This window comes from Halichoerus grypus, chromosome 5 (assembly GCF_964656455.1).
Source record: "Halichoerus grypus chromosome 5, mHalGry1.hap1.1, whole genome shotgun sequence".
NCBI classification, from domain to species: Eukaryota; Metazoa; Chordata; class Mammalia; order Carnivora; family Phocidae; genus Halichoerus; species Halichoerus grypus.
The window spans coordinates 141,210,301-141,354,479 of NC_135716.1; the positions used below are offsets into that span (position 1 = coordinate 141,210,301).

Genomic DNA, 144,179 nt, shown 5'->3' on the forward strand with positions numbered 1-144,179 from the left:
TATTTCCTTAAGTGGAGCAATTAAAAAAAAAAAAAATCACATCATTTTCCCCTGCTTACACATTTTTGGCTTCACTGTTTTCCAAATAGAATCACAGAATGTCAGAGGTGGAAAAAGGATCATGGAGTCTGTGACTCCATTTTGCCAATGAAGAAATGGAGGCCCAGAAAGGAGAATGGATTTACCCGAGTCAGGCAGAGAGTGGCTGCATTACTCTAGAGAGCCAATACCCTGATTCCTATCTTGTCTAATGTTTGTTCTGCTTGTCTCCCTAGTTAGTCTCCTGCTTGTTTTTATTTTTTTCCTTGATCATTTCTACTCTTAAATTGTGTTGTGTTGTCCTTAGCTTTTTAATATCGCTTAAATTTAAGGGAGAGATACTTTGTTTAAATGTAAAATGTATGGGCTTTGAAGCTACCTGGTCTTTCCGACTCCTGTTTTCTTATTTGTAAAATAGGTAGAGTCTTACCTAATATGCTTGATTTTAAAGATTACATTAGAAGAGGGGAGCCTGGCAGGCTCAGTCGCTGGAACACACAGCTCTTGATCTTGGGGTCGTGAGTTCGAGCCCCATGTTGAGGGTAGAGTTTACTTAAAAAAAAAAAAAAAAAAGGATGCCTGGGTGGCTCATTCGGTTAAGCGTCTGCCTTCGGCTTAAGTCATGATCCCAGGGTCCTGGGATCGAGCCCCGCATCAGGCTCCTTGCTTGGCAGGGAGCCTGCTTCTCCCTCTCCCTCTGCCCTTCCCCCTACTTGTGCTCTCTCTCTCTCTTTCTCTCTTTGACAAATGAATAAATAAAATCTATAAAAAAAAATTACTATGGAAGATATGAAAAAACTGAGTATTTTGTAAATGATCACTCTTGTTAGAATGACAGCAAAGCCCCCAAGAATCAGGGGAAAAATAATTAGTAATTGTTAAGCTCTCTCCAGCAATGTGAATAGCACTTCCACTGAACTTTCTTAAGGGGACATTTCTGTCCCTAGATTTCTGTTATTAAGGGGACTAGAGCAACCTTGGAAGCCACCTATTTCAAAGGCAGAGGCATGGCCCACCTGGTTTGTATAAGACAGTTGCCCACACCAAGTGGGACACCTTCATTATGGTGTGAGAAATAAATGTCTTCCTTTTGAAATTACATTATTATTAGGTCTGTGTAATAGTCTTTTACTTTATGTTAGCATACTTTTTTAGTCTAACCAGTTTGAGTGTCTATATTATTATTCTTGCAACTGATGAAAAAATTAAGACACTAACGGTTAACTTACTTGCCTCTGGCCACAGATCTAGTAAGTGGTGCATCTGGCAAACTGGCCCTCAAATCCATGTTCATAACCACTGTACTATAGTGCCTCCTATAATTTGTAAATTTGCAAGCCAGACTATATTAGTTTTTACTCATTTATTATAATGACCCACATTCATTATCTTACTATTCTCTAGGTCAGAAGATCAATACAAATCTCACTAGGCCTAAAATCAAGAAGCCTGCAGGACTGTGTTCCTGTCTGGGGGTGCCGGGGGAAATTTGATTTCCTTTTTATTCAGGTTGTTGGCAGAATTCACTTCCTTTTCTGCTGGGGATCCAAGATCTCTGCTTTCTTACTGGGTGTACACTAAGCGCTGTCCTGGGTTCTAGCGCTTTCCTTAGCTCATAGTCCCATCCTTCATCTTTGCAGCCAGCGATGGCCTGCTGAGTCCTCACAAGGCATCCTTCTGACCGTCTTTCCACTGTCTCATCTCTTTCTGGCCGCAGCTGGGCAAGGTTTCCCACTCACGAGGACTCGTGATCAGGCTGACTCTACCCACAGAATGCCCCACAAGATTATCCCATCTCTAGGTCTCTAACCTTAATCACATCTGCAAAGCCCTTTTTACCATATAATGTAACATATTCACAAATTCTGGAGATTAGGAGTGGGCCTCTTTGGTGGCAGGGGGCATTATTCAGTCTACCAAATCCATGCTCTCAACCAACATACCATCCTGCCTCTGGAGAATTGTAAGGCAGGGTGCATTTTCATGTTTATTTACAGAGGAGCTCTTTCTCCCATGGCCCTCTCCTCTGTCCCTTTTTGAACAAAGCCCTTCCAAGGGGGAAAAACAGATTCTTGGGGAAATTAATCATGTAACCCACACTGGGTCATCCAGGGTACCTGGCAAGTAATAAGCTCTCAGGAAAGTGTTTTGACTTGAAAGGATACCAACTGATGGGGTTTTGGAATATAGGTGAGGTTCGGTGGGGTGGAGTCTGGAGCCGATGACCAAGAAAGAATTCTTGAGAGGTCTTTGGTGCAAAATGGTGGTTTTATTAAAGCACGGGGACAGGACCCATGGGCAGAAAGAGCTGCTGCACCAGGGTTGTGAGGGGTGGCTGGTTATATACTATGGGGTTGGGGGAGGTAAGGAAAAGAGAGGTTTTCAAAAGGATTTTCATATGTTAAAGAGAACCTACAAGATACCGGAGGCCTTGCCGTTGTCAAGTTCAGGTGGTTTTTCCCTCTAGGAAGGTGTTGACATTAAGACAGTTGGGAGCTTCCTGGAAGAATATCACACATCCCACCCAGGAGTGGGAGGTGGGGGGAGGTTGCAGGGTGTCAGCCTGCGCTTTGTCCTCAGCCAGCCCTCTGACACAGGACATGCCAAACACTGTCCGGCGAGCTTTATCCTCATTGTCTCATTTATTTCACAACAACCCCATAACATGAAATATGTTTTGCTGTTCTAGTTTTACTGATGAGGAAACTAAAGCAAAAATAAATGACTTGCCAGAAATCCCATGGCTAGTAAAGAGGAAAGCTGAAATTAAACCCAGGGCCACCCCCCTCCGAGTCTGTGCTTTTACCCCTACACTCTATGACACTGCAGAGTAAAGACCCATGTTCCACGCCAAGTAGTGAAGACGCAAGTGGGGAGGCAGATTCTCCGGGACCTAGATAGAATCCCTCAAAGGACTGTTTGGGAACTTAATGGATTTCTTTTACAACCGATAGAGAATCCTGGAGGGCCTCTTTCAGCCATCATTTCCCTCCTGAAACCATTCTCTGTCATTGCTAAATACCACCAGAGGCTTCTTGGTTGCTTTTTTTTATGACAAACTTCAGGAAGGAATTGTCGGGGGAGTGAGAATGGATAAGGGGTACACTGAATGCGGGAGAGCTGCATCTCCAGGTACCACAGCCCTATGTCCTCAGTTTCAGGGGAAATTCTCAAGCCCACCGTGTGCCAGGAGGCCAAACTAAGGTGGGTGAAAAGGGAAAGAGCAATGATCCAGAGTGACGGTTGGAACACACTAACCAGTGGTTTCAGAGCAGGCAGCTCAGCTTGCCCACCTATTGTATTGTGTCTCCTTGGAAGGACAGGGGCGGGAATCCCTTAGCTAGTTCATTCTAACCCTCAGAAGCCTTATGCACTCAGGGCTCCCACACTGGATGTGACTTGGTCTCCTTAGTAGTATACGACTCTCAGTTCCTTGTTAGCCCCAGGCGAGCATATATAGAATTCTTACCTAATCTTAGCAGGAGTCACATCATTAAGGAATTGACACTAAATCTGAGATGCAAGGTATGAATAGATGTTATTGGAAGAGAAGCATTTTGGTGAGAGAGAATGGCATGTGCAAAGGTCCTAAAGCTCAGGACCTTTGTGCAAATTTGCAAAGGGCATGTCCTCTGTGCAGACAAGCATAAAGAGGCATCCTTTCTAGTTGGACTTAACCCCACCATGCAGGGATTGGGATAGGAGCTGGTGAGGACCTTTGTGTGAAGAACAAGGGACCCCCTCCTCCCTGATAACACAGCTTCAAGCCCACACCAGACAAGAGCATAGGGAAATCATTGAAAATGTATCATATTTTTCAGGGAATGACATAATCGTATTGTGTTCTAAAAAGATCACTGGCTGGAGTATGGAGAACAGAGTAAAAAGGAGCAAGAGTAGAGGTAAGGAAACAGTAGAAGACCAGAAGAAGAAGAACCTCAGGTGAGAGATAAAGGTAGTTTGGACTGAGAGCAGGTGTATAGGATAGTGGTGGTGATGGAGAGAAGTGGGTGTATTGGAGGGATACTTAGGATACAAAATCAATAGGACTTGGGGATGGATTCAACATGGGGGTGGTAAGGAGGAGGGAGGTGTCAAGAATGGTTCCTAGGTGTTTGGCTTTCAAAACCTGTTGGTGGTACCATTCGTTCCCTGTGGCAGAGAACACAGAAGTTGAGAACATCTTTGGTAAGAGTGAAATAATGAGTATGGTTTTCAAACATGTTGGATTCAGCTAGGAGTTGGATATAGATGTCTGGTGTTTTATGGGCTGGATATGGGAATTTGGGAAGCACTGGCATACGGGTTTTGAAAGGCACTGGAATATAGGTAGTACTTCAAAACCACGAGCAGGGATGCGATTGCCTCGGAAAAGGTAAAAGACTGAAAAGGGAAGAGAACTAACACTGTGCCTCAAAAGGCTCCTGCACTCCAGGGGCAGAAAGAGGAGAAGGAATTGTAGAAGGAAACCAGGAAGGGTCAAACCTAGGGATGGAGACAGAAGGACAAACCCAGATTGGTACCAGGAGACAAGACCAAGTCAGAAGTTGAGGGCCACTGACCAGATCGAGAGGAGAGTGTTGGTAGGAGCAAAGCCTCAGACTAAGAGAGACTCGAGTGTCTGCCATTTGTGATTACTGTCCACCCACTGCCTGTTGGTTGGGGGCAACCGTCTGGGAACAAGGGGAGGGTTGGCGTAGGCAGCTCAATGACTAATCTGTGAGTGCTGTGGGAAGGCAGGTGGCTGTCTGGCAAAGCTACTTGTCAGTGTGTGACCTTGGACCCAGTTACTTAACCTTCTCATGCCTCAGTTTCCTTACTTATAAAATAGGGACAATAGTATACCTACCTCCTCAAAGAGTTGGTGAGGTAAGTAAATGTGCTAGTCCACATGTGCGCTTAGACCAGGGCCTGGTGCACTGTGAGCGCTCATAAATGTCAGCTATTGTTAATAGCTACATTAAACTTGAATACACAGTGTCCAGTGCAAGCTCATGAAGGAAGGGGCTGTTTCTTTTTATTCACCTCTGCATTTTCAAAGTCTAGCACAGTTCCTGGAACATAGCAGGTGCTCGATAATTAATGCTGATTAAATGGCTGGATAGATGAGGTGGATATAGATGTCTCCCCACATGGCTAGCTCTGGCCTGGGAGTTTAAACAGAGCCAAATGTGTCCCTTTGACAACTGGGGTTAACCATTTAAGGAGGTAAATCTCATATGCTTCTACTCATATCTCTCCACTCAAAATAATATTCAGAAGCAAAAGGAAGAGAAAGAAAGCCACTTAGAACTCCATGAAGATTTTGTTAATGAAAAGCAATGTGGAACACATTTAAATAATTTATGAGTGGAACAAACACAAAACAATAAGCAAGGAAAATACAGCAGGAAATGATATGCAAAAAGTTAATAGCTTTACTATATAAAGAACAGACAAATTGATTAGAAAAACAATGCTCTAATCAAGGCCTTAGTTAGGTACCTTGGCGCAAATTAGAAAGGGCGCCCCCCTCTGGGCAGATAAATTAGAAAAAGGCACCCCACGTAGTTGGACCCAGTCTTGCAGTGCAGGCTTGCCAAGTTCACAGGCATGAGGTAGCTTTGTAAGAAGAAAAATGTGCCCCTCCTCAGTTGAGGGTGAACAGGTAGATGATTGGAGTCAGACTTGATTTTGGCCACTGTACACCCTTGATCTTGGTGCAGCTCATACACAGAACAACCTTACGAGGTGGTCCTGAGGTCAGTAGAAAATGGACAAAGGTCACAAATAGATGACTTCAGAAGAGGACCTAGAAATGATAATAAATATCTTTTTTAAAGTTTTATTTATTTAAATCTCCATACCCAAAGGGGGCTTGAACTCACGACCCTGAGATCAAGAGTTGCATGCTCCTCTGACTGGGCCAGCCAGACGCCCTGATAATAAACATTTTTCAAAAATATACCTAACATCACCAGTAATTACAGCTGTTCAAAGCAAAGTGGGGCAAAAATTCTCCTCTGTGAAATTAGTACAACTGGTATTATTCAGTGCTGATGAGGGGGGTGTTCATTGGTATAACCTTTCCGGAAAACAAGTTGACAACATCCACCAAAGACCTTAGAAATGTTTATTTTCTTTGCTTTCCTAATTCCATGTCAAAGAATTTATGTTAAGGAAATAAAACAGTGATGCGCACAAAGGTTCATATATAAGATGTGTTCCCTGCAGCAATTTTATAATAGCAAAACGCTGAAAGGAACCTAAATACAGGTCCACAACTCCTTGAGGGAGTGTTTCAAAAATCAGAATTTTGGAATTTTAGAAGGATAATTTGGTGCATGTTATTTAGCCCCCTCAGGAGGGTCTGTGGCAGCACGGTCCACACGTCCAGGTTTCTGCCATGAAACTTATTTATAGTCACACTAATTGGTATAAATAAACCAAAAATAGCCCTAGGCCACTTCAGGTCAGCTTTGCTGCCAAATGAGCTGGCACCAAACTTTCCAAACAGCTTTTGGTTTTTGGAACAATTTGGACTTGTATAAATAAGGGATTGTGGATCTGTGTAAGTTATAGTATAATTTTTGAGGACTTTCTAATATGGGGCAGGGGGAGAATAACAAAACTATAGAATGATCCCACTCCATTTTAAAAAAGAAAAATGGGAACACATTTGTTACTTTAAATGCACCATTTGCTGTCTTACATCTAAGCTGACCATATCTGCTTTCTTTCCCCTCTTTCTCTCTTCTTTTTTTTTTTTTTTTTTTTTTAAATCTTCACGCAGAAAGGTATAATTTTTATCAGGATAGGAATCCGTCTTTGCCACACTCAGCTTTCTCTGAGCAGCCTGCCAAGGCAGCAGAAAGGGAAGCCCTCCTAGGCCACCTCCCGCCTCCCTGTTTGGTGAAGCTGAGAATGAGCCTTTGCATATGCAGAGGAAGGGCCCCTTGCTTGGGGGAGGGCAAAAGAACCTGAATTGCTTTGAGAGGGAATTTTTTGGGTGGAAGCTGGGGGGTGGGGGAAAGGAAGGATCACTTAGCAGGGGTTGGAGCCTCTATTAGTTTCCTGGAGCTGCCATGATCAAGCACCACAAATCTGATGGCTGAAAATAACAGAAAGCAATTTCTCACAGTTCTGGAGGTTAGCCGTTCAGGATCAAGGTGTCAGCAGGGCCACGTTTTCCCTGAAGGCTCTGGGGAAGCATCCTTTGCGTCCTCTGGCTTGTGGTGGTTGTGAAGCAGTCCTTGGTCTTCCCTGGCCCATGGCAGCATAATTTCAATCTCGGCCTCCTTCCGAAGGTGGTCCTTCCTCAGTGTGTGTCTGTGTCCAAATTTCCCTCTTCTTAGAAGGCAAGAGTCATTGGATTAGGACCCATGTTAATCTAGTAAAACCTTGTCTTAACTTGACTATATCTGCAAAGACCTTATTTCCAAATATGGTCACATTTACAGGTTCCAGGTGGACATGGATTTGGGGGGAGGGTACTGTTCAATCCAGTTCGGACCCCTAGTGTGGGACTTGACTGAGAAAGGAATTCTAATATTCCATATTTTTTTTTTTTAAAGAGAAGGAGAAGGGGGGAGCAGAGGGAGAGGGATAATCCTAAGCAGGTTCCACACCCAGCACGGAGCCCTATGTGGGCTCGATCTTACAACCCTGACATCATGACCTGAGCCAAAATCAAGAGTTGGGTGCTTAACTGACTGAGCCACCCAGGCTCCCCTTAATATTCCATTTTTTAAAAGGCTCTTTCTGCTGAATGAATGAATGATGTATATGGACCTGTGATGTGAATTTCCTCCTTGCCTTGACCCCCAAATTTTTAGTATAAGTTGGCTATGCTAGTGTGCCATATGGGCAGTGTTGTTTGTGTAGAAATCAAGGAAAAGGCATGTCTTTGTTTCTGTGAGATAAAAAGGGAACAACCATGAGAAGTGAAATCAGGAACCCCATAGGAGCATAAGGTAAGAAAGAGCAGGAGCATCCCTGTGGGGGAGAGCCGGGATCTGAGCTGGTATCTGCTTATGGATGCACACAGAAATAAAATGCAAAGATTTATTGATGGGGAGAATAGGGCTTTCTTTGTCTCCAACTATGCTTTTATGTATTTCCCAAATTTTCCATAATGATTATAATTTATTTTAATAATAAGGAAAAAATCCCAAAAATTATTTAAAAGAACAGTTCATGGTGATATATTATTTAGACTTTAATCCAGATCTTCAGAAAATGCTTAAAGACCTGGCAAACTGGGTTCTTCCTTTATTTAGTCTAATCAGACCCCTAAATACTATTAAAGTAATAATTTTCATCCTTCGTGAGTATAATTATCCTCTTCAAATTATTCTCTTTGATCAGCATGGGGAGTTTTAAAAAATTATTATTTCATTAAGAAATCCTAAGTAAAAGCAATTACTAGCTTTTATACTAAAAATTAATCAGCACATATTACAACTATCTAGTAGCTACACAAAAACACTTACACTTGGTCATCGTTTATTTTACTATACTTTTGAAAACCAAATAAAGATTCAAAATTATGAGTGAATAGACATTAGCCATTTGCTATGTTGCATCACTATGCTAGAAACAGGAATAGAGCAATAAACAATTTCTGCCCTCAAAGATCTTACATGTCAATGCATCAGTGGTGTTGGGATTGGATGATCAATTAAAAAGGTAGTTGCAGTAGTGTGGTGCAAGTGTTACTGATGTGGGAAACAGAGGCAAAATAACAAATTACATTTCCTTCCTGCCTACAGCCCACTGACAAACCTTTGAAACAGGTAGAGTGACCTTCCTCCCAGAGCTCAGCTGTCTCAATGTTGACCCTTTGCTAAGGGCAAAAGGCAATCATAGCTTAACATTATCCTGATCCTCCTCCCCACCCTAGGACCCTGTGACTCTAGTTTCACATATAAAAATTCCTTTGGAAATTTCCTTTATCTCTACCTCCCCCAGGATATATGTTAGCAATCATCCCCCAAGCACATGGCCCACTGATACACATCTGAAGGGTCTCATGACTAAAGTTTTATTAGATGGTAATAAATGACCTTTCCCAACAATAGCTAGCCCCTTCGAGGTCCTGGAAACCTTGCTTCCAAAATTTCTTAGAGACTTACACTATCCCCAACCCTCTCCCAACTTGTATATAATTGGCCATTCATGACCCCAGTGCAGCTCTTTCTACCCACAGGTCCTGTCCCTGTGCTTTAAAAAAACCACCTTTTTGCACCAAAGACGTCTCAAGAATTCTTTCATGGCCGTGGGCTCCAAACCCCATTTCCACATCGTTATAGTGAGGGAGTACTGGGCTCTGACAACATCCATCAGGGAGAACTGATGAAATCTGAGGTGGAGGTGGGTATCAGCTTAGGGAAGATCTGCTTCAGGAAGTTCTAGAAGCAAGACTTGCCCATGTGGGTGATTTCTGCCCTGTGTTTTGAAGAATAAATCAGCCAGGTGACAGTAGAAAAGGCATTCTTAGCAGATGCCACCAGTGCCCACTCATATCTCCCGGCATGTTGGTGTCTGGCTCATATTTCTGCACATGCGGGTCCAACTGGCAACTGCCAGCATCTGAATCCCTTTGCTTGAGGCTTTTTCTGGGCTCCCAGGAGCACATGAAGGAGGCTGGAAGTGCTAGAGAATTAATCATCTCCAGGACAGCCCTCAACCAATGACCAATTAGTGGATAAATAGACCAGCAACTTCAGCCTTCAGTTTGGAAACTCTGAGCTGTGTGTTACATGGTCCCACATTCATCAGAGGGACTCCACTCCATCTGCCCCCATTTGTAACTAATTTGTTAATGCATCATTTATTGGCTTCCTTTCCTTCCCTGTCTCACTTCCCTACTTCCCAACTGGTGCTTCCTGGGATCACCTCCCAGTGAATGACTTGCATTTGAATCCTTGTCTCAGGTTATCCCTCTGAAGGAACACCAAATTAGACAGCATCTCATACAGAGCAAATGGCTTGTACAAGAGCCTGGGGACATAAGCATGGAGATCTCATGACACATTTAAGTGATTGTCCAAATTATTTGAGAATCTGCTATCCTGGTCTCTTGGTCTACCGTGTGGACTCATCTAGGGCTTAGAAATCAGTGGGTACCATGTTGTAATGACTCCTGTTTTATTTTGGGAATTGCTGGAGTTTAGAGCAGCAGGGGATTGTTAATTTTCCCTGGACTCCTCAGACCTACACTGTGCCAGGCACGTAGTGTGCACTCCATAAGTGTTTTAGAATTAATGAACTTGTTTATTTTATTGAAATTAGTGTATAAAAAATTCCAGTGCCTACTATATAATGCATGTTCAATGTTTATTGAACAGAATTGAAGGACACTGGAAAGTCAGACGCTTTTTGAACAGGCATTGTGCCACCTAGTGGTGATTTTGAGGAGGGGGTGCTTTGCAGGCACTGGTCTTGTGCTCTAGAATTTTGGGGACTTTGATTTTACTTAGGGTTCAAGGCTGGACGCTGAGTTATTTGTAACAGCAAAATGACAGAAATAGCTTAAATGTCCAGGGACAGGGGCATGATAAATTAAATGATGCAATATCATCTTCATAGAACACCACGCAGTGATCAAAATGGATTAAGTTGATTTATATGCACTGATACAGAACTTTTTACAAGACCTGTTGTTTAAGTGATAAACCGTAGTCACAGAAAATACATATAGTATGATGTCATCATGTTAAAACAAACACAAAAATACCCCTATATCTTTGGTTGTTTGAGAGGTGGGCTCAGCAACAGACTGGGTGGGGTGACAAGATGGTTTTTCAGTCCCTTCCAGTTCCGAGATTCTGTAATCCTATGAAGTCGAAGTTTATAGTTCCTTTAAAAAATATAGTGCTTTGACCCATATAAGAAAACTGTAAAACTTTATGGAGGGACATAAAAGAAGACCTGGCTAAATGGAGACACATGTCAAGTTTCTTGGATTGATAGAGTCAACCTTGTAGAAGTATAACATTCCTCAAAATTAATCTAAGTTAAAAACAGCAATAACAAAATTAATATCCCTGTGCATTTTTGGGTGGGGAGGACTTGAAAAAGTCTTCTAAAATTCGTCCTGAAGTTCAAACATATTAAGAAGAGCCAGAAAGTATTTGAAAATGAAATCTATATTGTAAAGTTAGAACGTTAGCATCATGTACTAGCGCTAGAACAGACAAAGGAACAAAAGAGAAAACTCCAGAAGCAGAGAATTTAGTTTATACCAAAGTGACGCTTCAAGTCAGTCAGGAAAAGATGGGCAATTCAATAAACTGTTGGGACAGCAGTTGCCTTGGTGGTCCTTCCCATGGGCACGACACCTGCACGTGTCCACTAGCCTGATCATTCAGAAAATATTTTAGGTTATATTTTTTCTGTCTGACCTTGTACTGAAATAAATGCCTGATAAAGAAAGAACAAAGAACCAAGTCATTAAATACCAGAAGAAAATATTGGTAAATATATAATGTTGGGCTTGAGATAGACTATAAATACAATCTTAAAGGCAGAAACCATGATGAAAAGATGGATAGATTTGTTTCTATCAAAATTTTTTAGAGTTTGTGTATCTGCATACATGAATTAATGAAGTTGAAAGACAAATGCCAAGCAGGGGAAATGTTTATTACATAAATGACAGAAAATTCTTAAATATATAAAGTGCTTTCATAAGACAATAAAATGCAGAGGAGTATTTGATAGAAAAATGGGTTAAGGGCATGGACAGGATATTTGCCAAAGAAGAAATCCGAACAGCATATAAGCATGGAAAAATGTTTACATTGTTGAGGAATCAAAGGAATACACATTAAAAGGACAGTGAGAAATCTTCCATCCTATCAAAGTTTAAAATATTTAAAGTCATTTTTAAAATATTTAAAGTCATTTTAATCTTGCATTTCAAGAAGTTTGCATATCAGAGTGTTGACAGTGATTAATTATCTGTGGGTAGTGGGTTAAGGGTATTTTTCTCTTTTTTATTTTTCTTGGCATTAATAGTTTACTTTTGCAATAAAGGAACAATAGTTTGTGCTGACTCTTAGAAAAGTGCTCAACTGAAATCCCTGGAGAATTCATCTCTGGGGGACGAGCAAAGGATGTGTCAAAGTGATGGGCTTCCTCTCGGGCCTGGCTTGCAGTTGCTGACCCATATTGCATCATCTTGGCCCCCAACTTCAGGACCTGGGGCCAGGTGGCTGCTTTTTAGACAAGAGGCATGAGACCAAGGCCGGGAGACCACTCAGCAAGCTGGAGCCTAACAATCCAGGTGGCAAACTGATGAAAATAACACACTAGAACTTGGTGTGACTACTCTCTTCAAGCCAAAAAAAAAAATTAAAGGCATGCCTGTTCATGTTCTGTGGGAAGAAAGGCTGGGGTGCCAGAAGAAGTAAAGTCAGTCAAGCCTGTGGATGAAGAAAATGCTGAACTAGTTTTTGTTGAAGTAGAAGATGCTGCAGTTGTCTGTACTGGGATCATTTCAGATTCAGAACTGATCTGTTCCAACATTTGGAACAATCAGGCCTGGCACATGTTCAAGAAAAATGAAAGTTCCCTTCAGTCAAGGTACCACCCGTTCATTGCAGCCTACCAAATGTGTGACCCTTATCAAATCCCGTGGCCACCTTGCCTGGCTCTCAACCTGAATCGAGATTAGCAGAGAGTTGTGTTGTCTGTTGAGCTACTGTCTACACCTGGTTTTAAAACAAGCTGAACCTCACAATTCTTCAGAATTACCCTCCCTTTAACTTAGGATTCAGTTTCTGGTACTTCCTCTGGGAGGTGTAGACGAAAGTCTTTCTGTATCTAGGCAGCTTCTACCTCTGGAGAAAACTGAGTTACCTTGGGTGGGGTTCCCTGGAAACAGACTTTGAGATAAGTCTCTGTGCAGGGTTGTTGGGGTGTGGTGGAGGGGTCCTCAGGGACAACACCCATAAGTAAGGGACAGAGGACTGGGCAGAGGGAGAAGTGGTGCTTCTCAGCCAATCCTATGGAGAGCCCTAGAGCTGGGGTGGCCTTGCAGGGTTGTCCTCAATTTAGGCACAGGGACCAGGCCTTTGTATGTCCTAAATTAATCAGTCATTGGATGCATGCTGTTCCTGGGGAGAAGGCATATTCTTGGATGAGGCAGGTTATATCAATCTCAGCCAAGGGAAGTCTCCAGGAAGGAAGGCAGCTGAATTGACCTAGCAGACTGTTGAGGAAGAAAAGAAGGTCCCGAGAGAAGTGGGCTTGCTGGAAGGATTTCTTGTGGAGCCAGAAGACCAGACGGAGGGTTATGCTCCACAGGAGGCCCAAGGGATAGACCATACACAATGGCAATGGGAAATGCACTAGTGAGAGAAGTACCAGCATCACTTAAAAGTTCAGAGGGGGCTCTCTTCTGCAGACCAGGATGATGGGAAGAGAAGCAATCACAGGGCTGGGGTTGGTAATAATACCATTGGTAATGACAGCATCCTGGAGCCATAGAAGCCAGGTGGTGACTTTAACCACCAGAAGCCTGGGGGCTGTAATTACTAGAATAGCTGGCAAGAGAGGCCGAACAGGGAACCTGATCCTCAGGGGCTGTGAAGGTATTTAATAGTACAAGGTGTCCCTAGGGGAAAAGTAGATGGGCAGCCAGCAGGGTGCTGCTTAATATCTAGAACCAGAAGAAGGCAAGAATGGGGGAGCAGGAGTCTGAGGGTGGTTGCCCTAATAAAAAAGTCATGCTTCTTGCTCAGTTCTCAGATTCTGAGTCAATCTTCAGACCAAGACCACAGAACCCATCGACTGAAGAGGTGGGTGGGTCCTTAGGAAGGACCCTGCAACACTGAAACAAATATTTACCACAATGATTACTCTATGGCCTGTGACCCTTTTCACAGCTAACTCTATGTTGGGTAAAGAGAAACAGCCAGAAATTTTGCAGCGTCTGAAAGGATCTTGTTACCCAGAAACCCAAAGTGTTATCATGGTCCCTCTGTAAGAGTGGGGACTTAATGGTGGTAATCAGATTCCTGGATAATATCCAGCTTACGATGAGTCCATGGGAGCATAGACCTATCCATTGGTCTTTCCTCAGTCTCTGAGTGTATCATTGGGACTGTATATTGAGAACAAGCTCCACATTAGGTCTTTGGCCTTGAGTTCTCATGGTGGGGAAGACCAAGTAAAAGCCACTAAAACTGTCCCTTCCCTACCAAGATGAGATAATAAATCAAAACCAATATTTCATCCAAGGGGATAGGTGATAATGGTAGAGATTAATGCCACCATTAAAGACTTAAAGGATACAGAATAGTTGTCCCTGTCATTTCTCCCTTTAATTTGCCAGTCTGGCTGCTTCAGAAACCAGGAGAACGGTTTATAGACTGTGGATTTAACCATGTAATGGGCCTGATGATAGTCATTGTACCATCTTGGTGATCTCTCATAACACAGTCCAAAAGGATCTGGATCACCTGGACATCCCAGAGAACCCCACCCTATCTGTTATATTGATAGCAGCATGCTCATGAGGCATGCTGAGCAGGAGATAGCTAGTACATTGCAACACTTGGGAAGACACATGCACTTCAGATAAACCCATGAAGATTCAGGGACCAGCCACTTCAGTTTTTAGGGAACCAGTGGTCAGGGATCTGCCAGAATAGTTCCTTCAAAGTAAAAGGCAAATTAGAAAACACAAATAAGCAAGGCAAAAGAAAATATTGCTTATAATCTTATAAAAGCTTATAATCCTCTAAAATTGTTTCTAGCATTTACATCTTTTAAGATGTTTTTCATCGTGCATAGAATATAAATCTAACAAACTAATACAGAATCATACCACTATCTTGATACCGTGTTTATTTACTTGTTTGCTTGCTTACTGCCTAGATTCCCTCACTGTGATACAAGCTCTGTGAAAGTCATGTCTTTATCTTATTGACTGCTGTATCCCTGGCGCCTAGATGCACTTGGTGCTGGATAAGTATTTTTTGGTGCCATAAACGATACGTACTAGATACATTATTTTGTAGCTAGCTATTTTCAACTAACTTCCAGATGCTTCAGGTTGTACTTCATTTTTCTTAAAATGTGCCGTTCCAGAAGTCATGTGAAAGCAGAGAATTCTCTCACTCCAAAGTCTACTTCTATCAGTGCAACTTCAAAACCAAGAAACCTTAGTCCTTTGGCAGCCCTCGAGTCTCTTTCCCTTTGGCCAGCACTGCCTTAGAATCTTGAGCCGTCAGTCTTGCCTGGATCATTCTTCAGAGGTCCTAAATCAGGTTCCAAGGACATAAGTGAAGACGTGCCAAGAAGAGTCCAGCCCGCAGCCACGTCCCTCCTCCGGCCACGCGGGGGCGTGAGAGCGCCACCGTGCGCTCCCGGTCAGCGGCCCGCGGTGAGGACGATTCTGGGCGGGTGTGGCGACTGCCCGCTGTGGGCGGAGCAAAAGGCGCCCGGGCCCGGACACAGGGCAGGAAGTGAGGAGGCGGGGCTTATGTGATGGGGTATGCGCTTGCGCAAAGGTCCGGTCGGAGGAGTCACCTACGTTTTCGCCACCGTTAGGGTCTGTCCTTTTGGGGACGCCTTTGCCCTTCTTTTATGAGTTGGGCCGGGCCCAGGGGCGGGGGCAGAGTGCGGGAGTTGGGGAGAGAGGACTTCGAGGGGCGCCGGGATGAGGGGCGGGGCTCGCGAGCACCGCGGGGGAGGTTGGGGTGGCGGAGCCTGGGGGGCAGGGACAAAGGGGCGTCCGGGCCGGAGTGGGGAGGGCCGGCGTCTGCCGTCGGGGGAGAGGGGCGAGTGGAAAAGGGGTACGGGAGAGTCAAGCCTCAGCCCTCCCTATCCTCCTGGCGTGAAGTGCAGGGACCTCAGGGGCCCCTGCCCCCCGGGGAGGTGCTCGTTGGCAGGTGGTTGTGGTTTCCGGGTTCCCGGGTTCCCTGCCTCTCCCCGCAGCCTTTCCTTCTCTTTAGCGGCTCTTTTTTTTTTTTTTTTTTTTTTTTTAAAGTAGTATAATTAACGCAGCATGGTGTGCCTTACATCGACACCTTCACCTGTGGAAAACCGCCTCTTGCCGCCTAAAGCAACTCGAGAGGCAGTCCCTCTGTTACCTCCTCACTCTCAAGGTAGAGAACATAAAAGTTTCCTACCTAAACCCTGCCATGAAGAACTGAACATTTCCTGCCTAAACAATGCTCGGGAGTTGTGATAATTTCTTTATAAACTTGTCTACAAATACCACTTTTTATACTCTTTAAATAATGTCACTTGCCTGTGTAAAGCGGAGCAACAGTTTTATTGTGCCGTGCAGTCCTCAGTGAGAAATTTTAGTCCGGGGCGATGAAAATAGCTCATTTGGAATTCAGGGATTGATCAACTATCGTGACTCCAACCAGTGCTGTGTAACCCTCACGAAAATGATGTAGGTTTATATCCATCAACTCAGCCGTGGCGAAGGGGTGCAGGCTGACATTTGGAAGCTTAAGAACCAAGTCTGTTGCCTTCCAATTTATTTATTTTATTTTTTTAAGTCTTCCATCATGGGTGTACTTTGCTTGAATGATTATTTTAAAGTACACGTTCTATTTTTGCCAATCTGACAGCTGTTTCCATAGAAACTAGAGAAGAAATAGTCATTTTCAGCAGAGTTGTTAAAACTGTCTTCCAGGCTTCAGCTGTGAGTGCCAGTGAGTGCTGTATTTGCTCATTCTGAGATGGTACTTAAAGAATTAAGGATCTGAAATGTTCTTAGAGGCTAACAATCCAAACTGTTTAATTTTCTCACATCATTAATTTAGTAATCTTAGAAGTTTGCCAGCTATGTTTGTTGACCTGCTACAGTTCTTCGAAGAGGATGTGTCAGTCCTGATTCTTTCTTAGGCTCTGTGTAGTCTAGTGTTGCTCTTTGGAAATGTATAAATAGATTTCTTCACCAGTTCTTTATCCTTTCTTAAGGATAAACCAGGGATTGTAAAATTTCAGGCACTATTTCTGTTCTAAATGACACTTGATTGTCAGCAATACAAATGATAACGTTTTTAGTTATGTTCATGTAATGTTTGGGGCTTTTGCTTATACCTCTGTGTCAGAATATTTTTTAAAGATTTCACATAAGTCATGAGAAATGAGCAAGAGTTTGCTTGCCATAATCACAGAGCTAAGCAGTGTAATAGATGTGCATAGAAATAGAGGTGAGAGCTTTTCTGAAGGTTATCAGTAAATCAGTGGGTCTGGAGCTTGGGAATGGGTGAAGGAGAGCTGGGGGAAGGTGCCTGGAGAAATAGTGGGAGGTGGCATTGTGAGAGGCCTGGTCTTCTATATGGAGGAGTTTATGGAAGCCCATGGAAACCATTGGAAGTTACAAAAATAGTTGCCTTTATAGACTTTGGGGCTTACAAGAGTAATAATACATCCTGTAAAAATTTAAACAGCATAGAAATACATGAGATGAAAATACTAAATCCTTTACATCCACCATTCTGCCGCTCAAAATAATGATAATGAATAGTTTGCTACGTTTTGGTTTAGATTTATTTATATTTATATGTACTAGCATATTTCAGCATTACTATTTTTGCAAATTGGGCAGAGATTTTTGTCTGCTTTATTTTCTGTGGTATCTCCAGAGTCCAGAGTGGTATGTGGTATGGCATGTAGGAGGCACTCATTAAATATTTAATGAATGAATAACATCATTCAGAGATAAAAAACTGAATGGGGTCTTGTGTAGGTTTGTTTGGCCAAGGTGGTTAAAAAGTTTTTTTTTTTTTAAGTTTGTTACCAGCATTTTAAAACTGATAACTTTCACATAAAGTTTGAATTTCTGTCTTGAAAATATTGAACTGTGGTAACACTAAGCTCAAGTTACATTACACTTGTTGCACCTTCTTTAGATGGGCACGAATCTGCATTTACACCAGTATGGCTTTGCCTGGACCCTACAAACTTGCACTAGTAGCCGCTAGTCATCTATGGCCATTTTGTTTCAAATTAACTAAAATTAAGTTCATTAAGAATTCTATTTCTCAGTCACACCAGCCACATTACAAGTGCTCAGTAGCCATAGGTAGGAGCTAGCATATTGGACAACGCAGACACATTTCCATCATTGCAGAAATTTCTGTCCTGCAGCGCTGGTTTACACATCTGAGTTTGCCATTCCTGATCTACCAAATTTTTGCAAGTAGCATTTGTTGTTATTTTTAAGATTTGTGTGTCTCTTTGTCATTACACAAATCTCCTATTTTTTAAAATGGCTGCATAGTATTTAGCGATGTAGGACTTTATGGGAGTTGTGGGAGTAGGATTCTGTTGTCTGATTTGCATTTTAGGAAGATTGCTCTAGTTCTAGTTTGATGGGGGTGGGAATGAACTGGAGGGGTAGGAGTTGGTGGTTTAATATGGAGAGATTGGAGGGCATATAGTAATCAACAACCTAAGGCCACAGAGCCCGGGAAAGGCTAGATTGAGATATTAAGGAGGCAAAATTGACATGTAAAGTCACTGCAGAGATTATCCAGAACTGATTAACTGGAACTGATGCAGTGTTGAAAATTGGGAATTTGGCTTTGCAAAGTCTAGAAGGAGCCCTTAGCTAATTCTAATAAGCAACACGTGTAATATTAAAATGTTACCAGCTTGTATATGAAAGGTATAATTGTTTTATACTGTGTAACTTCCTAAGTCAGAGATCATTTATTTACAAGATACAGAAACCCTTTGAAGAGAGGGAATTGTTTTAGGAAGAAAGTAAAAGCTTATGAAGCTCAGTCACATTTAGGAAGTACAGTGGACTCTTGGGAACCAGGAGGGTATGAATCTTGCCCCCTCTCTCTTTTTCTCTCCCTGAGGCTTCATGATCTTTTACTTTCCACACATTGATTCCATTGTCCTTTCTGTTGATCCACTTCTTTTGCAAAGGTTTTTGTTTGCAGTTCTTGCTTGCATATTGCTTTGTGTTGCCATAGCACCAACTATAACTCCAATTTATACATGCCCTTATTCTTTTGCCTGACACTGCCTCACCAAAAGTCTTTTCTGTGTCAGATACCCACTCCTAGCTCTGTGGCCAGTGACAGAGGTCACTGGGAAAGATTGACAGTCTGGGCCTGTCCCTTAAGTTGAGGCTGTAGGATGCCCTTATAAAGGGAGTGTGATCAGGTTGAGTGTCTGAAGCTTATCTCCTATAGTAAAGGATCTAAGAATGTGGATTTGTGTTGTTTTTGCAGTTTGACTTCTAGCAAGTGACCTATTTTTAAACCTTAAGTATACTTTCCCATTTGAAACAATTTTTTTCTGCATCTGCCCCAATGGCATAAAAAATAATAGTTGCCTTGAACTCTTCTGCTACTCATGGATATCCTTTCTTTTTAAAAAATTCATATAGTGCATAACACTTAATGAGGAACTGTATTCTATTATCCCTTAATAGTCTTACTTAGATACATTTTAAAACCCCCTTAACTCAGTAATATCCATGAGGGCAGGGACTGGATTTTATGCTGCATCTGTAACTCTCAAGCCACCTAGCCAATGAAGAACCTTACTAGCTACTCAGATACTAATTTGAAATGATTTCTAGGCTTCAGTTATTTTACTACTTTCAGCTTGGTTCAGAAAAACCCCCAAAAACCTAGAAAGTATCTTGTTAATAACATCAGATTATTATGTATCAAGTCTGGACTCTGATTTAAAATGGATAGTAATTCCGAAAGGTTAACTTGGAGTTAATGTTTACTTAGCATGCCCTTTATTTATAACATTATATATAATGTTAACATATATTAATATTATATGTTAATAATGCAAGGGTGGAATATATAAAGTATATAAAAATTTTGAGTGACTTTCAAATAGTTTGATAAATAGGTAATACAGTTCATTAAAGCTGATGTTCTTTTATTTTTTTTAATTTTATTTTTTAAATTTTTTTAAAAACTGATGTTCTTTTTTTTCTTTTTTTCTTTTTTTTTTTTAAAGATTTTATTTATTTATTTGAGAGAGAGAGAATGAGAGACAGAGAGCATGAGAGGGAGGAGGGTCAGAGGGAGAAGCAGACTCCCCGCCGAGCAGGGAGCCCGATGTGGGACTTGATCCCAGGACTCCAGGATCATGACCTGAGCCGAAGGCAGTCGCTTAACCAACTGAGCCACCCAGGCGCCCTAAAAGCTGATGTTCTGAAGCATCTTTCTAGATAGTATTGTATTAGTCTAGTTCGAGTTAGATTTACATATTTTCCTCCCAACTTTTTTTTTTTTTTTTTTTAAAGATTTTATTTATTTATTTGACAGACAGCGAGAGAGGGAACACAAGCAGGGGGAGTGGGAGAGGGAGAAGCAGGCTTCCCGCGGAGCAGGGAGCCCGATGCGGGGCTCGATCCCAGGACCTGGAATCATGACCTGAGCCGAAGGCAGACGCTTAACGACTGAGCCACCCAGGCGCCCGCCTCCCAACTTTTATTAAGAAGATTTTGAAGCGGAAAAATTGAAAAAAATTTAATGAACACATATATAACTATGATTTAGATATGATTGTTAATATTTTACTGCATTGGCTTTATGTCTTGTGTGTGTATTACGTAATTTGAAAGTGAGTTTTATTCATCATAAGGAGATACTTAAGCAAGTACTCAGGTATAAGATATTCCCCTACATAACCACATCATTATCATCAATAAGCAGTACTTACCTAAAATAACCTGAAAGCAAATCCATATGCAAATTCCCCCAAGAGTCCCAGTTGTCTTCTGAAGCTGTTTTTTTTTTTTTTCCAAACTAAGATCTAATCAGAGTTCACACATTGCATTTTATTGTTGTCTCTTTTTAGTATCTTTTGAAAAATAGCTTAATTAATGTATAATTGATATAAAATAAATTGTACCTATTTAAGCTGTATAGTATAAGTTTTGACGTGTGTATACCTATGAAACTAACACCACAGTCAAAATAGTGAACATATTCATTACCTCCAAAACTTTATAATCCCTTTCCTGATCTTTACCTTCCCATCCTCAGGCAACCATTGATCTCTCTGTAACTATAAATTATTTTGCATTTTCTATAGTTTATATTATAGAGCTGGAATCATAGAGTATGAACTTTTTTGGAGGGAGTAGGGTCTGGCTTCTATCACTTGATAGTATATAGAGATAAAATTGGTTTTGTATATTGCTTTTGTATCCTGCCACCTAACTAAACTCATTGTGATATATTTGGGTTTTTTAAATAGATGATCATGTTATGTACGCATAAAGACCATTTAGCTTCTATGTTTCTTGTCTGGATGCCATTTATTTAGTTAGGCATTTATTCATTCTATTGTGTTGACTAGGATCTCCAGTACAGTATTGAATTTAAGTGGTGAGAGCGAGCATCCTTGCCTCAGTCCTGATCTTAGGAGGAAAGTATGGTCTTTCACCAATAAATATGCTGTTGGTTATAGTTTTTTATAGATGTCCTAGTTTACTGAGAGTTTTTTATCAGGGTTGGATGTGGTATTTTATCAAATGCTTTTTCTGTATCAGGATGATCATGTGGTGTTTCTTTTTCAGTAAATAGGGTGGATTACATTGATTATGAATTTTTACTCAACCTTACATTCCTGGGACACATCTCAGCTGGTCATGATGTAGTCTTTTTATATATTGTTGAATTCAATTTTCTAAAATATTGTTTTGTATCTATGTTTATGAGAGATATTACTCTATAGTCTTGTAATTTTTTTTTCTGGCTTTAGTATCACAGTAATGCAGATCTTATGGAATAAAATGCAAACTATTAATTTCTTTTCAATTTTCTGGAGAGTTTGAATAGAATTATTATTAATTCTTCATTAAATGTTTGATAGAATTGCCCAGTGAAGCTATTTGAGCTGGGAGCTTTCTTTGCGGGAAGGTTTTTAACTACAAGTTCAATTAAAAAAATAGATATAGGGCTCTTCAGATATATCCATTTCTTTCTGAGTTAGCTTTGGTAGTTTGTGTTTTTCAAGGAATTGGTCCATTTCATCAAAGATATCAAATTTAAGATTTTCTCTTCCACTAGTTTTAAGAAATTTGATTAGGATATGTCTTGAAATAACTTTCCTTTGTGTTTACTGTGTGTGTGGCTTTTTAAATTTGTTGGATTTGTGGGATTACAGTTTTCATGAAATTTGGAAAATGGCCATTATTTTTTCAAGGTTTTTTTTTTTTTTTTTTTTGGTCTGCCATCCCTCCCCTCTTTTCGGGGACTCCAGTTGTACATATTTTAGGCCATTTGAGTTATCCTAAACCTCTCTGATGCTCTCTGCCTTTTTTTTCCCTTGGTTTTTTATTTTGGTTTTCTTGGTTTCTATTGATATGTCAGGTTTACAGGTCTTTATTTCACTGTTACAATATCTAATCTGCTGTTATCCAGTGTGATTTTCATCGAAGACTTTGTACTTTCCTTGTTTAGATGTTCAGTATAGGTCTTTTTAAAAACATATTCCATGTCTCTACATAGCATTCTTAGATTTTCCTTTAAGTTCTTAAACACTTGGAATATAGTTGTAATAACTATTTTAATATCCTTATCTGTCAATGCTGTCATTCATGTTATTTAGAAGTGAGTTTTTATTAATATTTTTCCTGATTATGGGTTCACATATCCTGCTTCTTTGCTGCCTGGTAATTTTTAATTATAAATTATACCTTATTAAGTGGTGTATATTTTTATATTCTTATAACTGTTTTTGAGCTTTTTTCTAGAATGGGGTTAAGTTCCTTAGAAACAGTTTGATCTTTTTTTTTGAGTCTTGCTTTTAATCTTTGTTGGGTAGGGCCAAAGTAGCTTTTAGTCTAGGACTAATTTTTCTCTAATGAGGCAAAACCCTTCTGAGTACTCTACCCAATGTCCCATGAATTCAAAGGTTTTCCACTTTGCAGGGTAGAAATAGACACTCTACTCTGCCCTCCATGAGCCCTGAATATTGCTCCTTAATACTGTCAGGTGATTCTTTCCCATCTCTAGGGACTTCCCTCATGGGAGTGCCCTGTTGAGAACTCATCTGAGTACACCAGACAGAGTTCCCTGCGTAACACCTTCTGGAGTTCTTCCTCTGTACAGTTCTGTCTTCTCTTGTACTCTGCTCTGTGGGGTCTAATTACTGTGGCCTGCTTGAGCTCCCAGCTTCATCTCTTCAATTTAGGAACATTGCTGGGCTGTGCTAGGTTTCCCCTCTCTACATAGTGGCCTAGAAACTGTTCAGGCAGGAAGCTGGGGCAATTGTAGGGCTCATCACATTTGTTTCCCATCTCTCATGGGTCACTGGTCTTCATTGCCTAATGTCCAGTGTGTTGAGACCATTGTTTCATTTATTCTGTTTTTTTTTTTTTTTTTTTTCCAGTTGTTTTCAGTGGGAGGATAAGTCTGGTTCCTCTTATTCCATCTTGACCCCAATCAGTAGTACGAGGATTATATTTGAAAGGATCAGATTTGTATTTTAAAAAAGAGATTTTGAAACTTAGATTTTACTATTCCATTACATGCTTTTCCCCTTACTTACTGCCAGTTGCTAAAACCTACTGTTATTTTTGCTTAACCCATTTCTTATTCCCCAATAATGTAGCTGTTAAAATAAAAAGATTTCCCCCAACTAAAACTAAAAAATGAAAAGAAGAAAAAATCCAAGTTTCTAAAGTATGTGTTGTAGAGTAAAAAAAAAAAAAAAAAAGAGTAAAAGCTGTTTGGTTTGTATTGCTGGGGGGCATTGCTGTGGGGGTGGTGGTAGAAACCTAAGGTAATTCAGTCTGGGATATGTCAAGGGAAGAACGATTGACACACCTCTTTCTTAAGTGTTATGTTCCCAGTTTTGTAAATAAGTATTTTCCAGAGATATTTATGACTTATTTTTTTTGTGTGTTCCAGATAATCAAGGAGAAGAAAGATGAATTTCATCTATGGACTGCAGTCTCCTACTAGAAACTGTGTTTTCTTCCGATTTCATATGTTGGCCAATTGGAGAAAATGTAACACACTAGCTGTAACCTCACCAGACTGTCATCAAGTACAAATTAATCATATAGTTAATAAGTATCAGGGTCTGGGAGTAAATCAGTGTGATAGGTTGACTTTTCTTCCTGAAAATTTTTATTTCTGTAAGACTTTTAGTAACAAAAGACCAGGATGCCTCTTGAGCACGAGATGTAAGGAAATTGGGATGGTTACCCCAAAATGTACTGTGTGGAATGACTCTTTTTCAAGACAGCTACTGATAAAAGAAGTTACAGGAGTTCCTGCCCTTTCACTATTGCATCCTCTAAACTGTCTTCATGAAAGAGATATCAGGAGTTTCCACACTTCTCCTCGGTTTCAAGCTGCTCCGGTTCCTCTCTTGTTGATAATTCTTAAACCAGTGCAGAAACTATTTGCAATCATTGTAGGCAGGTAAAAAGCTTTTAAAAAAAATAAACTTTTATATTAAAAGGTATTTATAAAATTATACTTTTAATGAAAACTTGTTAGATTTCCCACCCATGTTTAGCTCAAAATTAAGTTTCTAAACAGTTGGGTCTACCCAGTTTTGTTAATGGTTTAGTGATCTTGAAATGATTTACTGCATATTATTTTTTTAAGATTTTATTTATTTATTTACTTATTGAGACACACACACACACACACACACACACACACACACAGCCAGCCAGCGCAGGGGGAGGGGCAGAGGGAAAGGGAGAGCATCCTAAGTACACTCCATACTGAGCACGGAGCCTGAGATCTGTGAGCCTCACAATCCTGAGATCATGACCTGAGCCGAAATCAAGACTTGAATCATTAACCGACTGAGCCACCCAGGTGCCCCAATTTACTGCATATTATAGTATAAAAATATCATCTTTAAAAAATTATATAGATACTTTTTAAAGTATCTTTAAATGATTGCAAGAATGTTTATGGTTGCAAGAATGAGAAATGTTGGTCATAGCTTGTGTGTAAGAGCAGTACTTACAAACGTGTTTAGTTACAGAATCTGAGGCAATGGGTCATGAAACTGAAGAGCTTCACTTATTTAAGAATGGGCTCATTCCTAGCCAAGTTAATGCTTAACTAGTATTTATTAATTATTCTATTTACAACACATCTTTGTTATTTTCTCTTGGGTAGTCCATCATAATAATTATGTTTTTACAGCTAAATAGTACCTTATATTTAATTTAAACCTTTCCCCATAAATAATCTTGTTTTATTTGCTCCATTTATTGAAGAAAGGTAAAGTTAGGCATTGTCTCCTCATAAAGCTTTCTTTTTTTTTTTTTTTTTTTTTAAAGATTTTTATTTATTTATTTGAGAGAGAGAATGAGATAGAGAGAGCATGAGAGGGGGGAGGGTCAGAGGAAGAAGCAGACTCCCTGCTGAGCAGGGAGCCCGATGCGGGACTCGATCCCGGGACTCCAGGATCATGACCTGAGCCGAAGGCAGTCGCTTAACCAACTGAGCCACCCAGGCGCCTCCTCATAAAGCTTTCTTACCTTTGATGACTGTGAAGGCCCTTTAGCCCTCCGACTCCCATACTAACCAAACCAATTTTCTTCCTATCAGAAGTTGAGAACTTGTACTCTCTAATGTATTGTGTTCCTTATGATTTGACATTGGCACCCAGAAAAAAATACGGCTGTGTTAACTCTTGTGTAAGTAACGGCTGTCAGAGAAAACCAGAGCTAGACAACAGTTAAAGCAGTAAATACAGATTGGATGCAGGACTTTTGCAGTAGGGGAAGAGAGACCTAAGTATAGAACCAGAGTTAATTTTGAATACAGCATGGGCAAGTGGGAATTTATAGCCAAGGAGCAGGGTGAGGTTTGGTGGATGGAAAATTACTAAGAGGAAACATTAGGAGTAAGGGGGGGATTCTCCCTAACCTGACCCTACTAGGCTTCTTGCTGAAGGCAGGTAAGGGTGGTCAGATATCACTTGGGGGCTGGTGAATGATGAGGAACCTGATCAGATACTGAGGGTGATCAGATATGGAGGATGGGGGATTTTGGGTAAACTGATTTAGCAGGATTCTTGCTGAAACTGGACAACGAAGAGAGAAATACAGAAGTCTAAAGGTGAGGCCTAGTTGAAAAAAGCCTGAGTAGAGTCTGGTGGAAGAGAGAGAATCTTTGTCACAGCTCAGCCCAGGTTCTTAGGCCAATGGCTTTTTCATCCTTTTTAATCATTATTTTTAACTTTTTGTTTTTATTATTATTTTAACAACTTAACATTTTCTTTCATGTTTTCATCATACTTTTAAGCAAAGAATAATAAGTCATATAAAGTTTTAAGTAGGAAATAAGTCTGGCCTAAGTTTCTTCAGGTTGAAACACTTTGAGGCATTTTAGGTGTGTCACTTAATAAAATTAAGATAACTTGAAGTTGTTTTATAAGATGAATTGTATCAAGAGAATGATGTATATATCTTAAATTTTTGTTGTGATTTCACAGATGAACTTACAAGGAAAAATTTTGTCCCAGTGTTGAAAACATTGCTTCTCAAAATGTCTGTGAACCCCAATAACCAGCAAAGAGTATTGTTGCCTGGTAGAAAGTAGACCTCCTCATGTGTTAACCATACAGTCTCTCATTTCCTTATTTACGGTGTTTATGTTCTGATTACCTCTCCTTTGTCATGTTCTTGAGGGGATAGTGGACTCTTAGCTGGTGAGCAATATTTACTTCTAAAATCAACGCTGAGGTAGTTACCTTTGTACCTTGCTAAAGTCCTGGCAGATTGTGCCAGAAGTCTGATGAGTGGTGGGGGGGATCGTGGTTAAAAGTATAGATTATTGTACTGTAATGCCCTCAGATGTTTATTGGGCCAGTTTGTCCCTACTAAGTGGTTAAGTGCTCAGACTCTGGGATCACACTTTCTTCCTTGCCTGGTTTTCCCTTATCACTTCTGCAACCTTGGGCAAGTTGCTTCACTTCTCTTTGTCTCAGTTTTCTCTTCTGTAATGGGGTTATTGTGAAGGTTAAATGAGATGACATGTATAACAATTAGAATAGTAGTTTGCATGTGGTAAACAGTCAATAAATGTTAATTAATGGAAGTTGTGTAAAATAGCTACTCATTTAGTGTTCACCTTTAAAATAACCGAAGAAGAAAATTTAAATGAACATTAGAATTTTTAACTATAGTTCTATATAACGGATTACTTTTTCTTTTAGCTAAGAATTTTATAAATTGAAAAAATTCATCTATACAGAGAAATATATCACAAAAATTCAAGTGTTTGATGACATAAAATCCTAGCATGAGATTAAGTTTTGGTGATATGTGCTGATACTATTGTCAGAACTTTGAATTTTCTTTTTGCTCTAGGGGCATAAGGAAATGGTGGCAGGCACTTCCTCCTAACAAGAAGGAACTATTTAAAGAAAGTTTAAGAAAGAATCAATGGAAGTTACTCCTTTGTTTCAGTAGTTTTGGATTGCTCTTTGTAGTGTTTTATTTTACTCACCTGGAAGTGAGTCCTGTCACAGGAAGGAGCAGGCTACTATTATTGGGAAAAGAACATTTCAGACTTTTATCAGAACTGGAATATGAAGCAGTAAGTAGTAAGAATTGTTTATAATTAGATTGCTTAATATAATACTCAAAGCAGGAGAGTTTCTTAAGTATGAAAGATGCACTACTTTTTTATGTTAGTCTTTGATAGAAAATTAACATTTTCCCAAAAGGCCTCAAACTTTTCATACTTAGTATTCCTCCTGCCTACGTTGCTTTTCTTCTCATTCACCCAGCTAACTCCTGCTCATCACATGTCACCTTAAATGTCACTTTCTCAGGAAAGCCTTCCTTGATTATCCAGGCTGGGTTAGGTAGGTTGGCTACATTAGGCTCTAGGGGGTATCCTTCATACAGACTAAATTATGAATGAGCTCATTTGTATTTGTGTCCAGTGCTTGGCTCTATTGGGGTCAGGTCTCCTACTTTTATTTTCTCTTTGCATACTGTATTCTTCCTTTAAATCACTTATCATGAGGGTAACATAATTATTTGCATAATTATTTATTTGCTGATCTGTCTCCTTTGTTAGCCTAAGCTCTATGGGAACACAGACCCTGTTTTATCATTTTATCTTAAGTACTAGCACAATGTACAAATTAGTGCTTAGTAATATATTTTTTTGGATAAGTAGGTATGTAATAGAATTTTGTACCTTGAAAGTAATGTAGAATAGGATTTTTTTTTTTCTAAAACATCATTTTTGGCAATTTATTATATTTTTTGAATGCAAAATAAAGTTGGAGTTCAGAAGCCTTAACTCCTTAGCAAGTACAAAGTAAGTTAAGCATTTTATAGTGAGTTTCTTGAGGACAGATTCTCTTTTTCCAGTTCTTAGCACACACATAGTATATGCTGTTAGTATTTGTTGAATTAAAGTCTCATAGTCTCACTTGACAGTTTTGGCATGGCTAAATCTTTACATCTTTTTATTTCAGTTAAGCTTCTGAGTTTGTCAGTGGCAAGTTACCATTAAAAAAGAAATAACAATGTTTTTTCACTAAAAATGTTGTTCCTAGTAAAGATAAGATGCATCTCTTCTAGTAGAATTTATACAGAGATTAGAGGCGTTTTTTAGGATAGTCTTGTCTGAAGCAAGTTTGAGGAAAATGTTCTGGAAAGATTGAGGCAAGCCTAGGGTTAAATTAGTATTGCTTCTACCATTCATATCACTTAGAAGCTTTAAAAAATTATATATATCTTCATATATATTCTTTTTATTTTTTAACCTACAAATGTAATAACCTGCTTGATACAAAAATTCAAGGACATGTTCTTATAGAGATATTATAAAGTGTTATTATTATATATAATTTTGCTTGCTTCATCTACTTCAGAAGGGTAAATATAATAATGTTTTTTGTTTCAGTTTACATTGGTGACTTGTGTTTTTTTAAAAATGCTATTGATATTAAAGACTATTTCAGATTCCAATTCTATAAAAACATCTCAGGGAATTATAAACTTCTTGATCCATATGTGAAAGGAGTTATACATTTTATGGAAATTAATATTTTCAGAACATCTTTAATTTTCCTACACTTGAAAGGGTTTCTCATGAATATAGCTCCAGAAAAGTGTCTTCATATGGTGGCTAGTCTTACTCAACATAGCGTACAGAAAATGACATGCCCATTAGTTCTAAAATTTCAGTAATTTCCTTTGATTCTGTGTGAATAAAACTTTAAAATTAATGAAGTGTCCTTTTTTTGGTAGAAGTTTTTTTTTTTTTTTCATTAAGTATAGGGTGTTTTTTCAGTGCGGTATGAAAGTAATTTTGTATTGTACTTCCTTATGTGAAATCTTTGTTCCCTAGGCAATGTTTTGTTTTCCAAAATATTTAGGAAAGTAGAAATCATATTTAAGCATTCTATTTGTTTATAGGCTAATAGAAAAGATGAAAGCTTTATTTCAACCAATTTATATGAAAAATCTTAGTTATTAGAATTCATTCCATTTGTGAGAAACCACAGTGCCTTGGCATGAATAATTCAAATTTAAGGATTTGAGTGTTTAGTATATGTAGATTTTTACATAATTAAAAATTAAAATGTTCCACAATAAGTAGCCATATAACTTTTCATGAAGCAACATAAACATTTTGTAGAGCTACAACTCTCTTAAAATAAAGATGACTTTTTAATCTTTCAGTGGATGGAGGAATTTAAAAATGATATGCTCACTGAGAAGGATGCCCGATACCTAATGGTTAAAGAGGTGGTTCATCATTTGATTGAATGCAATAAAGATATCCCAGGGATCTCTGAGATCAATTGGATTATTCATATGGTTGATTCTCCAGATGTAAATGCCTTCGTGCTTCCAGTAAGTGAAAGTTCTCACACCTAATGTTTAATTGTTCAATTTAATGTCCTTGTTTTTTTAAGGTGTTCCACTTGCTTACATTATTTTCTTTATGGTGCAGAATGGACAAGTGTTTATCTTCACTGGGCTTTTAAATAGTGTGACTGATATCCATCAACTTTCCTTCCTTCTGGGCCATGAAATAGCACACGCAGTACTTGGGCATGCTGTAAGTACTTAGAACGAATGTTTAGTTCTTGCAATACTGCTTTGAAGTTAGCAAGTTAAATCTTTTAAAACCGAATCTTTTCAGTTTTCTTTTTCTTTAAAAGATGGAATTTTAGATTTAATAATTGACTTATTCTGTTACTTGAAAAAATGTGATTGGCTAATTGTGAGAATTTTTATGGTCTTTAGTATTTGATACCTGAATAATTAGTATTTCTCTTAAATACTGTTGTTATCACCTGTCTCTTTTGTTAAAAAGTAATTATTCTCAACCTCTAATTATTTCAAATTAGATTTTAAACTTTCCATAATTATTAACATACTTGTAACCTGTTCAGAAAATTTAACTATATGAAAGTGATATTACTATTTAAGTAGGTAAATCAGTTTTCTTGCTTTTTTATTCATTCCCAGAGGATGGCTTGGAGCATCTCTGAAAATCTCTGGAATGATATGCCATATATAATTAATGCAGAGTAATAATAATGATAGCTTGCCATTTTACAGTTTGCTAAGCTTTTAAATACATACCTTCTCAATTATAATTTTAATACCATCCTCATTAAGTATGTATTTAATATCCCTAGATTCTATATGAGGAAACTCATGTTTAAAAAGACTCTAAGTAACATGAGTAATGTGGCCAACTGGCAAATTGGGACTTTAACAAAGTTCTTGTGTTTGCAAATCCAACACTGCTTCTTTTTACCACAGTTACCTGATTATTGGCAGCACTTTTTTATAATGGATCATAGAATTGATTTATATTCCTGTGAACACACATCTGTTTGACTTGGTATGAATCCAAAAAACTAATGTATTTGTTTACTCATATATTTATTTTTATTCATTAAAAATAAGCATGTCTCTTGTCCACATTAATTAGGAAGATGTATATTTCCTAATTGAAAACATGAAGGTAAATAGTGAAAGGATCATGAAATGCTATGTTGGAAATGCAAGTAATACTAATTTTAAATGGAAATGATAATGTTATTAATCTCTCTAAAAGTCATCTCAAATTCTGTCTATTCCTTAAAGTATTAATAAATTGAGGTGGGCCACAGTTGTGCTTTTCTGAAGCACAAATAGTAATTATCTCCTTCATTTCTTCTGAGGTACAGAAAAATATAAAAAACATTTTCCTTGAACAGATATATATAAAAATAAATCTAAGCAATCGAAATAGATTGCCTTTCAAGAAAGGGCTTCATAACTGCAAAATCAATCAATTTTGGTCATTTTTAGCATTTAAGAGATGTTCATATTCTGTGCCTTTACTTTTCTGGCCTTTAGATCAGTGCCTCATTCAGCATATTGTCATCTCTGTCAGCACAGGAATGCTAATTAGATAAGATATAAAAAGAAAATAGTCTTAAAAATTGAAAATAGTTATTAATATTTTTTTGTAGAGGTCTTACACATTATCAGTACTGTATTTTCTCTTTTAGCAGTCTCCATTTTGATTTGATGTAGCCTTTAATGTTGTTTTCTTTGTTCCACAAATACATATTTAAAAAAATTTTTTAGTTTTCTAAAACTCTGTAATAGCAATTTTATTCTTTAATAAATAATAACAAGGATTCTCTCTTCAGTAATGACTTTATCATTTGTAGTTATACTCTTTTGTGCTAAAATAATTCCATAATTGTTTTTCATGACACACAGTTCGTATAATAAAGCAAAGAATGCTTTGTGAGTGCAGATTATATTGTTAAGAGAAGTGTTCTATGTGATTATTTTTAGTTGTCAGCCGTGTTTCATACGTTCAGGTAATGATTCCTATACTGTCAGTGTCAGCATTACATTAACATTTATTAATCAGCTTTAGTAGGGAACAATGAACAATCCAGTGTGTTAAACTTGTATTTAGAAATTACTACTCAAAACAACTATTTTAAGTAAAATTGGTTACTGCTATAAATAAATATAAAAACTTCATAGAAGTTGACTTCCTAGTGAGAAATACCAGACTGATAAAATTGCAAACTGGCATAAATGAATCATACTTTATATGTTAGGTCATAAAGTCCAAAAGACTTTTATTTCAAATAAATTTCTAATCTTTTTCTGAATTTCCTGTGTTTTAACTCTTTCATATGTTAGGTAGTATTTAGTCTGTCCAAAGGTATAAGCATAATAAGCACATATGTTTACTTTAAAAATTAACGACTACATTAGAAACTAAAACTTCCTGGATTTGATTCCTTGTCCTTTTACTAATAGCTCTGTGAAATTTGGCAACTCTTAGCTTCTCCTCATCTTAGTTTCTTTATAAAATAGGGATAATTGTACCTATTTCACAAGATTATTATGCTTGGTAATATAAACATACATTCTTACATATTCATGTAAGAATATACATTCATATCTATGAACCTGTCATTGTGTCTAAATGATATTAGGTGGCTCAGTAAATGAATGAATGAATGTATATACACGTAAGAAAGTATGTGAGCAAGGGATTGAATTAAAGCACACAGAAGAAAAAGAATATGATTTTAGTTGGTGAAGGTCAATTAAACATGTAAATTATTTAATGTGATTACACATGATGAACTAGAAAATGTAGGTGTATACTGTCTTTTAATTTTTTTGGTATATACTCTTAATTTATTAAATGTAATTTTCATTATTTTGATTATTCTCAGGCAGAAAAGGCTAGCTTGGTTCATTTATTGGATTTCCTAGGTCTGATTTTTCTCATAATGATTTGGGCCATTTGCCCTCGAGATAGTTTGGCACTTTTGGGCCACTGGATACAGTCTAAACTGCAGGAGGTAAGTGTGAGACAGTAAGTTGAATTTGTAATGGCCTGTGATGAGGATATTTTAAATATTACTGTAAAGTAATAGATACCAGGGATGTTTTCACATACCATGAAATACAGCTACTAAATTTTAGTGTCTTATGTTTTCTCATTTCTAGGGGATATTCTTTTTTTTTTTTTTTTTTTTTTAAAGATTTATTCTAGAGAGAGAGCACACGCACACGTGCACACGCACGCAGGCATCAGCAGGGTGAGGGGGCAGAAGGAGAGGGAGAGAGAGAAGCAGGTTCCCCACTGAGTGTGGAGCCATCAGGGTTCGACCTTACTACCCATGAGACCATGACCTGAGCCGAGACCAAGAGTCAGCGACTTAACCAATTGAACCACCCAGGCATCCCTTTAGGGGATATTCTTAATAACGAGCATTCAAATTAGAAAATACTACATCTTTTAAATGATGGGGGATAGATGTGTTACCAGGGCTTGGCAACTTTTGGCTAACATAATATTGTGAGGGGGGGGAACATACTTATTGGTCTTAAGGAGAGAAAACATGGTCACAAATCCTTTCTTTCCTTCTATCACTTTACCTTCAGACTTTTCAGTTTTGTCTCTCATAGTAACTGGTGTACTTATTATGACTCTCCCTTTCCCCAAATATTTGCATTCTGATGGGGAACTCTTAAAACCTGTAAACTTTTATGGGCACCGTGTTGCTGAAGCTGCTTTACCACCCTCATCTCCTTACTCCCAGTTAAACTAAAATTACCTGGAAAATACCGAAAGGATAATCTTATTAGGTGTTTGTTAACTTTCATTTTAGTACTTATGTATAATGATAATCGTTGTAAAATTTATTGAGGTCCTCATTTTGTTCAAAACATTGCACTACTGAAAGTAGGTCTTGCAATCTTGATAATTGCTTTGTTAACTATGATTAATTATTTTATTTTACATCTTTCTTCACATATTTCCTCTTGTCCTGGGAGGTGTGGTGATTCAGGAACAATCTGTTATTTGTTTATTTAATGATTTGTGGAGCACCCATCATTGTGCCATCTGGGTGCTGTTTAAATGTGTAAAATTCTTTGAGACAAATTGCTTTTGAAATTGGATAACTAAGTCTTTTATTCAGTGTTACCATATCGTCTGGCTGCATTTATATTGAAATAAAGGTTCTTAAAAGGAAAAAAAAAAAGAATGGTTATTACTTAGGTTACAGGATCTCATATTTTGAATTTTATTTCTGTTACTGATATTCTGGGAAGTCAAAGGAGTTAATTTAGTTTTTTCCCCATTTATCAGTACATAGCTTTTTTTCTGTAATGTAATCTGAAGATTTTGTCATAAGAAAGATAACTTGTGGCTGTTTCTCCCTTGAAATACTTGATGAATCCTGCTACTTCATATAATTCTTTAATAATTAAACTAAAAATAAAGTAGGGATTACTTCTCTCTGAACCCTTTTTCCCTAAATCAAGGCTCCCCCAGCAAGTTTGGTGATGAGGAAGTGTTTCTCTAGAAAGCCTTGCTCCTTATGATTGGAGAGCAGGAGAGGATATTGATAGTGAAGTCATAAAGGAGTGGGAATTGTGGACATTCATTTGCCAGAGAAAAGAAGAAACAGGGGCCTTCACATAACTATCGGGGAATCCTATTTTTGTAATCTTAAAAAATTGGGGTATAATGTAGCAGCCCTCATAGAGTGCTACCAGGTACGGTTTTTGAAAGCTATTCATAATAATTATAGTAGCTAAGATTTATTGAGTACTTACCATATGTTAGGCGCTAGGATGAACACTGTAGATTAATTATGTATAGGGGTTAAGAATACAGCTGTGAACAGATGGACCTATATTTGAATTTAGGCTCTGTTAGACCTAAATTCTATAGAACTTGGGCAGATTACTTCACCAATTATAGGTCTGTTTCTTCATCTGTAAATTGGCATAATACTGGCTAACTCAAAGAACTACTATGGGTTTAATGATGCATTTTAAAGTAGGATCCCTCAATCTAAGCACTATTGACATTTTGCACTAGATAATTCTTTGTTGTGGGAAATTGTCACGTGCATTGCAGGATGTTTAGCCTCTAAACATCTACTCTAAACATCTGACCTCTACCCACTAGATGCCAGTAGCACTTTCACCCCCCCTCTTCCCTCCCCCACAGTTGTGACAATCAAAAATGTCTCCAGGGGTGCCTGGGTGGCTCAGTCGGTTAAGTGTTCAACTCTTGATCCCGATCGGTTCAGGTCATGATCTCACACAGGTCATGATCTCAGGGTCGTGAGATTGAGCCCCACATCAGGCTCTGTGCTGGGTGTGGAGCCTGCTTAAGATTCTCTCCCTCTGCCCCTATACCACCTGTGTGCACTCTCTCAAAAAAAAAAAAAAAGTCTCCAAACATTTCCAAATGTCCCTGGGGGACAAAATCATATCCAGTTGAGAACCAGTGATTATAAAGCATTTAGCACAGTACCTAATACAAAGTAAGGACTCATTAAATAGGAGCTATTATTATTTGCTCATTTTATCCTGTCTATAACCCTAGGAGGTTGGTGCTATTGCTACTCCATTTTACATATGATGCTACTGGGCTTAGCGGGGTTAAACAATTAGCCAAGGGTTCACAGTTAATAAGTGTCAGCATTTGGACTTGAGTGTAAATTTCTGTCCTTTTAAAGCCAATGTTTTCAACCAGTTATGCTATCAGGAGACTTGAGGGACCCTGGCAGATTGCTCATTGAGAGTGAAGACACGATATAGTATGTTCAGCAACCTAGAAAAGACATGATTGAGAAGGAAGAAAGTCATATCTAGTAGTCATGTGCTGTGGATCAGATTGATTATATTATTTCTAGACATCACTGACATGTAGCTACCTCTGAAAAAGTGTTTCCTCTATTAATAACTCTGTTCTCAAAAGTCCTGTCTATTGATCCACCTCCTATAAATTTTAGTACTTACTGAAAATTAGAATTTAACTGGAAAGCATTCACATAAATACAAGTAATTAGGAAAGTTAAAATTACGATATCTATTTGTATTTTTTTATTGAAGTTGGAAGAAAATTTCATTTCCCTAACTAATCAATACTTAGAAAAGAAAGATGGAATTAAGATAATTTATCAAAGAAAGAAAATTCTCTATGGTTAATTTTCTAACTGAAATAAATTCTCTAGTAGTGTCAGTGGTTATTATCTAGCTATATTTTTTCAATTGCCTTTTAAAACTGCAAGATCAAAATGTTCCTTGGCCATATTAAAAACTTGCTTTAATGAGCTTTCTTAGAGGATCCTCTACATAGTAGGTAGAGATTGTAATTGGGAAAATAGAAGTGCAGGTATCCCCTGCTTTCTGAAAGTTTGTGTTATGTCACTTGGCTTTTAGGCTTTTTTCGTAAAAGCAAACATACTCTTTGAATTTCTTTTGGTACCTGAAAACAGGTACTAATGTACTAAGGTACTAAGTCTTTTGTAAAAGCAAAGTAGTGTGAGGCAAACTTTTGGAAAGTGGGGGATACTTGAAGAGTAGTACTCCTCCCCCATTATCCATGGGGTGGGGGGAGGGTGGGATATAGTCAAGACCCCTAGTGGATAGGCCTAAAGCCTCAGATAGTATCAAATCCTATATATACCATGCTTTTTCCTATACATACATATCTGTGATGAAGTTTGTAAGTTAAGTACAATAAGAGATTAACAATAATAACTAATAATAAAATAGAACAATTATAACAACATACTGTAAAAAAAGTTATGTGAGTGTGGCCTCTCTCAAAGTCTTATTGTATGTACTCACCTTCTTGTGGTGATGTGAGACGCTAAAATGCCTATGTGATGGGATGAAGTAAGGTAAATGACGTAGGCGTTGTGGTGTAGCATTAGGCTACCATAGACCTGACCATGTGTTAGAAGGACCATCTGCTTCCAGACCCCTGTTGACTGCGGGTAACTCAAACCATGGAAAGTGAAACCATGGATAAGGGGGATTGCTGTACTCCATGTGATACCACAGACTGTCCAGAAGTCTGTAGGCATAATATTTTTAATATTCTTTTCATGTTTTTAAAATATTAATCTGTGATGGAGGAAATAAAGGCTGCACTTTGTGTTTTACATCATGGTGTTCTTTAAATGTTCATCATGGAGAGCATTAAAACTTTATCCTAGATGCTCCATGAAATTAATTTTAAAAATCACACTTTGTTACTCCTTTTACTGTGAAATAAATATCCTTAATGGAGCTTCTCTTTCTTACTTCTTCTTAGTATATGTTTGATAGACCGTACAGTAGAACATTGGAGGCTGAAGCTGACAAAATTGGACTACAGCTTGCTGCAAAGGTAAAATGCTTGGTAGTTGAGAAAACACAGTGCCCTTCGCACAGTAAAAGATAAATGTACATTGTCTTAATGAGCTGTGGCATGAGCAGAGAATGAGAGTTGGACTGTATGAAATTTTTCATTAATACCTTTTTAAATTTGTGTACTCTAGAAGCTGATATACTATCTTTATTTTACTCCTCTCCTCTTTTTGCTGATCTAAGGGGGCTTTTTTTAGTAAAATAATGTATAATTGTTTTTCCCCACTCAGAGAAAGGTTTGTTCTATTGTAGATCATACAAATTTCTATTGTATGATCCTAGATGAACCACCTGAATTTTTACAATTTAAATAAACAGAAGAACAGGCTTATTACTTTGTATCTTTGAGATTATTTTTGTTGCAGCAAATAACTGACCTTGGCTAGCCACAGAGAGCAGCTCTGAGCCTTTACTATGATTTAAGTTGGCTTTTGCTCATGTCTCCTTTACAGGGCACTGCATGCCTGCCTGCTGTTTTTATCATCTGTGATAACTGAGCATTATTAGTAGAATTTAATATTAGAAGTAAAACTGCATTTTTAAAAATGAGTAAAAAACAATGCCACTTTGTACATTAAGTTCAAATTGTACTTGATTCTTTGTTGAGTTTCCAGTAGTTATTAAAAGTCCTAGCTATTAGAAATCACTATTATTTGAAGTTCTTATTATGAGTTTTATAGATTTAATTTCATAAATGAAGATATTACTCATTCACAAAAGCAAAAGTAGTTATGTGAATGTTGTATAATGAGAACTGAGTGAATTATCTGACTGTAGATTAAGAGGTTCCCAAATAGGGGGCCACAGATTGGCACAGTTTCCTAATTTCAGTGTACTACAGTCTATGAAATTACGCTTTTAATATAAGTGTGTTTTGTGTTCTGGTTAAGAAATCTTTGCCTATTTCAATAAATTGTTACTGTTTTATTTTAAAGAAGCTTATTATTTTATTACCTTTTAAAAATATACTACACGGAAGAGGTTAAGATAATTTCTTTCCCATGTGGATATCTAATAGCCTCAGCCCTGTTTATTGAAGAGTTATCTTTTCTCCACTATACTTCAGTGTCTTTTTGTCATAAATGTGGGAGGCTATAGAGAAGTCTATTTCTGGACTCCCTATTGTATTCTACTGGCCTGTTATCTGTCTTTGAGCCAATACCACATTGTCAGTGTAGCTTTGTAGTAAGCCGTGATATCTATATCTTCTGTCCTCCAGTGTGGTTCTGCAAGATTGACTTGGCTATTCTTAGTCCCTTTCCTTTCCATATAAATGTCAGAATCAGCTTATCAAATTACACACCTGTACAAAAACATGCTTGAGATTTTGATTGGAATTGTGTGAATTTGGGGACAGTTGACTACTGTCAATAGTATTGAGTCTTCCAGCCCATGAGTGATTTATTTGTCCATTTATTTAGATATTCTTATAATTTCAGTATTATTTTCAAGTGTGTGTGTGTGTGTGTGTGTGTGTATGTATGTGTGTATAGGACTTACACATCTTTTGTTAAATGTACTGCTAAGTGTTTGACTTTTTTGATGTTATCGTGAAGTGTCATTCAAATGATCATATATAGAAGTGCAGTTTGTTTTTTATAAATGAAGTTGTATCCAACAACCTTGCTAAAGTCACTTAATTCTAATAGTGTATAGATTCTTTTAGATTTTATTTATACACATTTGTGTTGCCTGTGAATGACAGCTTTAGTTCTTCCTTTCCAATCTATGTACTTTCTTTTTTTTACGTTACTGAAATGGGCAGAAACTTCAGTACAATGTTGAGGGTGAGCGGAGAGCACTTTTGTTTCTTCATGACCTTAGGGGGAGAGCATTCAGTATTTCACCATTCTGGTGTCTAAGGTTTTTTTTTTTTATATCTGACTTTTTAGAAGAGTTGCTCTTCTATTTCTAATATGCCAAGAGATTTCTTTAAAATTATGAGTAACTTAAATTTTATCAAATTCATTTTTTTGTCTTGATGACTATATAATTTTTCTCCTTTAATCTGCTAATGTGGCAAACTACATTGATTTTTATTTTACACATTCGGACAACTTGTTATTTTTGAAATAAGCCCAATTTTATCAATTACATTATCCTTTCAATATATTACTGAAGTTGGTTTGCTAACGTTTAGCTTAGCTTCATAAGAGATACCGGCTTGGACTTTTCTTTTCTTGTAATATCCTGTCATGTTTTGGTATTAAGATTATGCTGGCCTCATAAAATGAGTTGGGAAGTGTTTTGTTTTTTTTGTTTTTTTTTTCTTTTCTCTGGAAGAGTTTGTGTAATATTAGTGATACTTATTTTTTAAATGTTTGGAGATTTCATGGGTAAAGCCATATGGGCCTACAGATTTTTTTGTGGGATGGTCTTTCGTTATGATTCAGTCTTTTTTTTTTTTTTTTAAAGATTTTATTTATTTATTTGACAGAGAGAGAGAGGGAACAAAAGCAGGGGGAACAGCAGAGGGAGAGGGAGAAGCAGGCCTCCCGCAGAGCAAGGAGCCCGATGCGGGGCTCGATCCCAGGAGCCCGGGATCATGACCTGAGCCGAAGGCAGACGCTTAACCGACTGAGCCACCCAGGCGCCCCTATGATTCAGTCTTTTTAACAGATACAGAACTATTCACATTTTTCTGTTTTTTTGTCAGTTTTTTTTTTTTTTTAATAGAGAGAAAGAGAGTGAATGAATGAGGGGAGAGGCAGAGGGAGCAAGGGAAAGAAGCAAGGTCCATGCTGAGCGCAGAGCCCGATGTGGGGCTGGATCTCCTGACCCTGAGATCATGACCTGACCTGAAATCGAGAGTTGGAGGCTTAACCAACTGAGCCACCCAGGCGCCCCAGTTTTGTGTCCGTTTTTATAAGTTAGAACATCTAGAAACGTATGTTTTGTTTAAATTCTCAACATTACTGGTATAAAGTTTTTTAATTTACATATAAATCTATATTTGCATTTTGTGTTTTTTTACTGAAGTATAGTTGACACACAATATTACATTAGTTCCATGTGTACAAAACAGGGATTTGACAACTCCATATGTTATGCTCACCGTAAGTGTGGCTGCCGTCTGTCACCACGCAGTGCTGTGACACTGACCGTGTTCCATATGCTGTACCTTTCATCCTGTGGCTTATTCATTCTATAACTGGAAGCCTGTATTTCCTGCTCCTTCACCTATTTTGCTGCCTCTTCATGCCCATCTCCGCTGGCAACCATCAGTTTGTTACCTTTACTATATTTTTAATGTCTGAAAGATACTGCATTCTACAGCTATATTTTTTTTTATTTATTTATTGAAAAGTTAATACAGTTTTATTTAAGGAGTTTCACATGTTGTGATTCCTTCTACTGCCAATCACCTTAGTTCTTCTAAAGTTTAAGTCATAATCTTCAAGGTAGCCCTTTTTTTAAAAAGTTTTGTCTTGACTTCAGCTCAGGTCGTGATCTCAGGGTTGTGGGATCAAGCCCCATGCAGGGCTCAGTGAGGAGTCTGCTTGAGATTCTCACTCTCTCTCCCTCTGCCCTTCCCCCCCACCTTTTCCCCCCTGCTAACATACTCTCTCTCAAAATAATTAAATGAATCTTTAAAAAGAAGTTTTGCTCAGTCCACAGTTCTTTAGTTTGGCTTCTTTGATTCCACTTGAACATGGACATGCTTCAGAAATTCACCAGCTGTAATATTTGAGATCCAATTTCTTTAAGCAGTTTACTTTAGGGCCATGTTTAGGGTCTGAGTAGATGGATCTGCCTAGTTCTCAATTTCACATACCCTCTAAACACGAATAAGTTCAAACTGTATTCACTCCTAGACTGTCACACCCTGGAATAGTACAGATTATTGGGAAATGCCAATACCTAAGATTAAAATAATTTGACTATTGGTTCTTTCATGGTTTTAGCAGATCTGTCTTGTGGTTCTTTCCCACAGATAACACACATTTCAGCATGTGTATTTTCTGTCACTGTCTTGTAGCTCACTAATTTTACTTTCAGCTGTGTCCATTCTGCCATTAAACTCATCTTTGACTTAAATTTTAGTTATTGTATTTTTCCATTCTAGAATTTCCATTTGATTCTCTTATAAATTTCAGTTCTCTGGTGAAATTCTCTGTTTTGTTATAATTTTATTCATATATTCTTGATTATGTTAATCATAATTGTTTTTTAAACATTCATGTTTTTTAACTCTAATTTCATTATCTCTGGGTCTGTTTCTACTGTCTGTTTTTTGCCTTTGGTCTTGTTTCTTGGTATGCTTGCTCATATTTGATTGAATTCTGGACATTTCATATAAACAGTACTATTGGCTCTGAATGATAGTTTCTTCCATTATAGGGGATTCTCCCTTTAGTCTGGAGGACAACTAGAATAGAGCAGATTATTTCAGTCAGTCAGAGCCTGAGCTGGGTCTTCATAAGTTCCAATTTACCTCTACTTCACCTTCATTCATAAGAGTATTGCTGTTCAGGGAAGTCTGCTGAAGGTGTGGAGTATTTACTAAGTTCCTTCTCTGTAGTGGTTTTTGAACTGCGGTTTTTGATCTGCCAGCACCATGAGACTGTTGAAATCTCTGTTCGGTTTTCATCCACTTTTTGTTTAAAAAAGTGCCCTGTGCAGCTTAAGAATCGATAAGATGCCTTGGTGAACTGGCATCGGGTGGTGTCTTTGCCCTCCTAGCTTTTAAATTTTAGCTTCTCAAATTTGGCTGCCTTATCAAGCCTGACTTGTAAGTTTCGTCTCTCTAGTCCTGCTAAACAGCTTAAAACTCTCCTTAGTCACCTCTTTCTGCTTGGATTTCCTTTGAGTTCTGCTTGTATTCTCAGCCTCTGGCTCTTCAGTGCTTAGAATTTAACATTTCACTGAAAGCAAGAGCAACACACAGATCAGACTCACCTCCTTGAACTTTCCTTCTTCCTGGAATTTTGGCTTTTCTAGTCTTGGCTGACTCGGTAACTCTCCAGTACCTTTGAACAAATATTATTTCTATTTTATCCAGATTTTCTAATTTTTTTTATTGAGGTATAATTGGCATACAATATCCTTTAAGTTTCAGGTATACATCATATTGACTCAATATTTTTATACGTTACAAAATAATCCCCATGATAAGTGTGTTTACCATCTGTCATGAAAGTTATTACAATATTATTGGCTATATTCCCTCTGCTGTACATTATATCCCCATGACTTATTTATTGTATAACTGAAAGTTTTTACCTCTTAATCCCCTTCACCTATTAGATTTTCTAATTGTGTTTGATAGGAACATTGTTCTGCTGTAATTATTTACTCTGTCACTGCTAGAAGAGGAAGTCTCTGCGTTAGTCTTTTTAATAGCTACCTAATATTCTGTAATGTCAATAATTTATTTAATTATGTATCCACGTACTTTTGGGTTATTTCCAGGGTTTTTTGTCATTGTTTAAATTGCAAATAATTCTGTAGTTGGCATCCATATACACATATCCTTATGTTCCTTGCACTTTTATAGCAGTAGGGTGGGATTGCTGGCATTGCTATGTTTATTTTTAAAGGATACTCCCAGTTATTACAGAATATTATGGCAAATCTTAACCAATGACATATCAGAATACCCTTTTTTAAATACCTACATCAGCACTGTTTTCAGTATCTTTAGTTTTTGTTAATTTGGACAAAAAATGGAATCTCATTGCTTTTAAAAATGCATTTTCTTGCCTAGTAGTAAAGTTGAGAATATTGTTTCATTTTTATTGACTATTTTATTTCTTCTTTTGTAGATTGCCTTTTTTTAAATGTTTTTCTGGGTAGAGTTTAAAAATACATATTCTAGGCCCCACACTTGGAAATTCTGAATCAGTAGCTAGATGACGAAACCCTGAATCTGAATATGTTTAGGAACTTCCAAGTTATGCTATCTAGGCAGGTTTGGGAATTACTACTTTGAGTGATCAAATGCTAGTTTTATGTTTTTGGGTGGCTTGGTAAATTAAATTTTCTGTTTTATTTAAGAAAGTAGAATGAAATTAGAGAGATTAGTAAATATTGATATTACAAGCCATCTATTTTTAAGAGAGTATATCTGGATAGATATAATTATCATTTCATTTTCTAAAGCACATCTAACTATTGTGTTGTGGACGAGGTGACCTTTTGCCAGTTGTGATATCACACTTGGTTCAAAGGAGAAAACGATACTGCTACAGATGTTAAGTCTTGAATGCATAGTGATCAAGGTAGTATCTTTGCTATGGAGCACTTAGGATATAATGTTCTTTTTTTTTTTTTTTTTTTTAAAGATTTTATTTATTTATTTGAGAGAGAGAGAGCATGAGCACAAGTAGGGGGAGGCAGAGGGAGAAGCAGACTCCCTGCTGAGCAGGGAGCCTGATGCAGGGCTCGATCCCAGGACCCTGAGATCATGACCTGAGCGAAGGTAGACACTTAACCGACTGAGTCACCCAGGCACCTCTGGAACACTTAGGATATAAAAATGCCGTGTCTGAGTACAGGTATTTATTTCCTATCAAAAGGGAGGAACACTACTAGAACCTCAGATAATATATTGATACTACCATTTATTCTGTGATATCACCTGTTTAGATGATAACACCATTATCTGTCATTTAACAGTATATTCTAATACCGTGCTTAGTATGATATATGTATTATCTGATCTAATCCTTTAGTAACTCTGTGAAGTAGTGATTAGTATCATTATTGATAAAGGAACTGAAGCCCATATAGGTTAAGTTACGTTCTTACAGGTACAAAAGGGTAAAACCATGATTCAAACCCAAGTGTGTATGATTTCAAAGTCTGTTGCTCTGGTTTTGTTTCTGGTCTTATCGTAACCTCTACCACAGTTATATTTCTCAAGATCAACTTGTTGTCTCCATGTTGTCATATCCCATGCATGCTTTTCTACCTTTATCTTGTTCTTTCTCTTAGTAGCATTTGACACTATTAACCATACTCCCCTTTAAAAATATGTATATATTTGTGTGATTAGCTACACATTTCATTGTTGTTTAGTATTGTAAACTCATACTGGGAAATATCAGCCCTTACTGCCCTGTCGCCTTATACCCCAGAAGTGAAAGTCACCTTAACTTCTTTAGCGGTTTACCTCTGTATTTCCACATAATCTGTTTATTTTTTAATTTCTTGACTCATTAGGTTTAGACGATTGATTTCTTGTTATGGTAGATTTCATCTTTTATAACCCGACTAATGTTTTTATGTGCTTATTTGCTATTTATATTTCCTTCTTGGTTAAGTATTGTTCAGTTTTTTTCCCCTCCACATTCTAATAGAATTGTCTGTTTTCTTACTATTGACTTTGGAGTCAATAGTTTTTTACGTATTCTGGATACAGTCATTTGTTGGATATGTGATTTGAAAATGTTTATTCCTTATCTGTGGCTCATCTTTTCTTAACAAAGTTGTGTGTGTGTATGTGTGTTTTGTTTTTGTAGAGCAAACATTTTTAATGAAACCTAGTTTAAGGTACCCCCAAGGAAACTCTGCCAATTTCTGGGGTGAGCTTCTTTCTAATACCTTAACCCACAAATTCCAACTACTCCTTGCAGCCCTAAAGTCTTATCTTCTAACTCCTTAGCTTAGCCAAACTTACCATGTTCTGCTTGGGTTCTACCCATTTACATTGTGGTCAGGAAACTGCCTCCAGGCAGAGAGCAGGAGCAAATCCAGGGATCGCTAGTACTACACAGTGTTTCTCTTCCTCTCAAGAATCAGTCTTATCTTGCCTTTTGTCCAGTACCTGAAAATGTTTGCCTCGTGTAGTCTGTCCAGTTTCATGGTTATTTGTGGTGGGAGGACAAATCCAGTACCAGTTAGTCTCATGGATGGAAGTATATACATCCCCAAATTTGTAACTCATGATTGTCCATATTTTATAAGAAGGCACTAAGATACTTTTCAGAAGCTCTGTATACCTAGGTTGGGATAGTGGACTCCACTGTAAGATGATAGGGCAGTGAGCTAGCTCTCTCTTTGGGAACTTCTACATGGAATATATATAGGCCCTTTCTCTGTGGCTGTTTAAGTGTCTTTGCAGAAGAATCCTATAAAACTCGCTATTGTTTAAGGGTTAGAAAGGGAGAGGGAGATGGGGTTATCCCATTCATTGTGGAGACTCTTCTTTAATTCTCTATTTGAATCTTACACCTCAGCCCTTTTACCTTGAGTATCAAATACAGAACCTTTCTGGAGTCCCCATGGTGTGGGGGTATCAGTCAGCTGCCAAAGAAGCAATGTAGTTTAGTGATAATGAGCGAGCTCAGGAACTTGACTGCCTAAGTTTGAGAATCTGCTTTGCCAGCTCTAGAGTACTAGCTCTGTGATCCTGGGTGAGTTTTTATCCTTTCTATACCTCAGTTCTCCTCATCTATAGGATAGGAATAGTAATTGGACCTATATTAAAGAATTAATACAGTTAAAGTCCTAGGAGCATTAATCTTCTAAATCACTTATATTTAAATGTATGCCTGTGTTTCAGCTACAGTCAAAAAATTAAAAACAAAACAAAAAAAACAAGTATCTGCCTGTTATTTCCTCTTTCTATTTCACAAGTATCTCAAGCCTAATATATTCAGTATATCCTTGATTTTTCCCTCAGTCTACTTCTAGTCTTCCTTTCCCCAATAAATACACCACTTTCTATTCAGTTGCTTTTGGAAAAAATCTGGAGTCCTCCTTAGAACTTCCTTCTTAATCATTCACATGGAATCTTTCACCAAGTGTCAGTAGTTATATCTATAAAATATATCTCACTATGTTTCTATCTCTACCATTAGCATTTTACCTGAACTTCTGTGTCAGCCTCATTACAGCTTTCATTGCCTCCAATCATATTTCCCTCCACTTTGCCATAAATAATAATTAGGTCCAGTCAGCTAGGATATTCACTTTCTCAAGGGAAGACTTAAGTGGACACTGGCCAGCATTTGCCATGATTTTTCAGATTCTGCTTTTGATTGGCACATTCTTTTTCATATTTGTTAATACATGCTATTAGAAGACATCTTTGAGACCTAGGTCTCTTTAAATTGATATACATAGCCCTTCTCTGACCTATTATGTTGATTTCCATTTATTAATTCAATGTATATTTAATGTGTATGTACCATCTTCCGGGATGTAGGGATACACAATATCTTTATGGAGGTCAGAATTTGAGTAGAAAGCAGACATTCAATAAACAATTTTTGTAGTTTAAAGTATTGTGATAGAGATATACAGGATCCCCTGAAAAAGGAGAGCATAAATGTAACATTAGCAGGGATGAGAACTTGGCCTAGAGATTAGACTGAGAAAAAGATATTTACAGCAGACATCTGAAAGCTAAGTTGTAATTATCCTGGTGAAGATGTTGATGGGGGTGTTTTTGGCATGGCGGACAGCATGTTCAAAGGCAAAAGTAATGATTGCTTAGTCCAGGAGTTAAAAATTCAGTGTGCTAAAATGTAGAGTTCAAGGGCACCAATGTCAAGAGATAAAACTGAAAGGTAGAGACTTGTTAGCATTTGTGAGGATTTTATATCTTATCTGGCGTAGTGGTTGGGACCTGGGACTCCAGAGTCAGGCTAATCTGTGTTTGACCTCTTGTCTCTTTCCTGTGATTGTAAGCAAATTACTTAACCTTTCTAAGTCTCTTTTCTAGTCTGAAAAATGGGAATACTGATAGTACCTACCTCAAAGGGTAATTTTGCATGTCCTATACTTGATTCTTACTTCTGGCTTATATCCTCTTTTTAAACATTGATGGATCAGACTTTCTTGACTTTTTGCCATTTAATATTCAAATCACAGAATGCAATTATCTTATTCCTAATTCTGTCCTTATTAGGCAACCTTCTCATTATAACTTGGCTTCCTTCGTATCATGCTAAAAGAGAAAGAACATGATGACTTGAGGACGTAGATGCCCTGTGCCCTTGGTAGTTTGGGCAGTTATAGTTATTGCCACACATTAATAAGTTGATATTCTGCTTTTATATCAATCTTGTGACCTTGGTTAATGGGAACTGTTCCTGTGAGATGGATCTATTGGTCATGTGCTGTCCCTTTAGATTTGTGAGATTTTAAGGCCAGGACTAAACAGGATATGGAAAATTCATTAAAATCAAGTTACACAGGAGGCCTCTTTGAAAATAGGCAGCTTGCCTCACTTAGAGTGCTCTCTCGTTGTGGCTTTGTTATTGGGTGTGAGTTTATTTTGTATATTTTTATAGTTTTGATTTTTCATTTATAAGACATTTAGTTTATCATTATATAAATTATCAGAAAGACTAATATAGGGTTGGTAAAAACTGGTTGGACTAAGGTGTGACTTACCCACAGAATAATAACTAGATGTCCAGTTACCAGCTGACAGTCAAATTAAGTATTTGATTTTGTGTGTGTGTGTGTATATTCATTTGTCACTGTAAAGATAATTTGACACTTTACAGTCATTTATATAGATGACTGGTTTCACTAACAGCTAAATCATTTTTATTTTTTAATATCTGTTTCTTAAATATGAAAAAGGAAACTAATTTTGTTTCAGTGGTTTTAACGCAGGAGCAGCCTTTTAGTAGGGCACTGTATATGATTGTGATTGTCACAGTGATTAGGGTAGAAGAGATTGCTGGTGTTTAATGGTCATGCGATGGTGGGGGATGGGGACAGAGATCTTGAATACCCTATAACGGCCTGGAGAGTCCCAAAGTTTGTTAAGTGTTCCTGTTGAGAGATGTTGCCAGGTTTCTTCAAGTAGCCTGAATAACTATGCAGATAGCACCATCTAGTGACGGAAATAGGTAATAAACAGAATCTACTTTCATCACAGAAATAAAATCAAAATTCTAAAATTTCTGTAAATAATAGGTTAAAATCATAGACTTTTGGAGCAGGAAGGAAAGTTGGAGATAATTTAATCTACATTCTCCTTTTACAGGTAAGGAAATTAGGGTCCAAAGAGGTGAAGTGATTTGTCCCATAGCATGCACCTAGTTAGGAAGAGCCCATGTCCAGGTCTCAGAGTTTTCCAGGTTGGTAATCTCAGCCCTTGTCATAGCAAGCTGACTATTTTTGTGTTCTATTTGGGTTAATACCTTAGGTGCTTTGCTTAGTGATTTAAGAATAAAAAACAGTGAATGGAGAGAACATCTCGTTTACTAGGCGTGTTATAATGTAAATTTTCATAAAGCATACATCATATATTACATCTTATTTGAACCTCATTGTATCACCTAGACAAATGAGACAGGCTTTTGTGTATTCAGTTCATTTTTTAGTTGCAATGATTTTTAGCTCTAAATGTTGAATCTTATGATAAAACTTTAGGATAGGGAAAAATTTGTACGTGAAAGTTTATTAAAACGTTATTGTATTGATTGATGAACTGACATGATTGACATCAAAAGATTGACATCAGTCAAAAGACGCAAAAAACTTTAAAATGAAATGAATTTACAAAATGAAGCAAGTCTTCCTATTTCTCTTTGTTAGGGCATATAAAATAGTTTTGGTAAGTCGAGGGTTTTTTGTTTTGTTTTGTTTTTAATGGGAGGGATTGGCAGATATTGAAATTGGTTTAGCTGAAACCGTCTCAAGACTATGTCACATTCAGTTGGAAAAGAGCAATTTGTAAGTATTGACTGGAAAATGTTGGTTCCACAGTAAAGTGAGCTTTAGTGAGTGATGCCATCAGAGGTATTGGGAAAATGAATGTATGAAAGTGAGAGACTGGGAGAACCGGTTTCCTGGCAGATGATGGTGACAGTGGTGATGACATTGACAACACTGGCAGTAATGTTAACTAACATCTCTGTGTGCAGGGCGCTGGTCTGTTTGCATGGGTTAACTCTGTAATTTTCATAACAACCCTGTGAAGTATAGGTGTTGTTATTATCCTCATCTTATAGATGAAACTCAGGGATAGAGAAACTAAGTAACCTGCCAAAGGTCTCACAGATAGCAAGACTTCCATAGTTCCCTCCTATGATGAAAGTGCATTTGTTTCTGAAGTGGAACTTTCTATAATATCTTAATGCACCAGGAACAATTTTGGTTTTCTGCCACACTGCCCCTAAGATCACCATTTTTAAGAATCTCTTTGGTCCCTTTAAATCATATCTTAAAATAGCCTCAGTGTATTCTTCTACCTCTAGGAGTCCAACTACCCTTCTGCCATAGTCCTAGTATTATCTCTGACGACTATTTTCCCTACCACTTGTCTTTGTGAAATATAGGAGAGGATGTCACAAGGACTGAGAGAAGTGTAAGCTGTTAATGGCATTCTGAAAAATGACTCAGAACTGCTAATGTCAGACTTTACCTCTTAGGGTTATGGCTGGCAGGAGTTTTGTTGGAGAGTCTAGGTGGATAGAAAGCAAAATTCAGAGATGCTTTTATTGTTACATTTTTAATGAAAATTTTGGCTACAGGTAGGATATACTCGGTCTGGATTTATTTATACATTTTTTTTTCTGCCATTGTTTTGGCGTTGGAAAATGTTCAAATATAAGAGCAGCTCTTCTACTATTGTACTCTTATGACTATCATATCCCACTGAGTTTCTAATTGAATAGTAGCAAATTGTTTTTCAATTAATATGTCCCTTAATGCATATTCATGCATGTTGATATTATAGGCTGAATTAAACTAAATCCTTCTTTAGTTGTAAATTTGTGATATCATCACTTACGACCAAACCTAACATCCTGCAATATTGGCTGCTCACCAGGGGAAGGTAAGAGTAGAAATAGTATCCACTGTGTTCTGGATCTGGACTGACTACTTTACAAGAGTTATCACATTTAATCCTAATGATCCCCTGCTTTCATTTCATTTTTACAGATGAATTTGAGACTCCTGGAGACTAAGTTATTGGCCCAAGGTCACAAACATTTCAACCATTCTACTTGTGTTTAAATCCTGACTCTGTCACATACTAGTTATGGTACTTTCAGCAAATTACTTGACTTCTGTGGGCCTTGGTTTCTTCCTCTGATCTGTAAAATGAATGTAATAATAGTACTTACCTCCAAAGTTTGTTATGATGACTCAGTGAGTTAATATTTGTCATACGCTTAAACAATACCTGGCATTTAGTTCCATGTAAGTGATTATTAGTTAAATAAAATAAGTGGTATTTTGAACCCAGTCTTTCTGTTTTTGCTCTTCCCATTGTCCCAGTATAATGCCTCAAAAAGTATTCCAGGACCAATGTATTTCACTGAGACATATTTTCTTGTATTTCGCTGGTCAACTCTGACCATTACTAGTTCTATTTTAAGAAGAAAACCTTGTCTAGAAATTATCCCACCTTTTCTTAATGTGCTTGCAGACACTTGGTAAACACAAGTTCCTTACTTTGCCATAATTATTTTTTAAAGATTTTATTTATTTTAGAGAGAGGGAGAAGAGAGCACGCAAGTAGGGGGAGGGGCAGAGGGAGAGGGAGAGAATCTCAAGCAGACTCCATGCGAAACGCAGAGCCTGACACAGGGCTCAGTCTCAGGACCCTGAGATCATGACCTGAGCCAGAATCAAGAGTTGGACACTCAACCAACTGAGCCATGCAGGCACCCCTGCCATAATTTGTATTGAGGCAAGTGAGTTAGGCTTGTGATGGGCTGAATATTTTCTAAATATTTGTTTTGATCTATAATTATCATTTTATCTTTTTTTTATTGTAGCAAGAATATTTAACATGAGATCTACCATCTTAACATATTTTTAAGTGTATGATACGGTACTATTAACTATAAGCATGGTGTGGTACAGCAGATCTTTAGAATTTATTCATCTTGTATAACTGAAACTTTCTACCTTTTGAATAGCAACTTTGTATCTCCCTATTCCCAGCCCCTGGCAACCACCATATACCCACTGCTTATATGAGTTTGACTATTTTAAATGCCTCACATAAGTGGAATCATGCTGTATTTGTCCTTTTGTGACTAGGTTTATTTCACTTAGCATAATGTCCTCAAAGTTCATCCATATTGTTGCATATGGCAGGATTAGAAACTGAGTAATATTTCATTGTATGTATATACTGCTTTTCTTTATCCATTTTTCCACTGATGGACGTTTAGATTGTTCCCACATCTTGGTTGTTATGAATAATGCTGCAGTGAACATAAGAGTGCTGATATCTCTTTGAGATCCTGCTTTCAATTCTTTTATATAAGTACCCATAAGTGGGAATGCTGGATCATATAATAGTTCTATTTTTAGTTTTTTGAGAAACCTACATACTGTATTCTGTAGTGGCTGTACTATTTTACATTCCCACTGACAGTGTACTAGGGTTCCACTTTTCTCTGTGTTCTCACCAACACTTACTTACTTATTTATTTATTTATTAATTAAATCCTAGCCATCCTGACAGATGTGTGGTGTTCTCTCATTGTGGTTTTGATTTCCTTTACCCTGATGGTTAGTGATGTTGAGGATTTCTAAATATACCTATTGGTCATTTGTATGTTGTTTTTGGAGGACTGTCTATTTAAGTTTTTTGCCCAATTTCAATCGTTTTGTTTTTTTATTATTGAGTTGTAAGAGTTCTTTGTATTAAATATTAACCCCTTATTAGTTGTATGATATGCACACGTTTTCTCCCATCCTGTATGTTGCCTTTTCACTCTATTAATTATTTGCTTTATTGTGCAGAAGCTTTTCAGTTTGATGTAGTCCCATGTGTCAGGTTTTGCTTTTGTTGCTTGTGCTTTGGATGTCATTTCCAAGAAATCCTTACCAAGACCAGTGTCATGAAGCTTTTCCCCCTATGTTTTCTTTGAGGAGTTTCACATGTTTCAGGTTCTATGTTTAAGGTTTTAATCCGTTTTGATTTGATTTTTGTCTGTGGTGTAAAGTGAGAGTCCACTTTCATTGTTTTACATGTCGATATCCAGTTTTCCCAACACCATTTAATGAAGCGACTATCCTTCGCCCATTGTATATTTTTTGGCACTTTTGTCAAAGATCACTTGACTGGATATGCTTAAGTTTATTTCTGGGCTCTGTCCTGTTCAGATGGTCTGTATGTCTGTCTTTGTGCCAGTAACATTCTGTTTTAATTATTGTAGCTTTGTAATATATTTTAAAATTAGGAAGTATGATGCCTCTACCTTTCTTCTTCTTCTTTCTTAAGATTATTTTGCCTTTTGGGGATCTTTTGTGGTTCTTTGTGAATTTTAGGATTTTTTTTTTTTTAAAGATTTTATATATTTGAGATAGAGAGTGAGAGAGCACGAGCGGCTGGTAGAGGGAGAGGGAGAAATAGGTTCCCCGCTGAGCAGGGAGCTTGACATGTGGGGCTCAATCCCAGGACCGTGGGATCATGACCCAAGCCAAAGGCAGCCACTTAACCAACTGAGCCACCCAGGCACCCCTAGGATTGTTTTTTCTATTCCTGTAAAAATTGCCTTTGGGCTATTGGTAGAAATTGTATTGTATCTGTAGGTTGCTTTGAGTACCATGGGGATTTTAACAACATTAAGTCTTCCAATCCATGAGCACAGGGTATCTTTCAATTTATTTGTATGTTCTTTAATATCTTTGATCATTGTTTTATAGTTTGTAGTATGTAAGTCTTTGATCCTTTTAGTTAAGTTTATTCCTAAGTATTTTATTGTTTTGATGCTAAGTGGGATTATTTTCAGATAGTTTGTTATTAGTGTATAGAAACACAACTGAATTTTATATGTTTTATATGTTGATTTTGTAACTTGCAACTTTGGTGAATTCATTTATTCCAGCAGTTTTCTTCTGTGGCATCTTTAGATGTGTTTTCTACATAAAAGATCATGCCATCTGCAAACTGAGATAATTTTATTTATTTTTTTCCTGATTTGTGTACTTTTTCTTCTTTTTGCATAATTGCTCTTGCTAGTTCTGGTACTGTGTTGAATAGAAGTGACAAGAGTGTTCTTGATCTTAGAGGAAAAATTTTGCTTTTCACCATTAAGTATGTGTTTGCTAGGTTTTTTTTCATATATGGCTTTTACTATGTTAAAGTAATTGCCTTCTATTCCTAGTTTGTTGACTTTTTTTTTTTTAATGAAAAGGTGTTGAAGTTTATCAGATGCTTTTTCTGCATCTATTGAGGTGTTCATGTAATTTTTATCCTTCATTTTGTTTTAACGTAGTGTATTGCATTACTTGATTTTTGTATGGTGAATCAGCCCTGCATCCTAGAAGTAAATCCTAGTCATAGTGTATGATTTGTTTTTTCAGGCTGAGTATAATTTATTTTTAAAATTAAAAAAATTTAACTGAAGTTTAGTCGACGTTAATTTCAGGCATACAACGTAGTAATTCAACGATTGTATACATTACACAGTGCTCATCGTGATAAGTGTAATTATAATCTGTCACCGTACAGTTATTACAATATTATTGACTATATTCCCTATGCTGTACTTTTCATCTTCGTGACTTATTTATAACTGGAATTTTGTACCTATTCATCTATTTTTCCTATTCCTCCAATCCTTCCCCACTGGCAGCCATCAGTTCTGTGTATTTATGAGTCTCTTTCTGTTTTTTTTGTTGTTGTTTGTTCATTTGTTTTGTAGATTCTGTATTAAGTGAAATCATGGTATTTGTGTTTCTCTGTCTGACTTATTTCGCTTAGCATAACACCCTCTAAGTCCATCCATGTTGCCATGAATGGCAAGATTTAATTCTTTTTATGGTTGAGTAATATTCTACTGTGTATACATACCATATCTTCTTTATTCATCTGTTGGTGGACATTTAAGTTGCTTCTATATCTTGTCTATTGTGAATTAGTGTTTTCATTTTTTTTTGAGTAAATCCCCAGAAGTGAAATTACTGAGTGATACGGTATCTCTATTTTTATTTTTTTGAGGAACCTTTATACTGTTTTTCATAGTAGTTGCACCAGTTTACATTGCCACCAGCAGTGCACGAGGGTTTCCTCTTCTTCACACCTTTGCCAACACGTTTTTTTCTTGTCTTTTTGATACTACCCATCTAACTGGTGTGAGGTGATATCTTATAGTGGTTTTGATTTGCATTTCCCTGATGATTAGTGATGTTGAGCATCTTTTCATGTGTCTGTTGACCATTTGTATGTCTTCTATGGAGAAATGGCTATTCAGGTCCTCTGCTTTTTTGTTAATTGGATTTTTTTTGGTATTGCATTGTATGAGTTCTTCATGTACTTTGGATATTAACGCCTTATCAGTTATATCATTTGAAAATATCTTCTCCATTCAGTAGGTTACCTTTTCAGTTTGTTGATGGTTTCCTATACTGTGAAAAAGCTTTTCAGTTTGATGTCATCTCAATAGTTTATTTTTGCCTTTGATTTCCTTGGAGGAGACATATCCAGAAAAATATTGCTAAGGCTGATGTCAAGGAGATTGCTGCCTATGTTTTCTTGAAGGAATTTTATGGTTTCAAGTCTTATATTTAGGTCTTTAATCCATTTTGAGTTTATTTTTGTATATGCCATAAGAAAGTGGTCCAGTCTCATTCTTTTGCATGTAGCCGTCCAGCATCATTTGTTGAAGAGACTACCTTTTCCCCACTCTATATGTCCTATGTTGAGTGCATAGATATTTACAACTGTTACATCCTCTTATTAGACTTACCTCTTTATCATTATATAATGCCCTTCTTTGTCTCTTATTACAGTCTCTGTTTTAGAGTCTGTTTTGTCTAACATAAGTATTGGTAACCAATTTTTTTTTTTTTTGCTTACTTTTGCATGGAGTATCTTTTCCATCCCTTTACTGTCAGTCTTTATGTGTCTTTAGGCCTGAAGTGAGTTTCTTATAAGCAACATACAGATGTATGCTTATTAAGTATATGTTTATTTTTACCAGTAAAATTTTTTTCTTCCATAACTTTCTTCTAGTTGGGGCCTTTTGTTTTCCATTTAAAGAAGACTATTCAATATTTTTTGCAAGGCGTCTTTAGTGGTGATGAACTTCTGTTTGTCTGGGAAACTCTTTATCACTCCTTCATTTCGAATGACAACCTTGCCAAGTAGAATATTCTTGGTTGTAGGTATTTTCTTTTTAGCATTTTGAATATATAGTACTACTTTCTTCTGGCCTAGTTCTTCTGAATAATCACCTCATAGCCTTATAGAGTTTTCCTTGTACGTAACTGTTTGCTTTTCTTTTGAAGCTTTTAAGATTCTCTTTTTATCTTTTAATTTTAATTATTATTTGTCTTGGTGGACCTCCTTGAGTTCATCTTGTTTGGGTCTCTCTTGGCTTCCTGTACCTGAATGTTTCCTTCCCTAGCTTAGGGAAGTTTTTAGCTATTATTTCTTCAAGCAAGTTTTCTGTCCCTTTCTCTCTTCTCTTCTCTTTCTGGGACCCCTGTAATGCAAATATTAGTATGCTTGATGTTGTTCCAGAAGTGCCTTAACTTATCCTCATTTTAAAACTTTTTATTTTAATTTTTAATTTTTTAATTTGAGTACAGTTGATGCACAATGTTATATTAGTTTTAGGTGTACAACATAGTGATTCAATATCTGTATGTTATGCCATGCCCACCACTAATGTAGCTACAATCTGTCATTATACAGTGCTCTTACAGTAGCATTGACTGTATTTCATGTGCTGTGCCTTTTATTCCTGTGACTTACTAATTCCATAACTGGAAGCTTATATCCCTCATTCTCCTTCACCCATGTTGTTTATTCCTCTACCTACTTCCCTCCAGCAACCATCAGTTTGTTATCTGTATTTGCAGATCTGATTCTGCTTTTTGTCTATTTATTCATTTGTTTTAGATTCCCCATTAAGTGAAATTATATGGTATTTGTCTTTCTCAATCTGACTTTTTTCACTTAGCGTGGTACCCTCTACGCCTTTCCGGGTTGTCACAAATAGCAAGGTCTCATTCTTTCTTATGGCTGTGTAATATTCCATTGTGTATATATACCACATCTTCTTTATCCATTTATCTATCGATGGACGCTTGGGCTGCAAACATAGGGTGCATGTATCTTTTCAAATTAGCATTTTTGTTTTCTTTGCATAAATACCCAGTAGTAGAATTATTAGATAATATGGTATTTCTATTTTTAATTTTTTGAGAAACCTTTATACTGTTTTCCACAGTGGCTGCACCAATTTGCATTCCCACCAGCAGTGCATGAGGGTTCCTTTTACTCCACATCCTCACCAACACTTGTTATTTCTTGATTTATTTTAGCCTTTCTTAAAGATGTGAGGTGATATGTCATTGTGCTTTCTTTTTGTATTTCACTGATGATTAGTGATGCAGTTTTGCATGTGTTTGTTGACCATTTGTATGTCTTCTTTGGATAAAGGTCTGTTCATGTCCTCTGCCCATTTTTTAATTGGATTGTTTGGGGGTTTTTTGGTGTTGAGTTGTATAAGTTCTTTACATATTTTGGATATTAACCCCTTATCAGGTATATCATTTGTAAATATCTTCTCCCATTCAGTAGGTTGAGTTTTTGTTTTGTTAATGGTATCCTCCTCTATACAAAAGCTTTCTGTGTTAATGTAGTCCCAGTAGTTTGTTTTTGCTTTTGTTTCCCTTGCCTTAGGAGACATACCTAGAAAAATATTGCTGTGGCCAATGTTATATCACTGCCTGTGTTCTCTTGTAGGATTTTTATGTTTTCAGGTCTCACATTTAGGTCTTTAATCCATTTTGAGTTTACTTTTGTGTATGGTATTAGAAAGTGGTACAGTTTCATTCTTTTGCATCTTGCTATCCAGTTTTCTCAGCACCATTTATTGAAGAGACTATCTTTTTTCCATTGTATTTATTTTCTCCCTTTGTCATAGATTAATTGACCATATAAACACAGGTTTATTTCTGGGCTTTCCTTTATTTTCCATTGATCTATATGTCTTTTTTTGTGCCATATCTTCATTTTTAAATTATTTTTTCGTTTTCCTATTCAGCTTGGTTGCTTTCCATTACCCAGTCTTCCAGATCTCTGATCTGTTCTTCTGATCTGCTTTTGATTCCTTCTAGTGTATTTTTCATTTCCGTTATTGTATGCTTCAGCTCTGATTGGGCTCTTTTTTATATTTTCTATTTCTTCATTGAAGTTCTCACTGAATTTATCCATTTTTCTCTTAAGTATGGTGAATATCTTTATGACCATTACTTTGAACTGTATCATATAAGATAGATTACTTATCTCCATTTCATATAACTCTTTTTGGGGTTTTGTTTTGTTCTTTTGTTTGGAACATATTCCTCTGTCTTCTCATCTTGTCTGACTTTCTGTGTTTGTTTCTGTGTATTAACTAGGTCAGTTATGTCTCTTGGTCTTGAAAGTAGTAGTGTTATGTGAAAGGGGTCATGTAGTGCCCAGTAGCTCAGTCCCTCCTGGTCGCCAGAAACAGGTGCTCCATGGGTATCACCTGTGTGAGCTGTATGCACTCTCCTGTTGTGGCTTGGTTGTGAGTACTGAGGATGTCTTGGTGGCTGGAGCTGGCCTTTAACCTGCCTCTCAGCAACGACTGGCTGAAACTACTATGGACACACTGGTGGACATGGCTTGCCGCTGGTGCAGCTGGCTGAGGATTGGCTGTGGGTATGCTGGTGGATAAGGCCAGCCCTCAACCTCGCTATCTGCTGTGCTTGCTGTGGGTGCATTGGTGGGCAGGGCTTGCCACTGGCACAGCTGGCTGAGAAACCTAGCTGTAGATACTGTAGGCATGCTGGAGGGTGGCATTTGCTTCTACCTTCCTCTAGACAGGAGTCACTTTAGAGGGGCACTGCTCCTGGCTTAGCTATATACCGTGTGGAAGGGCTTGTGCCGCTTCAGAGTGGTGCCTGCTGGGATGGGTCTATAGGGAAATGCTGCAGTGGGGCAAATGGTGCTAGCAAGGTGATGGAGAGTGTCAGAACTGGCTCCTGCAAGCATCCTGCTAGCTAGGCTAAAGGAGGGCAAGAAGAATGGAGCCTGTCATCACTTCTGTTCCCAGAGAAATCTGCAGATTCCTGCCTCTCTTGCATACATCCTAAAGTTAGACAATAAATCTCCTTCATGTTTAACAAAGACTTTTCAAATTGGTGCTTCTGTGCTGGGTCTGTGACTGAGCGATATAGTGCGTTGGCCTTTTAAGCACAGAGACTTGGTTTCCTGTAGCCTTCTGGCTCCCTTGGAGTTAAGCCCCATTGATTTTCAAAGCCAGATATTATGGGGATTTGTCTTCTTGGTTCAGGTCCTTAGGCCTGGAAGTGCACTGTATTAGGCCTAATCCCCTTCCTCTTCCATATTTGTTATTATTTCTCCTCTTGACTGGTTGCTGTGCCGGAGATTTGGTTCTCTATGGTGTCAAAGTCCCTCCTTTGCTTCTTGTTGTGGCCTTCTCTTTATGTCATTAGCTGTGGAAGATCTTTTCTGCCAGTCTTCAGGTCATTTTCACAGTGAGTTGCGTATTTGTTGCCTTGATATATCCATGGCAGGAGATAATCTTAGGATCTTCCTACTCTGCCATTCCCCGCCCCCCCCCAGCTCCCCCTGTTGTACAATTCTTTCAGTGTGCTATTGGGTTTGGTTTGCTAGTATTTTGTTGAGGGATTTTGAATCTGTGTTTTTCAGGATATTGGGTGTGTAGTTTTCTTAGTGTCTTTGTCTGGCTTTGGTATCAGGATAATGCTGACATTGCAAAATGATTTTGGAAGTGTTCCCTCCTTGTCAACTTTTTTGTGTGAATTTGACAAGAATTGGTGTTAATTCATCTTTAAATGTCTGGTAGAATTCATTTGTGAAGCCATGTGGTTCTGGACTTCTCTTTTTTGGTAATGTTTTATTCCTGATTCAATCTCCTTTCTTGTTTTAGGTCTTGTCATGTTTTCTGTTTCTTCATGATTTGGTCTCAGTAGATTGCATGTTTCTAGGATTTATCCATTTCTTCTAGATTATCCAATTTTGGGGCATGTAACTGTAGTGGTCTCTTACGATCCTGTTCATTTCTGTGACTTTAGTTGTAATGTCTCCTCTTTCATTTCTGATTTTGAGTCTTTTCTCATTTTTTCTTAGTGTAGCTAAAGATTTGTTAATTTAGTTTATCCTTTCAAAAAGCTCTTATTAGTTCATTGATTTCTTTTTCTATTGCTTTTCTATTCTCTATTTTGTTTATTTCTGCTATAATCCTTATTATTTCCCTCCTTCTGCTAACTTTGTACTTACTTTTTTCTTTTTAAAGTTCCTTGAGGTGTAAAGTTGGGTTGTTTATTTAAGATCTTTTTTAATGTGGATGTTTATTGATGTAAACTCCCCTTTTAATATTGCCTTTGCTGCATTGTGTAAGTTTTAATATGTTGTATTTTTGTTTTTGTTTGTCGCAAAATATTTTGTAGTTTACCTTTTCATTTCTGATTTTACCCATTGGTTGTTTGGGAGTATGTTGTTTGATTTGCACTTATTTGTAAAGATTCAGTTTTCCTTCAGCTATTGGATTCTAGTTTCACTTCATTGTAGCTGGAAAAGATACATGTTTTGTGACCTAATGTGATCTATCCTGAAGAATCTTCCATGTGTGCTTGAGAAAATGAGTATTCTCCTAATGTTGATTGGAATATTTTATAGATGTCTGTTAGATCAATTTGGTCTATAGTGTTAAAGTCCACTGTTTCCATCTTGATTTTTCTGTCTGGAAGTTCTATGCATTATTTAAAGTAGGGTCTTGTAGTCTCCTACTGTTATCATATTGTTGTCTGTTTCTCCCTTCAGTTCTATCAATGTTTACTTTATATATTCAGATGCTGTGATATTGGTGCATATATATTTATAATTATATTTTCCATGTTTATTGATCTTTTTATCATTATATAATGTCCCTTTGCTTTTATGACAGTTTTTGTCTTAAAGTGTGTTTTGTCTAATTTAAGTATTATAGTCACCCCTGCTCTCTTGGTTACCAATTTCATAGAATATTTTTTTTTCTAGCTCTTCACTTTCAACCTGTGTCCTTAAATCTAAATAAGTGTCTGGTAGACTGTATATAGTTGGATCTTATTTTTTCATTCTTTCAGATACTCTGTCTTTTGAGTGAGGAGTTTAATGCATTTATATTTAAAGAAATTGATAGGGGAAGAACTTACTGTTGCTATTGTAATTGTTTTCTCTTTGTCTTATAGTTCTTTAGTCCTTTTCTTCTGGTGCCATTACTGTATTTTGTGATTTTTTTGTATTGACGTGCTTTGATTCCTTTTTCTTTTGTATATCTTATATAGGTATTTTCTTTGTGGTTACTATGGAACTTACTAAAATGTTTTGTAGTTTTAATAGTCTATTTTAAGCTGATAATAACTTAACTTCAGTTATATACAAAAATTCTACACTTTTATTTCCCCCACACTATGTTATTGATTTCACAGTTTACAAATTTTTATATTGTATATCCACTAACATATTCTTGTAGTTATTTTTAATATTACTGATGTTAAACTGGAATTAAAATGATTTACCTACTACTATTACAATATTACAGTGTTCTGTATTTGTCCATATATTTACCTTTACCAGTGAGTTTTATACTTTCAGTGCTTTCATATTGCTGTTTATAGTTCTTTTCTTCATTTTGAAGAGTTCTCTTTAATGTTTCATGTAAGACAGGTCTATTGACAGTGAAATCCCTCAGATTTTGTTTGTCTGAGAAAGTAAAAAATGACAGTTTTGATATATTATTCTTGGTCTGTAATTTTTTTCTTTCAGCACATTGAATATAATGTACCATGCCCATCTGGCCTGCAAGGAGTCTGCTGAGAAAACTATTGATATTCTTATGGAGATGCCCTTGTGCATATTGATTCACTTTTCTTTCTTTTTTTTTTTTTTTAAATTCTTTGTCTTTGACTTTTAAAAATTTGCTTATAATGTGTCTTTATAATTGATTTCTTTGAGTTCATCTTTTACAGTTCGTCTATGGGTTTCCTGGATCTGGATATCCAATTCTTTCCTCCAAAATGGGAAGTTTTCAGCTATTATTTCTCTGAATAAACTTTCTGCCCCTTTCTCTTTCTTTCCTTTTCTGGAACTTCTGTAATGCATATATTGGTCTACTGGATGGTGTTCTATAAATGCTTAAGTTTTCTTCACTCTTTTATTTTTTTTTCTTTTTACTTTTCTGGATAATTTCCAGTGACTTGTCTTTGAGTTCACTGGTCCTTTCTGGATCTAAGTCTGCTGTTGAACTCCTCTAGTAGTAAAATTTTCAGTTCATTTATTTTTCAGTTGTAAGATTTCTGTTTGGTATGTTTTTTTAATATTTCTATCTCTGTTATTCTCACCTTTGTTTATGTATTTCTTCTGACCTGGGTGACTACCTTTATGAGGGTTACTTTGAATCTCTCAGGTAAATCATATATATGTTTCATTAGGGTCAGTTTCTGGAGATTTAAGTTTTTCCTTTGGGACCTGTTTCCGTGGCTATTCATTTTCCTTGACTCTAAGTTGGTGTCTTTACACTGAAAAAACAACCACCTTTTCCAGTCTTTGTGGACTGGCCTTGTACAGAAGAAGATCCTTACCAATTAGCCCAGCCAGAGATTTTGTGGACCTCTCAAGCTTTTGTGCCTGTCCAACCCCCTGTCTTTGTTCTTAGTGGAACCCAGACATCTAAAGTATGCCAGGTCCTTGGGGATCCTGGGTGGCTCACTCGGTTAGGCGTCCAACTCTTGATTTTGGCTCAGGTCATGATCTCAGGGTGGTGAGATCGAGCCTTGTGTTGGGCTCTGCGCTGGGCGTGGAGTCTGCTTAAGGTTCTCTATCTCTTAGAAAAGAAGGAACACGAGGAGGCCTGGAAGAAACAGCTTAAAATCCATGAAAACAGAATTAGAGAAATAAGTGATGCCATGAAACATTCCAATGTCAGAATTATTGGGATCCCTGAGGGGGCAGAGAGAGAGAGAGAGAGGACTAGAAGATATATTTGAGCAAATCGTCTGAGAACTTCCCTAATCTGGGGAATGAAACAAACATTCGTGTCCTAGAGGCAGAGAGGATCCCTCCCAAGATCAAGGAGAACAGACCAATGCCCCGGCATGTAATAGTAAAACTTACAAAGCTTAGAACCAAGGAAACCATCTTAAGGGCAGTTAAGGGGAAGAGATTCCTTACGTACAGAGGGAGGAACATCAGAATAACGTCAGACCTATCCACAGAGACCTGGCAAGCCAGAAAGGGCTGGCAAGACATATTCAGGGTACTAAACGAGAAGAACATGCAGCCAAGAATACTTTATCCGGCAAGGCTTTCATTTAGAATGGATGGAGAGATACAGAGCTTCCAGGACCGGCAGAAACTGAAAGAATATGTGACCACTAAGCCGGCCCTGCAAGAAATATTAAGGGGGTTCTATAAAAGGAGAAAGACCCCAAGAGTGATATAGAACAGAAATTACAGAGACAATCTATAGAAACAAGGACTTCACAGGCAACATGATGACAAAGTCATATCTTTCAATAATCACTCTCAACGTGAACAGCCTAAATGCTCCCATAAAATGGCACAAGGTTGCAGATTGGATAAAAAGACAGGACCCATCCATATGCTGTCTACAAGAGACTCATTTTGAACCTAAAGATATATCCAGACTAAACGTGAAGGGATGGAGATCCATCTTCCATGTCAGCGGACCTCAAAGGAAGCTGGGGTAACAATTCTTATATCAGACAAATTAGATTTTAAGCTGTAGATAGAGACACAGAAGGACACTATATCATTCTTAAAGGGTCTATCCAACAAGAAGATCTAACAATTGTAAATATCTACACCCCCAACATGGGAGCAGTCAACTATATAAGCCAACTGTTAACCAAAATAAAGTCATATTGATAATAATATGTTAATTGTAGGAGACCTCAATACTCCACTTTCAGCAATAGACAGATCATCTAAGCAGAAAATCAACGATGAAACAAGAGATTTGAATGACACACTGGACCAGATGGACCTCATAGATATATACAGAACATTCCACCCTAAAACAACAGAATACTCATTCTTCTCAAGCGCACACGGAACTTTCTTCAGAATAGACCACATACTGGGTCACAAATCAGGCCTCAACCGATACCAAAATATTGAGATTATTCCCTGCATATTCTCGGAGCATAATGCTTTAGAACTGGAACTCAATTACAAGAAAAAAATTTGGAAGAAATTCAAACACTTGGAAGCTAAAGGCCACTCTGCTGAAGAATGTTTGAGTCAACCAGGCAATCAAAGAAGAACTTAAACAATTCATGGAAACCAATGAGAATGAAAACACATTGGTCCACAACCTATGGGATACGGCAAAGGCAGTCCTAAGGGGGAAATACATAGCCATCCAAGCCTCACTCAACAAAACAGAAAAATCCCGAATTCACCAACTAACTTTACACCTTAAAGAACTAGAGAAAAAGCAATAAATGATGCCTAAGCCCTGCATTAGAAGAGAAATAATTAAGATTAGAGCAGAGATCAATGAATTAGAAACCAGAAATACAGTAGAGCAGATCAACGAAAGTAGAAGCTGGTTCCTTGAAAGAATTAAGATCTATAAATCACTGGCCAGACTTATCCAAAAGAAAAGAGAAAGGACCCAAATTAATAAAATTATGAATGAAAGGGGAGAGATCACAACTAACACCAAGGAAATAGAAAAATTATTAGAAATTATTATCAGCAACTATATGCCAATAAATTAAGCAACATGGAAGAAATGGATGCCTTCCTGGAAACCTATAAATTACCAAGATTGAAACAGGAAGAAATTGACAACCTCAATAGACCAATGACCAGTAATGAGATTGAAGCGATGATCAAAAACTTCCTAAAAAACAAGAGTCCAGGACCTGATGGGTCCCCTGGGGAATTCTACCAAACATTCAAAGAAGAAATAATACCTATTCTCCTGAAGCTGTTCCAAAAAATAGAAACAGAAGGAAAGCTTCCAGACTCATTCTTCGAGGCCACCATAACCTTAATCCCCAAACCAGGCAAAGACCCCATCAAAAAGGAGAATTTCAGACCGATATCCCTGATGAATATGGATTCCAAAATTCTCAACAAAATCCTAGCTAATAGGATCCAACAATACATTAAAAGGATCATCCACCACGACCAAGTGGGATTTATCCTCGAGATGCAAGGGTGGTTCAACATTTGCAAATCAATCAGTGTGATACAACACATTAATAAAAGGAGAGAGAAGAACCATATGGTCCTCTCAATTGATGCAAAAAAGGCATTTGACAAAATACAGCATCCTTTCCTGATTAAAACTCCTCAGAATATAGGGATAGAGGGAACATTCCTCAAATTCATAAAATCCACCTATGAAAAACCCACAGCAAATATCATCCTCAATGGGGAAAAGCTGAGAGCCTTTCCCTTAAGATCAGGAACATGACAAGGATGCTCACTCTCGCCACTATTATTCAACATAGTACTAGAAGTCCTAGCAACAGCAATCAGACAACAAAAAAATAAAAGGTATTCAAATTGGCAAAGAAGAAGTCAAACTCTCTCTCTTCGCAGATGACATGATACTTTATGTGGAAAACCCAAAAGACTCCACCCCCGAATTACTAGAACTCATACAGCAATTTAGTAATGTGGCAGGATACAAAATCAATGCACAGAAATCAGTTGCTTTCTTATACACTAACAGTGTAACTGTAGAAAGAGAAATTAGAGAATCGACTCCATTTGCAATAGCACCAAAAACCATAAGATACCTTGGAATAAACCTAACCAAAGAGGTAAAGGATCTATACTCTAGGAACTACAGAACACTCCTGAAAGAAATTGAAGAAGACACAAAAAGATGGAAAAACATGGGTATTAAGGAGGACACTTATTGCATGGAGCACTGAGTGTTATACACAAATAATGAATCATGGAACACTACAAAAAAAAAAAAAAAAGGATTCTCTATCTCTTTCTCTCTGTCCCCCCCCCCCAAATTAAATAATGTATACCAGGTCCCATCATTGCTCTGAGATAGGTGAGATAGTAGGCAGTTTCTCGGGCATCTCCCATAATGTTGGAACGTTAAACATGTGGTTCACTTTCTTTCCTCCCCAGGGAGGAGAAGCTCGGATCTGGGGAATTTTGCCACTCACTCTGTGTTGAGCTGGGGGTGGGGCTATTGCAGTTGTTTGTGTGCTAGTTCAGAGTGCTATCCTCCAGGCCTAGCATGTGCTGCATCTTGTTAGTGCTCTGGGACAAGACAGAAGCCAGTTCCTTGGGCAGCCCTGGAAAAGTTGGAATGTTGGATACATGATCCAGTTCTTTCCCTCACTAGGGAGAAGCTGGGAACTGAGGTTTCCTTCCAATTGTATGGCACTGTGTTGAGGGTAGGGATTATGGCAAGGGGCCGTCCCAAATTTTCCTACTGGCTTTGATGTGTCTGGTTTCATAGTTGCCCAAGGTGCAGAAGTCTCTGAGCTAGTTTCTGGATTTCTCAGAAAGGGAATTTGTCTGTGTATTGTTAAGTCAGTGTGTTTATGGTGAAAGAAGGGTCCAGTGCTTCTTATTCCAGTATTTTACTGATACCCTGTCATTTGTTTTTCATAAATTAGAAAAATAGAAATAAAATACCCCTTTTGAAAACAAAGTTATCTTACATTAGTGGCTCTTTGAATTGGGTTTTAGAATTATAGACACATTTCAATACCTTTATCTTACTATTAAAGCAGATATCTTCAGTCCTTTTGGAATACTTTTAAGTTTGGAATATTTTTCAGTCTGGGATAATTATTTTCTTCTATTTCTGCATATCAAATATTGCTTTAAAGATTGCCTTCTGTGTTTTTTAAGAGATTGAAGAGGGAAGTGCTTTATTTCACTTTCAATTAACACTTTTATTTATTTTTATTTTATTTTAGAGAGTGAGAGAGCATGCAAGTGGAGAGGAAGGGGCAAAGGAAGAGGGAGAGAGAGAATCTTAAGTGGGCTCCATGCTCAGTGTGGAGCCTGCCGTGGGGCTTGATCTCATGACTCTGAGATTATGACCTGAGCCACAATCAAGAGGTGGACGGTTAATGGACTGAGCCACCCAGACACCCTTGATAACACTTTTAATGTGAAAAAATGTTGGATATTGTTTTGGTATGTGTAGCAGAATCCTTCATAGTAGATAATTCCTGAATTTGTAATGTCTATTGAAGTGTTTATCTTACAGTTTTCAGGTTTTTTTTTTTTTTTTGAGCTGCTATATGGGCTGTGCTTTTTAAAATAGTAACTTATTTCAGTTAAAATTCTTTCAACTCATATTTTTATGAATTATCTTAGAAGAATATCTTGCTTGTCTCAGCTTGTATTTATATTATTATGAATATATTGATCTGCTATTGAAGGACATATTTCTGTGTGTGTTTAGAATTCAGTATCAGATAATTTTTTATGTGTGGATATACACACACACAAGCTCACTCATATGTTACATATGTATCTTACACATATATAGATATACACGTGTAGACTTGGGTCACATATTTATATGTTTGTCTTAAATATATATTCCTATTTATAAACATGTATACATGTCTGTCTATATATGTACAATAGGGCAAAGTACCTTGGATTCTTTTTAATTTAGAGTACTCAGAGGTCTTAAAGAATTATGTTGCAATTCTGATGGTGGAGTAGGAAGCACCAGGGATTTGTCTCCCCAGATAGACTACAGGGTAAGCAAAAAGGTCCCTGTCCTCCAAATATCAGTGATCTGTGCTCTGGTCACTGAATACTGCTTTTGATCATTAGGTGCATAGAGGTGGTCAGCCATTGTTTTGTACCTCTCCCTATTATAGCAAGCCCTGCCCCCCTGGCTGAAGTGACTTCCAGGGGACTTAAACATCTGGTAATATTCCTCTCCCACCACCTCCCCACTTCACTTTTTGATGAGGGGAGCCAGATACTAAAGACTAGGACTTTTGAAACTGCATATTGGGGAAAATTAGAAAGTGACTGCACATGCTCAGAAAAATCCTGAGGAGACATTATATTTATGTCTCAGGCTAACCCTAGGTACAGAGAAAGCAATAGTAAAAAAACAAAAAAAACAAAAAACCAATAACAAAACAGTAACAAAAAAAGCAAACTCTGTAGAAGGGGTAGAATCTGATATCCAGAGTTACATTACTAGATTCAGATGCCCATTGTTCACTAAAAAGGACAGGCACGTAAGAAACTGGAAAGTGTGGCATATTCATAGGAAAAAAATTAGCAGAAACTGTTCCTTAAGAATATCTAATGGCAGACATACTAGACAATGACTTTAAAAGAACTGTCTTAAAGATGCTTAAAGAAGTTAGGGAAAGTGTAAGTCAAGAAAGTGATTATGAACAAAATGAAAATATCAGTATAGCGATAGAAACCCCCCCCAAAAACTAACAAGAAATTTTGGAGCTGAAAAATACAACAAAAATCTAGACAGATTCAAAGGGAGATTTCACAGGCAGAAGAAAGAATCAGTGAACCTGAACTTAGGACAATGGAAATTACCAAAGTTGAGGAACAGAAAAAAAAGATGGATTTAAGAGACCTGGGGGACGTGATCAAGAGGACCAACATATGCAACGTGGGAGTCCCAGAAGGAGAAGAGAGAAAGGGGCAGAGAGAATATTTCAAGAAATAATGGCTGAAAACTTCCCAAATTTGTGGAAATACATAAATATAAATGTCCAAGGAGCTCAGTGAACTTCAAGAAAGATGAACCAGGGAGACCCACACTGAAATATGTTATAATCAAACTTTAAAAAGCCAAAGACATAGAGCAAATCCTGGAAGTAGCAAGAGAGAAGTGAATCATCACATTCAAGGGATCTGCACTAAGATTATCAGCAGATTTCTCATCAGAAATGTTGTGGTCCAGAAGACAGTGTTTGTTATATCGAGAGTGCTATAAAATAGTAAAACTGTCACCAAGAATCCTATGTCCAGCAAAACTTTTTCAAAAGTGAGGAAGAAATGAAGACATTCTCAGTTAAACAAAAGTTGAGGGAGTTCATGACCACCAGAACTGCTCTGCAAAAGATGCTCAAGGGAGTCCCACAGGTGAAATGAATGGATACGAGATGGTAACTCAAAGCTTTATGGAGAAATAAAGATCGTAGTAAAGGTAAATATATGGACAATTTCAAAAGCTAGTATTATTGTAACAGTTGTTTGTAACTATACTTTTTTGTTTCTGCACAATTTAAGAAATATATTTAAAGAAAAAAACAACAACTATTTAGTATAAAAGCTAGTATTACTGTAAGGTTAGTGTGTATCTCCAAATCTTGTTTTCTGTGTAATTTAGGAGACTAATGCATTTAGAAGAATTATTTTTTTATTATTATTTTTTGGTTATACAGTGTATCAAGATGTAATTTTGTTACATTAGAGACTGAAGAGAATGAGGACAGAGCTGTGAAGGAGCAGAGTTTTTATATGTTACTGAAGTTGAACTGGTATAAACTTAGGTTTTTAAATGTAATCCCCATAGTAATTACAGAGAAAATAGCTATAGAATATGCACACAAGGAAATGAGAAAAGAATTTAAACATTTCACTACAAAAAATCAACTAAACAAGACAGTAATGTAGGAAATGAGGGCAAAAAAGGTAGAGGGCATATAGAAAACAATTAGCATAGTCATAGAAGTAAGTCCCTCTATATCATTAATCACTTTAAATATAAGTGGATTAACTTTACAATCAAAAGACAGAGATTGCTAGAATGGATAAAAATACATGACCCAACTATATGCTGTCTATAGTAGACTAATTTGTGACCCAAGGACATAAGCAGGTTGAGAGTGGTAGGATGAAAAAAGATATTCCATGCAAATAGTAACCAATAGAGAGTAGGAATGGCTATACTAATATCACACAAAATAGACCTTTATTAAGAAAGATTACAAGAGACAAAAAATGGCATTATATAGTAATGAAGGTTTCAAACAACAAGAAGACATAACATTTATAAAGATTTATGTACCTAATTGCATACTATCAAAATATATGAAGCAAAAACTGACAGGACTGAAGGAAGAAATAGATAGTTCTGTAATAATAGTTGGAGACTTCAGTAGCTTTACCCAGAATAATGGATAGAACAACCAGATAGGAGATAAAGAAATAAAGGACTGCAGTAAACCAATAGATCTAAGAGAATATTACAGAATTCTCTATTCCAAAACAACAGAATGTACACATTCTTCTCAAGGGCATATGGGACATTTTCCAAGATAGACCATATGTTAGGCCACAAATTCTCATATATTAAGGTGTATATCATTCAGTGTATATTCTCTGACCACAGTGGGATGAAGTTAGAAATAAATAACAGAAGTAAAACTGGAAAGTTCACAAAATAGTGGAAATTAAACAGTATACTTTATTTTTTATTTTTTTAAGATTTTTATTTTTTTTAAATAATCTCTACACCTAATGTGGGGCTCAAACCTATAGCCCCGAGAGTCTCATGCTCTTCTGACTAAGCCAGCCAGGCACCCCAAAACGGTATACTTTAAATAGCCAATGGATTAAAGAAGAAATTACAAGGAATTTAATAAAAACTAGAAATGGATGAAAACAAAAACAACATACAGAAAGTTATGAGATGCAGTGAAAGCAGTGCTGAGTATGAAATTTATAACTATAAATACTTATATTAAAAAACAAAGATTTCAGATGAACAGCCTAACTTACAAATTAATGGATTACAAAAATTACTACACCCAAAACTAGTAAAATGAAGGAAATAGTAAAGATTAGAGCAGAGATAAATGAAATAGAGACTAGATAAACAATTAGAGGAGAACCATTAAAATCAAAATTTGTTCTTTTAAAAGATCAACAAAATTGCCAAAACTAGAGCTAGCTGAACTAAGAAGTAAAGAAGACTCAAATTACTGAAATCAGAAATGAAAGTGCGGAGATTACTAATGATTCTATAGGAATAAAAGGATTATAAGAAAGTGCTGTGAACAATTGCATGCCAAACATTGGACAATCTAGATGAAATGGACAAATTCCTAGAAACACAAAACCTTAACCAGTACTAAATCATGAAGAAATGGAAAATTTGAATAGACCTATAACTAGTAACGAGATTGAATCAGTAATCAATATCTAACTAAGAATAAAGGCTGACAGCATCCCTGGTAGATTCTACCAACCATGTAAAGATGAATTAATATCAATTCTCAAACTTTCCCAGAAGAGTATTTTCTAACTCATTCTTTGAAGTCAGCATAACCCTGATAGAAAGACAAAGACACTCCAAGCAAACTATAGACCAATATCCCTTAAAAACATAGATGCAGAAATCCCCAACAAAATACTAGCAAACAGAGTTCAGTAGCATTTTAAAAGGATATGCACCATAACCAAGGGAGATTTATTCCTGGAATGAAAGAATGGTTCAGCATATAAAACTTTATCAATGTAATATGCCACACCTAACAAAAGGAAGGGGGAAAAAAACCCCACATGATCATTTCAATTGATGTAAAAAATTTTTTTGAGAATATTTAACACCCTTTCATGATTAAAATAAAATAGGAATGGAAGGAAGCTACATCGACATAATAAAAGCCATATATGAAAAACCCACAACAAACATCATACTCAGTGGTAAAAGACTGAAAGCTTTTTCTGTAAGTTCAGGGACAAGGCAAGGATTCCCACTTTCACTTCTGTTCAGCATAGTACTGGAAGTTTGTAGTCAGAGCAAGAAAAAGAAGTAATAGGGGCGCCTGGGTGGCTCAGTTGGTTAAGCGACTGCCTTCGGCTCAGGTCATGATCCTGGAGTCCCGGGATCGAGTCCCGCATCGGGCTCCCTGCTCGGCAGGGAGTCTGCTTCTCCCTCTGACCCTCCTCCCTCTCATGCTCTCTGTCTCTCGTTCTCTCTCTCTCAAATAAATAAATAAAATCTTTAAAAAAAAAAAAAAAAAAAAAGAAAAAGAAGTAATAGTTATCCACATTGGAGAGGTAGAAGTAAAATTATCTTTGTTTGCAGATGATACGATCTTAAATGTAGGAAACTCTAAAGACTTGAAAAATGGCTGTTTGAACTTAATAAATTAATTCAGTGAAGTATCAGGATACAGTGTCAACACTCAAAAATTCATTTCTATACACAAACAATGAACATTGGAAAGGAAATTATAAAAACAATTCCATTTATAATAACCTCAGCAAGAATAAAAGATTTAGAAATTAACCAAGGAGGTGAAAGACTTACACAGTGATAACTAAAAATTCATTGCTGAAACAAGACATAAAGAAATAGAAAGATCCTATGTTCACTGACTGGAAAACTTAATATTTTAAAAATGTCAGTAGTACCCAAAGTGATCTATAGATTACATACAATCCCTATCAAAATCCTGGTGACTTTTTTTGTTTGTTTTTTTTGGTAGAAATAGAAAAACTAAACCTAAAATTCATATGCAGTCTTAAAGGACCAGAGTAGCCAAAACAGTCTTGAAAAAGAATAAAACTGGAGGACTCACACTTCAGATTTCAAAACTTGCTACACAGCTACAGTAATCAAAACTGTGGTATTGGCATAAAAGACACATAGACTTGACTTGTTAACAAGTCAGGAAACGACAGATGTTGGCGAGGATGCAGAGAAAGGGAAACCTTCCTACACTGTTGGTGGGAATGTGAGCTGGTGCAGCCACTCTGGAAAACAGTATGGAGGTTCCTCAAAAAGTTGAAAATAGAGCTACCGTACGACCCAGCAATTGCACTACTGGGTATTTACCCCAGAGATACAAATGTAGTGATCCGAAGGGGTACGTGCACCACAGTGTTTATAGCAGCAATGTCCACAATAGCCGAACTATGGAAAGAGCCAAGATGTCCATCAACAGATGAATGGATAAAGAAGATGTGGTATAAATACACAATGGAGTATTATGCAGCCATCAAAAAAACTAAATCTTGCCATTTGCAACGATGTGGATGGAAGTAGAGGGTATTATGCTAAGCGAAATAAGTCAATCAGAGAAAGACATGTATCATATGATCTCACTGATATGAGGAATTTTTAATCTCAGGAAACAAACTGAGGGTTGCTGGAGTGGTGGGGGGTGGGAGGGATGGGGTGGCTGGGTGATAGACATTGGGGAGGGTATGTGCTATGGTGAGCTCTGTGAATTGTGTAAGATTGATGAATCACAGACCTGTACCTCTGAAACAAATAATACATTATATGTTAAAAGAAAAAAAAAAAAAGATAGTGGGAAGGGAAAAATGAAGGGTGGATAATCGGAGGGGGAGACGAACCATGAGAGACTATGGACTCTGAGAAACAAACTGAGGGTTCTAGAGGGGAAGGGGGGTGAGGGGATGGGTTAGCCTGGTGATGGGTATTACAGAGGGGGCACATACTGCATGGAGCACTGGTTGTTATGCACAATGAATCATGGAACACTACATCAAAAACTAATGATGTAATGTATGGTGATTAACATAATAAAAAGATATAGAATAGAGAGCCCAGAAATGAATCCTCACGTATATGGTCAAATAATTTTTGTCAAGGATGGAAACTGGGCAAAGGACAGTCTTTTCAACAAATGATGCTGGAAAACTGGATATTCAGAAAAAGAATGAAATTGGACCCTTACATAATACGTATACAAAAAAATAATTCAGAATGGATCAGGAACCTAAGTGTAAGACCTGAAACAATAAGACTCTTAGAAAAAATATATAGGACCAAAGCTTTACAACATTGGATTTGGTCATGATATCTTGGATATGACACCAAAGATACAGGTAACAAAAGAAAAAATTAGGCAAATTGGACTTCATGAAAATAAAAAAAAAAGTTTTTGCATCAAAAGACACCATCCACAGTAAAAAGACAACCCTCAGAATGGGAGAAAATATTTGCAAGTCATATATCTGATAAGGAATCAATATCCAGAATACAGAGGACTTTTATTTATTTTTTATTATTTTTTTAAGATTTTATTTATTTATTTGACAGAGACACAGCAAGAGAGGGAACCCAAGCAGGGGGAGTGGGAGAGGGAGAAGCAGCTTCCTGCGGAGCAGGGACCCTGATGTGGGGCTCGATCCTGGGACCCTGGGATCATGACCTGAGCCGAAGGCAGACGCTTAATGACTGAGCCACCCAGGCGCCCCTACAGAGGACTTTTAAAGCCTAACAACACAAAAGATCTGATTGTAAAATGGACAAAGGACTTGAGTAGACATTTCTCCAAAGGAGATATCTCAATGCCACTAAGCACACAAAAAGATGCTCAACATCACTGATTTATTAGATAATGCAAATCAAAGCTATAATGAGATAATACCTCATACTCATTAGGATGGCTACTATCAAAATAACAAATTAACAAATGTTGGTGAAAACGTGAAGAAATTGGAACTCTTGTGCATTGTTGGTGGGAATGTAAATGGTAAGCCATTGTGAAAATGGTATGGTAGTTTCACAGAAAAAAAAAAAAAAAATTCAGTTACCGTATGTCCCAGCAGCTCCCTTTCTGGATATATTCCTCAAAGAATTGAAAGCAGGGCCTCAGAAAGGTATTTGTATACCCATGTTCATAGCACCATATTCACAGTAGCTAAAATGTGAAAGCAACCCAAGTGTCCATTGACCAATGAATGGATAAGCAAAATGTGAGACATACGGGATTTTGTTCAGTCTTAAAAAGGAAGGAAATTCTGCAATATGCTATAATACTGGATGAACCTTGAGGATGTTATGCTAAGTGAAGTAAACCAGTCACAAGAAGACAAATACTGTATGATTTCACTTGTATGAGGTACTTAGAGTAGTTAGAATCATAAAGACAGAATTTGTGATGGTGGTCACCCAGGACAGGGGTGAGAGGAGAATGGGGAATTAATTGTTTAATAGGTATAGAGTTTCAGTTTTACGAAATGAGCTATGGGGATGGTTGGTGGTAGTGGCTGCACAGCAATGTGAATGTATTTAATACCAGTGAACTGTACACTTAAAGATGGTTAAGATGGCAAATTTTATGTTATGTGTATTTTACCACAGTAAAAATAATTGTATTATTTTAAACATTGAATAAAATTTACTTGGATTTTAAATTATTTTTTCTTCTCATTTTCCAGCATTTGAAAATATTTTAATGGTGTGTGTTAAAGAGTGGCATGGATGTTGACTAGGTCAGCATGATATTGTGTATTTGCCTTTTTGTGTGTCACAATCTCAGTTTTAAGGCTGAAAGCACATTAAGGCTCTTTGATAGCACATTTTAGTCAGTACGGTGTAAGTTTTTTCTTAATTGTCTTACTCAAAAGTAAACTAGTTGGGAAATATAATCACTTTATCCAATCACTTCTCATAGAAAAAATTAGAAATGTCAATAAATTGAACATGCTTAGGGCGCCTGGGTGGCTCAGTCGTTAAGCGTCTGCCTTCGGCTCAGGTCGTGATCCCAGAGTCCTGGGATCGAGCCCCGCATCGGGCTCCCTGCTCGGCGGGAAGCCTGCTTCTCCCTCTCCCACTCCCCCTGCTTGTGTTCCCCTCTCTCGCTGTGTCTCTCTCTGTCAAATAAATAAATAAAATCTTTAAAAAAAAAAAAATTGAACATGCTTATAATAATATTTACTTAATCACCCTATATAGGATTTAGAAGTAGTTATATTATAAAAATAATATAGTTTATATAATTCAGAAATAAAAGTCCTCCTTCTCCATCATCAAACATCCCACTTATACTCTTAGGGTAGCTACTACTATTAACAGTTTCTTCAATTGCCTTCCAGAAATATTCTTTGTGTAGATAAGTATATGTGTATGACTGTCTAATGGAATTATACACACGTATACAAGATGTATGTATCCTATTTGTTAAAAGAAGATATACTTTTATAAGGTATTTTGAGTGACTTAAATATGTTCTTTAGCACACACACTGAGGAAAAGTAGATAAATTGATACGAACATTAAAAATGTAACAAAAATATAATTTAAGTTTATTTGAAGTCTTATAATTATTCTAGTGATATAGATTAAGAATAAAATTTCTGTAGTACAGTTTAATAATGAGATTTTAAATCCATATTTTTATGAAAACAAAATATTAATTTGCGTGGAAGATTTTTGTCCTCAATACGTGTTCTTATTACCTGTCATACTGAAAATAATGGGTTATCTTTGGGAGTGGGATTATCTTTGAGTGCTGTATAGGGAGAGTTTTGGGCTTCTCTAATACCATATTGTATGAGTTTTTTTTAAAGCAATGAGCACATTCTACTTTTATTAAAATGCAAGAAAATATTTTTTTCATTGCAATCACTTTTATTTTTTGTTTCTTATTGCTTTTTCATTTGCTTTTTTTTTGTTTTTATTTTTATTCTAGTTAACATACAGAGTTCTACTGGTTTCAGGTGTACAATTTAGTGATTCAGCAGTTCCATACAACACTCAGTGCTCATCATGATAAGTGGACTCCTTACCCCATCACCTATTTCACCCTTCCTCCCACCCTCCTCACCTCTGGTAATCATTAGTTTGTTCTCTATAGTTAAGAGTCTGTTTCTTGGTTTGTCTTTCTCTTATTTTTTTCCCTTTCCTTGTTTTGTTTCTTAAATTGCACATGAATGAAATCCTATGGTGTCTTTCTCTGACTTATTTCGCTTAGCATTATGCTGTCTAGCTCCATCCATGCCACTGCAAATGGCAAGATTTTGTTCTTTTTGATGGCTCAGTAATAATCCATTGTGTGTGTATTAAACCACATCTTCTTTATCCATTCATTGATCAATGGACACTTGGGCTGCTTCCATATCTTGGCTATTATAAATAATGCTGCTATAAACATAGGGATGCATATATCCCTTTGAATTAGTGTTCTTGTATTTTTTGGGTAAATACCCAGTAGTGCGCAGGATTGTAGGGTAGTTCTATTTTTAACTCTGAGGAACCTCCATACAGTTTTCCACAGTGGCTGCACCACTTTGCATTCCCACCAGTGGTGCACGAGGGTTCCTTTTTCTCCACATCCTCGTCAGTACATGATGTTTCTTGTGTTTTTGATTTTAGCCATTCTGACAGGTGTGAGGTGGTATCTCATTGTAGGTTTGATTTGCATTTCCCTGATAATGTGATGATGAGCATCTTTTCTTGTGTATGTTGGCTGTCTGTATGTATTCTTTGAAGAAATAAATCTCTGTTCATGTCTTCTGCCCATTTTTAATTGGATTGTTTTTTGGATGTTGAGTTTTATAAGTTCTTTTTACATTTTGGATACTAGCCTTTTATCAGATATGTCATTTGCAAATAATGATAGAAAATAGTTTTAAAACATAATGATTTAAATTTTAAAAAAATGTTCTCATTAACTAAGCTCATTTTTTTTTTTTTAATTAATTCTGGTTTTAGGCTTGTGTGGATGTCAGAGCCAGTTCAGTATTTTGGCAGCAGATGGAATTTGCAGATAGCCTCCAAGGCCATCCCAAGTTGCCAGAATGGTTATCCACACACCCTTCTCATGGAAATCGAGCTGAGCACTTGGATAGACTCATACCTCAGGTGAGCTAACACTGTATAAGGCAAGACATTGTTTTTACTGTATCATTTATTTTTAATGTAGTTGCTTCTTGTGCTTAGAAAAAGAGAGTTCTAGTCTAGCCTATCAAATATTTTGATCACTGTAATTATGGATTCTCGGTTTTTAAAGGATTTGACTGAAAAGTAAAAATCCTGCTTGTCCACAAGTCTTGGGGAATAAATTGCTGTTTAGTTGACTTTTCTTGATGGTGAAAGTTTAACCTTTTTAGAATCATACCTTTTAATTTTAACTGATTTGGCAAAAGTCTAAAACTCAAAGTATTTTTCATACATACTGATCATAATTTAGTCTTTTCTTGGTGATTTAAGCTTTGTTAAAAAGCTTGTTAAAAATACCAGTTAATGAACTGTGCAAAATTTTGGGGTCAATTAATTACTAATTTCGATAGTGATGCTGGAATTTGTTTTCTTAGAAAAAAAATCTCTTTGTATTAGTTTGCTTTTTGGTTATTTATTTGTTTATAAAGCATGTGCTGTGTGGCATTCTTTCTTTTTTGGTAGAATTCAGTGGATCAAGTTGAAGCAGCTTTCTCTCAAGTAGTTTTTACTATCTTTTGAAAATCTTTTGACTTCATTCAAGATGTTTTCTGTAGTTATCACATTGGTACAGGATGGATGTCAGGCATGTCTAAGCCAGGCTACATCTCTCTTCTATTTCACTTGAACTAAATTTGCTGATTAGTTATAAAAGCAGACTATTCTTTAGGAATTTAAGAATTGGTATTGGTCTGTTTGCTAAAGGATAAAAAGGGATCCAGGTGTATTATAAAAGTTATCTTTCAGTATGATTTCAAATTCAGCTTAAGATATATTGGGTTCCTGTTATAAGAAAGAAATGATGCTAGTAAGTACAGGGGTACAAAGAGAAATAAGACATGGTTCTTGATACTTTCATGCTAAGATAAGTACAGATTGATTCTTAATACAACAGGGAATATGACTTACAAGAAAAGTAAAAATGTTGTGGTATGCAATTTGAAGTAATAATAGCCAGCATCTAGTTTGGAATGAGAAACAATCGCAAGATTCATTCATTTGTTTATGTGATCAGTATTTGTTGATACTCATTTCTAATCTACTGTTCTGTGTTCTGTTGCCGGGGAATGAGCAAGGACAAAACAAAACAGTCTTTGCTTTTTTGGAGCTAACATTTTAATTAGATAATTCAAATAATAAACAAACAAACATACATGTAGTATGTCAAGTAGTGATAAGCATGAGGGGGAAATATAAAGCACGTTAAAGGTAGTAGAGAGGGCTGGGCAGCAGAGAAGGTTTACTAGTCTGTGTTCATGTGTCAAGGAGAGCCTCACTGAATAGAATCTGGAAAAGCCCTGGAGCAAATCCTGTGAATATATGGAGGGAGTCTTTTAGGCTGAGGAAGTAGCCAGTGCACAGGACCTAAAGTGAGAGTATGTTTGATGTGTCCAGGGAATAGCCAGGAAGACATGGAGGTGGAATGGAGTAAGGGAGGAGGGGAGAATGGTTGAGATGTAGGGGGACCAGACCATGAAGGGTCTTCTAAACCACTGTAAGGTCTTTTATTTCAAGTGATGAGGGAAGCTAGTTCCCTCATCACTCAGGTCTGGTGTGAGCAGCAGAGGAGTGAATTGACCTGACTCATGTGCTTTATAGTGATCACTGGGGCTCCTGTGTGGAGAGTGGACTGTAGTGGGGCAAGGGTGGAATCAGGGAGACTATTTAGGGGGCTCTTGCAAAAGTCCTGGTAAGACATTATGGAGACAGAAGAGAGTGAGAGAAGTGGTCAGATTTTGGATATATTTTGAAAGGGATGATAACAGAATTTGTCCACAGCTTGGGCATACTTTGTACCTTTCATGAGCATTGGGAATAGCCAGACATGGGTTCTTAAGACCTTTCCTAAATATATTTCATTTATACTCCTAATTCGAAGAAAAAAATATTTGAGAAAGAAATAACAGTGAAATTTACTTGATATAATATATAGTAATAATTCATCTTAAAAGGGCAACATAGGACTGGGATTATATTGTGTTAGTAATTGATGTGTACTGAAGCTCACTGGCTCTGAGAGTCTTCTCAGTGATACCTACGACCCAGGGCCCTTCTACTGCCCTGGCAAGTTTAGCCTATCTCTTAATTCCTAATAACCACATGGTTTTCTTTTAGAATTTCCTTTCTTTGCATTTTTGCTCAGTGAAATTCTAAAAATATATGGCTTGCTTAAGCTGGATAATGAATTCTAGCCACCTTTCGTCTGAAGCTTGTCCTGTATTCTGTAAAAAATGTGCTGTAGAGAAGTCTTTAAAATAATAATGAATTGATTAGTGAGTATGAGGAAAAGTGGTTGGAGAAACAAATATGTTATTTGGGAACCAATGATGAAAAACACTGGGAGATTTTTTTTTTTCTTCTAAAAATAAACTATCCTAGTTCAGAAACTTAATTTGAAAACCTCATATAATTTCTTACATTTTACCCCCAAGTGATTAAATTCAATTTGAAAGCAATAAAACTCTACTACAATATTGGGAATAATTCAGTGGTTGAAGTGAAGCTGATAGTGCAAGAGTATACTGTTAATTAGAATGTCAAGTAGTGATAAGCATGAGGGGGATTGGAATTCCCTACCATTCTAATTTCTATAATGAAACAAAGTGATTCCTCAGGCAATATATAGAATTATCTGAGTCTGTAGACTACTACTAAGGACTACTTTTGTTGTTGTTGTAGTTAAATTTTATTTAAGGTTTTTTTTTCCCTTCATTTACGTGAATACAGTGTTATATTCTACCTAAAGCTCCTGACAGTATGCTTGAATTGATGTACATCTCAGAGGTAATTGGGAATACAGCACCAGAACACAGAGAAATCTAGGCAAGAGATGAGGATTTCAGAGTCACCTGAAAAAGGTGATAGTTGAAGCAGAGTAGATGAGTTCACTTAGGAAGTAAACAGAGAAAAAGATCCTGGACAGAGGTTAACAGTATAAAGTAGTTTACATATTTAATTGGTAGGAAGAAGATTGAGCCTGTAGTAAATCAGATTTATAGGAGGAGAAAAGATCAAGAAAATCAGGAAAGTAAGATTCTTTGGTTCTATGATAAATCTTGATAATTTTGATTTTTTTAAAAAAATTAACTTATTGAAGATTGTGTATTTTTTATTTCTTACTGGATTCCCTGAATATCATCAAAGAAATGTATTATTTCCTACCATAGCATATCAAGATTTAAGATATTTTAAATCTATACCTGGTACATTCAACAAATATTTATTGATCATGTGTTATGCCAGACCATAGGTGTTACAAGTGTTGTGAACAAATTACACAAAAATCCCTGTCCTCATGAAGCTTATGCAGTAAAGGGAGACAGACAATAAATAGCATTAATTAGTAATGTATAGAATAGATCACTGATATATTGTATACTAGTCAGTAATGAGTGTTAATGAAGAAAATAAAGGAAGAACAATGTATTAGTCAGCTGGGGCTGCCATAGCAAAATACCAGAGACTGGGTGGCTTAAGCAACAGAAATTTATTTTTTCACAGTTCTGAAGGGTAGAAGTCCAAGGTCAAGGTTCTGGCTTAAGCAATAGCAATTAATTTTTTCATAATTCTGAAGGCTAGAAGTCCAGTACTTTTCTGGCAGATTCAGTTTCTGGTGAGGTCTTTCTGGCTTGCAGATGGCTGTCTTCTAAAACATTGTGTCCTCACCTGGTGGAGAGAGTGAGTGTGTTGGTGTCTCTTCCTTTTCTTATCAAACTGATAACAGATACTACACTTGACTTAGCCTTTTCTTATAAGGGCATGTTAATTCCTTCATGAGGGCTCCACCCTCATAACCTCTTCTAAACCTAAATTACCTCATCTCCCCATCTTCAAATACTGTCATCACATTGGAGGTTAAGGCTTCAACATAAGAATCTGGGGTAGGGGGGAACAGTCCACTCCATAGTGGGTAGGTAATGTGTGAGCAGAGGTGGTCAAGGTCCTGGAACAGCTGTTTGAAATGGGGTTAGTCAGAGAAGGTTTCACTGAGAAGATGGTATTTGAAGGAAGAATGAAATAAATGAAAGAATGAGCCATGTGACTTCCTAGGCGAACACCCTTCCAGGCAGAAGAAATAGTAAGTACCAAGCCTTGAGGTCAGAGTGAGCCTGGTGTATTTGAGGGATAGCAAGGAGACCAATGTGGCTGGATGGGGTAAGCAACGGAAAGTGGAGAGTGCGGGTTTTGAAGCCAGTGTAAGGACTTTGGCTTTTGGTCACAGGTGGGACACCAGTGGAAAGTTGGAGCAGAGCACTAGAGGAGTAACAGGATTGACTTATGTTTGGAGAGAATGTGATCTATAGCTCCTCTACAAAGCACTAAAATATAATTTTGAAGTATTTTAATATAGTATGTTGTTCAGAAAATAGACTAGTTCCTTGTTTTGTTTTGCTTTTAAAATCAAGAAAATGCCCCCAAGTTAGAAAAAACTACACCTTTGCTATTTTTTAATGTGTATTCTGAGATAAAGCATGCATAAATACCTAGTTAAATATAATCCTGTAATCTACCAGCATTTAAAAATGATAAATACAGGGTTATAGTATTAATAATATTTGTAGTTAATAAGAGATGGTATGCTATAATTTTATTTACTTGAAGTAATCAGTTAAATTTAGGAAACAAATATTCCACGCATTTTGGTTACCATAACAACTTGGGTGAAAAATTGAAGAACAGATGTTAAATCAACCTGTTGATGTTTAATTTTATGACAGTTTTAAGATTATACTTAACACTGTTCAGATTTTAAATTTATGTATAACATAAGTTGTCCTTGAAAGAGAGCCCTTATTTAACTTTCTTTCTGTAAAGATTGTTATAAAATATGGATGAATAGATGTGAATAAAGGAAATGGTATGATAACCCAGGATAGAAATTTACTTGAAAGATTTATTTTACAACCGGAAGCATTTAGACTGAATTTTTTATTTTCTGTTTCTCTCACTGACTCACTCTCTGCCATCCTTTTCTTGGTTGGCGGAAGGAGTTGGGGAATGATAGAATGTATAGGAAAAACATTTCATTTGGCCTTACTGTTGTTTAGGGTTATGTTATTATAATAATTTTGAATAGGATTTATTTTTTAATGACTCTTAGGACTTTCAACGTCAGCCTTATTTGTAAACTGTTTTTTAAATCTTGGTGTTCAAATTTACTGCATTCAGTTTTTATAGATACTGGCAGGCTATAAATGCATTCATTTTAATCTCATTTTATCTTGAATTCTTTAAACTTTCAGGAATCTGGGGGTTGAGATCTTGTAAATCATTCTTATGCATTTATAATTCGACGAAGTAAATGCATAAATCATTAATATTATACATCCCATGAGTAGAAAATATGAGTGTTTAACATTGAAGTGAAATGTCGTTGTTGGCCAGTGTACACAAACGTACACTGTTCACCTTACAGAATTTCATTTTGTCTGACATGGAGAGTGTTGAGGAAAAGGCAAATATCATAGCAGCTACTGTAATTGAATTGGCCTCTGAATCATATAAAGCCAGGAAGCCTGACAGTAACATTGTCTAAAACCTTAAAAAAATATTATGGTGCATGTGATGTGTATCTACTTGAGGCTGAAGTGAATGGGCCATTAGAAAAAATTGCTTTTAGGGGGAAAGAAAAGTATGATATTTTTAGAAAAATGTGTTAAAAAATGGAGTTGATTTTTTTTCTCTTGAAATGACTTGGTTTCTACTTTCAAAGGAAGCTTTTAATCTAATTATGAAGCTTCTCTGGCCATTAATTTTTTTCTCTTGTTTTTTTTTTCTTTTTTTAAACCTAATTACTGTGGTTTTATTTTTTATGAATAAGTAATTGCTATTTTACTTGATAGGAAGTGCCTAGAAGAATCCTGATGTGTACCAGCAGTTTCATAAATACTTTGGTTGTTATTGGGAATAAATACAGCCATTTCATAATTTATTATTCTCTTGTGTCAGGAGTGGTTGATTATAAAATTTATTTGAAAACTTTTTCTTATTTATCATTCTAGAGGAAAATTGACATGTGTCAAGGTGGACTTAATTTTTAAATTTTTTGTATTTATTAAAATTTTTAGTTACTTAAATAATTAACTTTTTTAGACCACTTCAAAAACTAGTCAGATTCTAATTTCCATTGCAGTTTATTATGAAAGGAAATGAAATGAATTAGAGGGAAAACATTTTTATGAGACTGAGGGGAAAACATTTTTAAAGGTAAAATTGTGACTTACACAAATATAAGATGAACAATATCTGAGATTTTCTTTAACTTACTATTCCTGAGAGAGCCAGTAATATGTTACAGCTAGCTCACGGGAGAATTTCAGAACCATAGGTATATAGACAATCAGGAATGCTGAACCGACTTTACAGACAGATGGAAAACTGATCTATTCATGAGGCAATGATCAATTTGCATTCCACGAGACAGTTCGCTTACATTTCTGCAGACTTGTATTATTTGCATTGTTATTAGTTTTCTACAGATTATGGAGTTGTAAAACAGCTCTAAGGCCTTGAAAGGCAGAGGTGACACTCAAGGATGCACTTGATAGGATATCCAGTGTTCTTTTTTGCCCATTTCAAAGTCTTTCACAGTTTCTTCTGTTTTTATTTTCTATTGTCATCCATTTGCCTTTCAAGTAAAGACACTAAAATCATCCTGTAAGGCTAATATATAAATAGAAGTTTTTGTTTTGTTATTTGTAAGTAGCCACATAGCCATTATCCTTATTGTATTTCTTTTCTTTCTCTTAAAGTAACAAACTACTGTTCTCATTCATTCCTGTTAAATTTGTTTCCAGTGAGTTTTTGATTGAGGTTAGTTAAAATCCTAGGCTTTTTTTTTTTTTTTTTTTGAAGTGTATGCTTGCCTATAGAAATTAAGGGAGAGAGCTTCAAGTGGGGTATAAAGGGATTGGTTTCATTTTTTCAGGGTGTTGGGAAGAAAACATTTTTATCTACCCTTCAAAGGTTCTTCTGGCTGGTCTAAATTAAATTGACATGAGATAGATTAACAGGAGAAAAACAAATTTAATTTTGTACATATGGGAACACCACATACATGAGAGATTCAAAGACAGGTAAAATGAAGTATATATGCCATTCTGCACTAAGGAATGGGATAAGGCCCTGGGGCTTCAAAGGGGAGGAGAGCAATTCACCAGGGCAGTAAGAAGAAGAGCAGATATTTGGTAATGAGATGTTTGCTCTTTCATACAGATGGGTCACTGAGATAAAATTTATTTCTGGTAATAACTCTTATTCTGGGAAAGACCCCCCAATTTATATTCTTCTAGGTAGTTAAGAGAGGAGCAAAATCTTCTCTTGAACCCACTGGGGTTTATTGCTTTCAACTCAAAATAGTCTATGTGCCAAAATGGCACGTTTTAGGGAGACTTTTTCTGTACCCCTTCAAGGAAAAACATTTAAACCTTTCATGAATTATTTTGAACTAAAGGTATAGATATAAAATCAAGAATGAAGTCACAGAAATGCAGAAATGACAGGAAAATGGAGGATAGGAAAAATATCTTTAAAAGAATTTTTTTATTATAAATCTTAAAAACACATGTAAAGATAGAGAATAATTTGAATAATTTAATGAATCCTCATTTTCCGCTCACATTCATTAGTATCAACCGTTCTGTAACTTGCTTCATTTGAATCTCCTCTTATTTTTTCCCATTAGAATTTTAATGTAAATGCTAGACATGAGGGCTTTCTCCCCAGTTACTCCAATATGTATTTTAGAAAGTAGTACCATTTTCATCCGCAGTTATACTATTATTCCTAAGAAAATTTATAGTAATTCCTTATTAAAAATAAATATCCTGTCCATATGCAGATTTTTCTGTCTCAAAATATAGTTTTACTGTTGGTTTATTCAAATCCTGATCCATCAAATTCATGTTTTGCATTTGATTATTTTGTCCCTTGTCTCTTTGACTTCAGAACAGTGCCCCCTCCCTTTGTTTTTGTTTGTTTTTAAATATGCTGTTGACTTGTTGAATAAATCTAGCCTCACATTCTAGATTTATGTGATTGCTTTTTTGTGATATCATCTAATTTGTGTTAAAAAACAAAATTCAACTGAGTAAATTTGAAGACCAAATTGGTTTTATTCAGCAATTTGTGAATTGGGCAGCATCCTTCTAGCAATAGAAAGGAGCTCCAAAAAATTCAATAAAATGAGAGACTTTTGTAAGCAGTAAGGGGCAGGGACAAGGAAAGAGGAGTTACCTCATCTTTCTTTGTGGGATGGAAGGGGTCTATCTGGCAGATTACCTCACTAAATGCTGACTGGGAAATTCCAGATTTACTGGTTTAAGATTCCATTTTGGAAGAGGTTGAAACTGCAGTTAGGTTAGCTGTTAAGTCTTGGTTTGCTGATGTGGGGCTTACCACATTTGAGTCTATTTTGGGCCTGTGGTCTCTCTCTCTCTTTTTTTTTTTTTTTTTAACACTTGTTTCTCTGTATACCTGTAAACAGAAGTTAAATTTTGGCAAGAATATTTTATAGGCAGTGCAGCTATGCTTCATATTGTTTTACATCAGGATTCTCTTGATCTGGCTGCTCACATTTAGTGATGCCACATTTGATCAGGGGTTTGGGTGGTGATGGCCTGCCCCTTCCTTTGTCGATATGGTTTTCCCTCGTCTGGCCAGCAAGTGGTTGTAGGGTAATGATTTAGCACTCCATAAATATCCAGTTTTTCAACAACCCGAGAAGTTTCTTTGATTGAGGGGAACTATCATTGTCCTCTGTCTCAAAAGGCTAACCTGTGTGTGCGTCTTCAGGAGGAATCTATATAGAACAGTGAAGAAGGAACTCAGACCAGCCAAATTAAATCTAATGGAAGAAAAGATGTTGCAGCCACATTTTTCTCCTATGCAAGAGTAGATGTAAGAGGTAGATGGGAGAGATTTTTAAAAAAATCAGAAAGATTTTAATAAGAGTTGAAAGGAAAGATGATCATAGGTAATTGTATTTAATAGACATTTTGTGTATGAGTGTCCTTAACTAATAACACCACAAAGACCTTCATCCAAACTAAATCTAACAATAACAACAACAAAAAGCCTCTGAAATGCCCATTTTCTTCCAGTAAGATAAGCTTCAAAGAGTAAAAAAATCTAAAAAAAACAAATCTCAGGTATAATTTAAAAGCTTTCCTACATTGGAGAGGACAGCCTAGGTGCCCCCTGAAGCTGGCATGAGAAGGCTGATTTAACTACATTGAAAGTGACAGAAGAAAGAATGACTTTACAAATGTAAGATACATCCGTTCCAGAAAATTGCTAAACTTGTGAATACAGCAGACAAGCTGTAAAACTTTCAGTGGAGGCTGTGAAGAACAGAATTGATGCCCCAGAGCAAAGACTCATTGATGCTGGAGATAAAGGAACATAGCACAGCCAAATTAAAACACCCAAAGCTAAAAAAAAGTCTGAAAAATGGAAGAACACTGAAAAAACATGAAATCAAGCTACATAGAACAGTAGAAAACACCAGTACCTTCATTTATGTCTTAATTTCTTTGACTGTGGTTTCTGTAACACGTTTGATTTAGATAACATTTCTCAAGATGGGTTTTTAGAACCCCAGAGCATCATGCCTGAGATGCCCTGAAATGACAATGCCTAGATATTTAAATTTGCCAAGTGTTTAATCTTCATTGCAGAGATAGGATTTTATAAGCTGCCAAGTGTAAAGAGAAAATATAAAGATGCATATGAGTAAGAATGACTTTAGATCTTACCTTTTAGATTTTGGAGAAGTGTAAGAGTTTAGGGTAAAAGAAATAAAACAAACAAACAAAAAAAACCAGTGGAAGTAATACACTTTGGTATGCTATCTAGCCAAACCCACTTTTCTTTCTTTGAAGATAGAAGATCCCTTAACACATGGAACACATAGAACAATATATCAGTAAAGTACTTAGTAGCTGGAGTTCTCCTTCCAGAATCCAGATGATCAAGAATTAGATAGAATTTGTAGTTTATTCTGTTTATATATGATTGTGATTCTAGCTTGCACCCTGCTATTCTTAGAAAACCACAGATAAAGTAAGGAACTAATAAAGAATTGAGTTGAAAGTACGATAAATAAGATTCAACTGACAAAAAACTAAATGCTGAGAAAGAGATGTATTTTTTTTCCAAATGTACATACATCTTTCAGAAAAATATTGGTCATTAACTTGAACAAAAATATGTATACTTAATATAAAAATGTTATGGTTCAAATTATCAGAACATAATATATTAAAATTAATATAACAAAAATTAAAATATGGGCAGCCACATGAAAATTAAAATAAAATTCTTGTATGTATAAGACAAGAAATCCATAACAATAAGAGCTGCCTTAGAATAAAAAAAATTTGTAATGGTTGTAGTTGTATTTTCATGGATTGCTGTCAAACCTATATGTAAAAAAAGAACTTTACCAATTTAAATGTCTATATTAGACAGAAAAAGAGAAACAAAATTGATACACATAGTGTGCTCCAGACAGGGAAAATAAAATTAAGCAGAAATAAAATTATAATAGTTGGTTTTTTTCAGAAATTTTGTCAAAGTGAAAATTATCAAGTCATTTATTTAGACAAAGAGTAAAAGGTAAATAGGGTCAGGAGAAGAGCTGTAATAATTAACATGCAGGAAAACCAAAATACTTGAGAGAATATTATTTTTAGGTAGATGATGTTAATTAATGGCTCAGGTCAAAATCAGAAGTAATTAAAGTGTATGCATGCCTGTGTGTGTGTGTGTGTGTGTGTGTGTGTGAGAGAGAGAGAGAATATTATTTTTAGGTAGATGATGTTAATTAATGGCTCAGGTCAAAATCAGAAGTAATTAAAGTGTATGCATGCCTGTGTGTGTGTGTGTGTGTGTGTGTGTGTGTGTGTGTGTGTGTGTGTGTGTGTGTGTGAGAGAGAGAGAGAGAGAACTGCCAAAGTGGATACAGCTAGAAGTAGAAATTGTAACTAGAATGTACCTCCTCAAATTACTTTTTGAAGAGGTAAGGTATAATTAAATCAAATAAATAAAAACAACTGTATCATAAACCCAGAGTCATAACAAATTAGCAAAGAAAAGAGCACCTAGCCCTGATGGGGATTTACTTTGGAGAATTTTTCGGAAGTTTAAAGAACAGTTATTCAGTGAATAATTAACTGTAGCTTCAAAATATAGAAAGGGACATTGTTAATTATCTGATTCATTTTGTGAACATTTTGTTTTGACAAATTGATAAAAATACCACTTTTAAAAGAATTTATAGACTGGGGTCATTAACCAGCAAACAGTACAGTACTAGGTAACAATAATTATTTACTCGGAACAAGTAAATTATCCTCAGATACATGGGTAGCGTAATAAAGGCAGTGCTGTTAACACAGAGGAAGGAACTCAAGACTCATTTTTGATTCCTTCTCTATATCCTACCCACAAGAAGATCTTGTCTACTGCCCCTTCTCCACCACCGTCATCCCTCACCTGGATTAACTACAGTCATCTCATATTTTAATCTTCCTATTGTTTTTCACCTCATCCCCTAACAACAGCTTGTTTGCAGTACAGTAGCCAGAATGATCTTTTAAATGTCGTTTCCCTGTGTAAAACCTTTTAGTGGCATCTCTCGAATTCAGGATAAAAATCCAAACTCCCGCTGTCTTTAAGTCAGGTAATTTGGCCACTGCTTCCTTCTCCAACTTTTTCACATGTCCCTCCTCCCCAGGTTTTCCTTGAGTCCAGTTATTTCACACTGAGCTTGTTTCCTTCTCACTGCTCCTCTAGTTGCTGACTTCTCTGCCTGAAATATTCTTCCTTCAGCTCTTGTTACCCAAACACCATCTCCCTTTGGAGGCTTTCCTTGATTCCCCCAGTCTCAAATAGCCCTTCTTCTGTGCAGTCGTTCTCTAACAAAGTTCACGGTTTTGTTTCTTCATGTACTTAACTAAATTGATCTTGTTTACTACTTGTTTATTGTCTGTCTCCTCCTTGCAGAATGTAAGGCCCTTGTTCACTGCTGTCTCCCTAGTGCCTGTGACAGTTTCTGAGATGCTTCATGAATATTCGTTACATGATTGCATGATAGGTCATAATAGGCAAAAGAAGTAAAATAATATTGGGTTAAAAATTTCAGAACTGCTTCCTACCATAACACCAATAGAGATAACATAAATAAAATACCTGGCACAGTTGAAGGCACATAGAAAGTGAACAGTATATGTTCGTTTCTTTCACTTCTAGTAGGAATCTGTAGGCTGGCCAATTCCATATTTAACTCCGGTCTTCCTTGGGATTCTCTCTTGGGAACTGTATGTTTTTGCTATTACAGTACATTCTTGCTTTCTCCTATTCTCTCAACTCAGTGTTTTCCCTATGACATTTATCATAATGATTTATTCATAGCTTGTGTTCTATAGGTGTTTCTTTAAAATTCAGCATGCATTTATTAAGTACCTGTTATGTGTAGTGCATAAAGTTAAATGCAGAAAACAAAATAAAGGCAATGGAAAGGCATATTTTAGTTGTATAGTGGGAAAATGTTGCTCACTTTTAAGGAGATATTTAATAAGTTCGTTTATTTTTTTTTCACCTGGTTAAAAAGTATCATTTGTTAGCATCTTTTTTTAATTTAAATTCAATAACCAACATGTAGTACATCATTAGTTTTTGGTGTAGTGTTCAATGATTCATTAGTTGTGTATAATACCCAGTGCTCATCACATCAAATGCCCTCCTTAATGCCCATCACCCATTTACCCCATCCGCCCACCCACATCCCCTCCAGCAACCCTCAGTTTGTTTCCTGGAGTCAAGAGTCTCTCATGGTTTGTCTCCCTCTCTGATGTCTTCCCATTCAGTTTTCCCTCCCTTCCCCTTTGATCCTCTGCCCTATATCTTATATTCCACATATGAGTGAAACCTTATGATAATTGTCTTTCTCTGGTTGACTTATTTCACTTAGCATAATACACTAATAAGTGCATTTAATAAGATAGATTTGAATTTATAAAAATAAAAGATGTTGACACCCTGAAATGTAATAAAATAAATGTGGAAAGGAAAGTAAAAAATAAAAATTTACCAACGTATGTGATAAAATCTTACTATGCAGAATAGACGAAGATTTGATAGAAATGTGTATGGTCTGTAATAGATTTTTTTTTAAAGAAATTGACTATTTTATTTTTTTTAGATATTTATTTATTTGTCAGAGAGAGAGAGAGAGCGAGCACAAGCAGGGAGGAGCGGCAGGCAGAGGGAGAAGCAGGCTCCCTGCTGAGCAAGGAGCCTGATGCTGGACTCCATCCCAGGACCCTGGGATCATGGAGATCATGACCTGAGCCGAAGGCAGACGCTTAATGACTGAGCCACCCAGGCGTCCCTAGAATTTTGTTTTGACAGATAGTTGGAGAGAAACATCACATGTAAAAATATTAAGAGAAAAACTTTATGAAGAATATATAGTTTTTCTAGCAATGAAGCATAGCTTAGACATCTCGAGAGGACATTTTTTTAAGTAAAAGATTTACTTAAGAAACAAAATGTGGTGCAAAAAAAAGTACAAAAGCATTGTAATGTAAAAGCATCAAAAACAAAAACAACAGAAGTGGGTTCTAATCCCTTTTTTTCTAAGCCTTTTTGCTTCTATGCCCCCTTAATTTTTTTTTTTTAATTAGACTATTTTTAAGAGCAATTTAGGTTCACAGCAAAATTTCATGGAGGGTACAGGAGAAATATATACCCCTTGCCTCTGCTCAGTTTCCCCCACTGTCAAAGTCCTGCACCAGAATGGTGCATTTATTACAAAAGATGAACCTACACTGACCCATCTTTATGACCCAAAGTCCCTAGTTTATATTAGGCTTCACTCTTGGTGTATATTCTGTGGGTTTTGACAAATATAATGACTTGTATTCACCATTACCGTGTCACACAGAGTAGTTTCATTGCCCTAAAAATACTCTGCCTATTGGTCCCTCTCTCCCTGCTTAGCCCCGACAACCATGGATCTTTTTGGTATCTCCATAGTTTGCCTTTTCCAAAATGTTATGTTTATAGTAGGAATCATATGCTATATAGTCTTTCTAGATAGATTTTTTTTTTTGCTTAAAAATATGCATTTAAGTTTCCTTCATGTGTTTTCATAGCTTGATAGATCATTTCTTCTTAGCACTCAATAATATTCCACTGTCTAGATATAACACAGATTATTTATCCATTCACCTACTGAAGGACATTTGGTTGCTCCAAGTTTTGGCAGTTGTGAATAAAGCTGCAGTAAGTGTTTGCCAAGCAATTTTTTGTTCCCTGCCAGTCACAACCTTTCTGGGGTTCAATTTGCTCAATCTGTAAACTGTAGCTGATGATTCTTAAGGATTCTGAGGTTTGAAATGATATGGTTATCTAGATAAAAATCATTAAATCTTATGTTATACTGATTATGAATAACTTAGGTAGGCCTATATGCTGAAGACATTATAAGCTGGTAAAGCCTTTCTGATAGAAAGCAGTCTGGTTCTATATAAACTAAAATTATACTCTGTTCAGGTCATTCTATTTTGGGGGGTGTACTTCAAGTAAATCCAAATGGAAGTTATAACATTTTTTCTTTAAGCAAAGATTTTCATAGGGTAATTTAAAAAAATTTTTTAAAGAATTTATTTGAGGGCGCCTGGGTGGCTCAGTCGTTAAGCGTCTGCCTTCGGCTCAGGTTGTGATCCCGGCGTCCTGGGATCAAGCCCCGCATCGGGCCCCCTGCTCCACGGGAGGCCTGCTTCTCCCTCTCCCACTACCCCTGCTTGTGTTCCCTCTCTCGCTTTGTCTCTCTCTGTCAAATAAATAAAATAAAATCTTTAAAAAAAAAAAGAATTTATTTGAGAGGGAGAGAGGAGGAGTGGTGGGAGGGGCAGAGGGAGAGGGAGAAGCAGGCTTCCATTGAGCAGGGAGCTGACATGGGGCTTGATCCCAGGACCCTGAGATCATGACCTGAGCCGCAGGCAGACGTTTAACAGACTGATTCACCCAGGCTCCCCTGTAGGGTAATTTATTAAAGCCAAATAAAATAAAAACGATGGAAACAATTCAAATGCCCCATAATGGGGAAATGCAGAGTAAATTGTGTGAGGGCAGGGATCATGACTATTTATTCAGACTGATGTGTGCCTAGCACCTCACTCAGTGTGGTGTTCTATAAATATTGACTGAATGTAAAAATACTGAAAAAGAACTTAGGGGAGAGAGAAGAGCTTTTGCTGAATATAGAAGATTCGATGGCATTCTGCTTTTCCCTTTGTTTGCTGCTTTGCATTTCTCTTTGCTGCACTCAGTTGTACCCGCTGTTACGTGCTGGACTCCACACTCGCCCCTTTACTGACCCCAGTGAACGTCGTAGGCATGTGATACAGTAGGCCTCACATAGCAGCTTCTCCTTGGACAAGGACATCACCGTGGCTGTACAGGAGCTAGAGCAAGAGTAGCCTGTGTGTCCCCATTTTGCCAGGGCAGTCTCAGTCTGTGCTGGCTGTCTCAGTGTAAAGCTTGATAGCAGCTTCCGCTCTCAAAGGTAGCTGGGTTCGGACAGCAGGGTGCCATTTAGCTGAGGCTCTGACTTTCTGTTTACTTCAGTGCTATAGTTGTGAAACATTTTCTTGATTTTTCAGTTTACTTTAATGAAATTTTTTTTAATGCTCAATGGATGATTGTGAGATACAAAGAAAATCAAATGAGGCCCTATCACCACAGAATTTCACTTTAATGCTTTTTCCTTGTTAGTTATTTTGGTAACTCATAACCTCCTTCAGAATCAGAAGTGTTCCTAGATCCAATCTCCTTCCATGGCCTCATCCATTTAGAAGACCTTTTTCTGGTTTGCCTCTGGCTGCATGCCTTCCTCTCTTGTGGAACTTGAAGGAATATTCCTAAGAACCTGTGCCCCTACCAGTGCACTCTGGGTATTTGGGATAATGGAATTCCTTGCCCAAACACCTTTGAACCTGCTTCTGGGGCCTGTGTGGATCTCTTCCCTTGGATACATGCACACAAGGCCCCTCACAGTGCCCGCTAAGCCAGGGATGGGAGGAGAAGGGAGTGGACAGCAGGTCAGTGGCAGGAGGTGGGCAGGCTCCCTGCAACCTTACACATGGCAGAATTCAAGAATTCTAATTTTGGACCCAGCCTTCAGGGTCATTTAAATGTGTATTCCTCAAGGTACGGGAATAGAACATATTTTTTATAGTAGTTTATTAGCTTGACTTAACCGCTTTTAGATATTTAAACACTTGGTATCTGATCCTCCAATTACATTCTTGCCATGGACCCCACAAATATCAGGGGTAGGCCCACTCATGGTAAAACCTAAAATCCTTACCGTGGCACATGAGATCCTCCATAATCTGCTCCTGCCCTTCCCCCGCCTGGCTCCAGCTGCACTAGCTTCCTCACTGTTCCAGAACAGTCCAGGCGTGCTTCCATCTCAGGTCCTTTCACTCCCTGCTGGTGCTTCTTGGAATGCTCTTCTTCCAGGTATCCATGTGACCTCTTCCTTCATGTCCTTCAGCTCTCCCCGCCTCCTTCCCTCCTCCCTGGGCCCCCCTCCAAGCAGCAACCCCTCCCACCGCCATCATTATTTTATCAGTGAGACCTCGCTGGGCTAATCTTTCCAAAATTTTACTATCCCCACAAAGACTGACTGTCTCCTTCCCTGCTTTTTACTTACTTCTAACTTTTTTATAGTGATGCATGTCAAGGGAAGAAATAAAAAATTAAACTAGGTCCCTCCCCTAAGTATCTTTCTTTTAACCCCTCCTTAGATATAAAATGTTTTTTCCTTAAAAATTTTCTATTTTAGTTTTTGTGTCTTAAAGTCATTTATGTAAGCCACTTTAAAGAATCACCTGGGTCTCCAAGTCTACTTATTTAAAGCAGCAGTCCCCCTACCCTGCCCTCAGTTTTTTAAGGGTAACCATCTTCAGCTTTCTTAAATGATTCTTTTGGTATTTCCCAGTGTGTCTACATAACAAACATACTTCTATTGCTACTTCCTAACTTTTCAATTTTAGGCATTACCAACTTCTTTCCCCTGCAGAGGATGAAAGCTAAGGTTCCCCTTATCACTGGCACACCCTGTGCGCACACACACACGATCCAACTCTCCCTCTTCTCGGTATTGAGTTGTGATTTGGGGTAGATCAAGATTCAGTGCTTTTAAAACTGGAAACACCAGTCACAGCTGACCCATGTTGTAGACTGTGATTACTTTTCCTATAGCATTTTATTTTTCCTGGAATTAAAAATTATGGTTTTGATTTGCTTACTTTTCTGGGTTATTAGCATCCGTGCTCCCGCAGACTGCCCTAGTTATGTATGTCTTTTTTCAGTATGTTCACACTTCTGTATGCTCTTGTTTTTGTTTCTGAGTCTTAATCTTTTTAAATCTGGATGGGTATTCTCACAGTCAGGCCTTATTTGACTGAAATCATAGAGACACCTCTAAGAAGGCTTGTTTATCCCCAATAGGACATTGGGCAGTCACTGCAGATTTGTTTGTTTCAAATATGTTGCTATGTGAACAAATAATGAAAATGTAACTATGTACCATGAATTTCTGTATGGTTCTCTTTCATGTGTTATAATTAAGATACCTTTTATTCCAAAAATAGAGAATGTATTCTTATATTTCATTGTTTTACAAAAAGCATATTAGGAATTACTGGAATAATTTTAATAAATTTAAATGTATAAATAAATAAATTTAAATATATTTTGTATATATATTTTATTTATAAATAAATATATATTGTATTGTATTGTATTCTTTATTTATAGGCTCTTAAAATTAGAGAGATCTGTAATTGCCCACCACTTTCTGGACCAGACCCTCGATTACTATTCAAACTCAGCATGAAGCATTTCCTGGAAGAATCAGAGAAAGAAGACCTAAAAATCACTGCCGAGAAACAGAAAATGGATACTCTCACCATTCAACAACAGAAGCAAATACCCTTAACATATATAGTTGAGAAAAGAACTGGCAGTTGAATTAAAATTTATGAGACATGGGATATATGAAGAATGCAGCATTCGTTACCATTTTTATGTTATTTTTTAAAAAATGATGTTTGAAATAAAAAAATGTATATTCAGGGTCAAATCATGTATATTACAAGTATTATCTAAATTCTTCTAGGTATTTTCATGAAATATTGATGTATTTTAATCTATTTTAAAGTATCTTCAATGAGGAAAATGTCACAGAATAAATTTATATTACACATTTTACTCTGTCTCATACTTGCTTTTCATTTGGAAGGCAGACCTCTAGTGGATGAGAAATCGGAATGTGCAGTAATTCTTAATGTGGAGAGAGTTCCAGCCGAGCCTAAACTGGGGTTCAGAGTCTGGGTGGTTATGATGAACTGGGAAGCTGACAATCTGAAGCATCTGTTTGTAGAAATTGATTTGCCCTGGGATAGGATTATGTGGAAGAGGGGACTGTGGGATGAAGAATTTCCTGCTCCTCGCTTATGGACTCTGAGGGAAAAAGGGATATGTAGGGAGAAGCTAAAGAAGCTGTTTTCGTAGGAGGCAAAAGTAGTGCTCGTCATGGTCCAGGCGACAAAGTGTGAAACAAAATGGTAAGAGAGGGTCATTTCCTTGCAGACACAGTGTGCCGCTGATGTTCTGAAGTCCTGACAGAAAGTTGTGTCATCTTGGCTCCTTCACAATACTATGCTTTGGGAATCTCCGGAGTTCTCAGAGAAGGCAACCACCCTGTTCTCATTGAGGGAACCACCAGGAGGGGCAAGAGAAGGTGTCGCCCCCAACTGGATCTCCCTGGGCAGCAGACATGGGCAAAAGGCTGGAAGAAGATGGGTCAGGGAGCACAAGGCACATCCCTGGTGGTACTCAGACGTTACTGTGTTATATTAGTCTGGAAATAAATTTCTAAAATGTATTATTTGTATAAAATTATTTGTACTTCCAAACTGGTGAAGTCTAGTGATGTTGAGGGACATTTTTCTTGAAACACATTATATTACATAGTTTCTTAAGAATTAAAGGGGAAAGAAACGATCGTCTATTGAATGTCTATTCAGAGTTGGGCCAGTCTATTCCCAGACCCCATGAAGTAGGTTGCAGCAGTCTCCTTTCACAGTGAGAACCCAGATTGGAGTGGTTATGTAGTATATCCAGTGCCACTCAGCTAGAAAGAGCAAACCTAGTCTGACTGCATGTCCGTCCATCTCCACAACTCGAAGGTATCTAAGGCTGAGCTATCAGAGGGAACCAGCGCCATCCTCAGGTGCATGTTAGTTTCCTCATGTATGGCTTCAGTACAGGTAAAAATCTAATAATAAAATCAGGATCACTTACCTGCAGGATGGCTTTCCTCCTCTCAGACCCTTCTCTCCCAAACTACATGAAAAGCCTGGGTGAGGCAGGTTAGGAGAGTACAACCTCTCCCCCTGCCTTTGAAAGCCGGTGACTTCTCATTTGGGATGTGTCCTGACACATTTCCTTAGACACAATATGTACCTAGTTGTTAAGAGAATTTCAGGGGCTCTTTAAATTTTTCAGGCTTACTGGAGATTGCTGATGAGGAATTTCTTATCTGCACACAAGACAACACTTGTAAGGAGGAGGTTCAGATGAACTGTTCTCCTAGTCGTCGTTCACACTCCTAGCGATTGCAGTTCCGTCAAAGGCACTCCGTAACATGTAAAGACATTTGGAGAATGTCACCTAGGGGTAAATAGTAAAGCACACCATTAGATTTCCCTGTAGATTTCCTAAAAAATAGCGTAGTGGAGGCCCTAGTCTATTTTTCCTTCCATCCCATTATCGCATCTAATTGTACTGTTCAGACTTCCTAGGAAACATAGAAGTTGACATGTTAGAGCAGAGAAAATATAGAGAGAATACCTTTATAGCGCATATGAAAAAGATTTTTTTAACCCATGAGATCAATAAATGTAAAAGAAATGTTACATTTCAGCTCAGGGTTTTAAGAGAAATTAAATAGCAGTTGGAATGTAATATGTATACGTATGCTCTAAGTTGTATATAGAAAAGACCTCTCTAAGTTCTGCATTTAATTGCATACCATATAGTGTCAGGGCTTTTCACCAGAGGATTTAGGTGTCATTGGCTAGTTGCTCAGTGGTTAGGAGCGTGATGCCAGCAAATACAAGGCACAAATTCAATCTAATCTCTCCTGTAATCTGGGTAGTTGTAGGACCGTCCTCTAAAACTAAACTCAAAGAGAATATGTATATTTACTGCTATGTCTCTAGTACCTAATAATTTTTGGCACATTATGGGTATTCAATTAGTATTTTACTGATACCATACACTCAACATCATCTGGTCAAAGGATAATGAAAAATAAGAAAGATACTTAATGAAATCTCTGCCTCTTTGTAGCCATGGGACCCTGGGCAAGTCACTTCAGCTCTCTAACCCTCATTTATTCATTTGTAAAATGGGGATAAGAGATCTTACCTCATAGGCTGACATGATGATTAAGGCAAATGACGTACTGAAAGCATTTAGCATAACGCATAGAGCTCCAAACATAATAAAAATAGCCACAATCTATTGAATGCTTACTTTATACCAAGCACTGTGCTAAGCATTTTTCAAGCACTGTTGAACCTCACTGCAGCCCTATATGTGATAGATATTCTATTACCCACCCCCCTCCCCATTATAGACCAGGAAACTGATGTTTAGAGGGTTAATGAAACTTACTCAGTGTTATGTGATATATTTCTTAAGATTATTTTACTTGCAAGAACAGAAAAAAAAAACCAAAAAAACACAAGCCTGAAACTCAAGAAAATTTATTGCCTCCCCTAACAAAAAAGCCCAGAAGTACACTAGCTTTGGACATGATTTAGTCCAGAGGATCATGATATCATCAGAGCAGTGATTCTTTTTCACTGTGATTTTTCTCAGCTCTGGCTTCACTCTTCCCTACTGGTGTCAAGATGGCTGCCAGTAGCTGCCAGAGCTACATGTTTCATTCACATCCAGCTGGGAAGAGTGGCTCACCTCACAACTATTGAAACAGAACCTCAATGCTAACTGCACCGGTAACCACCACAGGGGATGGGATAATCCTCACTGGCTGGAGCTGAGGATGGTTACAGTCCACACCATTCAAACAGAGTGGCTAGCATAGAGCCACACGCTCTACTAAGTAGCTGGAATAAAAACCTATTACATTTATCCTCTTTCAGGAGGCAAAGAAACAAGATAATTCTTTGTAGATTTGGTCCCAAATGATACTTAACCTGAGCAAAAACAATGTAGCGTAAGTTCTATGTTGATATGGTAGTGAATTTGCATCATTATATTGGCTTTATCATCTACAACCTGAAGTATCCCTTATCCTCAAAACCAGCCTACGAGAGAAGACTAAGCCTTGGAGGGATTAGGGAAGTTATCCAAGGATGCACTTCAAGTAAATGGCTGAACTGGGATGAGAAGGAAGGTATTCCTGAGTTGTAACCCAGTGCTCCTTCAGCAATTCCACATTCTTTGGAAAAGGAGGTATTACCTTCATTTTTCATCTGGAAACTGAAGCTCAGAGGTAATTAAGCAACTGTGTGCCCAGCACTACTGAGCTCATTATGGCAGAAATGAGATTCAAACCCTCATCTTCTGACTCCAAAGTCTGTGCTCTTCATCCAGTTACTGCCACTTTAGTTGGCAGATCTCATAAAGGAAGTGGCGATGAAAACTGCTCATCTCCCTTCACCCCTCACTTCTGAACAGCGGGGCCAGTACCCTCCTTTCTCTTAATAGCATTCATTTTAATACTCTATAACAGGTGGTAAAAATTTTTTTTTGTAGTTTTTAATTTTATTATGTTATGTTAGTCACCATACAATACATCATTAGTTTTTGATGTAGTGATCCACGATCCATTGTTTTCGTATAACACCCAGTGCTCCATTCAATACGTGCCCTCCTTAATACCCATCACTGGGCTAACCAATCCCCCCTCCCCCCTTCCCTCTAGAACCCTGTTTGTTTCTCAGGTCCATAGTCTCTCATGGTTCATCTCTCCCTCCAATTCCCCCCGCCCATTTTTCCCTTCCTTCTCCTAATGTCCTCCATGTTATTCCTTATGTTCCACAAATAAGTGAAACCATATGATAATTGACTCTCTCTGCTTGACTTATTTCACTTAGCATAATCTCCTCCAGTCCCATCCATGTTGATGTAAAAGTTGGGTATTCATCTTTTCTGATGGCTGAGTAATATTCCGTTGTATATATGGACCACATCTTCTTTATCCATTCATCTGTTGAAGGGCATCTCGGCTCTTTCCACAGTTTGGCTATTGCAGACATTGCTGCTATGAACATTGGGGTACATATGGCCCTTCTTTTCACTACATCTGTGTCTTTGGGGTAAATACCCAGTAGTGCAATTGCTGGGTCATAGGGTAGCTCTATTTTTAAATTTTTGAGGAACCTCCACACTGTTTTCCAAAGTGGCTGTACCAACTTGCATTCCCACCAACAGTGTAAGAGGGTTCCCCTTTCTCCACAACCTCTCCATTTGTTGTTTCTTTCCCTGTCCATTTTGGCCATTCTAACTGGTGTAAGGTGGTATCTCAATGTGGTTTTGATTTGGATTTCCTTGATGGCTAATGATGATGAACATTCTTTCATGTGTCTGTTAGCCATTTGTATGTCTTCTTCAAAGAAGTGTCTGTTCATCACTTCTGCCCACTTTTTGACTTGATTATTTGTTTTTTGGGTGTTGAGTTTGAGAAGTTCTTTATAGATTTTGGATACCAGCCCTTTATCTGTAGTGTCATTTGCAAATATCTTCTCCCATTCTGTGGGTTGCCTCTTTGTTTTGTTGACTGTTTCCTTTGCTGTGCAGAAGCTTTTTATCTTGATGAAGTCCCAAAAGTTCATTTTGGCTTTTGTTTCACTAGCTTTTGGAGATGTATCTTGAAAGAAGTTGCTGTGGCCGATGTCAAAGAGGTTACTGCCTATGTTCTCCTCTAGGATTTTGATGGATTTCTGTCTCACATTGAGGTCTTTCATCCACTTTGAGTTTATCTTTGTGAATGGTGTTAGAGAATGGTCGAGTTTCATTCTTCTGTATATAGCTGTCCAATTTTCCCAGCACCACTTATTGAAGAGACTGTCTTTTTTCCATTGCATGTTTTTTCCTGCTTTGTCAAAGATTATTTGACCATAGAGTTGAGGGTCCATATCTGGGTTCTCTATTCTGTTCCATTGGTCTGTATGTCTGTTTTTGTGCCAGTACCATGCTGTCTTGGTGATCACTGATTTGTAATATAGCTTGAAATTGGGCAACGTGATGCCCCCAGCTTTGTTTTTCTTTTTCAACATCTCCTTGGCGATTCGGGGTCTTTTCTGATTCCATACAAATTTTAGGATTGTTTGTTCCAGCACTTTGAAAAATGTCATTGGAATTTTGATCGGGATGGCATTGAAGGTATAGATTGCTCTGGGTAGTATAGACATTTTAACAATGTTTATTCTTCTGATCCATGAGCATGGAATATTTTTCCATCTTTTTGTGTCTTCTTCAATTTCTTTCATGAGTGTTTTGTAGTTCCTAGAGTATAGATCCTTTACCTCTTTGGTTAGGTTTATTCTGAGGTATCTTATGGTTTTTGGTGCTATTGTAAATGGAATCGTTTCTTTAATTTCTCTTTCAACAGTTGCGTTGTTAGTGTATAAGAAAGCAGCTGATTTCTGTGCATTAATTTTGTATCCTGCCACATTACTGAATTGCTGGATGAGTTCTAGTAATTTGGGGGTGGAGTCTTTTGGGTTTTCCACATAAAGTATCATGTCGTCTGCAAAAAGAGAGAGTTTGACTTCTTCTTTGCCAATTTGAATACCTTTTATTTCTTTTTGTTGTCTGATTGCTGTTGCTAGGACTTCTAGTACTATGTTGAACAACAGTGGTGAGAGTGGGCACCCTTGACGTGTTCCTGACCTTAAGGGAAAGGCTCTCAGCTTTTCCCCATTGAAGATGATATTCGCTGTGGGTTTTTCATAGATGGATTTTATGAGCTTGAGGAATGTTCCCTCTATCCCTATACTCTGGAGAGTTTTAATCAGGAAAGGATGTTGTATTTTGTCAAATGCTTTTTTTGCATCAATTGAGAGGACCATATGGTTCTTCTCCCTCCTCTTATTAATGTGTTCTGTCACACTGATTGATTTGCGAATGTTGAACCACCCTTGCATCCCGGGGATAAATCCCACTTGGTCGTGGTGGATGATCCTTTTAATGTATTGTTGGATCCTATTAGCTAGGATTTTTTGAGGATTTTGGAATCCATATTCATCAGGGATATCGGTCTGAAATTCTCCTTTTTGATGGGGTCCTTGCCTGGTTTGGGGATTAAGGTAATGCTGGCCTCATAGAATGAGTTTGGAAGTTTTCCTTCTGTTTCTATTTTTTGAAACAGCTTCAGTAGAATAGGTATTATTTCTTCTTTGAATGTTTGGTAGAATTCCCCAGGGAATCCATCAGGCCCTGGACTCTTGTTTTTTGGGAGGTTTTTGATCACTGCTTCAATCTCGTTACTGGTTATTGGCCTATTCAGGTTGTCAGTTTCTTCCTGTTTCAGTCTTGGCAGCTTATAGGTTTCCAGGAAGGCCTCCATTTCATCCAGATTGCTCAGTTTATTGGCATATAGTTGTTGATAATAATTTCTAATAATTGTTTCTGTTTCCTTGGTGTTAGTCGTGATCTCTCCCCTTTCATTCATAATTTTATTAATTTGGGTCCTTTCTCTCTTCTTTTGGATAAGTCTGGCCAGTGGTTTATCAATCTTATTAATTCTTTCAAAGAACCAACTTCTAGTTTCGTTGATCTGATCTACTGTGTTTCTGGTTTCTAATTCATTGATTTCTGCTCTAATTGTAATTATTTCTCTTCTAATGCATGGCTTAGGCGTCGTTTGTTGCTTTTTCTCTAGTTCTTTAAGGTGTAGAGTTCGTTGGTGAATTCGGGATTTTTCTATTTTTTTGAGTGAGGCTTGGATGGCTATGTATTTCCCCCTTAGGACCGCCTTTGCAGTATCCCATAGGTTTTGGACCGATGTGTTTTCGTTCTCATTGATTTCCATGAATTGTTTAAGTTCGTCTTTGATTTCTCGGTTGACCCAAACATTCTTGAGCAGAGTGGTCTTTAGCTTCCAAGTGTTTGAATTTCTGCCAAATTTTTTTTTTGTGATTGAATTCCAGTTTTAGAGCATTGTGGTCTGAGAATATGCAGGGAATAATCTCAATCTTTTGGTATCGGTTGAGACCTGATTTGTGAACCAGTATATGGTCTATTCTGGAGAAAGTTCCATGTGCGCTCGAGAATGAGTATTCTGTTGTTTTAGGGTGGAATGTTCTGTAAATATCTATGAGGTCCATCTGGTCCAATGTATCATTCAAAGCTCTTGTTTCCTTGTTGATTTTCTGCTTAGATGATCTGTCCATTGCTGAGAGTGGAGTATTGAGGTCTCCTACAATTAACGTATTGTTATCAATATGACTCTTTATTTTGGTTAACAGTTGGCTTATGTGTATGGCTGCTCCCATGTTGGGAGCATAGATATTTACAATTGTTAGATCTTCTTGTTGGATAGACCCTTTAAGAATGATATAGTGTCCTTCTGTGTCTCTTATTACAGACTTTAGTTTAAAATCTAATTTGTCTGATATAAGAATTGCTACCCCAGCTTCCTTTGAGGTCCGCTGGCATGGAAGATGGATCTCCATCCCTTCACTTTCAGTCTGGATGTATCTTTAGGTTCAAAATGAGTCTCTTGTAGACAGCATATGGATGGGTCCTGTCTTTTTATTCAATCTGCAACCCTGTGCCGTTTTATGGGAGTGTTTAGGCCATTCACATTGAGAGTGATTATTGAAAGATACGAATTAATTGTCATCATGTTGCCTGTGAAGGCGTTGTTTTTATAGATTGTCCCTGTAAATTTCTGTTGTAGATCACTCTTGGGGTCTTTCTCCTTTTATAGAACCCCCCTTAATATTTCTTGCAGGGCCGGCTTAGTGGTCACATATTCTTTCAACTTCTGCCGGTTGTGGAAGCTCTGCATCTCTCCATCCATTCTAAATGAAAGCCTTGCCAGATAAAGTATTCTTGGCTGCATGTTCTTCTCATTTAGTACCCTGAATATGTCTTGCCAGGCCTTTCTGGCTTGCCAGGTCTCTGTGGATAGGTCTGACGTTATTCTGATGTTCCTCCCTCTGTACGTAAGGAATCTCTTCCCCCTAACTGCCCTTAAGATGGTTTCCTTGGTTCTAAGATTTGCAAGTTTTACTATTACATGCCGGGGTGTTGGCCTGTTTTCCTTGATCTTAGGAGGGGTCCTCTCTGCCTCTAGGACTGGAATGTTTGTTTCATTCCCCAGATTAGGGAAGTTCTCAGCTACGATTTGCTCAAATACATCTTCTAGCCCTCTCTCTCTCTCCACTCCCTCCGGGATTCCAATTATTCTGACATTGGAACGCCTCATGGTGTCACTTATTTCTCTGATTCTATTTTCATGGATTCTGAGTTGTTTTTCCCTGGCCTCCTCTTTTCCCTTTTTATCTATTATACTGTCTTCCAGATCGCTTATTCTCTCTTCTGTCTCAGTTACCCTAGCTGTTAGATTATCTAGATTGGATTGGATCTCATTGATAGCATTTTTAAGTTCTGCCAATTCACCTTTTATTTCTGCCCTTAGAGACTCTATGTTGCCATTAATTGATTTCTCCATTCTAGCCATTGTCTTCACAATTGCTAGCCTGAATTCCATCTCTGACATCTTGGTTATATCTGCATCCATTTGTAAATCTGCAGCATAAGTCATAATCTCTGAGTCTTTTCTGTTTTGGGGGCTCCTCCTCCTAGTCATTCTGTTGATGGGTGTTTGAGGGAATGTATAGAGTCGAAATTATTGAACAGAACCCAAGCAAGATGCCAGGTGGTAAAAATATTTTAAGTATATTCATATACATGAGGGATAAAATTCCTGTTAATCATCTTATATTGTGTTTTATTAGAGCCTCAAGAATTCCCTAATCTGTGGTGAGAAATATCTCACACTTCATTACTAGAAAGAGCCCTATCAGTGTATACCCCTTCACAGTTACCCCCCGAATTTCTGTCAGAAAACCAATAGCCTCCAAAGGTAGGCCAGTGACTCCCAGCCTTTTAGTCATCAAAGACTCCTTTTACCTGGCCTGACTGTGTGCATGGACTTTGACAGCAGAGTTCTGTCTTGAAGGGGTGGAGGGTCCAGGCTCATGACCAGGGTTTCTTGCTGTGCTAGCTGTTTAGAAGTTGAGTTCGTTGGGCATGGGGCGGAAGTCACAGTGTGGTCCTGCTTCCATGTCTCAGAATTTCTGTGATATCATCAAAGACCAATCAGGACCTCTGATCATCATGTGATCTCTGATATTATCAAAATTCCAGCCAAAAGAAAAATTTGTGATTTTAATTAGTCGGGGTGGCCTAATTATGTGAGAGAAAATATAAAATTTTTAGTTAGGCTCTTTCAAATACTAAGCATAGCTGGCAGATGCCCAATACCATCTTTGCAGACCACGAGGAGCCTGGGACCTCATCCTGGGCAACATGGGTCTAAAGTCAGATTGCTTTGTTTTTCTCTTCGGACTATAAAAGAAAGTAAAATTGACATGTATTAATTTTGACCAATATATCAAAGTAGAACCATATTTTTGTGGGTTAAGGATGATGAATGATCCACTTAAAGGTTCTGTTGTTCTATATTTAAGGATATATTTCTTTAAAGTAATTATTGTTTTTGTACAGAAACAAACAAGTTGAATTTGTTTTTTTCTACAACTATGCCTCTAATGCTATAGTAATCTTGAGAGAATCAAGGGCAATATGACTAGTCTTATTTTGGGGTGGGGGGGACATGGGATAGTAACATCTGCCCTGATTACTTCCCAGGATTATTATGGGTTTTGAATATAGTAATGTGTGTATGCTTTGTACAGCACCCAAACTGCTATACCCCTGCTGATCTTATATTCTAGCATTGTCTTAGTCTGGGCTGTAAGATTATTAGTTAGGAGAGGTCATTTCCAAAAGGATGGCCATTTGCCTGATCTAGTACAACACAGAATTGAAAATGTGTGAGACGAAGGGAAGCCTATTTGTTCCATGTTTTGTTTTAGTCTGGTTTATGAGTGTGTGTGTGTGTGTGTGTGTGTGTGTGTGTGTTTATCCCAGTTATTCTATTAATCCTATGATGACCTTGGTCTAGACAGTGTATCTGGTTTCCATCAATTTCTACTTTCTGATGCTTACATCAGCCTCTTCCCGGCCAGCCCATCCTCCAGATTATGGACTGAGAGAATGGAAATTCATGTTTGGTGAGCCCTGATAAAGGCAAGATACCACATCCTCTCTGTCTCTCTGTTTAATCTTCACAGCACCTCCTCAAGGCACAGGTTATTTTCCCAATTGACAGGGAAATGGAGGCTCACAGGACTCTGTAACTTGGCCAAGGTCACACAGATAGCCTAGGAATTCAACTAGGTTTGTGATACTCAAGCTTTTACTGACATTCACTTGCTTTGTCTGGCACACGGCAAATGAGAGCAACTGTCAGGGCAATGCGGGAAACATTTATTTGGGGTCTTCCTTTGTTCTAGGGCCCAAACCTTTTCTCCTGCTCCATGATCCCTGACACTTTCCATGGTCTCCCCCACTCAACACCATCTCTCAACACCTGCAGTGAGCCAACCAGCTAAATGAAAGGGGTTCATAACAAGGGCCCAGCAGTCCTCAGGAACACAAATCAGCACAAAGTAAGTACTCACTGACTTCAAGTCCAAAGACTGAAAGAACGAACGAATGAATACATATGAATGAATACAAACAAGTGAGCAATAGGAGTTATTGAAGGGAAAGCCTCACCCATGTACTGGCGGTATGTTTATATCACCTCCTCACAGTTCCCAGTGTCCCATAAACCTCAGCGCCACCCACAAACACTCCATGGCAGGTGCAGAAAAGTCCTGCCAGTTCTGTACCCTTCACTCACTCACTGACCCTATTCTCTGCTTTATTTATCTTCATAGCACTTATCCCCTCCGAAATCGTGGACTTAATTTGACTCCAGGACTACCCAAAGTCATTTGGGTCACTAGCTTTGACCGGAGCTGATCACAAAGACCCAACTCTTCCTTGTCAAGGGAACTAGTTTAGGAAACCCCATTTGAGGTCTGAAGAACGGGCTTCAGATCCTGCCTTCCTCACTGGCTGTGTGATGGAGCAAGCCCCTGGAATGCCGTGGAGACAAATCATGTGCCAGCCACATTGCACGGCAAGCCCTCCCTCGGCCCGGGAGCGACCCGGGGCCAGAGCTCTGTGGCAGTCATCTTTCTTACTCTTGATCCAAAGCACTGCTCCAGATGGGTCTCTTCGATCAGTGTAAGAATAGAATAGTGACTAGCATCGCCTCTCAAAGTTGTCAGGCAAACTCCTCACGGTGCGAGTCTTCCAGTCTACCGGCCTATCGAGCAGGCTAATGTTCTTCTTAGGCTTGTCCTTAAGAGCTCAGCATCTGCAGTGAGACAGAGCTGGATTTGGGGCCGGCTTATTCTGAGAAAGTCACTTTACTCTGTAAGGCTCAATTTTCTTCCTCTGGTAAATGGAGGTAATAACAGTTGGGCCTTCACAGGGGGTGGGTGGGAGGTCCAAATATATGCCTGGGGCTCAGCCATTTACCACCATGTAGGAGGTATGTGCATCAAGAGTGCATGTCAGGACCACCCGGGAGGCCCCACCCCCGTCCCCTCGGCCCACCCGAGCTCACCTGCGGGGGCAGGGGTAGTTTCCAGCATCGTTTTCACCCGGCTGCTTTCTTATCGGCTCAGGGGTTTCTGTGGCACCACATGATTTTTTTCTGTCACCAGCAGGGGTACCCCAGAAGAACAGGGGGTTTAACTCCTTTGGGGTGTCCCACATCCAGGGGATCAGCGTCAGTGGGTAAATGTCTCATTCTTTTGGGATGATTCTAGGGTGTGGTCCAGTTTGTCAGTGGGTGGGACTGGGCTCCCCCATCGCCCAGAACTTTAACCCACCCATTAACGCAGACTCTATAGGCTTCTCTCCCTTCCCTCTTTCTTCATCCACTTCTTCGCATGTGCTTCCCTGAGATCGCTGCCAAATGACCTGGTGCCCACCTACCCTACCTTAGTGTCTGCCTCGGGACCTGCTTTGAGGGGAAACCAAACTGTGAAGTTCACTGTCAAACTTGTTATTATTGACTCCCCATAACAACCCTGCTTAACAGATGAAGAAACTGAAGTTCAGAGAGGTAAAGTAACTGGCCCATGTTTGCTTCGCAAATGATTCTAATAATCCCTATCTCTGGGGATCGTTTTGAGAAAGTCTTGTCAACTATCAGCTATAAATGGGCCCTGTAAATGGTCGAACTGGGCATGAGTTGCATATTGTCCCTTCATAGTGTTACCTCTTCTAATGATGGTGATGTGGACGGTGATCCTCAGATGCCCAGAGTAGCCATAAACATGCCTAAGTACAATAGCTAATCATCCCTACTTCAGGCCACACAGTCAATTCCCAGAGCAGCCTCTCAGTTTGAACCTATTATCTGTGATTCATGGGCTCTGGATCTGGAGTGACCCTAATAGCCACCCATACAGTGGGAGCTTTGACTTGGAAATCATAGTCCAGGCATAAAGTGGTATTTACACACATGTGACAGCTTGTCCGGGAGCAGGAGAAGTTTATTTAACAGCCGGAACAGATTGCAGAGTTACCACTCAACGGCCTCGTCCAGAGCACAGAAATCTGTCAGGAGTCAAAATGTGAAGGAAAGGCAGGCTGCAAAGACAAGCCAGTCTTGGGGAGGCCTGCTTAGCAGCACTCAAACTTACTCTGCAGAGGACATTGGGGTTGGATTGTTCTGGAGACGTGGTCATTAGGGCTTACCAAGATCAAGTTACAGACAATAAGATCAGTAACCAGAGCAATAATAAGAGTGACCATTCATTGCTGAACCCTCGTACAAACCAGTCCCCCAAAGCCCTTGACATATTTGATTCCTGTAACAATTCTGTGAGGTGGCTATGATTGTCCCACTGTATATAGGAATGAAGAAATCAGAGCCCGGAGAGCCTCAGTGACCTCATGTAGACACCACGGTTTGGACTACCTAGCCCTTCCAAGCTTTGGGCCCCAGATTGATGCCATCTGGAGGTGTTAGGTGGTAGTACGTTGGTTCTTTGGCTGGTTGGTTGGTATACAGTGCACAAAAATACAGTGTGATATAGAGAAATGTCTTTCGAACCAGATAGTCGTTAGATTAATTATTTCACTCTCCCAGGACTAATTTCACTCCTACCAAATATTTGATAGTATTTGCCTCCCAGAACACGTGTGAGAAGGCAATGGGTTTTGGCATGTTGGTGCTTGGCACTTGGTAACTGATCCCTCCTTGCTATTTCTCTTTCCCTCTCAACTTCGTGGCTTATGGTCCACTTACTTCTGAAGATGGTTTACAAAGGAAAGTTTGGGGCCAAGATCTGAGTGGAAGTTCATTTCTTTGAGGCCAGGCCTCAAATTAAGAGATTCTTCTGTAAGGCAGAGAATGTCAAGAGTCAAATATAAGAGTATTTTTCAACAAAGTCATTTGTTTTCTACTCAAGGTAACATTAGGTATTAATGAGGCATTACCTGCTGTGGTTTCTTGGCCCTCTGCTGGCGAGATCTCTCTCCTTGAACTGTTTCAAATGTCCTAGTAGAGCCAGAGAGCCCTCCTCACCCTAGGCCCCACTGACATATGAAGGGCAGATAGAGCTCCCAGGGTCAAGTTCAATGACTATGACTGATCATTGACTTTCTCCCTTGAAGGGAACTGCCTCTTTTACCCAAGATGTTGACAAGATGTTGAATCAGGCTAATTTTCGAAGTGAAACTTAGAAAAAGTGATTATGATAAAAATAAAACAAAGCAACTAAAAAAGCTAAAAATTAAAACTAAAAAAAAATACCCTAAAACTAAAGGTTATGTTGGGATCAAATATACCACGGACAGGGGGGACCACTTCTGGGAGAAGATGGTATGTGAAGACAAATGACACAGAAATAATTATTTTACTCCTATTAGGACTGAATCGAATGGTCACACAAGGTATAAACCGCACACCTCCAGGGGGCGCCATCCACCCACAGAACAATGTAGATAACACCCAGTATAGTTGTGCAACAAGGCAGCTCTATCTATTATGATCCCTTTATCCTTTCTGCCAGGGAGCATGACCATCAAGGTAGAACATAATTTACAGTGAACTCAAGTTCTAGCTGGGAGAGGAGATGGTCAGAGAGAAGTTGGATACTTTTATTAATGTTTATAACAATAGTAGGCAATTATAGTTAACACAGAGTAAAACGTGTCAGAGACTCTACTAAACACTTTGCATATGTTCTTCCCTTTTACCCTCAACTCCAATACTGTTGCTGCCCAGCCAACAGCTGTTCTTCCTCTACCTTTCTAGCAAAACTTTGTTCTGTTTAGGTGGCTGTGCCCCGCCCAAGGGGATAAATCATGATCATTTAAGTCAATCAAGGCAACATTATCCCCCAAAGACAGTGATTGATCTAGGAGTTAGGCATGTGACCAGATCTGGTCAATGAGGAACAAAGGAACATGTAATATTTTCCGGAGATGGCAAATATTTCCCTCCCTGATAAGAGAGGCCACATGAAGGCATCTTTTTTTTTTTTTTTTTTTTTTTGTAACTGGTGTCTTCCATTTCTGCTTTGCAAGTACTGTGTTAAGATATGATGTTTGTTGCTGCTGTGGCCTTCTCACGAACCTGAGACTCATGAAGATCCCAGCCAAGAACCCTAATATCACCTTGTTGCTGAGCCAACACCGGCACTGCCTCCCTTGAAACTTTTTGTGAAGTGAGATAATTAAATGTCTTTATTGTTTATGCCACTATTAATTATTTTCTTACTTGCACCCAAATGAATTCCAGCTGATAAAACATTACTGGTTCCATTTTCCATTTTATGAGTTAAATAATACATTTTACAAGTTAAATAACAATGTCACAGAGTTAGTAAGTGGAATGGCTGTGCTTTAAGCCAGGTCTGCCTGAGCCTAAGCTTTTCACTGCTACTATTCTGCGGGAGCCAAGTCCAACTAAGGTCCAGGGAATTACATTCCAGGGCAATATACTAGCCCAATCAAGTAAGAAGAGCTCTCAATAGTGGACAGCTCCACTGGGTAGGGAGTTCTGTGTCACTGGAAATGTGCAAGCGAAGATGACTATAAGTGTCGTTGGGGAAGAGAGTCAGGCTCTGAGCAGATAAAGTAAGGAAGATGGACTCTAAGAGGCAAATGTTCCATAAATGTGTTCTGGAATAGAACCAAATGAACCCCCAAAGACCAGGTGAAAAAGAAGTTGCAGCCTTGGTTGACCAGGTTTTCACTCTGAGCAAGTGTCTCAGGCATTTGTGCGTAGAGAATGGGCATAATAGCTCTGCTCCTGGACTGCTGGGGGCTGTGGTGTGGTGGCTGGTAAAGTTCAGGTCTAGTTCTGTGTCAGAGTCCTAGCTGGGCCATTCCTTAGCTGGGAACTTCAGCTTCCTCCTTTGCCAGATGGGAAGAATGGACTCGGTGTACTTCACAGGGCCACTGTGAGGATTAAAGGAGATGATGATACACTTCCACAAACATTTATTGAGGACCTACTATGTGCCTAGCCTTCTGTTGAATCCTGATGTCTGTGTAAGCTGTAAAGAGCTTTCCACATTTAAAATATTAAGTATTATTCTTTATTTTTAAAATTTGTGCAACTTCTCTCTCCTTCCTACCCCACCAAGGGAGCAAAAGAAGGATCCCATTCATCTATTTTGAAATAAATTGAGCTCTTATCCAGGAAAATAGAAGAAATGGCTCCAACGGACAGAGTTTCCAGCAAGACAAATCCCCCAATGGCCTCTCTCTGCCACCGCTCAATAATGGTGTTTGCTATAAATCAGAGAGCTTCTTTATCAAGTGCCTTGGAAACGCTTGGGACCGATTTAGCCCTAGAGTGAGATTAATCACAAATGCTGCTTTAGAAAGAGTGATGGGTATGAATAAGAAGGTTCAGTGGACATCATTTCGATTCACCCCGATTGCTATAGATATCTAGAGTTTGCAGAGCTAGGGTTCTAAGTTTTTAAACATTTCTCAGTTTGAGAAAATATATTGCATCCAAAAATTATCTCTAGCAATGACCTAGAGGGACAGGAGAAGGAACTAAGGGTTTTGAAAGCACCTACTATGTGTATCAAACACTTTGCTTATATCATCTCTTTTAGTCTCCATAACAATTCTGTGAGATAGGTCTGGTTATCCTCATTTTACAGATGAGAAGAGTGAGACCTATAGCAGTGAAATGACTTGTATAAATGACCAGGTGGCAGAGAGGAGAATGAAATGCAGGTCTGTTTGACTCTAGAACCTTAGCACAGAGCCTCTTGTAACCTTAACTGTAGATCCCTGGCAGCCAAGCTCCATGTAATCACCAAGAAATCCATGGAAGTGCTTACTAAGATTGCTGGTTCCAGCAGTGATGTTTGAAACAGTCCCTCAGGACCCATCATTAATGACTCTTCTATGATGACCTTCTCGAACATCTCACTTTTTTCCAAAGGTAGCGGATGAGTGAATGAATGAACGAATGAAAGTCTGCCAGACAGAGTAAGAATCTACCTCCTCTCTGCTCGTTTACAGTATGGCAGTCATGGAAGGTGTGACACCACTCAGACCCCTCCCCTCCTTAAGAGAACCCATTGTGGGGAACATGGGAGACCAGTGCTCCTGCTGCCACTCCTCCAGATCCACCACTGATGCTTAACCTGGACTGCCTCCAGCAGGTGACTGAGCACAGCAGGGGTGCCAGGGCTGAGCTGGGCCACTCCTGCCTCCCGTGAGGTACCTGGAATGGGCGACTTTTGCTCAGGGACTTCCTGTTGGCCTTGCTGAGCCTCTTAGAACTGTGCTACAGTCAGAAGCTCTTCTGATTCCATCCTCCTTCCTCCCTGCTCCCCTGCACTGTGGTCTGAAAGCTCTCCCTTCCTACTCCCGCCTACCCCACCCCTCATCACTCACGTGTTTCCCCAATGACTCTCTTGCACATCTGATCCCATCTCAGTGTCTGCTCCTTGGAGAACTCTAAGGGACAGACTTAGTGATTCTATTTCCTCAACCCACCGTCTACTGCCGGGAAAACAGATCAATGGAGTGATATTGTCATGGAATGGAATACTATAGAGCAATGAAAACGAAGATCTCAGAGATACAGGTATCAACACCGAAACATCTCAAAAATATAATGTTGAGCAAAACCCAAAAAATGGTGCAGAGTGATACATGCAGTATGTAATGTTTATATAAAGTTTTAAAAATGTGTAGGAGGACTTCATTTGAAAAAAGGCAAAAGGATGGAAATAAATAACTGGAAGGCAAAAAAGTGAATGTGTGAAACAAGGTAATACCTTGTTTGTAGATACACACACATGCAATAAAAGTATAAAAGACACACCAGGGAATGATAAGCACCAAATTCAGGAGAGAGGTGACCACTGGGGATAAAGAAAGGAGAAAGCAATCAGGTTTCCTGTTTTAAGCTGGATCGTGGGTACGTGGTTGTGCATTGTACTTATGCCTTTTATATGCCTGAAGTATTCCATAAAAAATTAATACATGTTAAATCACACCCAACCCAGGGCCTCTTTTGAAAAAAAATATTAAAATGATTTGGAACTGGCTTTCATGGAAAATCGGGGATCCGTGTTGTCACCTGCCAGCAGCTGGGGATTTGTCTCTCGTGGCTGGTCCTGCCCTGAGCAGCAATTACTTATTTTTGTGTTGATTCTACTCTCTCCCTCTCCCAGCCCTTGCTGGACCACGAGCTCTAAGAAGGAAGACGCTCAGACACTTATTTCGGAATCCCCGGTGGCTGTGACGGTAGCAGGGGAGCAGTATGTATATTATTGTGTGTTTAATAATCAGGAGATGAGAAAACGGGATTGTCCAGAGAGAAGGCAGGCAGGTGGAGGAGATGGCAGAGCACACATAACCAAGGGCTTCCACGTGGCCAGGAAGGCACTGAGCCCTGGTCTGAGCCCCACTGCACGTGGCATGGGATCTGCAGTGACGTGCCTCTGGGGCCAGGCTGGAGGGGCTGACATACTTGACTTCCTGTTACTCTACCAGCCACTTTATTAACAGCGTCACGTGTTTTACTCTCAGTCTTCCCCACTCAGAGAGTTGGGCATCATCACCCCTTTCTACAGAGAAAGACACTGGGAAGCTTGGCAAAGTGGAGAGCCACCAGAACCACCCAGCGGCCAGTGAGCAGGGCCAGGTTCACACAAAAGTCTTGGTGGTCTCAGTTGTCCACCGCGGGGCTCTGCATCCAGGTCAGGTATCTGTTTTGCAGGAGGCAGGACGTGTCTATCCGCTGGGAGGCCACTCTTCCATCCAGCACTCCTACCTTGCAGGTGCTGCTGTGACAGACACCAGAATACAGTGATAAACAGCACAGACTCAGCCCTCAAAGAGCTCCCCACCTAGCAGGGCAGACAGAGGTTGTCCGGGTTGCCATAAGCAGGTTGCCAGTGCTGTGGGGTGAGTTGCATAATAAGGGAAGGTCAGGTGGCAGTGGCAGAACGAAGACGTGGCGCATCACCCAGAGAAGGTGTCAAGTCTTTATAGAAAAAAATGACCTCCAGATGAGACCCAGGTAAAGCCAGTGAAGGCAAGAGAGGGTGTGTGGCAGGGGAGGGAAATGGTTCCTTTAGGAAAGAATAGCCTCTCTGAGGTCTGAAGATGGGAAAATAAAGTGTCAGGGCTTTACGTGACAACCCTTTGGGATCCTCCCCGAGTATCCCTCTCATCTGCCCTCCAGGTTCAGGATCCTAGGCTTCAGGGACCTTTCCTGGGCACCCACTTTGCTTCTACTTAGACCTACTCACCCCTAGCTGTGTGAGGCCAGGTCCTCTGAAAAAGCAGAGAGCAGAAACTGAGACAGGATCACATGTGCAGACGTCCAGAAGGGTAACCACCTGTGAGAGAAAATGAGGGAGAGGCCAGGAAAGGCCGGGTGAGCTGTAGTCTGTGATGCTGATCTGACCCCGAGTGAGGGAGAGGGGGAAGGAAGGCTGGGAGGAAATGTCTTAGACAGTGCTAGGTTTGGCAAGGCTGCCTGGAAGTCCTGGAGATAAAGTTGCCCATGAGAGAGCTGAGTCTTCCGGGAGTAGCCCTGCATGAGTGGCCCTCCCTGGCTCGGCCACTGGCTGGGAGAGGTCAGGGGCAAGCATGGTGCAAAGGCGGTGCCTAGTTTCCGAGAGCAGTTGGTGGGACCATTGGTCAGTTATACTGTCTGAAGTTGGACATCCAAGAGGCACGTTCTTGAGGCTACCATGCCGCCCTAGGTCTTTCATCCCAAAGTCCGGCTCTCCTTTGGTCCCTATTCCTGAGTTGCAACAGGGGAAACACATCTGAGCAGAGGTGGTGTAAGGTAGTAAGGAAGGCAGCTTGGAGCCATCCCCCCAGCTCTGCCACTTACCGGCTGGGTACCTGACCCCCCAGTTTCCTCATCTGAAAATGTGGATGATAGCACTTCCTATCTCGTAGGATTGTTGTAGGAGTGAATGAATTAAAATACATGATGAATGCTTAATAAGCATTATCCATTATTATTTTAATGGAGCCATTTTGATTCAGAGGCTGTTTCAATGCATTGGATTGACAAGGCTGCTCAAAATGTAAAAACCCTTTATGTACCCCTACAAATGCCAGACTCACTGGAGCTTCACTCTATCCTTGACCCTTTGTCCATGTCTCTGCAAAGCTTCTCCTGACCCTGAGGCTTGGTTTGGGGTCCTTTAATCCTGCAGTCTCCTCTCCCATGGAGCTTTTCACAATGACTGGTTGCAATTTCCTCACTGCTGTCATTTCCTCCACTAAACTGAGAGTTCCTGTGGGGTGGGGGCAGTGTCCTGTTCACTGATGCATCTTCAGAGCTTGGCATGCTGCCTCGTCCCAACCCTCACAAGGCTCAGACACAGGGTCATCCTGCATGGTCTCACAGGGCATCTACCTGAGAGGGAAGCGAGGCTGCCATCTTGCTCATGCTCTGGATGCCGTGCAGTGTACTCAGGGTCACTGTGTCTGCCTGAAGGAGGCACAGTGTTCTAATTTGCATTCACACAAAGTTTCTGACAGCTCGCTAAGCTGGGCATCATTGAGCTGCACCTACCCAGAGAAGGGCTCTTTTCTTATTTGTAAAAGGTGCTGTGTCAGCAAACAGAAGCTCTGCCAATCAGCAGGGCTCAGAACATGTGCAAAAGTATGGCACAGTGCCTCACAGCATGTTAGCTCTCCTAGAAACTTCTGGATAAACCCTTCTGAGTCTGTTTCTGCCTGTGTAACATGAGGGGTTCTATCTGTGTTCTAAGGAACTCTTCTGCCCTGACATTTAAGGTTTTGCGAGAGCAGGTATTTGGAGCCTACTAAGGTGTGGGAATTTAGGATTGCCCACATCCTCTCTTGGGGAAGGGGTGAGCCTTGCTCATCCCCCTGGTCAGCTCCTTCCTCCTCCAGGGAGCCTGCCTGACCAAGCCCACATCTACCACATTTGCTTCGTACTTTATAGTTCATTAGTTGACCTTATATACATTACTTCCTGTAATTCTCACAACCTAGTGATGTTGGTGTTACCATCTCATCTTATTGATGAAGGAAATGAAACTCAGAGAGGTTAAATAACTTTCTCAAGACCACACAGTTAGTAAAAGGCAGAGTTCAGACTTGAACACAAATCTCGAAATTAGAATTCCTACCCACCTTTTTTATGTTGCTTATATTTTTTCTTTGCATTGCATGTTTCATTCCTCCATTTAGAATATAAGAACACGATTCCACTTCATTCTAATTCCTCCCAAACACCTCATGTACACAGTAGGTACTAAGTGCCAACATTCTTGAGATGCAATCCCATCATATGTCAAGCTCTAGAAAAGCCCTGTGCAAATACAGACTCCATGCGTGTATGACATCACTCAAGCTGACACCTTCTATGCATGTGCCTGGTGCAGCTGGGATGACACCATTTTTAAGGAGACAACTCTGTTTAAAAAAACAAAAACCAGCTCTACTGTCTTTGCCACCAGCAGCTATGGATTTGTTAGCCAGATACTTTGCTTCCCTATTTCTGCATTGTGTTCTTCCCTGTTCTCTCCTCCCCATAGCCCAGGCTCTGCATCTCCTCTCAGCTAGTATCCACACTTCCTTGACCCCTCCAGGTGTGAGCTCAGTTTCTCTCTTCTAAACTTGCCTCTTCCTAGCTTTGGGGCATCCACCCAGAATCTCCCAGAGCCCGCTCCACAGATGTCCCATGGGCAGCTCCACAGTCTGCCCTGTCTCACATTCTTGGGCACTCCTGAGACACATGTCAAGTGCAGGTACAGACTCATTTATACCTGTGAAGTTGGGGACTTACACAGATGGGTCCAGTGGGCCAAGAGCAGAGACAGAGACACGCACTTGTGCCCTTGGGGACAAAGGGCCCACGTGCAAACCCACTCATGTTTTATACACAACAGGCATGCCCAGATGCACAGGTACGGGTACGCACAAGACTCTCAAGTGTCCACCATGTGCCACTGAGCCTGGGTCTGTGGTGCACATCCCCCTCCACATGTGGATACCAGTGTGTGCAAACACAGCTCCACATGCACTTACGTGGAGACACACACATGTGTGGAAGGGCAAGGAAGGGAGCTGTAGCCTACTCCTCCCAAGGAAGATTCCATCACAGCATGGAAGACACAGGCTCCCACCTTCTCCTTGGGGCCAGCTCTGCCTTTTCCAGGTTGTCTGGCCCTAGGAACAGAGCCAGAACTTGTGGTCCGGGGTTCCCCAGGTGCCACACGCTGGCCTGTCACCTCCACATTCAGCCACTCCTCTCACCAGGCACTCTTTGCTCTCAGCAGGGAAGGCACCAAGGCTTGAGGTAATTAAATCTTTCTCTTCACTTCAGCAACATTGATCTATACAGGGGCACACTCTGACTCCAAAGGAACAAAGCTTTTAATTTCCCGGCTGGAATATGCTGTTCTTAGACTTGTTTCATGTGTGAGTCATAAGAGTAAAAATTACAGCACACGCTCCCATCTTCAGAGCCTGCTCTTGCTTGTAAGGCACTTGAGTACCGTTTTATCTGAGTTTCACAATAAGCCTATGGGAAAGGTGGTATAAGTCCATTCTACGGATGAGGACAGCAAGGTCAAAACAGCAAAAATAGCTGTCACTGACTTCCTACTGTGTGTCAGGCCCTTGTTCTAAGTACTTTGCGTGTTTCAATTTTTAAAAATTCTTATGGTAATACTAAGAGGTAGGTCTGTCGTCATTCCTATTTTACAGGGAGGAAACTGAAGCACAGTAAGGTCATATGAACAGACTGAAGTCACCTACTTGGTAAGCGGTCTGGCTCTGTCAGGTGCTGTATGCAGTTAAAGGGACTTGGCACAGGGTATTTGTCTTTTGGGAAAAAATCTAAAGCAATGACTCCCCATGCTCTGACCACCAATGACCACATATAGGATTTTCATACATCGCTGACTCCACCCTTAAAAGATTTTATTCAGTATAGTCATTAAGAAATAGCTTGTCTCGGGGCGCCTGGGTGGCTCAGTTGGTTAAGCCTCTGACTCTTGGTTGTGGCTCAGGTCATGATCTCAGGGTCATGGGATTGAGCCCTGCATCAGTCTCTGTGCTCAGCATGGAGTCTGCTTGACCTTCTCTCTCCCTCTGCCTCTCCCCCCTTCAAATAAGTAAATAAATAAATCTCTTTTTTTTTAAAGAAATAGCTTGCCTTATGCCATTTCTATGAGACTTTTGAAGTTTTGAAAATAGTTTGGGGTACCCTGAACCTCCCAAACATTGCTACTGATTGAGATGTCTTGGGATTGAGGGGATCCAGGCTGGAGACACCTAAGATATGGAAGAGAATTTAGTTAAGGTACTTCCTAAGATTGACCTGGGTTCAAATCCTGCCTCTGCCATTTATCCCTTTTGTGTCCTTGGGCAAGTAACATACCTGTCTGAGTCTTGGTTCGCTTCCCTGCAGTGTCTGATGGAAACCATAGCACCTGTAACTGGAGCATCAGGGCACAGGAGAGTGATCACAGATGCCCCCACAACACCTCCGAGTGAGGAAAGCAGTATTTATAATTGTCAGAAACACGATACAGCCGGCAGAAGTATATGATATCAGTTACGTAAATTGTGAACTATACGTCAAAGTTCTATTTGCCCTGAGACAGGGTGGAAATCAGCACATTTCTCATCAGGATAGAAAATAAGAACAGAGAAAAACCAGGAGCTCTTTGGAATAACTCAGCTGCAGAGAGACTTCATTCTCTTCATGGGCACTCTACTGGGGCTCCCACAGGACCACCATTGCTCATCTCGATGCTTGCCTGCCTCTGTGTCACTCTTTAGCTATTTAGTAGTTTAACAAGAGTTGTTTGTGGTTTTGTCCTTAGTTATTGTGCTTATGTGAAAACAACTTAAGAACAAATCTTGCTTTCTCTCTGCCAATCCCTGAGGAGCCCTGGCCTTCCAAAGCCTCCATCTGTGATGTATCTCCATCCTTGGTCTCTCCTTTCTCACCCACCTTGTCTTTTTCTTATTTAGAATTCTTTCAAGAGAATGAGTGCAGGTCTCAACCACTTTAGGAGAAACAACTGGTTTCTAGGTTAATCTTTTTTGATCATGAGCCTCTATTGGCCTTGGAAATTTTGAGCATCTAGTACCAGTGTATGCGTATCTCTTTGTTCACAAATTATATTGTTACTTCTCTACTAGTACTTTATGCATGAGACATATACAAATGGAGATTTCTAAGATGGGGCTTTTAAAAAAAAGCATGAGATAAAAATAAACAATAATTAAAAAATAATTTATTAATGAGACAAAAATGTTTGCTCACACTAAAATATTATGCTTTTGAAAATCTTGGTTTAACACTTTCTGAGATAGTTATTCAAAGATCTAGTCCAATGTTTAATTTATGCCAGAGGTTGAATTTAATCATTGTCTAAGCTGTAAGAGACTACCGATAGCTGGTTTCATCACAGAAAATGTTTGCAAAAATGTTGCAAACTCTTGACTTTTTGAAAAACAGTTGCATATGTCCTCTTTACTTTAGACAACTCCCTCAACTACTTAGCTTTGGGATAACTAGTGAACCTCTATTTGGTATAGAAGATTTTCATTATCTTCACCTAGCTCTAGTATTTCAGATAACATAATCTATAAATCCACTTAACTGTGCATATGCCAACTAAAATAAACCATGAAATACTGAAAACCAAGAATTGAATGAGGACTCCGTAGGTAGCCCTTCTGCATTGTAAGACACTTACAGTTTCCTCAGGATCCCTCACAGAGAATAGGTAACAAATAGGATATCACAGCATCGGTGTCCAATCTGTACATTACACCTTAGTAAACCTTAATATTTTACTTATTTTATATTTAAATATATAAATAGAGGGCTAATATATTTTTTCCCCTAAAGCTTCCATGAATCATTGTGCATGCTGTCTGGGTTGGTCAACCTCATTTTGGAGACCACTGTGCTAGAGAACAATGAGATTCAGAACTATGGACAGCTACATACTCCAGTGGGAGGGCACCATATTTTAATAATCTATCTTTGACACCTATCTGATAGGATAATTATGAGAAATAAATAAAATGGTATGGTAAATGTTCAATGAATATTGATTCCTTCCTTCCCCTTCTCTGCTACTCAACCTGAGGCCAAGTGAAAGAAAGGAGATGGATTCAGGGAAGATATTCTGGCCAGAAATAAAACAGTGCAATTTTGGAAGTGCTTCTTTGTTGGTCTTTCTGGTGGTTCTTCCATGAACACAATGCCCCAATTAGGAGAAAGGCCTGCACAATAAGTTCATATCCTATTACAATACAGATGATGTGCCCTTCCTACCCTGCCCCACATAAACATATACTGCTGGTATTTCCCACTGGTGCCAATTTCTTCATCTGATAAGGTCAGGCCTTTTGCTACCCTCCTAGACCCGACTCAAGCTCCTGGATGGTAAAGTGATGTTTATGTATGTAGATTTTGTGTCTTTTTTTTTTTTTATGACTAGAACTTTTAATTTTTTTCCTTTTTAAAAATTTTTCTTATTTTATTTTATTTCATTTTATTTTATTATGTTATGTTAGTCACCATACAATACATCATTAGTTTTTGATGTAGTGATCCATGATTAATTGTTTTCATATAACACCCAGTGCTCCATGCAGGACGTGCCCTCCTTAATACCCATGACCGGGCTAACCCATCCCCCCACCACCCTCCCTTCTAAAACCCTCAGTTTGTTTCTCAGAGTCCATAGTCTCTCATGGTTTGTCTCCCCCTCCGATTTCCCCTCCTTCATTTTTCCCTTCCTTCTCCTAATGTCCTCCATGCTATTCCTTATGTTCCACAAATAAGTGAAACCATATGATAATTGACTCTCTCTGCTTGACTTATTTCATTTAGCATAATATCCTCCAGTCCCATCCATGTTGATGTAAAAGTTGGGTGTTCATCCTTTCTGATGGCTGAGTAGTATTCCATTGTATATATGGACCACATCTTCTTTATCCATTCATCTGTTGAAGGGCATCTCAGCTCTTTCCACAGTTTGGCTATTGCGGACATTGCTGCTATGAAGATTGGGGTGCATATGGCCCTTCTTTTCACTTCATCCAAGTCTTTGGGGTAAATACCCAGTAGTGCAATTGCTGGGTCATAGGATAGCCCTATTTTTAATTTCTTGAGGAACCTCCACACTGTTTTCCAAAATGGCTATACCAACTTGCATTCCAGCCAACAATGTAAGAGGGTTCCCCTTTCTCCACAACCTCTCCAACATTTGTTGTTTCTTGCCTTGTCAATTTTTGCCATTCTAACTGGTGTAAGGTGGTATCTAAATGTGGTTTTGATTTAAATTTCCCTGATGGCTAATGATGATGAAACTTTTTTCATGTGTCTGTTAGCCATTTGTATGTCTTCTTTGGAGAAGTGTCTGTTCATGTCTTCTGCCCATTTTTTGACTTGATTGTTTGTTTTGTGGGTGTTGAGTTTGAGAAGTTCTTTATACATCTTGGAAATCAGCGCTTTGTCTGTAGTGTCATTTGCAAAAATCTTCTCCCATTCCGTGGGTTGCCTCTTTCTTTTGTTGACTGTTTCCTTTGCTGTGCAGAAGCTTTTTATTTTGATGAAGTCCCAAAAGTTCATTTTGGCTTTTGCTTCACTAGCCTTTGGAGACATGCCTTGAAAGAAGTTGCTGTGGCTGATGTCGAAGAGGTTACTGCCTATGTTCTCCTCTAGGATTTTGATGGATTCCTGTCTCACATTGAGGTCTTTCATCCATTTTGAGTTTATCTTTGTGTATGGTGTTAGAGAATGGTCGAGTTTCATTCTTCTGTATATAGCTGTCCAATTTTCCCAGCACCATTTATTGAAGAGACTGTCGTTTTTCCATTGCATATTTTTTCCTGCTTTGTCAAAGATTATTTGACCATAGAGTTGAGGGTCCATATCTGGGTTCTCTATTCTGTTCCAATGGTCTATGTGTCTGTTTTTGTGCCAGTACCATGCTGTCTTGGTGATCACTGCTTTGTAACATAGCTTGAAATCAGGCAACGTGATGCCTCTAGCTTTGTTTTTCTTTTTCAACATTTCCTTGGCGATTCAGGGTCTTTTCTGATTCCATACAAATTTTAGGATTGTTTGTTCCAGCACTTTGAAAAATGTCATTGGAATTTTGATTGGGATGGCATTGAAGGTATAGGTTGCTCTGGATAGCATAGACATTTTAACAATGTTTATTCTTCCAATCCATGAGCATGGTATGTTTTTCCATCTTTTTGTGTCTTCTTCAATTTCTTTCATGAGTGTTTTGTAGTTCCGAGAGTATAGATCCTTTACCTCTGGTTAGGTTTATTCCAAGGTATCTTATGGTTTTTGGTGCTATTGTAAATGGAGTTGATTCTCTAATTTCTCTTTCTACAGTTGCATTGTTAGTGTATAAGAAAGCAGCTGATTTCTGTGCATTGATTTTGTATCCTGCCACATTACTGAATTGCTGGATGAGTTCTAGTAATTTGGGGGTGGAGTCTTTTGGGTTTTCCACATAAAGTATCATGTCATCTGCGAAGAGAGAGAGTTTGACTTCTTCTTTGCTAATTTGAATACCTTTTATTTTTTTGTTGTCTGATTGCTGTTGCTAGGACTTCTAGTACTATGTTGAATAATAAGGTGAGAGTGAGCTTCCTTGTTGTGTTCCTGATCTTAAGGGAAAGGCTCTCAGCTTTTCCCCATTGAGGATGATATTTGCTGTGGGTTTTTCGTAGGTAGATTTTATGAATTTGAGGAATGTTCGCTCTATCCCTATACTCTGAGGAGTTTTAATCAGGAAAGGATGTTGTACTTTGTCAAATGCTTTTTTTGCATCAATTGAGAGGACCATATGGTTCTTCTCTCTCCTCTTATTAATGTGTTGTATCACACTGATTGATTTGCAAATGTTGAGCCACCCTTGCATCCCAGGGATAAATCCCACTTGGTCGTGGTGGATGATCCTTTTAATGTATTGTTGGATCCTATTAGCTAGGATTTTGTTGAGAATTTTGGAATCCATATTCATCAGGGATATCGGTCTGAAATTCTTCTTTTTGATGGGGTCTTTGCCTGGTTTGGGGATTAAGGTAATGCTGGCCTCAAAGAATGAGTCTGGAAGCTTTCCTTCTGTTTCTATTTTTTGGAACAGCTTCAGGAGAATAGGTATTATTTCTTCTTTGAATGTTTGGTAGAATTCCCCAGGGAATCCATTAGGTCATGGACTCTGGTTTTTTGGGAGGTTTTTGATCATTGCTTCAATCTCGTTACTGGTTATTGGTCTATTGAGGTTGTCAATTTCTTCCTGTTTCAATCTTGGTAGTTTATAGGTTTCCCGAAGGCATCCATTTCTTCCAGGTTGCTTAATTTATTGGTATATAGTTGCTGATAATAATTTCTGATAATTGTTTCTGTTGTTCTGATAATTGTTTCATGGATTTTGAGTTTTTTTCTCCCTGGTCTCCTCTTTTCCTTCTTTTCTATCAATTGGCCTTCTAGATCACTAATTCCTTCTTCTGCCTCGCTTACCCTAGCTGTTAGATTATCTAGATTAGAATGGATCTCATTGATAGCATTTTTAAGTTCTGCCAGTTCAGCTTTCATTTCTGCCCTTAGAGACTCTATGTTGCCATTAATCGATTTCTCTATTCTAGCTATTGTCTTTACAACTGCTACCCTGAATTCTGGTTCTGATATCTTGGTTATATCTGTATCCATTTGTAAATCTGTGGCAGAAGTCACAGTCTCTGAGTCTTTCCTATTTTGGGGGTTCCTCCTCCTAGTCATTCTGTTGAGGAGTGGTTGAGGGAATGTACAGAGTCCAAATTATTGACCACAACCCAAGCAAGATGCACCTGTTTTCTAGGGACCTTAGGGTTGCCGGCCTCTTGTTCTCCCAGCCTGTCTTCTGGGGGAGGGGCCTGCTGCGCTGTTACTCAGGCAATCCTGTTTGGGCATAGTTGCCCTGTCCCCTGTGGGGGAGGATGGACTCAGTGAAAACTGGTTTTTTGGGGCTTTTGTTCTCTGGTGACTTTCCCTGGTGGCTTTCCACGTCTCTTCCAAGAGTCAGAGCAAAAGAGACCGTTTCCAACCCTCTACCTCAGAACAGAGAGATCACAGTCTGTTCTTCAGTGAGCTCTCCAGGCTACACTATCTCCATTTCTGTCTATGCTGCTAAAAACTGCAGCGTCCTGAGTTGTGTGCCCCTCAGCAGTGCTCCCAGTCCTCGCCTCCAGGTTGGGGCACGTCTCTGCCCTTTGTGCTTCTAAAACCGCCAGCTGCCCCTAGTTCGCTCAAACAGCCGGCCACTCCGGGTTTCAGTCTGGGGGGCTGCCCTAAAGTCCTTTCCCCACCGCCACCGGTCTGCTGCGAGTCTGTGCCCCGTCCCCAGCGCAGGAGGCTATCCCTTACCAGTGGTGTAGGATCGCCACGGCTCCCTCTCCCTTCCGTTTATCTTCAGATATGTGCCCGTGGAATCACGGCTCCCCGCTTCGTACCTTGAAACCAACCACCTGTGATATTCTGTTTGTAGAGATCCAGATATATCTTCTTACATCTCAGGCTGATTTTGTGGGTGTTCAGAGTAGTCTGGTAGATATCCAGCTCAATTCTGGGGACTGGTTGGAATAGGGTCCCCTACTCCTCCACCATCTTTTCCTCTCCTAGATTTTGTGTCTTTAACTCTGGTTGATCCGTCTATGCATTCTGCTTGAAGAGAGCTCTGGGCACTCAGCCCAGTTCATACTTGTGGTAGTTTTAATGTATGTCCACAAATTATTTGATGTTTCTCTCTTTTTTTTTAAAGATTTATTTATTTGACACAGAGAGAGAGACAGCTAGAGAGGGAACACAAGCAGGGGGAGTGGAAGAGGGAGAAGCAGGCTCCTGGCTGAGCAGGGAGCTCGATGCGGGGCTTGATCCCAGGACCCTGGGATCATGACCTGAGCTGAAGGCAGATGCTTAAGGACTGAGCCACCCAGGCGCCCCTGATATTTCTCTTTTTAAGATGTGGAGCTCTTGGTCCAGTGTGGGCTGGATCTAGTGACTTGATTTTAATAAGCTAGAATATGGGAGAAGTGATGGTATGTCATTCATGAGATTGTATTATAAAAAAAACAAAAGCAAAAAACAAAACTGTGATTCTTTCTCATTTGCTATTTCTCCCCCTTGGGTAATTGCCATGGAGAAAGGCAGCTTCCATGTCTTAAGAACACTGAGGGAGCCTTGTGTAGAGGCCCATATGGCGAATATCCAACATGACCAGCCAACAGCCAGAGAGAAACCAAGGCCTTCTGCCAACAGCCTTGTGATTAAGTCTTTTTACAAGTTGATTCTCCTGCCTGAGTCAAGCCTTCAGATAATGCAGCCCAGCCAATAGCTTGGCTGTAACCTTGTAAGAGATCCTGAGCCAGGGCGCCTGGGTGGCTCAGTCGGTTAAGCGACTGCCTTTGGCTCAGGTCATGATCCCAGGGTCTTGGGATCGAGCCCCACATTGGGCTCCCTGCTCCGCGGGGAGCCTGCTTCTCCCTCTCCCACTCCCCCTGCTTGTGTTCCCTCTCTTGCTGTGTCTCTCTCTGTCAGATAAATAAATAAAATCTTTAAAAAAAAAAAAAAAAAAAGAGATCCTGAGCCAGAACCACCCAGCTCAAGTGCTTCCAAATTCATGACCCTCAGAAACTAGGAGATAATAATATTTGTTGTTTTAAGGCACTGAGTTTTTGGGTAATTCATTACACAGAAAAAGATATATAATAAAATGTTCAAAATCCTAGGCCCACTTTCTTTGTTCCTCACTGATTTTAATTTTTGCTTTCTTGAGTTTTCTAAAACAAATGATTTCTGATTTTATTGCCTGTTTCTGGTGCCAAACCACTGTTGCTACCTCTCTTGTTTAGAGCTCAGTTTCCTCATCCAAAACAACAGTGGCTACCGAATATTTAACAGTCATCCCATTCTAAGGATGTGCGCACCTACGCTATCCTGCCTCTCATCTCTACCAGCATATGAAGTGAAGACCATATGATTATCCCCACATGATGAATAAACCAAGGCTCAGAGAGGTTAAAGAAACAACTGGCCCACATTAGTATTTAAACATTGATAGGTCACACTGCAAGCCATATGCTCTAAACTACTTTGCCTTTCTACCTGCGGCTTTGATCCTGGTTCCTCTCATTTACTTACAGGTTTTAGAGTAGAACAGTCCCTGGCTCCACGGCTCACCAGGTGATCACTGTTCCCTCCTCTCTAAAATAAGGGAACCAACATCCACCTCAAAAGGTTCTATGAGGGCTAGATGCAGGAAGATATGCGAAGTGTCCCCCTGTCCCACTAAACCAGTGCTGTCCAATAGAACTTTCTGTGATGGTGGAAGTGTTTCCTGTCCCTCCATTATGGTAGCCGCTAGCCACATGTATCTATTGAGCATTTGAAATGTGGCTCATAGAAATGAGGAATTGAATTTTTCATTGTATTTAATTAAGATCAGTTTAAATTTAAGTAGCCACCCATGGCGAGTGGCCACCATACTGGGCGGCATAGTACCAAACTGTAAGGAAGGCAGGGACCATCCCAGTTCAGCTCACCACAGCATATTCAGCACTTATCACAGCTCCTGGCACAAAAGAGGCCCCTGTAGTTAATTGTTGAATGAAAGAATGGATGTACAAATGAGCGAGCAGTCCATTGTGGGCATTTGATAAATGGTATCTATCCGCTGGGCAGAACATCGATGTTTAGCAGACCCCTCCTTCCTGTGCGCATCTCGTCTTTTCTCCCCTCATCAACGGCAGCCAATTATGCTCTCCTGCAGAAATGTCATTGGAGCCAGGAATTGGACAGAGACTAGATTTCAGGTGACTGGGGGGACAGAGGGAGAGAAGCCCCCTACATCTCTAATGGGCCACAGAGGACAAGAAGCCTTCTTCCTCATCCCTCCAAGGCTGACTAGAAAGTTTGTCTGTAACAGAGATGGTTAAATTAATGATGAGGCTCAGTGACAGGGAGGCCAGAGCAGCCCCCTAAATGTCACCTTCGTTATTTTCCAAGCCAGCACGATGAACTGCCTTCCCAGTCAGCTTCCGTGTTGTTGCTGTTCTGCCTCAGGGTGGAGGGATTTTTTCCCCTAATCCCTACAACCCAAGTGGTTTAAGTTCAGCTAGGGCAGGAGACAAGATGGCACAGGCCGCTTAATAAGGGGTTTGGCTGTCACTGAGCAGGAGCTGTTGTGCAGGCATGAAGAGGTGGTGGGGTGAGGGTGGCCTGGTGGGGCTCCCTTCCTGGTTACCTGCCTATTACGCAGCATCTGTCTTTCCAGTCCTGGGAGCGAGAGAGCGCCGTCTGACACTCTGACCCAGCACCGGGTCATTTTTTTTGTTTGTTTTTTTTCCCCTCCTTGCTACTCTTCTCTAGATCAATATCCCAGTGTAAAACAGAAGGAGTCCTGGCTGGGAGCACAGTGAGCTCTGGGCCAGGGGTCCGGAGACACAGGTAGTCTGGACTCCGACGCCATGGGTGTGGCTGACCTCTGGCAATTCACTTTCCATCCCTGAACCTCAGTTTTCTCCTCTGCAAAACGGGAGGGGATTGGACGTGGCAATCCTGAAAACCTCCTTAAGCTCTAAGCTTACATGGTAGCTAAAAGCATGGACTTTGAAGTTACATAAAGTAAAGTTTGAACCCTGGCTCTGCTCCTTCTTAGCTGTTACTGAGCCTCTCTGGGACAATGATAATAGAACCTCAGAGGGATGCCGTGAGGATTAGATGAGGTAATGAATTTCAGTGGCCTCAATCCTGGCTGCATATCAGAATCACCTGGGGTGCTTTTAAAAAAATAACAGTGCCTACAACCTCACCCCAAGAGATAGTGACTTAATTGTCTGTGGTGAGGTCTAAGTGCTGGGATTGAAAAAATCAGCTGCTCAGGTGCTTCTGAATCATACTTATGGCCTAATAGGGGTGGGGGGGCCTCATATATAGCAGGAACTTAGCATTTGGTGATTCAGTGGATATTTTTAAGATCATTTGCATCACATCTTTCTCTAAACCTAGCTGTCTGGCCCTAAATTACACATGCCAAAAACCAGCCCCAGGCTTGTGAAATATAAATCCCCATCGATCCCTCCTTCTCCCATCCTCTTTCCTCGTCCTCAGACGCCTCCATCCCCAGCCATGCCTGCAGTGCTCTGGACCATCATTAATGTACTTCTGGATTCTTTACTAGCCTATTAAATTATCTTCCCACTTCCAGCATTCATTCTCGGATGGATCAGGAAGACACTATGATATGAACATAGACTGTAGAGCCACACTGGGTTCTAATCCCAGCTGAGCTGTTTACTAGTTGTGTGGCCTTGGATGCTTTTTTAAACCTTTCTGTGCTCAGCTCCCTAATCTGGTTACTAGGGACCCAAGGATCCCAATCTTTGTTTGAAATCAGTTTTTCTCCTCTATACGACCCTCTCACAGTGTTGCCCTTATTAGGAGAAGGAAAGAAAATTGAACAATAGAGGTATTAAGCATAACATGGAATATTTTCCAGCCCTATGTCATTTCATCTCCCCAGAAGCAAGAAAGATACATATACCTGTTTTGCAGAAGACAAATGCGAGGCACAGAAAAGTTATTTAACCTGCCCAAAGTCATGCAGCGAATAGAGGCTGAGCCAGGGTCCTCCTGCCCAAGTCTGTTTGACTCCAGAATCCATGCTGTGGGCTTCTGATATAAAAAGAAGGGCCATCCCTTTGGGGACATTCCTCTGCTTTGATTGACCTCACAACTCCTGGCGTGGAGCAGGGAGGAAGGAGGCACCCACACCCACCCTCCTGTTTGACCACAGCTTCGGAATCAGCTCTCTGTTGGGTGACAGGTATCAAATTAGGGGATATAATGTGGCTTTTTTTTTTTTTTTTTTTTTTGAGGAAGGACAGGTAGGAGGGAATAGAATGTTTGAGTAACCAACCTGAGATTTCCTAGCAAACTCATGAAGAATTAAACAGAATAGCATTCATCCTTCTTTTTTTGTATCAGTTTTGAATATCACGTTGTAGAGATCGTGGTGGTAGGGAAGGAGAGGAATTGGAGTTTTACAGAACAAACGAATATTTGAAGGTAGGAAGAGTGGGTGACAAAATATCTCCTTTCCCCAGAAAGGAGGACAGCACTTTACTGTCACAGACTGGGTCTGGAAGATCGTGGTGTCTGGGAGCAGGCAGCATGAAGTCTCAGGAAGGTCTATGCCCAAGGTGACAAGGCAGCAGCCTCTCCATCAAGATGTGGGTGAGAACAGAGGGTCCCGAGGTCGTGGGGAGGAGGAGGCTGTCACTCTGAAAGCAGGGGGTGTGCCCCTCAAACTCTGGCTTCCTCTCCTTTCCGGCCCTGGCACCTGCTTGCTCCTCACAGATCCGCCCTCCCGCTCCCTCCTCTAGCTGGCCCCTTCAGCTGTCAGCAAAGCTGCTCGGTGTTGCTGTGGCCACCTTTGCTCAAGGTGAACTTGGAGTCTGGGTCCGCGACTCCTGCCCAGGCCTCCTGGGCTCACCCTCCCTGAATCCTCTGGCTCTGGCTCGTCTGAAAGGTGCTTCTGGTCACCATGTCTTAATACGGAGGCTTCCTTGGCTGCCCTACCACTGCAGTTGTCCCTGCAGCTGGATGCATGGTTTTGACCTTTTACCCACCGGGCTGTTGTCTATCAATAGCTCAACATTATGGTGAATGACTTCAAGGGGCACTTTTCTTTTCTTTTTTTTTTAAGATTTTATTTATTTATTTAATTGACAGAGAGAGAGAGAGAGAGACAGCGTGAGAGGGAACACAAGCAGGGCAAGTGGGAGAGGGAGAAGCAGGCTTCAGGCCGAGCAGGGAGCCCGATGCGGGGCTCGATCCCAGGACCCTGGGATCATGACCTGAGCCGAAGGCAGACGCTTAACGACTGAGCCACCCAGGCGCCCCCAAGGAGCACTTTTCAAAGTGCCTACCCTCGCCACCAGCTCTGGAAGGAGGAGCTCATGGTCCATTTGACCCTCTATTTCGCCAGACTGCTTCCTGAGCCAGAGGTGGGCACATCACCCCAGCCCAGAATTGTGTGGCAGACTTAAAAAGTTGAGCGGAGCCAACTGATTTATTTCCCCCAAGTTTGGAGTTGGAAACTTAGAGAGACTGCTGCCAGTATGTGGTAGGCCCCGGAGCAGGAACGGTCCTGTGGACCCACAGCTGGAGGATTGAGGGGACCCGTACCAGCAGATGTGCAGGCAGAAAAAAGAGGGAAGGGTCTGGATAATGGGCAGACCCAGGGAGGAAACCTGCAGGTCCTGTGAGCTGGCGGCCACACCTCAGTTTCCCTGGGGACTAGCTGTGCTTGATTTCCTCAAGTTCCCTGAGACCTCTGAGCACAATCCTCCAGACCCTTTTACCCTGGCAGGCTCTGGTGGGTTTCTCTTTCTTGATGGAAACAGAACATGAGGGGAGCTGCCACACTGACATGCAGTCATCCTGGAGAACCACCTGGGGGGAGGTGAGAAGAGCTGGCTCCAGGCTGGCTTACTGCACCAGGTCTTCCTAAAGTTTCTGCAGCATGCCTCAGGTCACGAGGGACAGCTGAGATGCACACAGACAAGAATCTTGAGAGGTGGGATTCCAGGTGATTAGTGGAAATGGCTGTAGATTCAGATGCGCTGAGAGGAGGGGAAAAAGTCCTTTCCGAGGGGGGATAGTGGGAGCAAACACTTGGAAAGATGAATACATTTATTATTATTATTATTATTATTGTTATTGTTATTATTATATAAGTTTACATACAGTAACTGGCTGGCTTTCTTTTTCTGGGTTTACAGTTCTAGGAGTTTTAATACATGTATAGATTTATGTAACCACACTTCACAATCCAAACACAGAGCAGTTCCCTCCAGAAACTCCCTCGTGCCCCTTTGTGGTCAAGCCTTCCTCCCACCTCTAACCCCAGGGTTTTCCGTCACTGCAGTTTTGCCTTTTTCAGAATGTCATATACAGGGAATCATACAGCAGGTAGCCTTTAGAGACTGTTTTCTTGCACTTAGCATGATGTTTTTGACATTCATCCCTGTCGTGTGTTTTTAGCTGCTGAGCAGTATCCCCTTGTATGGCTATACCACTGATTGTGTATCCTTTCCACGTCCTTTCCTGGCTTAGGTAATGATGAATAGAGTTGTGATAACATGTATGTGCACGTTTTTGGATGAGCATGTTTTTATTTCTCCATTGCAAATACCTGGGAGTGGCACTCATGGATCATGTGGTAATTGTAGGCTTCACTTTGTAAGAAACTGTGGACTGCTTTGCAGAGCAGCCAGACCATTCTGCATTTCCACCAGCAATCAGTGAAAATTCCAGTTGCTCTATGTCCTTGTCAACACCTGGTTTTGTCATTTATTTTTAAGAAAAATGGAGCCATTTGCTATGGTCTGTATGTTTATGTCCCTCCAAATTCATATGTTGAAATCCTAATGCCTGATGTGATATTAGTAGGTGGGATCTCTGAGAGATGATTAGGTCATGAGAGCACAGTTCTCATGAATGAGATTAATAGCCTTATAAAAGTGACCCCAGAAAGCTCCCCTTGTCTCTGTCCATCATGTAAGGACACAGAGGGAAGGTGCCAGCTATCAACTAGGAAGCGGGCCCTCATCCAAACTATGATGGTACCCTGATCTTGAACTTCCAGCCTCCAGAGCTGTCAGAAATGAATTTCTGTTGTTTATGAGCTGTTCAGTATATATAAATTTTGTTATAGCAGTCCAAATAGACTAGGATATCATGCTCATGGGGGTGTAGTGGTATCTCATTGTGGTTTTAATTTGCATTTTCCTAAAGGCTGATGATGTTTCATGTGCTTATTTGCCATATGCATAGCTTCTTCGGTGAAGTGTATGTTCAAATATATATATACATACACACACACACACATATATACAAATCCATATATATATATATATATATATATATATATATATATATATATATATATGGATTCAATTTTTTTAGAGCAGTGTTAGGTTTAAAATAAAATTGAGAGAAAGTTAGAGATTTCCCATATACTCCCTGCCCCCACACATGCACAGCCTGCCCTTTTATCACCATCCCCCAAAGAGGTGTGTCTGTTACAATGAATGAAGCGAGACTGACACATCACAATCATCCAAAGTTGATAGTCTACCTTACGGTTCAACCTTGGGGTAGAAAGTCATTTCTCTGACCCAATGTTTTGTTCACTTTTTAATTGGGCATTTGTTTCCTTGCTGTTGAGGTTTAAGACTTCTTTATACGTTCTGAGTAGAAATCCTTTTTGGATATGTGAGTTGCACATATTTTCTTCCAGACTTTAGTTTATCTTTTTTTTTTTTTTAAGATTTTATTTATTTATTCATGAGAGACAGAGAGAGAGAGAGAGGCAGAGGGAGAAGCAGGCTCCCAAGGAGCAGGGAGCCCGATGCGGGACTCGATCCCAGGACCCTGGGATCATGACCTGAGCTGAAGGCAGACACTTAACCATCTGAGCCATCCAGGTGCCCTATCTTTTGTTTTTTATTGCCCCCTTTTATCATCATGATCTCTATCTCTGATAGTTTTTCTTATCCATGTTTCTACTTTGATAGGAATCTATCCCCTCCAGCTTTCTTATGATTAGTATTTGTATGGTATCTTTTTTTTTCTTTGTTTTTAATTTAAAAAGTACTTTTTATTTTGGGATAATTTTAGATTTTCAGAGATTACTCATATATCCTTCACTCAGCTTTCCTTCATATTAACTTCATACAATACCATGGTACATTTGTCAAAACTAAGAAATTAACACTGGTAAATACTATTAACCAAATTAACAGACTTTATTTGGATCTACTGGTTTCTCCACTAGTGTCTGTTTTCTGTTCTGGGATCGAATTCAGGATCCCACATTACATTTGGTGATCATGCCTCTTTGGTCTTCTCTGATTTGTACAGTTTCCCAGGCTTTCCTTGTTTTTCCTGACCTTGATGAGTGCTAGTCTAGGTCCTTTGTAAAATATCTCTCAGTTTGTCTTTGCCTGATGTTTTCTGGTGGTAGACTGGGGTTGCACAGGTGAAGGTCCTTCTCATGGTATTATATCAGGGGTACAGGGCTCTTACCTGACTTATCACTGCCTATGTTAACCTGGATCACTTGCTTACAGTACTGTCTGCCAAAGTCCTCCACTGTCAAATTACGTTTTTTTTCCCCTTCCTATAGTCTGTTCTTTGGAAATGAGTCACTAAAGCCAGCCCACCCTTGAGGGGAGAGCAATTAAGCTGTAGCACCTGCTGTGGGAAACCCTCTTTGAACCAGAATTAGAAGGAGCTTCTTTTATGTTCATCCAGTGCATGGTTCTAGATTTTGGACTGCCTTTTAGTCTGGGCAGGGCAAGACTGGTGGAAAAATCAACAGGAAATTCAGCACCAGTTTGGCATTCCTTTGCAGATTTGCCTACCATTTACTTTTCAGAGTCCTCAGAGAGCTGCCCTATGCTTGCTGTCTAGGGTTTCAGTTGCTTTCACCAGGAGTGGGGCAGAGTAGAGGGTGCGCACTCCATCTTGACTAGAACCAGAAATCACTCATTTACTTTTTATTCACTAATTCCTTCACTCACTCTCATTTACTCGTTTGCGTATCCCTCATTTGTTAATTCTGTCATTCATTGTTACTTACTGCCCATAAGTCATATGTATTTCAATCAATACACCTACTTTGAGCACTTAGTTTATTCAAGTGCTATGCAAGTCACTGCAGATACAGATAAGAAATAGATATAATTTCTGTCTGAAAATGATCTTGGGCTAGAGAGAAAGCAGATTAGCAAATAAATATAAATATAGTGGGATCGGTTGTGGGAAAAACCAACTGCCTGAAGTGAGGGGATCTGTAAGAAGGCAGCCTGGCTTCAGGAAGTTGTCTTTTTTTAGAGACAGATGAATTTGAGGTCTGAAGACATTTCACTTGGAAAGGACAGCATGAACTAAAGCATGAGATTGAGAGATGAAGGGGGCATGTTTGAAGAAGTGAAGTCCCTTGTCTTTGACCTTGGCATCCCTAGGATTTCAGGACAGGCATGTGACCGAAAACCATCCGAGGATGGAACACAAGGACTCTCCAAGATAATCCCTTAGTTTAGGAAATTGGTATTTGATGGTCTCTTCTATCTGATTCTTACTCATCCTGGTGGGTTCCATCTGCTTGGTGTTGTATCATTTGAAAAAATGTAGGCTTTGCTCCGAGGAGCCTGGCCAGTCTGTCACAGGGCTCATCTGCATTCTGTAAAGGGCGGGAAGGCAGCAGAACCTGCCTCTGCAGCTGTATCTGGAAAATGGGAGTAGGGGTGGGGGAGTAACCTGATTCTCACTGATGTTCGTGTTCAAGAGGAGCCAAGTGCTGAGATTTACCATTCATCTTCAATGACCTTCCATCTCCTTCTTTGGATCCCAACCCCTGGAGACTCAGAGCCCCCGTATTCATCCTCTGATATATATATATATATATATATATATATATATCTTTCATTTTGTCTGGCCTTTTTCCTATATTTGATCATTCATTCAATCAGTCATTTATTCACTCATGCATGCATGGATACATCCAAGTGTATTCTTACTCGTACTTTATGCCAGACCTTGATTTAACTATTGCTTTCCTATGAAAGTCTTGCTTTGCCTTCTACATAATTCCTATTCTTTTTTCACCTAACCATCCCTTTCTATTTCTTTTGATGGATTCTCTTTCTTTTTACTTTAGTATAAGTGTGGATGGTTTACCTTTGAACTGTTCTCATGACCTGCCCTGCTCCCTCCTCCTTTAACCCTCTTGTCCTCACAGCTGAGGCAGCTGTGCAGTCCAGCACTGAGAGGGGGGAATTACACGGGGTTCTACTCAGGCACTTAGCTTGGCTGCTAGTGCCTCCATTCTAATAGCTGTGACTTGGCCTCATTTCTGAGACCCTATTATAGTAGTTTCTTCTGTTCATATTTCTTGTCCCCAAGTTTCTCCCATTAAAATGTGTGTGGACCTCCTGTTCCCAGCCTCTTGTCCCTTCCCATAATTGGGGCTCCTTCACCTGCAGACTCAACACCAGGACCAGCCCCACATCTTAGGCACAGCATCAAACCTCCTACTCCCCCTGCTCTGGATCTGGTCTAGTCCTCACTGCGTCCTTCAAGATGGAAAAAAACAAAATAAAACATGAATTTGGGATCAGGTTTACCTTCTCCAATATAAAATATTGTGAGACAAGTTGTTTAACTCTTCAATATCAATTTTCTAATTGTAAAATTGATTATGGGCAAAATTCCTGTCTTCCACTTTGCTAATAGAATCCTGTTTTTGTTCAGATGTTAAGCAATCACAAACTTCTAGGGAGGGAGTTGAAGTGTCCAGTGGGTTCATGTTGGTCGAGCTGATCAGGGTAATTCCTTTCCTCTTGCCGGCAATTGTTTTAGGAAAGGGCATGGGATGAAATTCTGGCCCATGAAGCATGAGGGGGATGTCTGCTGGGGGCTTTGGGAATGGATTTCTTCAATGGAAAAGGAGCCTCAGAGAAAGAAACACTCACAAATCTGCCTCAAAATGTGTCTCATGTGATGCCTGGAGCTGGGATAGCCATTGTAGGAGGCTGCACGGTGTACAAAAGGACAAACCCAAACCCTGAGGAAGATGGCAGGGCAGAAGGATAGGAAAGCCTAGTTCTAGATGACGTTGTTAAGCCACTTCATGGAGCAACCCAGAAAGTGTGCTTCCTTCACTTTACATATTATTCAAGATAAATTTCCTTTTGCTTGTCATTTTTCAGTTGAGTTTTCTGCTACTCACAGCCAAAATCATCCTGATATGTGGTATTGGAATTCCTATCTTCCAAACCTTGCAAGGTTTAAATGAGAAACTTTTTGCTCACTCTTTAGATCCCAGCCCAAATGTCACCTCCCCAAGAAAGCCTTCCCTGATTGCTTGTAGTAGGTCATATCACCCTGTCATACATTAGTCACTAGCACCACATATCTTTCTTTTTCTTTATGGCCCTTGTCTCAGTTTGTTTACTTGATTATTTACACTCTCCTTCACTAATCTCTAGGATCTGTGAAGGCAGAGGTCGTGTTCCTTTTTTGACCATTGTGTCTCCCGTGGCTAGCATAGTGCCCAACATCTAATCAGTATTCAATAAATATTTGTTGAATGAAAGAATAAATTAATACATGAATATATGAAGAATAGAACTGGCATGTAGCAGGAAAGTCTACCTTCATGCCTGTTCTGAGATTGAAAAGTTGATTAACTCTCTACTTATTTTTCATTTTAACAAATAACTTTGTACCCAGTCATTGGCTGATGTATTTCAAAACAGTTTTAAATGTACTTTGAAATGCACCATTATTTCATCCCCTCAGGAGCAGGTGGTATTCCTCCCCATCTCCCCTCTTGCTACTGTTTTTTTAGTATTCATGACAGTTAAGCAAACCCCTTCTTTGATTTTTCTCCTTCAGCAGCCTCTAGGAGACTGATCAGTCATTACTTGTGGATAATGACCAGGGATACTGCTAAACCACGCAGGAATCTGGCTACCTTGCACTGAGCCCTCAGCTCTTAGCTAGAGAAATGTCTTCAACAGCATCCTAACAGGGTATCCAAAGAGTTGCCTTCCATTATCCAGTAGGGATCATGGGCTTGTGACTGGCGGGGATGGGGGTGGGGGTGGGGGGTGGATATGGGAGCTTTGGGAAAAGAAAACTGGAATAGCTTTGTAACCCTAACCAGTATTTTGGGGAAACAAGCTAGCATGGCATAGTGATTTATTTTTTGAAGTATTAGTTTGCCTTGTAGGTGAAGGTATGGGCGTTTGGAGAGTCAGAGCTCCTAGTGAGAGAGGCGGGGCTTATCCTCTGCTTTCTCTGAACGGTGAGCAAGGAACAACAATGTCGTCAATGACAACAGTAATACCTGCAGCGTCAGAGGAGACTAGAACTGGAGTTGGCAGCAAGTATTCATGCTTAGTTATCTAGTCCAGCATTTCTCAAAAGAGGCTCTGTAGAGCCTAAGTCCCCTGAATGGTCTTTGCTAAAAGGTTTCATGGTTAAACTATTTGGAAAACATAGTATGTACTTCACTCAGTAAATGCAAAGGTCCCTGAAAAATAACAAAACCTGATTAATTTGGTTTAACCTAGAATTCTGATGCTTATTTCACCCAGGAAACCATTATTTTTTGTAACTATTCTTAACAACTCCTGGAAGGAAGACATTTTGGGAAATGCCAATCTGAGCAAGGTGGTTACTAGTTATTCTTACATAATATTTACTGAACAATTAATTCATTCATTCATTTATTCAGGTAGTCATTCATTTATTTGAGAAAGATCTATTGAGAGACTATTCTGCATAATGTAATGGACTAGGAGCAAGGGGTACAGATTTGGTCGATGCCTGCCTAAAGCTATAGTCTAGTGGACAAGACAAAATTAAATCACAAATTTCCCAATTGATTGCTTAATTACAGCTGGGATGAGTGCTACAAAAGGGAAGCACAGGATGCATATAAATTTACTTAACAGGATAAGGGAGGTCGTTTGGGGCACTCAGGGAAGCTGTGGACCAACCATCCTGGTTTGCCCAGGCCTGGGAGTGTCCTTTTAATTGGTGACTTTAACTGCCCAACCTGGGACAGTCTCAGGCAAATCAGGATGGCTGGTCCCCCTAGCAGAAGGTGACTTCTGAGGTGCCATCTGAGGATCTGACTTTGAGAGAACTCTGGTGGGGTGTTTTGGGGAGTCACTTCACCCCCTGGGCCTGACCTTCCCTATCTGGAATGAAGGAGGTGGTGGCTGTTCTGCCTCCTCGTGGGTTGTTGGGGATACCAATGGAATGATTGTGATGGAAGGCCTTTGCCAGGCACTTGGGGTTTCTAAGCTCCGGTGGTGACTCTTCCTTCCAGGGGAACTGTAATTCATCACTACCTGAAGGAAAGTGCCCATTTCTCTGGGAGAAGTTTTTCAGAGAAGTCACTACCCGCACACCCAGGTTTCTAAATCCAATAGCAAGAGTCATTTCCCATAGATGGGAGAACAAGAGCACATGTGCAAGCTTCCCTCGGGAGGTGTGAATCACAGAGCGGGAAACCGTCAGGATGCCACAAGAAAACACTTCCCCCTGGGGTCTGGGAGGGGCTTGAACCCAAGAGCATCTTCTTGCTGGCAGGACCCTGGCAGGGCAGGCCAGAGGGCAGTGCCTGGCCCTACAGCCCAAAGAACAAGCGTGCACGTGCACTTGTGCACCATGAGTGACTCATTTCCTGCTGAGGGTTCAGTGTCTTCATCTATAAAGCAGAAAGAATGATGTTTATTTCAACCAGGTGTTGGGAGTTTAACAACAACAACAACAAAAATAATATCACCAGAATGTAATGAATTTACTATGTATAAGGAATATGCAGGGAGTACGTCTTTACATATACAGACTTATTATCTACCATATTACAAATGTAAAAAATGGACTGAGAGAGGTTAAGAGACTTGTCAAAGGTAAGAGGACCAAGTGTCCTGGTTTGCCCTGGACTTTTCTGATTTCAGCATGCCAAGTCCTCTGTCTTTGGAAACTCTCAGTCCTGGACAACTTGGAATGGTTGTCATGTTAGACAGTCACATAATTAATAAGTGATGGAACTTGTAGATATTTCAGGAAGAGGATTGTTAAAACAGTTAAAAATTATAGCAACAACTATTAATATAATTATTGTTTTTATATAATCATATAATCATTATTATATCAACTTCCATCTCAATATAAACCAAATGCTGCTAGACCTTTTTTCGTTTTATTTATTTCTTTTTTTATCATGCTAAGTGTACTCTTTAATCCCCATCCCCAATTCCCCATCCCCCCACCCAACTCCCCTCCGGTAACCATTGGTTTATTCTCTATAGTTAAGAATCTGTTTCTTGGGGTGCCTGGGAGGCTCAGTTGGTTAAGCGTCTGCCTTTGGCTCAGGTCATGATCTCTAGGTCCTGGGATTGAGCCCTATTTTGGGCTCCCAGCTCAGCCGGGAGTCTACTTCTCCCTCTCCCTCTGCCTCTCTCCCTACTTGTGCTCTCTCTGTCTCTCTCAAATGAATAAATAAAACCTTTTTGAAAAAAGAGTCTGTTTCTTGGTTTCTCTCTCTCTCTCTTTTTTCTTTTTCCTTTGCTGGTTTGTTTTGTTTCTTAAATCCCACATATGAGTGAGATCATATGGTATTTGTCTTTCTTGGACTTATTGTGCTTAGCATTATACTCTCTAGATCCATCCAGGTTGTTATAAATGGCAAGATTTCTTTCTTTTTTATGGCTGAATAATATTCCATTGTATATATATACCACCTCTTCTTTATCCATTCATCTATCGATGGACACTTGGACTGTTTCCATAGCTTGGCTGTTATAAATAATGCTGCTATAAACATAGGGGTGCATGTATCCCTTTGAATTCGTGTTTTTGTATTCTTGGGTTAAATACCAAGTAGTGTGATTTCTGGGTCATAGGATAGTTCTATTTTTAGTTTTTTGAGGAACTTCCCTACTGTATTCCATGGTGACTGCACCGATTTGCATTCCCACCGACAGTACAAGAGGGTTCCTTTTTCTCCACGTCCTCGCCAACACTTGTTTCTTGTATTTTTGATTTTAGCCATTCTGACAGCCATTCTGTGAGGTGATCTCTCATTGTAGTTTTGATTTGCATTTCCCTGATGATAAGTGATATTAAACATTTTTTCATGTGTCTTTTGGCCATCTGCATGTCTTCTTTGGAGAAATGTCTGTTCATATCTTCTGCCCATTTTTAAATTGAATTATTTGTTTTTTGGGTGTTGAGTTGTATTAATTCTTTATATATTTTGGATACTAACCCTTTATCAGGTATGTCATTTGCAAGTATCTTCTCCCATTTGGTAGGTTGCCTTTTAGTTTTGTTGATTGTTTCCTTTGCTTTGCAGAAGCTTTTTATTTTGATGTAGCCCCAGTAGTTCATTTTTGCTTTTATTTCCCTTGCCTTAGAAGACATATCTAGAAAAATGTTGCTACAGCCAATGTCAGAGAAATTACTGCCTGTGCTCTCTTCTAGGATTTTTATGGTTTCAGGTTTCACATTTAGGTCTTTAATCCATTTTGAGTTTATTTTTGTGTGTGGTGTAAGAAAGTGGTCCAGTTTCATTCTTCTGCAGGTAGCTGTCCAGTTTCCCCAACACCATTTATTGAAGAGACTGTCTTTTTCCCACTGGATATTTAGTTTTTCAGTTATTGCTATAATAATTTTTATATAATCATGTGATAATTATTTTCTCAACTTCCATCTCAATATGAACCAAGTACTTCTAGGCTTTTAAGAAGACTCTTTTCCCTTTATATTAATAATGATCACCAGACATTAGTGCTACTCACCAGTATTTGTAGTTTTCTTTCTTCTGGACCCAGAACCTTTGATGTTCGATGTGACCACATGACTTGTTTTGACCAATGGAATGTGACTGGAAGTGATATGCATCACTTCAGGGCAGAAACATGTAAGGATCAGTATGCAGCTCTCCACATTCCTTGCAGTGGATGCTGGTAGGGCTTTTCCCAGGTCCTTTTTGCTGGCTGGTGCACTCACCCTGCAGCTGCTGTGACAGCTGGAGTGCTAATAGCTCACAGCTGTCCCTACCTAAGCAGGGCTAAGAGCACAAAATCTGAAGCCAGCCCACGTGGCCAAGCCCAACTCTGCCATGAATGACTGTGTGACCCTGGATGAGTTACTTAACCTCTCTGAATCTTAGTTCCCTCGTCTTTAAAAGGGATAATGCCTACCTCATAGTGTTGATGTGAGGATTAAATGAGTAATGCTTGTAAAGCTCTTGTAACAGTTTGGCACATGGTTAAGTGCCTGGTTGGCTATTTTTATGTCTTCTGATTTACTCTGTCTCTATTGGAGCATGACAACCCATTATCAAGGGCGCTAACACTGTCACAAGAGTCCCAGATGAGGAAACAAAGTCCAGAGATATTTCACAGGTTTTTCAGAGTTCCGTGGGACTTCAGTCCTGCAGTTGGAGTAGAAGCTAATACAGAGGGGATGATAACAACACTAAGTCAGCACTTACTCTGTGCCTGGCATCGCATTATCTTACTTACTGTTCACAGTACATCTGGAAATTATGATAATCCTGATTTTGCAGATGTGGCAATGGTGGCAGGAAGGGTGAAATAAACTTTCCCAAGGAGTAAGTGGTAGCAGAGTCAGAAGAAAATAAAAATGAGCTATTTCAGGATGAGATATTATTTAGCAATGAAAAGGACAACTATGATTACTATGTGTAATCCACGGAAAATGGTGGTTACTAATTTTTTAGAAGACCAAACGAGCGTTCATTTATTTACACAAGTGTTTCATACAACACCCACTATTCTCTACTGTGCCTTTTTAAAAAATAAACTTTTTAGATTTACAGAAAAGTTGCAGAGACAGTACAAGTACAGGGAGTTCCCATATACCTTCATCTGGCTTTTCCTAATGTTAACATCTCACATTACCATGGTAATGTTTGTCAAAACTATTGGTACATTACTGTTAACTAAACTCCAGACTTTTTTCAGATCTCACCAGTTATTTTCACTGATGTCCTTTATTCTAGCATCCGATCCAGGATTTACTGAATTTTAGGTAAAGAAAAGCCTTGCCAATGGTGGAAAAGCTTGTTTACTTATGGAATAAGGATTTGGTATTAGGGCAGTAGAATGATAAGTGACTTTTTTTCTGTGGTCAAAACTTTCACACCCTTGTTACATTAACTTTTCCCATATAGACGTTTGGTATTGTCCAGTGTAAATCAGGTTGTGGATTAGAAAAGTCACTAAATTATCTGCTGGCCCCATGGAGTAAGGGAGAAGCATGTGTGTTTGTGTTGGGGGAAGCCAGGTGATAGGGAAGCTGAACCACCATCATTGTGACAACGAGGAGGGAACAGAAAGAGGGAGGGGCCAGATGCTTTTAAATTCTGCCCTGGGGATCCATAATCCAGTGGCTGGTCAATCTAGGAAAGTGACTTCAAAGATTTTTTTGTTTTTGTTTGTTTTTTAAATTTGAGCTTCTGTGATTCTTTGAACAAAGATTTAGTGTGGCAGGCCCTCTGTTGGCTGCTTTACCTACACTCTCTATACCCATAATTCTCAAAACAAGATGCCCTTATTCCCATTTTAAGGATCAAAAGGGTGAGGTCAGAGAGGCTAACTGATTTGTCCAAGGACACAGGCTGTCAGTGGTAGGATTAGAACCCAGGTCGGTGTGACACTATTGTTCTTTTATGCCCTAAATTGTACTCCTTTGACATCCTCTCAAAAAAAGCCTCTTTGGAGTTTGGCATCAAAGGAGGACCCCTCTATTCTGCCAAGCATTTGGTTAAGGGGCCTGAAGGAATACCAGGAAAGGGAGAATAGAAGCTTCAGGAAGTTTAGTGGGGTTGTGTGCACACATGTTGCCGGTGGGGTTGCTGGGTGTAAACCATTGCCCGAACTAGAGATATTAACCTCTCCTTCTCTTCCTCAATTGAGCAATCACTAGGACTCTTGTGTCTGCTCTTGGTTAAAACTAGCATTTTGGAGGTTTTGGAGGGGGGCCAGCATTGATGAATGAGCAGGGCCCAGTCAGTCTACAGATCCATCTGGGGTTCCCTTGGGACTGGCCAAGTTGAGTTTTCTGGGCCAGATGCTTGGGAAACCTCCAACTTGGCTTTGGGGGTACACAGAACCAAAATAAACAAAGTGGAATAAAAAAGGTGGAGGCACCCCAGCATGCCCTATTTACAAACTGCTTTAGTTCCTTCTGGGTTGTATTTGATTTTCTCCTTCACTGAGAAATGGGGAGACATCAGAATGACTTATGTGCCAAAGAGGACTCCCGATCATCCTTCAGCCTCCCTCACCCCCTCGGTCCCTTTTGTGTGACAGGATGCCCTCAATTACTCTCTCTGGGGGGGTCCTAGTCAGAAGAAGATGGAGCCAACCATCTGTTACCGACTCCAGTGAGCAATTTAATTTTCTCTTGTTCCCAACGAGGAGGATTTTGTAAGTACATAAATTACCGTCAGTCCTGGTTAATCAGGAGCTTGCTGTCTGAAGGGGCGGGGATGGTCAAGTCAGAGACACCCACTGACCTGGACATACCAAGAGGGAGGCACCCTGTACTTTGGTTGGAAAAGTCATTCGAGCGAAGTGAAGAATGTCAGACAGGGAATGATCTCCTTAGAGATCATCCCATCCGACACCTTTTATAAATGAGGAATCAGGGCCAGAGAGGGGAAATGATCTGTCTAGCCAGGCAGGGCACAGTTAGGGCTTGAACTAAGGAGCCTCAATTCCCAAACTCTATCTTTCCAACACAACACAACGTAAAACGAATGGCCTGACTACTTGCCCTTGCGTTTAATCTCTACAGGTGGGACCAAAGGACAATAATCATGACAATGACAACCACCACAGGAGCTACACTTCATGTGACCAGCAATGTAGGAGAGGCAGTTTAGTGCAGAGTTAATAGTTAATAGGATGGACTCTGGAGCCAGATAGCCTGGTTCCAACCCTAGTTCCGTCACCTAATAGCTTTGTGACCTTGGGCAAGTTACTTAACCGCTGGGACCTAGAGCAGACGTTGTGAGTTTCTGAGGCCTATCCCTTCACATCCCCTTAGCATCCCCACCCTTTCCAGCCCAACTTTCCATGTCCAGCATCTGCATCTTTGTGGGACAGCTATCCTTGGGCCCCCAGAATCCACTCTGTCAATGTGCATTGCAGGTTCAGAGTCTCCTGGGGACAGCCTTTGACCAATGACTGACAGATATAGGGGGACAAATGCCCCAGCTTCCTTACCTCTTGCTCAAGATAATTCTCTGGCATGTGTTTTGTACCATTTCCCAGAGTTCCCAGCAGGATTAAACGCTATTCACCCACCATAGTAGCTGGCTTAATAATGTGTGTGTTATTGCTGCCTTCCTTTCCCTCACCAGTCCTGTGTCCTTGGCGTCTCGCCATCAACTGTTTGCGTTCACACCCTTGTTTTAGGACCTGCAAATGGTTTGTTAATCCCAACTAAGACAGTGCCTCAGCTTTCTCATCTATAAAATGATGTCAATGATAGTTTCTATATCAAAGAGTGGTTGTTAGGGTTAAATGGGCTAAAATTGCAAAGAACAGTGCCTGATCCCTAGTGAAAATTCAACAAATAGCTATGTAGCTGACAAATACTTATCTCATTAATTCTATACTGTACACACAATTACTCCCATTATACAGATAAGATAATCCAAGCTCAGAGAGGTTAAGTAATTTTCCCAGTGTCATGAAGCTTAATAAGGAGTAATGTCAAGACCCAAACACAAATTCATCTTTGAAGTTCCTTCCATTTTTACCTCTGCCAAGGGGTTTTCCCTGATACTCCCAATCTGCATCAAGGTCAAGCATCCTTCCTCCTTTGCTCCTACTACCTCAATCACAGCACTTGTCCCAGTGTATTGCTTGTCAGACTTTCCCTCTAGGTTTCTAGCTCCAGGAAGCCCAGGACCTTCCCTCAGGCATTTCTGTGA

The 144,179-nt window shown here is 39.0% G+C and overlaps 1 protein-coding gene across 4 annotated transcripts; it reads left to right on the forward strand.

Annotated features, from left to right (window-relative positions):
* Nucleotides 1-15,511: 15,511 nt before the first annotated feature.
* OMA1 (OMA1 zinc metallopeptidase) lies at nucleotides 15,512-95,079 on the forward strand. 4 transcript variants are annotated; one of them, XM_078073080.1, is made up of 10 exons: nucleotides 15,512-15,580; nucleotides 16,022-16,136; nucleotides 23,898-24,416; nucleotides 27,335-27,563; nucleotides 29,672-29,845; nucleotides 29,946-30,053; nucleotides 32,704-32,832; nucleotides 37,098-37,172; nucleotides 76,567-76,716; nucleotides 94,627-95,079. In XM_078073080.1, exons 3-10 carry the CDS (start codon nucleotides 23,917-23,919, stop codon nucleotides 94,837-94,839), a joined length of 1,578 nt encoding a protein of 525 aa, XP_077929206.1. In that variant the 5' UTR covers nucleotides 15,512-15,580; nucleotides 16,022-16,136; nucleotides 23,898-23,916; the 3' UTR covers nucleotides 94,840-95,079. The 4 variants fall into 4 exon arrangements, with proteins under 4 accessions (XP_077929206.1, XP_035947706.2, XP_077929205.1 ...); XM_078073079.1 differs by having other exon boundaries at nucleotides 15,527-15,580; nucleotides 16,019-16,136; XM_036091813.2 differs by lacking the exon at nucleotides 16,022-16,136.
* The last annotated feature ends 49,100 nt before the right edge of the window (nucleotides 95,080-144,179 follow it).

What these genes read in the sequence shown, in the direction of transcription:
- OMA1 (XM_078073080.1), top strand. Translation starts at nt 23,917, where the DNA reads ATGAATTTCATCTATGGACTGCAGTCTCCTACTAGAAACTGTGTTTTC. An exon ending in CAGAACTGGAATATGAAGCA is followed by an intron (nt 27,564 to 29,671) that starts GTAAGTAGTAAG and finishes TTAATCTTTCAG; the next exon opens with TGGATGGAGGAATTTAAAAA. An exon ending in ACGCAGTACTTGGGCATGCT is followed by an intron (nt 30,054 to 32,703) that starts GTAAGTACTTAG and finishes GATTATTCTCAG; the next exon opens with GCAGAAAAGGCTAGCTTGGT.